Source organism: Chaetodon trifascialis, chromosome 1, assembly GCF_039877785.1.
Source record: "Chaetodon trifascialis isolate fChaTrf1 chromosome 1, fChaTrf1.hap1, whole genome shotgun sequence".
NCBI classification, from domain to species: domain Eukaryota; kingdom Metazoa; phylum Chordata; class Actinopteri; order Chaetodontiformes; family Chaetodontidae; genus Chaetodon; species Chaetodon trifascialis.
In genome coordinates this window covers 2,247,971-2,389,197 of record NC_092056.1, presented here as the reverse complement: position 1 = coordinate 2,389,197, position 141,227 = coordinate 2,247,971, and the positions used below count along the sequence as shown (strand labels likewise).

The 141,227-nt window shown below is 43.7% G+C and overlaps 10 protein-coding genes across 13 annotated transcripts; 6 read left to right on the top strand and 4 right to left on the bottom strand.

Annotated features, from left to right (window-relative positions):
• The first annotated feature begins 25,836 nt into the window (after positions 1–25,836).
• Positions 25,837–33,279, top strand: ctsd (cathepsin D). The gene is made up of 9 exons (XM_070961312.1): positions 25,837–25,992; positions 28,421–28,577; positions 29,961–30,084; positions 30,188–30,306; positions 30,386–30,585; positions 31,403–31,525; positions 31,810–31,954; positions 32,357–32,455; positions 32,725–33,279. Exons 1-9 carry the CDS (start codon positions 25,931–25,933, stop codon positions 32,884–32,886), a joined length of 1,191 nt encoding a protein of 396 aa, XP_070817413.1. The 5' UTR covers positions 25,837–25,930; the 3' UTR covers positions 32,887–33,279.
• A 729-nt stretch (positions 33,280–34,008) lies between these two features.
• On the bottom strand, positions 34,009–45,339 carry cdhr5a (cadherin-related family member 5a). The gene is made up of 14 exons (XM_070961300.1): positions 45,009–45,339; positions 42,589–42,761; positions 41,986–42,045; positions 41,804–41,893; positions 41,379–41,465; positions 40,809–40,913; positions 40,365–40,550; positions 39,497–39,587; positions 38,939–39,036; positions 38,612–38,818; positions 37,859–37,972; positions 37,707–37,773; positions 37,239–37,399; positions 34,009–36,147 (listed from the first exon to the last, which is right to left on the bottom strand). The coding sequence occupies exons 1-14, from the start codon at positions 45,097–45,099 to the stop codon at positions 35,548–35,550; spliced, it is 2,130 nt and encodes a 709-aa protein (XP_070817401.1). The 5' UTR covers positions 45,100–45,339; the 3' UTR covers positions 34,009–35,547.
• Positions 45,340–54,390: 9,051 nt separating this feature from the next.
• On the top strand, positions 54,391–65,205 carry drd4b (dopamine receptor D4b). Its single transcript, XM_070966255.1, has 4 exons — positions 54,391–54,931; positions 56,269–56,381; positions 57,382–57,977; positions 64,911–65,205. The coding sequence occupies exons 1-4, from the start codon at positions 54,683–54,685 to the stop codon at positions 65,111–65,113; spliced, it is 1,161 nt and encodes a 386-aa protein (XP_070822356.1). The 5' UTR covers positions 54,391–54,682; the 3' UTR covers positions 65,114–65,205.
• A 3,918-nt stretch (positions 65,206–69,123) lies between these two features.
• sirt3 (sirtuin 3) lies at positions 69,124–73,355 on the bottom strand. The gene is made up of 8 exons (XM_070964303.1): positions 72,823–73,355; positions 72,700–72,751; positions 71,836–72,009; positions 71,511–71,743; positions 71,320–71,420; positions 70,841–71,002; positions 70,529–70,738; positions 69,124–70,378 (listed from the first exon to the last, which is right to left on the bottom strand). Exons 1-8 carry the CDS (start codon positions 72,902–72,904, stop codon positions 70,355–70,357), a joined length of 1,038 nt encoding a protein of 345 aa, XP_070820404.1. The 5' UTR covers positions 72,905–73,355; the 3' UTR covers positions 69,124–70,354.
• A 13-nt stretch (positions 73,356–73,368) lies between these two features.
• On the top strand, positions 73,369–78,638 carry psmd13 (proteasome 26S subunit, non-ATPase 13). Its single transcript, XM_070964290.1, has 13 exons — positions 73,369–73,577; positions 74,548–74,626; positions 75,017–75,051; positions 75,148–75,203; positions 75,291–75,334; positions 75,565–75,651; positions 76,174–76,345; positions 76,450–76,529; positions 76,630–76,755; positions 77,126–77,188; positions 77,588–77,668; positions 77,914–78,030; positions 78,314–78,638. The coding sequence occupies exons 1-13, from the start codon at positions 73,477–73,479 to the stop codon at positions 78,407–78,409; spliced, it is 1,137 nt and encodes a 378-aa protein (XP_070820391.1). The 5' UTR covers positions 73,369–73,476; the 3' UTR covers positions 78,410–78,638.
• Positions 78,639–83,377: 4,739 nt separating this feature from the next.
• jph3a (junctophilin 3a) lies at positions 83,378–99,734 on the top strand. Its single transcript, XM_070992660.1, has 5 exons — positions 83,378–84,743; positions 92,428–93,208; positions 93,781–93,905; positions 95,314–96,560; positions 97,954–99,734. The coding sequence occupies exons 1-5, from the start codon at positions 84,362–84,364 to the stop codon at positions 98,032–98,034; spliced, it is 2,616 nt and encodes an 871-aa protein (XP_070848761.1). The 5' UTR covers positions 83,378–84,361; the 3' UTR covers positions 98,035–99,734.
• A 2,605-nt stretch (positions 99,735–102,339) lies between these two features.
• LOC139351076 (zinc finger protein 319) lies at positions 102,340–107,195 on the top strand. Its single transcript, XM_070992779.1, has 2 exons — positions 102,340–102,671; positions 103,768–107,195. The coding sequence occupies exon 2, from the start codon at positions 103,925–103,927 to the stop codon at positions 105,686–105,688; it is 1,764 nt and encodes a 587-aa protein (XP_070848880.1). The 5' UTR covers positions 102,340–102,671; positions 103,768–103,924; the 3' UTR covers positions 105,689–107,195.
• A 263-nt stretch (positions 107,196–107,458) lies between these two features.
• Positions 107,459–116,773, top strand: LOC139334876 (casein kinase II subunit alpha'-like). 2 transcript variants are annotated; one of them, XM_070968116.1, is made up of 13 exons: positions 107,471–107,738; positions 109,378–109,757; positions 110,731–110,842; positions 112,174–112,275; positions 112,461–112,511; positions 112,695–112,754; positions 113,021–113,104; positions 113,698–113,808; positions 113,933–114,034; positions 114,504–114,604; positions 115,009–115,157; positions 115,783–115,870; positions 116,056–116,773. In XM_070968116.1, the coding sequence occupies exons 2-12, from the start codon at positions 109,651–109,653 to the stop codon at positions 115,854–115,856; spliced, it is 1,053 nt and encodes a 350-aa protein (XP_070824217.1). In that variant the 5' UTR covers positions 107,471–107,738; positions 109,378–109,650; the 3' UTR covers positions 115,857–115,870; positions 116,056–116,773. The 2 variants fall into 2 exon arrangements, with proteins under 2 accessions (XP_070824226.1, XP_070824217.1); XM_070968125.1 differs by lacking the exon at positions 112,461–112,511 and having other exon boundaries at positions 107,459–107,738.
• A 1,292-nt stretch (positions 116,774–118,065) lies between these two features.
• On the bottom strand, positions 118,066–128,836 carry kiaa0895l. 3 transcript variants are annotated; one of them, XM_070968255.1, is made up of 7 exons: positions 128,640–128,836; positions 127,544–128,324; positions 127,307–127,450; positions 126,927–127,059; positions 124,991–125,296; positions 121,314–121,411; positions 118,066–120,916 (listed from the first exon to the last, which is right to left on the bottom strand). In XM_070968255.1, exons 2-7 carry the CDS (start codon positions 128,282–128,284, stop codon positions 120,755–120,757), a joined length of 1,584 nt encoding a protein of 527 aa, XP_070824356.1. In that variant the 5' UTR covers positions 128,285–128,324; positions 128,640–128,836; the 3' UTR covers positions 118,066–120,754. The 3 variants fall into 3 exon arrangements, with proteins under 3 accessions (XP_070824356.1, XP_070824364.1, XP_070824346.1); XM_070968263.1 differs by having other exon boundaries at positions 127,544–128,327; positions 128,640–128,730; XM_070968245.1 differs by lacking the exon at positions 128,640–128,836 and having other exon boundaries at positions 127,544–128,372.
• Positions 128,837–133,216: 4,380 nt separating this feature from the next.
• On the bottom strand, positions 133,217–135,371 carry LOC139334533 (interleukin-17C-like). Its single transcript, XM_070967488.1, has 3 exons — positions 135,338–135,371; positions 134,982–135,238; positions 133,217–133,454 (listed from the first exon to the last, which is right to left on the bottom strand). Exons 1-3 carry the CDS (start codon positions 135,365–135,367, stop codon positions 133,217–133,219), a joined length of 525 nt encoding a protein of 174 aa, XP_070823589.1. The 5' UTR covers positions 135,368–135,371.
• Between the last annotated feature and the right edge of the window lie 5,856 nt (positions 135,372–141,227).

Sequence of the window (141,227 nt, the reverse complement as noted above, 5' to 3'; positions counted from 1 at the left end):
TCTCGCACTGTGGGTGGAGCAGCCTGTAGCTGACGGAGCTGCAGCGCCTCTCCCTCTCGCACTGTGGGTGGAGCAGCCTGTAGCTGACGGAGCTGCAGCGCCTCTCCCTCTCGCACTGTGGGTGAAGCAGCCTGTAGCTGACGGAGCTGCAGCGCCTCTCCCTCTCACACTGTGGGTGAAGCAGCCTGTAGCTGACGGAGCTGCAGCGCCTCTCCTTCTCGCACTGTGGGTGAAGCAGCCTGTAGCTGACGGAGCTGCAGCGCCTCTCCCTCTCGCACTGTGGGTGAAGCAGCCTGTAGCTGACGGAGCTGCAGCGCCTCTCCTTCTCGCACTGTGGGTGAAGCAGCCTGTAGCTGACGGAGCTGCAGCGCCTCTCCTTCTCACACTGTGGGTGAAGCAGCCTGTAGCTGGCTGAGCAGATCAGTTTCAGTGATCAGTTTCAGTTAAGAACCTGACTGAGCAGATCCTGACGCGTCCCCCTTCAGTCTGCCTGCAGACGCCTCTCAGCATCAGCTGTGAAGTTTGGCGTGAGCAGTGGGTTTGCAATGAAACGCAGCAATAGATGTCAGAGCGACAGACGTTTACAGGCGGCCTGGGTCTCCTGGCTCATCTGCAGGAGCTGCTGTTGACAGATGTTGCTTGCATGGAGCTAATCAGTGTAAATACAGTTTCACAAATGTAGGCTTGAAGTGTGTATTGACCCTGCAGTTGAAACACTGTATTATTCCACTTCATCCATCTAAAGTAATTGAAAGAGAACAAAGCTTTTGCTGTTGTGCAATTTCAGGGCTGCAGGAGAGACATAACGTCCTTTTACATCCTGGAGACTGCTGAGCAGCTTCAGCTTCAGCTGTTGGTTCAGTGCTGAGGACGGAGGACATTTCACAGCACAGTTTGCAGCTGACCTTGTTATGATGCATTAATGTTGAAGAGCGATGTCTTACTCTGATGTAGCACCACAGACCTTTAACCCACATATACTTGTCCTTGTTTGTTTCTGCCCTTTGTATTTTCTGCCTTTTGTACTCTTAACTGTCGCCTTACTGTTGCTGTTATTCTCATCTTATGTCAAGGATTTTTCTTCCCTTTTCCCCCAACTTGTCCATTAACATTCATATTTTTCAGGTCATCGCTGTGAATAACAATCATTCTCAGTCAGTGTGGTCACAGAGGGCAAATACATACCAGAGCCAAAACACTAACTGAAATGTTCCATATCCGAAACACATCCATGAGGCAAAAGCCTGATCAATGAGCCTCAAATCAAGAAAAGCTTCAGCTAATAAACTCAAGCAACAGTAATGTGCTGCAGGAAGATAAACATGGACATAATTTAGGCTTCAGATTCATTGCTGTGATCAGACTGTTCACATTATTTTTAAAATGTGGCCAAAATCAGAACCAGCCTGTAGCTGACGGAGCTGCAGCGCCTCTCCTTCTCACACTGTGGGTGAAGCAGCCTGTAGCTGACGGAGCTGCAGCGCCTCTCCTTCTCACACTGTGGGTGAAGCAGCCTGTAGCTGACGGAGCTGCAGCGCCTCTCCTTCTCACACTGTGGGTGAAGCAGCCTGTAGCTGACGGAGCTGCAGCGCCTCTCCTTCTCACACTGTGGGTGAAGCAGCCTGTAGCTGACGGAGCTGCAGCGCCTCTCCTTCTCACACTGTGGGTGAAGCAGCCTGTAGCTGACGGAGCTGCAGCACCTCTCCTTCTCACACTGTGGGTGAAGCAGCCTGTAGCTGACGGAGCTGCAGCACCTCTCCTTCTCACACTGTGGGTGGAGCAGCCTCTCAGAGTGTCCTGCATGGGCTGGGACATCTTCTACATCAGGGATGAACTTGGCCATCATCCTCCTTTCTCCCACCATGCCCACTGGGTGGAGGGGGCATCCCTGGACAGATGTGGCCTTCTTCAGCAGTCTGTTAAGTCTCTTCCTGTCAGCGGTCAAGATGCTGCTGCCCCCGCAGACCACTCCACAGAAGAAGGCTGGTGCCCCCTGTACTCCATGAGACCTGGGCTGAGTCTCCCCAGCAGATTCAGTCTGCTGAGGCTTTTCTTACGTGCTGCATCAGTGTTGTCAGTCCAGTTTATTATTCAGGTGAACACTCAGGTACTTGTAATATTTCACCATCTCAGTGGATGTTCACTGCTGTTGATGTTCATTAAGTTTATTGGGGTGACATTCCAAATTAGTTTTATAGTTTTATGACTTCACTGAGGACAAAGCAGTGTGCTGCCGTCGCCTCTGAGGGGGAGGAAGCTCAGCCTGCCCGACGTTATATACTGAGATACAGTTCATGTCCGAGCACAGTGTCATTTGAAATGGACAATCCTTTAACTATTGAAGCAGACAAAGATTTTAAGCACAGAGCTGCTTTGGTGATTGATTGAAAACAATCCTGCAGATTTGACAAAACACTTTTCAGGCATCAATAACAAACTGTTTTCAGACAGAAGTCGTTCTCCTGCTCGGCAGCAACATCTAATTTGATTAACATCTTAATTAACGATTCTGTTTTCATTTCACATAAAGCGCTGACGAACTGCGATTCGAACGCCGAAACAGAAAAGATCAAGATTATAAGTCAGCAGGTGTTTTTTGTGTTTTCTATATTTCAGTGAATTCTGAAACTCTCAGTCAGGAATCAGAAATACTTTGCTTTTCCTCTCTGCTGATGCATTTCTAGCTGTGGCAACTCACCACTGCTGATAGATCCAGGAGAAACTCTGGCTGCTGGCCATCCTAAACCTCCACCTCCTCATCTGTCAGAGGTGGGGGGGGGGGGTTTAACTTACTTTCAACCTGCTCAGGAAAATGGGGGAGGATGGCCTGAAGCAAGACAAACGCAGCTAACACCCTTAGAAAAGAAAAAGATGATGGAAAAGCAGCTCGATGGGATTAAAGTGCAGACGGCGAGGAGGAAGAGGATGACGAGAGTCATTATTTTCTCATACGTAAACAGTTTGGAAAACACTCGATGCTAAATACACACTGAGGCGGCAGAGCACCTGACTCTGTTACCATGGTAACACATCCTCATAACATCCATCTATGCGTCCTCTCTTCTCCCTTCATACATCACTCTATCTGTCTCTTTGTCTCGAGGTGTGTTTCTATCGGTTTGTGCATAAAACAGGAGGATGGAAGCGAAATACTGCAAAAACAAAAAGTTTTTGGGCTTGACTGAGCTGGAAAAAGCAAAACGTGAAACTTTAGCGAATATCATGACAGACGTGAAACGTGTGAGTCGAGCTGAAAGCAGATCCGTGCTGAGCGATGAGGAGACTGTAACCTTCCTCACTTTAACGTGTTTTCCATCATTTGAGCTTTGAACCGAGTTCTGTTCACTACGCTGTGACCTCTTCTTCTTCTTCTGACGCCTGTCCGGAGAATTAGCGCCACCAGCTGTTCATCTCCATCAACCAACTCCTAACATTCACAGACCACGATCGGCTTTAAACCTGAGAAAGTTCACACTTTCTTTCACTGATTTTCTTCGTCTTTATCGCTCCTTATATCTGGATTTTTCCTTCATCCCTGTGTTTTTTCTGCCTCTCTCTCGTATCTAGAGCAGTAACTCTGTCCATCTGTCGTCCATTTGTTCATAGAAAACCTTTAGGAACATTTAACATTCACAAATGTATTCTGCTATCTGTTATTTTTAATTAACACACAACTTTACCCCATTCAGTGAAGCTTAGCGAAATCCATTTCCATCCGTCATTGTGGCTAATATAATGAGAGGAATCCTGCCGGCGCTGACTCATTATTTTTGACGGCTCCATCTCGTACTGATAATACGTGTTGTCCAGGAGGTAAATTGGGCAGATTTTCACACTGTTTGCTCAAACCTGCTCGCTGTCTGATGGGAGGGAAGATTCGTCTGAAATGAAACCCCCTTCTGACTGTTTTTGCTCTGTGCATGTTGTTGTTTTGATGGGGGGGGGCTCACTGGTGACATCCAGCTCTTGTTTCTGTGGAGTCTGAACGTACTTTTTATTAGTCGCTTTGGACAGAAATCAAAACTGGATTATCATCTGGGAAAAACCCCCATCCTTAATATGTCACCATGCCCGTCAGCTCATGGAGTCGTGTCTGAATCCCCCCACCCCAACTTGATAAAACTTTACCACTAAAGCAAGATATAAGCCGATGACAGAGGCAAACCATCGACAGACAGACAGAACGAATTGGCCCTGGCTCAAACGTCTGACAGCTGGATTTAATGCAGCTTTTTCTTTGTCGATTCAATATAAAAATGTTAGTTAATTGTCTTTTCTGAATACACAGACAGAAAAGCTCTGGACATGTTGGTCTCCTGTCAGTCAGACTGAGTTTGTCCTATCCAAACAGTTTAATGGCTTTAGTTTGATTCGTTCAGCATCACTCACCTTTCAGTGGATGAAGATCGTCTCCTCATCGCCTCTGTCGTTTCTGTAGTCGGGTGAAGACTTTCACTAGTCTCCTGAACACTTTCTATTGTCCATTTTTAATTTATTTTAGTTTTATTTTTGATCAGACAGCTCCCAGCTCACGCTTCAACAGACCTGCACTGAACTGATTAAAGCAGATTAAATGTGTTTGACATCTGGCAGCTCTGCATAAAATTAATAAAACATACATTTCAGAGTTTTCTCTGATCATCTGTCTTACAGGATTTAGACAAACTGAAATGAGTATTTGACCAACAGCAGCACTTTACAGGCTTGGTTCACCTGCAAAATGTCCCTGAAATGGACACAAACCAGCAGATTTCTGTTCACATCGCTCACTGAAGCTGTCAGCTCATAAACTGAATCTGGTCTCTGCAGCTCTCTTGTTTCATGGCTGTGCAGTTTAGTCGCTCTCAGCCTTTCACCGTGGTGGATTTGGATGTCTTGACAGCCGTCAGTCTCAACATCTCCGAGGACACACCTGAACATTACATGCACCGTATCTCATTTATGAGTGTTAACCCCAGTTTTGATCCAGAGTGGCTGCAGGCAGTTTCAGTTAAGAACCTGACTGAGCAGATCCTGACGCGTCCCCCTTCAGTCTGCCTGCAGACGCCTCTCAGCATCAGCTGTGAAGTTTGGCGTGAGCAGTGGGTTTGCAATGAAACGCAGCAATAGATGTCAGAGCGACAGACGTTTACAGGCGGCCTGGGTCTCCTGGCTCATCTGCAGGAGCTGCTGTTGACAGATGTTGCTTGCATGGAGCTAATCAGTGTAAATACAGTTTCACAAATGTAGGCTTGAAGTGTGTATTAACCCTGCAGTTGAAACACTGTATTATTCCACTTCATCCATCTAAAGTAATTGAAAGAGAACAAAGCTTTTGCTGTTGTGCAATTTCAGGGCTGCAGGAGAGACATAACGTCCTTTTACATCCTGGAGACTGCTGAGCAGCTTCAGCTTCAGCTGTTGGTTCAGTGCTGAGGACGGAGGACATTTCACAGCACAGTTTGCAGCTGACCTTGTTATGATGCATTAATGTTGAAGAGCGATGTCTTACTCTGATGTAGCACCACAGACCTTTAACCCACATATACTTGTCCTTGTTTGTTTCTGCCCTTTGTATTTTCTGCCTTTTGTACTCTTAACTGTCGCCTTACTGTTGCTGTTATTCTCATCTTATGTCAAGGATTTTTCTTCCCTTTTCCCCCAACTTGTCCATTAACATTCATATTTTTCAGGTCATCGCTGTGAATAACAATCATTCTCAGTCAGTGTGGTCACAGAGGGCAAATACATACCAGAGCCAAAACACTAACTGAAATGTTCCATATCCGAAACACATCCATGAGGCAAAAGCCTGATCAATGAGCCTCAAATCAAGAAAAGCTTCAGCTAATAAACTCAAGCAACAGTAATGTGCTGCAGGAAGATAAACATGGACATAATTTAGGCTTCAGATTCATTGCTGTGATCAGACTGTTCACATTATTTTTAAAATGTGGCCAAAATCAGAACCAACCTCGACCTTGAACTGATCTGCAGAAGCTGTCATATGAAACACACATGGAGGCCACTGGAGTCAGCCTCTATGCTTTCATTCATAAGATAATGTGCAGAATGAAAGAGGGACAGCTTTTTAATTCTGGCTTTTTGTGGAGCAATGGCTGCTGCGTCTCTGTGTGGAGGTGTGTGAGGATGCAGAGTCGGAGGCAGGGTGGAGGGATCGTGAAGAGCTGCTTTTTATTGCATCTGTGAGACACTCAGTTCAGGCGAGGGACGTGAAAGTCACATGAATTCTGACTGGACTGTTCTGACTCAGCTCTGATTTAGGGCCAGATTTGAAATTAGGCCAAATAAGAATTCATGTGCTTTGTACTGTTTACACTGTCATGATAAAATAAATCTGAGTCACATATGTGCCTCCAGTCTGAAGCCTTGTACGCTGAAAACACTGAAGGACCTGTCAGAGCCGACGAGCTGTGAGAATAAACTGAGCTCAGGCTGAAGGTGAAGTGAACTGTAGCCTCAGCTTATATGCACGAACTCGACCGGTGGACTGTTTGTGTGGCACCACCCCTACAGTCAGCACCTAACAACGACTGTGTGCAGGTATGTTTGCATTTACCAGGAAAACAAGTCTTATCGCTATCTTACACAGTCTCTCTCTCTTTGTCCTCTCTAATCTTGAACTCAGGAGAAGAACTGAGCCACAGCAGGAAGTGACACAGTGAAACTCATCCACACCTTTTAGTAGAACATGCTTTGATAGAACTGTTTGAGTTTTATTGGCTGCCAGTCAATGAATTACTGTGGCTCTCAGAGCTAGCTACGTTGCTAATTGCAGTAACATGACATGCTAGTTAGCTTCTTGCTAACAGGACAGTTAGTCAGAACTTCATCCAAGTGACATATTCTGTCAAGTGTTTGAGAAAAAAAAGGTTGAGTTTATACTCAAAACATAGTTATTAACGTTAAAGAAGCTTTTTCTAGTACTGTGTGACGTGATTAGCATCATTAGCTACTAAACCTCGATTAGCTCAGCAAGGTAACTCACACCATTCATGTTTTCGAACCATTTTACATCATTTAATGTGTTTTGATTTTCCCAGTATACGATCTTAATCCATTAACTGTGTTGATGTAACTGTGTCCATATAGCAAAAATAATCTAAGACTGAAGTCCATTTAGCTGTTTGACCTCCTGGTTTACGGTGGAGTTAAACAAAGCGCTGGTATTTGATGCTTTGGGAATGAGGCCAGGCAAGAAAGTAAAGAAAGTCACTTTTATTGCTGCAGCCTAAAATCACACATTTGTCTCAGAGAGCTTTATAACCTAAAACACATTTCTCGACCCTTGATTCAGTCCTCTGTGGGACGTTCATGCACATTGTGTTCCTGGTCGTCTTTCTTCTGGCTGCCACTGAGCCTTTACAGGGAAACTTTTGTACAAAACTCTGCTTACTAAGTTACTTAATAAGGATAAAACCTCACATTTATGAGCAGTCACCAAGAGGCAGGTCTCTCCCACTGTTGCTGTATTTCCAGAATATTCTGAGAGAATGACTTCAGCCATGTTAATGCAGATAAATTACTCATTTTCAGGGAGGTGTCAGAGGTTGAAAGCTGAAAGGTTGCATGAGGTAATCACACTGAAAATGAAAATGTTGCAGCAAAAGTGGCCGTGATTATTACCATCAGTGTCAAAAGCGGAGAAATGAGGTGTGTTGATCGTGTCCTCATGACTCCTACTCGATGTTCAACAAGCTGTCTGCAGAGTAATTTAGAGTGATTGGAAAAGCTTCCCACAGATCAACGTTTCACACAGGAAATTAAATCAGAAATGACAGCGTTGCCTCGACTGCCAAAACGTGGATTTTGAGAATCATTGGAAATGTGTTGGAACATATCAGTGCGGACTTGGCACTGCGGATGCTTTCTATGCCTCGAATTCAGCTCTGAAAGCAACCATTTTCAGGAGGCATTGTCTCATCACAGTCGAGGGACAAATGTCCTGTGTCGTCTGTTCTTTGGAGGTTTTTGCAGAATTTAAAGGGCCGGGATTTAGGGGGGATCTATGGTTATGTTTTCATTGGCGTATAATGACCTGAAACTGAACTTAAACTGCAGTATTTGCTGTGGTTTCCTCACAGTAGTCTGTACACACTCGTGTACCTGCCTTGTGGTGTTGCTGGGAGCTGTTTTGGACTGTAATCCAGGTGTGCATCTGTTTCCACTTCAAACTGGAATATTTTTGCTCCACTTCCGGCCTCTGATGTTCCCACTTCGTCCAAAGTCTCAGCTGGTCTCTGCAGTATTTGTTTTGTTGTAAGAGGCATCTCATAATGAGGAGTGTGCTGGCGCTCATTCGAGTTCAGAATTACCTTTTCTCATTTTCTGTTATTACTTGCTTGGTAATTTCTCCACAGGTTGCGAGACCAGGTTGCAGCACATCGTTTAAGTGGCCATCAAGTATTAAAAATGGCTGATCTGACTTTTCATCAAGAGAGGAACTTTAAACGCACAAGTCATTTTCGTGTCCTCTCCATCCTCTGTGGAGCTCTGAACTCTGACCTCTGTCTCCTCTCTGGACAGTCCACCATATAACGATGATTGGACTTCTTGATGGATCCAGGATCTGTTACTGTCACTGAGCGTTTTACGGACCAGTTGCTCTGATTGTCTGACTTTGCTGCAGACAGGTTTACATACATCACACCGGCTTCCTCTTCGTCAAAGGATTCTTTTAAAATACTCCTGTCGGTGTATGAAGCTGAATGGTTTAAAGCCAGCAGCTTTTGTGAACTGCTGCTACGTCCAGATCTCTCAGATGGTCTGGGACAGGTCCAGTCTAAACCTGGGGAGGCAGCCTTCAGTGTTCATGCCCCACATATCTGAAACAAACCTCCAGAAAACCTGAGATCTGCTCCAATCACTGTAACTTCTCTCCAACCGTTTTGTTTTTTTAGTTTATCGTTAAGTTCTATTCTTTTTAAAGTCCCTTTATGTGTCTTTTTGGATTGCCGCTTTAATGTCTTTTCTTAGTGCTTTTATGTCTTATATAAAGTGCTATGAATTGTCTCGTTTTTGAAAGGTGTCATAGAAAAAAACTTGTCTCTCCTGTCTTACATCTTGCAAGACTGATTTGAAGTAGAAAAACATCCACAAACACTCCGCGACATGAGGGAAATCGCTCACTGATGTGGAGGTAAACGAGGAAGATTTAGAGAAAATGACTCGTCCTCAAATATAAATAACGGCACGGATCGATGATGAAGATGACACTTCTGTGAGCAGAGAGTTCGTATTCTCTGCACATCTGAAAGTGAAATCATTTCGAGGATGAAGCAGATCATCAGCTGCTCGACTGCCCCGGCCTTGGCACCCAAACGCCTTTATCTCTGACTTCACTCACATATTAATCCGAATTAAGCAATGACGAGAATAATTATCATTGACTCCCACTCTAATTTAATGAGGCAGCGCTCTGTAGCGTGGAAGCCAGATCACATCATCAAGTCTCTTTCTTTTAAAACTCATTCGCTGGAACTTCCATCAGCTGTGTGAGCTTGTGCTGAAGGTGAGAGAGAGACGATGCTAATCAGCCATTCAGCTGTAAGACCACATGTGACCCAGACGGGCTCAGCACACCTGACCTGCAGGTAATCCACAAACATTTTGGTTTCTTCTATCCTCCTGCGTGGGGAGGCGTGGGGAGGTGTAGGGAGGCGTGGGGAGGCGTGGGGAGGCGTGGGGAGGCGTGGGGAGGTGTAGGGAGGCGTGGGGAGGCGTGGGGAGGCGTGGGGAGGTGTAGGGAGGCGTGGGGAGGTGTAGGGAGGCGTGGGGAGGCGTGGGGAGGCGTGGGGAGGTGTAGGGAGGCGTGGGGAGGCGTGGGGAGGCGTGGGGAGGTGTAGGGAAGTGTAGGGAGGCGTCAGGAGGCGTGGCGCTGTGTTTCCCGTGCTTCCTTTCTTGGCAGAGGCTCGGTGTGGAGCTGGCTCTGTCACAGCTGGGACTCATCATAATCAGCACAGTATAAAGACTGTGGACTGCTGAGGACTCAGTGGGGTTGCTGGTCAGTTACCAGTGTTACCAGTGTTAGTTATCATCAAGCGTTAGCTTCTCCAGTGTCTCATCCTCTGTGTCTTTTTCCTTTGTTTTGGATCAGTGAGTTCGCCAGCATCGATCTTCAGCCATTACCTCGTGCTTCACCTGCTGTTCCCTTGACATCCCAGCTACACGTTGCCTCTTTGCACATTCAGTAAATTCATATTTACCTTTACTCCCTGTCTGCGTGTCTGCTATTGAGTCCTACCTGAAAGTTTCATACCTCTGCAGAGCTGCAAAACACCAGAGGGGATCCTCTGGGCGCGTCAAGATGGAGGTTTACTGTGTGTCAGGTGGTTTTGTTCATATGATTGATGGCATGTTTGTTTGGGAAGTTGCACCAGAATGGTGCAATATCTGTGAATGCAGTTATTAGGTAACACTGAGGGGCCACATTTCAAAATCTAGTTTTAAGACCTTTGCTGTGCTTAATCAATGCACGACAAGCAAACTGACGTACAGGAAAGCAGAGTAGGAAGTTTTATTTCAGCTTCATTTATTTTGTACCATTTGTTATAGAGACTGTAGTAAACTTGAATATTGCTATTTGTTTTGTACCAGTCGGCGAGGTTAAGAAGCTAATCCGGACGATGTTTATCTCATATTTTAATGATCTGAAACGTCCAGATTTTGCAGAATGCAGAAGGTGCTTCATTGGGCGGCACCTGGAAGGCTCAAAAAGGTGGAGGCAGGGTGAAGCCTGCGCCTTTTAATGTCCTCTGAGTAAAAGTCATTCAAATTATTTCTGCCCTTTTGCGACATTCCCCTGACTTTGAAGGTACCAAAGGTGACGTGAAGTTCAGTAAAATGCTTCCTCATTCTGCAGTGGCTGTGCACCGTTTGGTGGTCTTAAGAAGTGCAGAGGAGCTGCTCTGATACAGCTTTATCTTTTAGGTGTGTATCAATGCAGTACTAGATGCAGGCTTGACAGAAAGGCAGTGGAGCTGCATCCAAGCACCGCTGCTGCAACTCCAACACCGCAGGCTGTAAGCACAATAAGCTCAGGCTGCCCACTCAGTCTAAAACACACCGAAATAAAGCCACAAAATCCAATTCAGAAGAACTGGACCTGATGCACAGACTTCTGAAAACATGGCAGTCTGTAATGTGCTTTACACCTGATGCATGCTGGGAGAGGCTGCAACAACCCCAACGCTGAAAATAGAGACTGGTATAGAAAATAGATGGAAGGAGATTTCATTTTATTTTGAATCATCAGCTCGTTGTCCACTGTCTGCCAGGGAAAGACAAACAAATGAACAAACAAACACGCTCCAGCCTCCTCCAAAATATACAACTTAATATTGCAAACACATAAACCAAAACAAGCAGAGGACGCTGGTAATAAATCTCTGCAGCCTTAATTTATTTTAAAATATTTATGAAACTGGCATCATAACGCTACAGTGTCACAGCTTCATATTTCACCATACATCAAGCCAGCTGGCCCAGATTTAATGGAATTTCCCATTTAAGGCTATTTTTCAGGGCGGTAATGATGCCGTCAGAGAAATCACAAACTCATTAGTAAGACACATTACACAGCTGAGAGCTGGCTGCCAAGGTGAGCCAAAGAGGCTTATGGGCTGCTTAGATCGGCATTACCTGCGAGCTCAGGGACTGAAGGGATGCCTGTATCCACCTGAAACCGTCAACATGAGGCTCTGCTTTATTTACAGCACACTGACTGCGCTGTGCCTTCCACCTTTGTTTAACTCCACAAGCTCAAATTCAGCTTTACACCGGTGATAGTAGTAGGCCCTAAACATCTTAGAAGGTCACTTTCTGATGACATAGCAGCTATGGATGGCATTGCGCTGGCCTCCAGCACCACTGTAAAGAATCTGGGAGTTATCTTTGACCAAGACATGTCCTTTCACTCCCATGTAAAACAAATTTCAAGGACTGCCTTTTTTCACCTACGTAATATCGCAAAAATCAGGAATATTTTGTCTCAAAATGATGCAGAAAAACTAGTCCATGCATTCGTAACTTCCAGGCTGGATTATTGCAATTCTTTACTATCAGGCTGCCCAAATTCGCTGCTGAATATTCTCCAGTTGCTCCAGAACGCTGCAGCACGTGTTCTGACCAAAACCAGGAAAAGAGATCATATTTCTCCAATACTCGCCACTTTGCACTGGCTCCCTGTAAAGTTTAGAATAGAGTTTAAAATTCTCCTCCTTACTTACAAAGCCATGAAAGGCCAGGCACCTTCTTATCTTAAAGAGCTCATAGTACCTTAATGCCCTACTCGAACACTGCGTTCCCAGAATGCATTTCTACTTATGGTTCCTAAAGTCTCAAAAAGCAGAACAGGAGTCAGAGCATTTAGCTATCAAGCTCCTCTCCTGTGGAACCATCTTCCAGTCTTTGTCCGGGAGGCAGACACTGTCTCTACATTTAAGAGTAGGCTTAAAACTTTCCTTTTTGATAAAGCTTATAGTTAGGGCTGGCTCAGGCTGGTCCTGGACCAGCCCCTAGTTATGCTGCTATAGGATTAGACTGTCGGGGGACATCCAAAGATACACCGAGCTCCTCCGTCCTTCTGTCCCTCTCCATCCGCACGCTCTCATGTCCTACCACGGCGTGTTACTAACTTAGCTCCTTCCCCGGAGTCTCTGTGCTTTGTCGTCTTGCAGGTTCCCATGGACAGTGGCTGAATCTGGATTGTGGATTTCAGCTGTGTCTCCTGCCTTGGCCCTGCCTGACATCCACTGCAACTGCTACTGCTGTTATTACATCCACTGTCACTGTTACTGTGACTGCGTGTCTGTCTCTCTGTCTCTCTCTCTCTCTCTCTCTCTCTCTCTCTCTGACTGCTTTTCTTTCTGTCTGTCTGTCTGTCTGTCTGTCTGTCTGTCTGTCTCACTCTCTCTCTCTTGCTCTTCCTCTCTCACCCAACCGGTGGAGGCAGATGGCCGCCCACCCAGAGTCTGGTTCTGCTCGAGGTTTCTGCCTGTTAAAAGGAAGTTTTTCCTCGCCACTGTCGCCAAGTGCTTGCTCATGGGGGAATTGTTGGTTTCTTTGTAGATAAAAGAGCTTGGTCTGTACCAGCTCTATATGGAAAGTGTCCTGAGACAACTTCTGTTGTGATTTGGCGCTATACAAATAAAATTGAATTGAATTGAATTGAATTGAATTGAAATCCAGACGTGGAGGAATGCTTTTACTCAAGTACACCTGATACTCCACTACATCTCCTGTCCAGTGAAAAGCTCGTATCTCCAGATGTGCTGATGCTGAACTGAAGGATGAAGTGTTCCTTTATGTCTGGATCCTTCTTCAGCTCAGTTAACTCTTCAAAAAGCCTCTTGGATCAGCTGAAAATGCATCGTCACAAAGCTGAAATGAGCTCAAGTTGAAACACCTACCGCAGTAAAATGCAGCAAACACATGAATGCAGCAGGAATATTAATCCACAAACAGCAGATAGAAACACACTGACAGGAACATTTTACTGCAACATGTGTACTTTTACTTCAGTAAAGGAGCTGAATACTTTGTCCACCCCTGGCAGTAGTCGGCATTAGAAGAACACACAGAATGAGGACAAATGGAGAGTAACTAAATACAATTACCCCAGTACTGCACTCAGGTGTAGTTTTGAGATACTTTCTACTTGAGAAATACGGGCAAACATTGTACTTTTTACTCCAGTACATCAGCTTTAGTTAGTAGTTACTTTGTGGTTTTAGATTGATAAATCAAAATATACTCAGCAAATAAATTATGTTGTATGAGGTTAAAATAAGCAGTATATAAAGATTAATAATTAATTGTTAATTAATTATTAATGTAATTAAGATTACATTAAAGTGATGAACACATGAATACATTACTAATAATAATAATATACAGTATTCTGAAATGTGCCGTTCTGCACAGTGAGTACTTTTACTTTTGCCCCTGTAAGTATAGTTTTATTACATTGAATATGTATATTTAGTGTTTCTACACTGTGGTGTTGCTTGTTTTACTTTAGTAAAAGATCTGAGAACTTCTTCCACCTCTGGCAACAATGAAGTACTCAATAAGAGACGGGAGAGGAGGAATGAAAGGTGCACATGCTCTTTCTTTTCCTGGAGTACAAAGATGAAAGGCAGCTGGCACAGCGAGCGTCTTTATCTCAGGGCCAGAAACACTTTGAGTTGAAGCTTAACATGTGAAAAAAAAAAACCCTCTTTGTCCTGGCGAGTTAAAGCACAGCAGCAGTATTATTACTCTAATCTAAGTTTTGTAATGTCAGTCACCCATATGAGCTACACTTCATCACTAAGTATGTCACGTTTGTCTCTAACTTCACTGAGCACGGTTGTATAAGAATACACATTATAATGCAGTTATACTGTGTATCTTCACAGCAGACTGTACACAAACATGCGCGGCATCATTAATTTATAAGCCACAGATGAACAGACAGCTGGACTGTGTGTATTTCAACAGCACATTAACACAAGTCTGAAACTGTTTTAGACACAAAGCAAAACAGGAAAGAAATCAATTTCAATTTCAGATTAATCAACAGTTTAAGCTTCATTTGTTGTTTGGGTTGTTTTCCATTGGAGGGCAACAGCACACGTTGAATATCTGACATATTGTGTCTTTATGAAGATGCTGAGCTGCATTATCGTTCATTTGGAGTCCAGCATCAGTCCTCTCTCAGTCTCTTTAGCTGCTAAATGCTCCGCTATGTTCATCAGCTAGCGGTACATGCTAATTTTTGTGCTGGGCAGTAAGTGTACAGGAGGTTTATCGGACTGTTTTCACAGAAAAACCGTCCCCTCATTAAGATTAGAAAACCTTCAGGTGCCCCAGTTTCTTGAGATATGCAGATAAAAACTGGTTCTGATCCCTTTTTTTTTTTGCTTCAGAAGAAGAAATATTAGATACGAAGAACGACACGCACCACTGCATATTTATTGAAAAGCTGTATAATAATACATTCATATAAGTTCAGCAGAGACCAACCAGAGTGATTCTTTGAGCTAAAATGCTCTCCTTTACCATGTTCAACACCACCATAGCCTTGCAGCTATCCCTAATTTAGCATGCTAGCATTTGCTAGCAGTGCAAAGCAGTGCTTTGTCACTTCTTTGAAGGCATGTAGCCGTAATTGGACAAATGAAAATTTAAAACTTTATTTCACTTCATCCTCATTAAAAGTATTGATCAGTGCAGGTTTAAGCAATAAATGTTATATTAGTCAGTCATAATGAATCATGTTCATGTTAAATTAGCTTAATGTTTCATTCACACATCGTATCTCCACGTGTAAAGTGGTTTGCAGCAGCTGGTTTGTCCTTTTTCTTCTCAAAGTAACACAAACTTACATCATCTCTGCGGTAACATGAATATTTCTAACAGATTTCGTGTCCGTTTGGGCGTCCTGAAGTCCACCTGGACGGAGATCTGCTGAATTAGTTTCCACTCAGACCTGCAAACTTTTCGCTCTCTGCGATTATGATTTGATATGGAGAGCATTTCAAAGCACTACACACACACACACTCTCTCACACACACACACACACACACACACACACACACACACACACACACACACACACACACACACACACACACACACACACACACACACCAGTCGATTCAGAAGAGCCAACTGGTTTGCACTGGAAAAGAATTTGATCTGAGCAAGGATTCCTGTTCACTTGGTCGTCATGGAAACAAGATGGGGATTTGAGTGTCTACCTGTCTGCCGGCAGGTGTGTGTACCTGCATGTGTTTGTGCTGTGTGTGTGTGTCACTGCCTCTCTGCCTGCCAGTCACTGTTTAGGTTATCGTCTCTTCACGTTATGAGGAATCTGCCGTCCGTCCGACCGTCTGTTCGCTGAACACTTCTCACTCTTTACCTGACGCCTCCTGCGGAGATGAGACCTGATGCTGAGGAGGAGCAGCGGGTGGAAAACTGGTGACGAAAAACGGATGAATAAAACCTGAGTTTGTTTTATTTTTCCACAGCTGACGCTCATTTAGTGTCTCTGTCTGATCAGTGCACAAGCTGTAACTCTACTACATATTACATAAATATCTGTTGCAAGGTAGTTCTGTAACCTGCTGTGTGTGTGTGTGTGTGTGTGTGTGTGTGTGTGTGTGTGCTTCTCAATCCACCAACTTTATGGAGTCAATTATCATGTTTCCATGACTCGGGGTGTTGGCATAGAGACCAATTAGCTGTAATTTTTCACACTCGGCTGTCACATCTTTGCAGTCGTAGGAAAATCCCACTTAATTTATGAGCCTCACATTGAGCCTGTGGTCCCATCGGTCGTTTCCACTTCATGTTAGCGCAGAAAAACGTCGTAATCTCAAAGAGGAATCTGAGAACAGAGTCTGGTCCGTGATGCCGATGCTGCAGACTGTGACATGTGAATTTGGGGATGAAAGAGGAAACTGACTTTGTTGATTTGTCTCTTTCTTGGAGATGACAGGGGACGGTCTGTGTGTTTGGCCACAGTCTGTCCTCCTCCCCATCTGTCACGCACCGTAATCCCAACACCACTAATTGGATTTTTAATGGAACTTCTTGAAATTCATGCATTTTGGATTGAGGGTCCGGGCAGCTGGACCCTGTGGCGCCACGTCAGTCATTTCAGAGCGATGACACTGATTGACTTCAACATTAAAGTCTAATTCACACCTGTACACTCTGTCAGGGTTATGAGCTCACCTGCAGGAAGCTGAGAACATTTAAATAACACAAAAACAACATTTCAGTGTCCTGTACTTTGTTCAAAAAGCCTCGAATGCAGAAAAAAGGATTTCAATGAAAAACACATGATGTTTTTCCACCAATCGATGGTCAGTTGGCTTTCTCACGGCCGTGGTAATACTACTGATTTTAATGAACTGAAAACATGTTACACTCAAAATAAGTGAAATAAAACATTGATGAACCAAAGTAACTTGAGTTTTATATCGGAAATTTCTGGATCAGATTAGTTTAATCAAGTTTTTCCAAGATTTCATTGTTGATCCTTCTCCTGCAGTTTTAAAGGTTTTAATATGTAACATTTCTGCATTAAAATGTCTGAAAACGACTACACCTGTGGTGTGTGTTATGTTCAGTTGTGTACTTGTTGTGACTGGTTCGTGTTAAGAGTATTCTGCGTTGGCTTAAAGAGGAATCAGGCCCCCGACCCGGACATCTCTGGAGGTGACAGAGCAGTAAACAACAACAAAAACAAAATCCTCCAGTCAGTTTTGACCATTTTGAGCCCCTGCACACATTAAATGACACAGGAACACGTTAACATACTGTATGATAAGTAACTACACTTTAATCGTGACTGAAGAGAGGCCTCACGTGGTAACAGTACTTTTAATTTGGTTTCATGTGCTAATCGGCACGTCCTGAATAGCACATTATATCTGGTGACTTTGGCAGAACTTTGAGTGTTGTTGTTCAAGGACGCAGTAAAGCCTCAGACCCTGACAAAGTGACAGACGTCATGATTGACTGAATGGACGTTATTGTCCAGCGTTTGTTTCTGGTTATTAAAGATCTGATATGAGACAGAGAATACAGTCAAATATGAATTCTGCCTGCGTGCTCTCAGCCGTCTTTTCAGCCTTTGGCCACTTCACTCAGTCTCGAGCTGCACAACAACATATTTACAGCGTCTCCTCTGTGTTTTTGATACGATTGTTCACTCACAATGAGAGTCTGCAGAGGTGTTAAACAGTTTTTCATCCTTTTTATCCAAAGAGCTTTACAACGTGTAAGAAACTGTTGTTCAAAGACTTGTTGCAGGAAACCTTTAATGTTCTTTTTCATTCTCTTCCTCAGTGCTTTTTAGCCACACAAGGAGCGTTACTGTGGGTATTGAAATGTTGACTAAATGTCCTCCACTTTGGTCTAACTGATGTAGGACTGCTGGACGAATCGTCATGAAGACATTCGTGTTTCCCAGAGGATGAACTGAACCTCCAGCTCCACCATCAAGCTCACATCTGTGATTCTGACTGAAATTTCTCGACAAATGTTGGATGAACTGTCCTGAAACTTCATGTAGCGCCACCATCAGGTCAAATTCTAGATTTATCCAGTATTTTTCATTTATGACCAACTACCTGCAATCTAATGCGTTTCCCATCAGCCTCAGCGGTACATTTCAGTGCTAATTTGAATGTTAGCATGCTAACATGCCAAACTCAACTAACACTCTCCGTGTTAGCATCTTCATTGTTAGCATGCTGACGTTAGCATCGCGGCCTCAGAGCTGCTGGTCTGGCTATCGACGGATCTGACTGTGCTTCCTGCTCGTTTCATGATAAGAAACAGCTCTCGGCTTCATTTGAAACACTTTCAGTGTTAAAGAGTAAACCAGGAAACCAAGCAGCTCACTTTTAGAGGGAGATCCAAATGGGAATTAATCTCTTTGGGCATTTTGCTGAAGTGTGAAGTCTTTACATGCAGGTTTCATGATTAAAAACAGAAACACAGGATGCTCCCGCTGGCTGCTTTCATTACAAGTAACAAGCAAGTAAATGAACTTTTGAGCGGTGAATGAGCTCTGAATAGAAGCGCCGGTGCAGGTCCCCTCAAAGACGCTGATTTTTGAAGGAGCCCTCTTCCATGCACCGAGGCGGTTGTGGAATATCTGATGAAAGAAAATGAGCCCTGCAGAGTCACCTCATGTTTGAGTCACTGTTGGGCTACATTCACACAGGAAGTGAAAGAAACGTCTCAGTGAACAGATTGCATCCTTCCATCAAATCTAAAAAAAAATCATATCAATTTAGTGCAGGTTTGAATGACAGGCCTCCTGCTTTCTGACGATATTTAGCTACGGGTCTTTGTTTTGGCTTTATGAGAGAGTAACCGAAAAGGTACGATGAGTCACCACCGAAGTTCTTACAGGGAGGAGAGAAAATGAGGAGTTAGAGCAAAATGAGAGAAAACAGAAGAGTGAGAAAGAAAGGGCACTTTCACATAATGACACATCCAACCCCTTCGCAATCCAATGAATTTAAAATGAACGTTGGACACAGTCGGTCGGCTAATATAGAGGACCGAATGTTTCTCCTCAGTGTGGCTCAGAATCCAAAATGGCAGTCAGTCGCTCCTCCGCTGAGTCGCCTCGTCGTGAAGCGAGAGATCCCTGCAGCTGGATGTGGAACAAACAGGTACTGCTCAACAAGATATTCAGAGCGAGGACTGAAGGAAGTGCCGAAAAGAGGATTTCTGAATTTATATAATAGATTTTTAATTGGGCATGTTTGGCAGGCTAATTATCCCCCAGCCTCAGATCTGCTTCCTTTAATAGAACTCAGTGTATTAGGTGGCAGTTTGTATGTGTGACTCGTCTTCCTAATGACATGAGGCAGAGCTAACAAGGACTTGTGGAGAGGTTTCCTGAGCGAGCTCTGTGAGACGCAGAAAAACTGCAAATTACCATTACAATTATCATCAGGAAAATGTTGTGCTAATTAAACGTTTCAGCACTCAGGTGCTCAAGAGCCAAAAGAGCCAACCGAAGAGTGGAACTGGAGGACGAAGGAGCGTCTGTCAAGTGAGGCGAGGCGGTGAGACTGTGTGCATAAGAGGGGAAGTTGAACGCTCGATTTGTGATTCATCAGATTTGACGAGTTGACAGAATTTAACCACAAAGCATTTGGCAATTTTAAGCCCGAGTGCATGAGTGACAGCATCTGACTTTGAACTATTTCTGGTGCAGGTGGTCTTTTTATAGCCGTCTAAACAGGCAGAGTCGCACAAAAGCAGCTCTGTTTTCTATAAAAAGATCAATACCGGGAACGGCTACAATCCAGTTTGAGTGTGTGAAGGGTTTTTTTGCTCTCGTGTTTGTGCTTGAAGCGCCATCAATGGCTGCACACGTTGGATCATCTGTTACCGTTTCCCGTTTCCGGTCAGGATGCTCCAGCACCTGCTTCCAGGCCCATCACAACACCGGCGAGGGGTTAATGCGATGCTGCAGAGCTCTGCAGGGGTGTCTTAAGTTCGCCTTCCAGTGTTTACAGCTCATCATGAATAATTCATGAGTGGCTTTCTTTATCTAAAGAGTAAGTTATTCCGAATTCAGACAGATTGATGCAATTATTGCAGTATGCTTTGTTAAAGGAGAGAGGAGCAAACAGACGTTCAGCAAACAGAAGAGACGTGGAATATAAAGTACTGACAATGTTTGAAAATATGTTCTTTCAGCCATTTTACAAAGATCCCATATGTGAGAGCTGGAAATATCAATCAAACGTCAATCAGCCTCCTCTCTCCTGGTTTCAGGCTTTCCAGCATGTTTTGGAAACTGGCTGCAGAGATTTGTTCCCATTCATTTAGGAAGCAGCCTGCTTCACATGGACCGCCCGTTGGATCGTCAAACAGCCTCTGAAAGCTGATAATTCGACGTTCACGCCCACCTCACACAGCGACTGCTCAGGTCTGCAGAGGTGAGAAAGTAAAGATTAGTTATGCCTTAGTTTGAGGCAGCAGAGCGCGATGACAGAAGTGAGAGACAAAGTTCAAGGCCGGGCTCGAACGTTCATGGTTGGTTTAACTTTAAGTGCAGCGGAGCCTCGTAAACAGGACTGAACTTCTCTCTCAGGTCTCACCTTCCATCCCTCTCGACCACCCTCTCACCACCAGGTGCAACACCATGAAAGCCTTTGAGGAGAAACTGTACAAAAGCTATCCCTCCGATTATTGCATCCCTGTCTCCACGAGGACAGGCTTTCCTTAAAGCGTAACCATTCACCACAAACGTTTACCTTTAGGCACGTTTGCACAAACCAGTTGGTCTTAATCGTACTAAACACGAGCCTCCATGGAGCCTCTTTATGCACAGAAACGCCGTCGTGTTGAAACAGGAAAGAGGCAAAGTGCCGGCACACAGCTGAAAGCACATTGTTTTCTAAAATGAACACGAATCCTGTTGCATCAGAAACATGAAAACCATGAAAAACAGCCCCGGAGTAAAGGTGATGAGTGAACGTAATAATTTCTTTTCCGATCGCTGCTTGAATGTCCTCCAAAACGGTCAAAGTGTGAAGGGCTGAACAATCAATTTTGGTGAAAGTTAAAGTCATTGAATTGATCGTTTTCTGTTTTCTGGCCGAGTCAAACTCAGATCAGGAGAAAAATGATGAGTCATTGTTGCAATCAGTGTCTGTCAGCCTGTTGCTGTAAACACGAGTCACGTCCATGCTGCTTGGTTTCAACTTGTGACCCGTGTTCCTCTTTCCATCTTCAAATGTTCTCATAATTTTCACCTTTCCCCTCAGCACAGTAAGTACTTTTGTTTTCCTGGCTGCTGCTCTTGCAGTTTGTTTTCATGTGATTTGTTCTGTCTGCAGCTCTGTCGCGTCGTGCTGCTTTAAAAATTCACACCAAACTGCTGATTCCCCAGACTGACGGATGCCAGTCAGCCTCACGCCGCACACAGCTCGGTTTGTCATGATGAATAAGTTGAATTTGTCCTTTTGCTTTAGTTGCATGCGTAACTGTGTCCGCCTCCTGTAGACAAATAATGACACCAACTTTACTTAGCAATGCTAAGAGCTAAATGCTAACGTCAGGAGGCTCCATTGCGTTTGTCTGACAGCTTTAATTACTAGTTACAGTTACAGATTACAGTTTTTTCCATGGCCTTCCTGTCCAGTGAAAACCACGTATCTCCAGATGTGTTGAATGTTTGAGCTGAACTGAAGGATGAAGTGTTCCTTTATCTCTTGAGAAAACTCTCCTCCTTCTTCAGCTCAATAAACTCTTCAAAAAGCCTCTCGGATCAGCTGAAAATGCATCGTCACACAGCTGAAAACAGCCTGTTTTTCTGAGCTCGTCAAACTTTTCGGAGATACGTGGTTCTCACAGGACGGCCAAGCTGCAAACATATGATGATCTTAATGAATCTGATGCATTGCTGTAGATTAAAGCAGCCAGCATGATATAAAGGAGTTCAAATGAGCTACAGCTGTAAAATGCAGCAAACACATGAATGCAGCAGTAAAATACTGCTATACTTTCACTGCAGTCAGGTTTTCAATGCACTTTTACTCGTAGTGGAGTATTTTCACAGTGTGGTATTAGTATGTTTACTTAAGTAAAGGATCGGGATACTTCTTCCATCACTGCATCCTCTGGGGACCATGAATGTCACCATAATCCATCTGAAAGCTGCTGAAATATTTCAGTCTGGACCAAAGTGGTAGACCGGCTGGCTGCGAGCATGACTAAAAATTAAGCACCAGAGTGACTGTTTCACCGTTTTTGTTTACGGCTCAGGTACACAGATCGACTCACAGCTGGTATCAGTCCTGTTGAATGTGTCAGCATCGCTGGCTGATGCACAAACAGCTGAATGGAGTTGTTAAAGCGTTGCTGGAGGGTGTCAGGCACATTAGATTACAGTGCTGAATTAGCCGAAAAGCAGCAGTGATGCTGCACGTCACTGCATGGTGCTGCAGACGAGGCTCTAATCCAGCTGTGTCGAGCGTCGTCTTCAGCTCCTAAACATGACTCAGTCATTTGTGAGCGCAGCATTCGTTCCTACGACAGCAGGCTAATGAAACGTGACGCCGCTGGCATGAAATCAGCACCACTACTGCGCTGATACATGCTGTGAATCCAGACTGGATTAAGTTAAATCTCCATGTTTTTAATTTCCCTTACTCGTACTCAGCAGTAACAGTAACCATGAAGGTGACAGCAGGAATATACTGCAGCTCTGTGCATGCTGAGCTCCCACATGTGTCTAAATGACACATCTGATTTTCTCAGTAAATACAGAAATAAATTACAGATCGTCTACAGCTTTTGAGATATGTTTCTCTAAATTATATAGTGAGATTAAATGAGGAAAGTTTTGAAATCAAACATTTAAATCTGTAAAAGGTCCACACTTTGGGGAACTGAACCCCATAAATAAATGAATGTGTTTATTTCCCATTTTTATCTGGTTATATTAAAACTCCTCAAACCTGAAATTGGCTTTTCAGTTCTGTTTGTTTTTATTGTATTTGTCATTTAAATTTGATGTGATAAATGAGGAAGTCGATGCCACTCTCACGTCTGTGAATTAAATATGGATGAAGAGGAGCTGATTAGCCTAGCTTAGCATAAATACTGAAAACAGGGGGAACAGCTAGCCGGCCCGGTCCATTTCTGTTTGTGTGAAATAAACGAGATTCAAAGAGTTAATTTGAGCTGATTTTTTTTTTAAACTGTTTTTTAACTACGCTTCCAGTATTAATGCTAAGCTAGGTGAGACTTTTCACATTTAAAGCTTTTAATGAGTCATAAAATCTAAATTTAGTGTCTTCTCCCTGATATGTTTACTGACTCAGGCCTTTAGTTTGAATTCTGAACTCCTCACAAACAAAAATGCTCATTTTCGGCTGTATGTGAACAAACCTGTCATTGATATGGACAATAAATTATGGATCGTGTATTCAGTACCAGAGTTCACCATCTTCAGTTCAGTCATGCTCCATCAGCGTCGTTGTTTCCTTTACTGTAGATTTTACTGCGGCAGGTCAGCAGATGTTTAGTTTTCTTGGATCGTGCCTCATTTTTGGCCTTTGTTTGTTCTTTCTCCAAGCAGTCGAGCTCTCAGACTTCAAACACGCTGCTGAGGAGAATTTTATCTGTAAATGTTCATTATCTGTATATGTTGTAAACATGTTATAAAGGAGGGAAGAGCCTGTCATCTTTGAGTAGCTCAGAGTTTCTGCTTGAGGTTTAATGGGAGAAAGCTTTGATGGTACTCTGAGGGAGAATCCTGGATGCTGGTCTCTGATCTGTGGGCGCCACCAGCTGTTCAGTCCTCGTCATTACTGGAAAGCAAAAATCCCACAGCAGGTAAAAATTACTGCTAAATTATTATTACTAAATTTATTATTATTATTATTATTATTATTATTATTATTATTATTATTATTATTATATGCAAAATATATTTGGGAAAGCACCAGTGGTGGAATGTAATTAAGTACTCAAGTATTACAGTAGAGATTTGAGGTACTTGTACTTACAGCTGACAGCTTTAGTTACTGCTTACTCTAAATATTTTTACGTACAGAAAATATGACGAGCTTGTGAAGTATTGTGTTATGTTATAATTAAACTGGCCAACAGTTGATTTAACTTGACATGAAACATGCACAAAACAAACAAACGAAGATGAAATGCCATGGCCCTGCATGACATCCACCGCAACTGCTACCATGATTAGTCACACATCCATTATCACTACATCCATAGTGCTGCAGTACATACATGTACTATCTGTTACCAATACGTGCATATCTGACACACATAAATATATCATATGTGTGTACTATGCTATACTACACAGAGTTCAGTCGATTATTAGAGCTGTGATGCATTCCTGTCTCTGTCTGTCTGTCTGTCTGTCTGTCTGTCTGTCTGTCTGTCTGTCTGTCTGTCTGTCTGTCTGTCTCTCTTTCTGTCTCTGTCTCTCTCTGTGTGTCTCTCTCTCTGTCTGTCTCTCTTTCTGTGTCTCTCTCTGTCTGTCTCTCTCTGTCTGTCTCTCTCTCTGTCTGTCTCTCTCTGTCTGTCTCTTTCTCTGTGTCTCTCTCTGTCTGCCTCTCTTTCTCTGTGTCTCTGTCTCTCTCTGTCTGTCTCTCTCTCTCTCTCTCTGTTTCTCTCTCTGTCTCTCTCTCTGTCTGTCTCTCTCTCTCTGTCTCTCTCTGTCTGTCTCTTTCTCTGTGTCTCTCTCTCTGTGTCTCTCTCTCTGTCTGCCTCTCTTTCTCTGTCTCTGTCTCTCTCTGTCTGTCTCTCTCTGTCTGTCTCTCTCTCTGTCTGTCTCTCTCTGTCTGTCTCTTTCTCTGTGTCTCTCTCTGTCTGCCTCTCTTTCTCTGTCTCTGTGTCTCTGTCTCTCTCTGTCTGTCTCTCTCTCTCTCTCTCTCTCTGTTTCTCTCTCTGTCTCTCTCTCTGTCTGTCTCTCTCTCTCTGTCTGTCTCTCTCTCTCTCTCTCTCTCTGTTTCTCTCTCTGTCTGTCTCTCTCTCTCTGTCTCTCTCTGTCTGTCTCTTTCTCTGTGTCTCTCTCTCTGTTTCTCTCTCTCTGTCTGTCTCTCTCTCTCTCTCTCTGTTTCTCTCTCTGTCTGTCTCTCTCTGTCTGTCTCTTTCTCTGTGTCTCTCTCTGTCTCTGTGTCTCTCTCTCTGTCTGCCTCTCTGTCTCTGTCTCTCTCTGTCTGTCTCTCTCTCTCTCTCTGTCTCTCTCTGTCTGTCTGTCTGTCTCTCTCTCTCTCTCTCTGTTTCTCTCTCTGTCTCTGTCTCTCTCTCTGTCTGTCTCTGTCTGTCTCTAACCCGGCCGGTCCAGGCAGATGGCCGCCCACCCACGGCCTGGTTCAGCTTGAGGTTTCTGCCTGTTAAAAGGAAATTTTTCCTCCTCGCTGTCGCCAAGTGCTCGCTCATGAGGGAGTTGTCGGTCTCTGTAGATGAAGAGTTTGGTCTGTATGAGCTCTCTATGGAAAGCGTCCTGAGACAAGTCAGCGTGGGCACCGAGCACCGGCCTCCTTTCCTCAATGCAAAAAAGGATTATTTAAATCAGGTAGAAGGACAGGAGACATTTTATTGCACTCTGACTACTTTTACCTTTAATACTTCTGATACTTCAAAGTATATTTTACTACTAATACTCGAATACTTTAACGTAAATAAGATTTTCCGTGCAGGAATACTGATTACTGCCTCCAGCACTGGAAGCTGCTCACAGCCGCATCCATGGTTACAGTTCAACAAGCACCGGAAGTGTCGCAATTCCTGACCGGATTGGGACTCACGTGACTGTGACTCCGCTCCTGCAGTCAGCTGATAAAAGTCGGTGGTTGAACGACAACAAGTCGAAGTGCTCAGTCATTGTTGGGTCCATGTTTCTGTAACTCTCCGGCTGGAACAATGAGGATCTTCCACCTGTTCGTTTTGGCGGCGTTAGCGCTGACGGCCGAGGCGCTTATTCGGTAAGAAAAAGCATTCATGCGCAAATGTCGAGTGTTTTTGAGCAACATGAGCACGAATAATGCGGACTGACATGAACGCTAGCTGGAAACTTACACAATGTTAACTGTTACCTAACACTTTACGACAGAGGGGCCTGGTGGCGCATTTAAAATACTAAATATCTGCAGTGTTGCGGCGGCTAACGGCTACTTGAGCTCGTGCAGATAAGCGGGGAGCTAACGTTAGCTAGCTGCTAGCCAGCGTCCTTGTATTAGTCTGCGCTGGAGAGCTCGGTTGGTCTTGTGATTCAGGTTATGGCTGCTGTGGCCCGACACGCCTCCGTCGGCTGATAATAGAGGACTTTCCCTCGTACTGCTGGTTCATGTCAAACTTCGCTGTCATTAAAGGCTTTGAAAGAGGTCAACCGAGCTGCTGAGACTTGAGTTATGACGGGAAAACAGGAGGAACTACTTTATTAATCCGCCGAGGGAAACTCAGGAACCAAGCAGAGATGATAGAAGTGTACAAATCATTTATTTAAGTAAAAGTAGAAAAACCACATCATTAAAATACTCCATTGTAAATAAATACTATATAATAATGTTCTTTTTCGTTTTTAAAGCTTGCCAGGGCTTCACGGAAAAGAGGTTTTATCAGTGAGACTCACGTGGTTAATTAAAGGTTTAATCATAAAATAAAGTGCTGCGTTCAAAGAAAAGTATTATCAAAGTAGTCTCTCAGTGTTATATTTGTTACTGGGTCATTATTAATGATCTGTATTAAATATGTAAGCAGTATGTGGAGCTAAGTATCTGCTTCATACACTGTTGGGCTGTTTTATTATTATTATTGCCTGTTGTTGTAGTAATAATTAAAAAAAACACATTAAACTGATTCATATGTTCTGTAGGTAAAATCTTTATCCGGCACTAGTAACTATATCTGTTTAAATGCATGTAGTGGAGTAAAATATTTCCCCCTGAAATGTAACAAAGTACACTGTTAAAGTATTGTAAAATGTACTTGAGTAAGTGTACTTAGTTACTTTCCACCACTGGAGTCTGGTTTCCACCAAATGGCCAGCTTGGCTGCTGTACAGCCTTTGGGCTCTCTGCAGGGTGTGTGATCGTCTGCCGAGTCCAGACAGTATAAAATGAATAAAATAGTAAAGGGTGAGGCCTGTTCACACCTGTAACTGTGGCGCACAGGTAACCGCTGTCCTCACACAGTCTGTCACTCCTGAACCATGTTCTCTGGCACAGGAAGTTCCCATTTAAATCATTTATTTAGTGACATAGCAAGTGAAAAACAAGCACTGTGTCCTGTGGAAGAGTTAGAAAATGACCGTGAGCAGCTGTAATCCACTGTCCTCGGTTCATTACTCCTCAGCCGGTCGCCGCCCGGCATCTAAACAAAGTTTTTTCTGGTGTTGTCATCTCTCCACTAGCTCGCAGTGAACTTGTCATTATTACCCATCAGAAGACAAAATGTTTTCGGCCTCCCGTCCTTCGTCGGCGTCACAGTCATGCACTTCAGATGCCTCTCGGATAACAAACATACTGTACATGTGAGCCGCTTTAAGATAAGCGGCGTTTGTTTTTGCTTCTGTAAATAAAGTGACTTCTTGTCCTCGAGTCAACTCTTCTGCCATCACTACTTAACATGTTGAGGGTAAAGCACTGATGTGCTGCAGGACTCTGCATGGAAAATTATTCCCTGAAAGGCATCTTGCACCCTACTTTTCAAAGGCCTCAGGTAGCCTTGTGTCGGCGGGGTGATCTGGTATTCAGAGCTGTTTCGGTCACATGTTTTATTCTTGTTGAAGCCCGTTAGTGTCCATTCACAGACAGCGAACCTTTGCAGGCACTGAAGTTTATTGTATCAGCAATATGACTCCAGTGTTAATGGACGTGCTTTTAAAAGAAGGTTTTTTGTTTCGTTTCTTCAGGGGAAACTGTGATGATGCCCAGAAACAGTTGGTTTACTCTTCATGGACTCACTTATACATGTTGGCTGTGCTCCACTTTATTTGGGACACATAGCTGAAACAGCACAATGGTGCTGGAGTAAATCCTCCCTTTGTGAAGGCTGTGATGTTCAGTTTGTTTGTTTCAGGAAGGTGTTTGTGGTGCTGCTGAACTGTATTAAAACAGAGCAGTTTCTGTTATTCAGCCTTCTCTCGCTGATATAGATTGGAGGTTTTTTTCACAGGCATTGCACTCAGAGTATTTTACATCACCTTGCATGATACCGCTGTGCAGATACGGCTGAAATGTGGGTCAGACCTTATCTGCAAGGACAGCAGATGTGTTCGTCTCTGCTGCGTTTGTGCTTCATTATAAGATTCAAACACTACAAGAAGACTCAGGTGTTGGTGGTGATTCAGATCTGGAACCAGGCTGTGAATCGTCTCCTTAAATCGCCTCTTTCCCGTTTCTTCCCGCTCAGAATTCCCTTAAAGAAATTCCGTTCCATCAGGCGTGAGCTGACGGACTCGGGCAGAAGAGCCGAGGAGCTTCTGTCCAACACGCACTCCCTGAAGTACAACTTTGGCTTCCCCTCCTCAAAGGAGCCCACCCCAGAAACCCTGAAGAACTACCTTGATGTAAGTATCGCCGTCCAAACCACTGACCTGTGGACTCTCACGTCCTCACTTTCCCTAATGTGCTGCTCACCAGCTAAAAAGCCAAGCTGGGGGGGGCACAGAACAAAGCTGCTGTTGTGTCCACCTCTGCCTCCGTCTGTAAGTCCTCCCAGCTGAGTGGAAAATGAGCAGCAGGTCCTGTTTCGGCCCGGCTGAGTCATTCTGCTGAGGGCTGATACCAGCTTTGACTGATGGGACTGTGTGAGTGGCAGAAGAGGAACCACATGACTGCTGACTCAGCGCTGCCACCTGATCTTTAAACCTCTTGATCCTCGTCAGCTGACACAAAGTTTGTTTGTTTGCTTGCAGTTTTATTGAACATATCAACCACTGGCCTTTTCCCATCAACAATGAGGTCAGCCAGCTCCTCGGGTTTGTCAGACGTGTGAAGGTTCAACATGTCGCGTGGATAAAACTCGTACATGTTAACTGAGCTTTGCTTCGGCGATCAATAATTAGATTTAATGAACTCCAGTCTCTTCACTTTATATTAAAAACATTAGCTCACTAACTTCACCTTAAATCACCTTTAACTCGCTCATAAAACTGATGTAACACATGCGTCGTGTAAACTATGAAACCTCTTTAAGTTTTATGTTGTGTTGCTGAACTCAGTGAATTGTTGGTTAAAATTAATTGCTTTCATGCTATGAAACGATCTTCTGTGATGCAGCTAAGACAGTCTGGACAGTTTGACGGCAGAGAATCAGTCGAATCTGAGCACCACAGATGATGATGATGATGATGATGATGATGATGATGATGATGATGGTTTGGAGGCAGAAATCTCAAAGACAGGTGCTTCAAAATCTGCACAAATACAACCAAAACTGCCCAAACAGCCAGAAAGAAAAATCAGTTGTTTCTGCTATCTGAACCAACAGAAATCAGAGGATGAATGAAGAAGTCGAGCAGCTCAGAAACAGGAAGCTGTTTGAGGTCTGGATGACTCGGCGGGACTCTGAGCCGGTCTGAGTGCTTCCAGTCACATGACTTACTTTCACACAGCCGATCATGTGTCGCTGTAACTCTGAAGCGATGACGAGTGATTTATCGTCGTGACTCAGTAACTATCTGACCTGCGACCCGATAACCTTCGCTGACACCAACAGCTGCGAGTCGTCCTCAGCGCTGAGAACAGCCTGATCCTGGTTGTTGTTGTTGTTGTTGTTTGCATCATTAGCTTTAGTTGCTTTGCTGCTTCCAGGGATTATTGTAATCTCCTGAAAACATGGGATCAGCTGTTTACTGGTGTGTTTTTAAAGATCCTGGAAAGACGGAAAATCTCCTCAAGCTTTCGGGATGCTGATGGTTGTTGTTCTTCCGCCGCCTTTCTGTCACCAGGCGCAGTATTATGGAGAGATTGGCCTGGGTACCCCCCCTCAGACCTTCACGGTGGTGTTCGACACGGGCTCCTCCAACCTGTGGGTGCCCTCCGTTCACTGCTCCTTCTTAGACATCGCGTGCCGTAAGTGACGCACAGCTCGGCATGTGAGGTAATCTCAGTGGTCCAGGTGAAACGCCGAAGCTTTAAATAAAACGTCTCTCCGCTGTTTTCCTCTTTTTCACAGTTTTGCACCACAAATATAACTCTGCCAAGTCCAGCACGTACGTGAAGAACGGCACTGCGTTCGCCATCCAGTACGGAACCGGCAGCCTGTCGGGATACCTCAGCCAGGACACGTGCTCGGTAAACTTAGCTCGCATGTTAGCATCGCAGCGAGCTGTGGCTTCAGTGAAATCCTCTAACTCTGTCTGGTCTTTTCTAGATCGGAGACCTTTCGGTGGAAAATCAGCTCTTTGGAGAAGCCATCAAGCAGCCCGGCGTGGCCTTCATCGCGGCCAAGTTTGACGGCATCCTCGGCATGGCCTACCCCCGCATCTCTGTGGACGGGGTGGCTCCAGTGTTCGACAACATCATGAGGCAGAAGAAGGTGGAGAAGAACGTCTTCTCCTTCTACCTGAACAGGTGGGGAAGCACACAGGTTGTGTTGTGTTAGACTGTGTTACAGCCGGGTTTCCTGTCTGAGGTAACGTGGTTCACGTAAACCTGCTTCCACTGCAGGAACCACCGAGCTGGAACTTCCCTTAACTGAAACTCATCTGATGAGGTTCCTCTTTGTGTTTCCGCTTTGCTTGTGTGATTCATGTCATTAAAAAGGTGACAGAGGGTCATTTCATGCGCAGTTAGATGGGCGACTGAGGCCTGTATGGAGCTGGTTCTGGGTTCTGGGTCTCTGCTGGGGCCCAGAACAGCATCCAGAGCATCAAACCACCTCACGGTTCCTCTGCTCTGCTGCCTGCGTTGTGGTCCTTTATCCTTCTGTAATCAACAGTGCAGGAAAGACTGAGGTGAAAGTTTAACCACCTCCTCTCCTCAAACACTAACGGGGGTCTGGAGCGACAGAGCCATGAAGACGACGCAGAAGTGAAATGGAGGTTTCTCTCTTGCGTTTGTTGTAGCCGTCGCTGCTGAGATGAAACAGCTGCTTGACCAATTGGTCACCAGCTCCGCCAGCAGACCTGTGACAGCCGCTCCAGTTCGTCACAGCAGTGAAAAGGATAAATGCTGAGTTTAAAAGCTGCGTTACTCTCTGGCCTGAGCTGATTTTGGTCATTCAGGGAGACGTTCCTCAAACGTTGCTGCTGTCATTTTGAGAAACCTCCATCCAAGCAGGTGTCAGTGCCTGCAGGGCCGCTGAGATCAGCGCAGATCCAGACGATGGGCTAACGTTCATCGAGTTGTTTGCTGCTTCATCGGTGCTTTAACTACAGAAATGTTTCAGGAACCCGGACACCGAGCCCGGCGGCGAGCTGCTGCTGGGAGGAACCGACCCCAAATACTACAGCGGAGACTTCAACTACGTCAACATCACCCGTCAGGCGTACTGGCAGATCCACATGAGCGGGTGAGCGCTGCACTGTATGCTCCAAACACAGAGGGCCTGATGCTTCAGCAGCTGCTGATGACTCACTAGAAATCAGTTAAAAATGGCTGCGAGTGACGATGTGTCGACTGGTCATGTGACAAAAATGTTGTTTAAATCAAACATTTATTGGCTTTTTCTGCTTGTCTTTGTTTTTATATAATTATAGATTGAATATATTTAGATTTTTGGCTGTTTGTCGGACATGCTGTGATTGCACTTTGAATACTGATGTGTGTGTGTATGTGTGCGCGTGTACGTCACAGGATGACCGTGGGCACCCAGCTGAGTCTGTGTAAGAGCGGCTGCGAGGCCATCGTGGACACGGGGACGTCTCTGATCACCGGCCCCTCGGCGGAGGTCCGCTCCCTGCAGAAGGCCATCGGAGCGACTCCGCTCATTCAGGGGGAGGTGAGTCAAACCGACCCAAACTTTGAGCTGTAAAGATAAAACACTCACGACATGATCTGGTTTCCTTTAAAGGAAGGAAGTCTGACAATATTCAGAGTTTTCCGTCATGACAGCAGATGTCATGAAAAGATCAAAAGTTTGAGTAACTTCCTCTTTTTCCTGTTTTCTGACATTTTATAGACCAAAGAATTAATCAATGAGTCTAGAAAATAACCATCTGATTGTTAGTTGCAGCCCAGTGAAGTAATTTTGTTGAGTGTGTTCAGAAGCAGCTTTATTGTCCAGGTACGCAGACAAAAGAGTGAACAATGAGTTCATAGGTGCAAAAGTATAAACTAACAGTAAACAACGACCTTTCCGGTGTGCAGCTAACCACAGAACGGTGTCTGCTGCTTGTTTCAGTACATGGTGAACTGTGATAAGATCCCATCGCTGCCCGTCATCACCTTCAACCTGGGCGGACAGTCCTACGCTCTGACCGGAGAGCAGTACATCCTCAAGGTATGACGGCCTGCGGGACACGTTGTCATCCAGCAGGGGGCGACAGCGAGGCAGCTCCTGCACCAACAATACAACACTGTGGCTGCACGTTGCGTCATAACAAACGGAACAAGTGCAGCTCTGTTTGTGTCGGTGAAGGCAGGAGGAGGCTGGCGTGTCGTCTGAGCGGCGATGACACACTGATCCACTTGTTTCCTCACATTTATTGTCAAACGTTGCTCTGCTGCAGCCCTGTTTCTGACCGGTGTCTCTCTCCTCCCGTCGTCCAGGTAAGCCAGGCTGGAAAGACAATGTGTCTGAGCGGCTTCATGGGTCTGGACATCCCTCCCCCCGCCGGGCCCCTGTGGATTCTGGGAGACGTATTCATCGGCCAGTACTACACCGTCTTCGATCGAGACAACAACAGGGTGGGCTTTGCCAAGTCCAAATAAACACATCCTGCGTTACAGCAACTACACATCAATCGCAAAGCTAAAAATCCAAGTTTTGGGGGAGAAATGTGCAGCACACGTTTTCTGTTGCTTTGCAATCAAACAGTATTTAGCAATAGATGTTGTGTAGAGCCTGAATGCACTGATCTGAGGGATTCGTACGATTTGTGTCTGTGAGCAGATGGGCTGTGTGAGGGTGTGTGTGATCAGGGATCAGCTGGTTGTATCGGTGTTGCCCTTTTTAACATATTCGTGATTTTTTTTTTTTTTTTTTTTTAAATCAGGGATTTGTTTTAAACACTTAATTTGCGTTTTAGGAGGAAGTTGTTCCTCTTCTACTGACTTTGAGAGTATCTTAATGTGATTGGCCTGAATAAAAAGTTTTTAAAAGAATCTGTGTTTCGCAGTTTTAATAATGGCTAAATCTTGGCTGAAGGCTAACCAGTCACCTGGTTGGCATTTCTTCTTGGACTTGAAGTACTTCACTGACTCAGCACTCTTACAACATCTTAGACTCAGTTTTAAACAAAAAGGATCAAAATCAATGCAGCGGAGCCTTTATGTCCCTCTTGTTCTGCCTTGTGAAAACTGGTGACTACATTACCCACAATGCAACAGCTAAAAGAGACATTTCATTAGAGGTTCAGGTGTGTTATGCTAGTAGCACTTTCACCTGGAGCTGCTGCAGAGGTCTGCTCAGATCAGTTTTTCTGACTCCACGGCTCCATATTTTTCTCTTTTCCAAACTTGTCTTCAGACACAGACTCGAGTGACATCACTTGAGGCATCTGCAGCCACAAAAAGCTCTCTACAAGTCTTTGAAGGGCTCCCCTTTAAACGAGCAGTTTGATCATTTGGGAAATGTGCACTTTGTTCCTTGATACCAGCGTTACATCTGCACACTGAATCCAAAACTATGGCCAGCAGCCGCTTAGCTTAGCTTAGCATTAAGACCGACTCTACCTGCCAGCTCCTGGAAACTAACGTGTAAACATGATTGTGGTTGAAGTTTTTCTAACGTGAGCTATAAATCCATATTTCCCAAAAGGTGGAACTGTTCCTTTGAATATCAGTTTCCCACAGGAGGCCTGTGTGAGACATGAACCAGTGAGGCGATCCCTTCAGATCCTTCAAACTTTATTATTCCCTCCAGCACTCGACACGATCACTACGATGTACAAAAAGTCAGCTACACATTAACGACAGATTTATCCACGAAGGTAGTTATTTAACTTACATGCTCAATAAAACACAGTCCACGTAAAAACATCCTCTCAGCTGTTTAGTATTCAGTAGATGACGTTTGTCTTCACGGACGTTTTTCACTGTGAAATCCAGAGACGTGTGGTTCAGTTTAGTAAAGCTCGGACAGAGAGCGTGCAGAGAGGGACGAGACTGAAACCATCACAGCACCACACTGACGAACCATCGGCTTCTGGGCCCATGGGCGACCCCTGACCCCTGACCCCTGACCCCTGACCGTGAATGAGGAGCAGGACGGGGGGATATGGGTCAAATCTCAAAAGTCTCATGGTAAATTGATACTGAAAATTGATAAACTGTAAACTACATTTCCTTAAAATCCAGTGAAGAAACTATAAACAAAATAAAAAGAAGGGAATGTTTGTCCTTAACGATCAAGCGACTGAAATCCTGACAAATCCTGATGAGAAGGCATCCTTTATAACGGGTTTACTGACGGTTAATTAATCATTTCCTAATGTGCTGTAGATAATTCATAAGTTAATAAGAACAATTTGTCTTTTTACCTTATAGTTCATCAGGTAACAGTAAAAGAGCTGCAGAGCATCTGAACAATACTCATTAATAACAGCTTATTAACATTTAGACTGAAAATGTATCCAATTAATTATTGACATTCATAATTACAGATGATCTTAAACAGCAGAAGTCAAGTTTCCATTATATTATTCCTAAATTAATTACTAACAAACTAATGAAGCTGTGAGTTAGAACTAGAGCTGCAATGATGACTTTATAAAAAATTAAGAGATTACATGAAACCTTTTGGTGGTTTGAGCTTTTTGACAGAGAATGAGCTGCGTTTCCTGATCTATCAGTGTAGTAAATGTGATATAAATACGTTTTCTGATGTTTTATAGACCAAACAATTAGTCAGTTAATTGAGAATATGTGATGATGATGAGAAGTTACCCCTAAACCATTTATGAACGATGCCTTATTAGACAGTGGGATCAAGAAATGAAGGCGGCTTCGTTTCGACTTCGATCTTACTTCAGTAGTTTTGTTTGTTGTTTCACACCTGAGGGGATGCTGAGCGGAGCAGTTCTATGTCTCCAGTTTCCCTGCAGCGTGTTAAAGACTGTTACCGATGAACATGACAACCAAAACTACCAAACTAAACCGAAGCTGCAGTCGCCAAGTTACAGACAACATGTTTACTTGGCCGTCAGCGGAGACAAACGTGTGTTTTGAAGTTACTTCCTCAGTCACTGTTTTCTAAGATGCTCACTCACAGCAGAACATTAACACTTCGTGGATCCTTGACTCTGCAGCTCTTGCAGGTGTCCAGACGTGTGGACCGTTCAGACCTCCGCTTCAGGCTGCTGTCTCCAAAAAGTGCTGAGAAAACAAACAGCTGAGTTTCATATCATGGAGTTTGACCTCTGACCTCTGCCATCAGCCCTCCTGCTCCTGGCTGCCCTTCTTTGTTTCTGAGCTGGTATTTTCATGGTCCTGCTTCTCACTGGGCTCTGTGTTCTGGCTCTCCTCCCCGCCATCAGGCTCTCTCACTGGGGCTGCTGGGTCTCTGACAACCCCCTCCATCTCCACCTCCCCCTCCAGCTCCTCCTCAGTCTCCTCCTCCACCCGGCCCACAGTGTCTGGGATAATCTCCACCTCGATGTCAGAGGAGTCCTCGCTCTCCTTGAACCACACCGTCTTCTGGCCCTCCTTCCTCCTTTGCCTGGTCAGGATGGACCTCGCGCTGTACTCGTCCCCGTCTCCTCTGCCCCTCCTGGACGGCCTCGCTGAGGGGCTCCCCTTGGGGATGTGGTTGGTGTAGACGCCGCAGGAGGAGCAGTGGCGGCTCCGTCTCTCCAGGGGGATGACCCGGCCTCGTGCCTGGGGGAAGGTGCTCCGTCTGGGGACGGCGTTGTTCCAGCGCCTGGCACCCCCGCGGCTCGGGTCGCCCTCGTTCTGGAAGCCGTCGTTGGTGTATTGCAGGGAGTCCCTGTGGCCGGACCGGGGACGCTCGGACTTCAGGCAGGGGCCCAGGCACTGCAGGCAGGAGAGAGGCCCCTCATTAATACAGCAGTTAATGAAGCGTGGAGGATATTGAGGCATTGTTCAATGTTACAGATGCCACCCCGGCTCCCGAGAGTGAGCTAGGTTCATTTGCTCTGTTTTAACACAGAGCCCTTCTGTGGATTTCAGCTGATAAATATTCATCGAAGCCACACAGGAGGAGCTCTGCACATGCAGCATTAAGCAGCTGATTCTGACGCTCACATCTAAACCATCACAGGATGGACGTGTCTGCAACACAGACAGAAGAAAGGCTTCACCACTGTTTGACCGCGGCCAAAAACATTATTAGTTTATATGGAAAACAATCATTTTATTTCACACAAAGGCGGTTAAAAATGTTGAATGTGAGGAGCTTCTTTCACTTCTATGACTCCATACCACCTACTTTAATGCAGTAATGTGTGATTACATCTCATTCTATCCATTGACTTGCTTTCCTGCTGCTTAAAATGAGAAAATTGATACCACTCATGTCTGTGCATTAAGTATGGAGCTGGTGCCAGGAGGCGATTAGCTTAGCTTAGCATAAACAGTGGAAGCAGGGGGAAACAGCTGCTCTGGTTCTGTCCAAAGTTCAATGTCTACCAACACCTGTGAAGCTCAGTAATTCACATGTTTGAGCTCGTTTGTTCACCTGTACAAAAACTGAAACATAAAAAAGAAATTTGTGGATTTAGGGGGAGAAATAATGACTGAAGGGATAAAAACATTCATCAAGAGAAAGTTAAAGCACAAACACAAACACAAACACAGAGAGCCGTTTTCACATTTCTGATTGTGGGCAAACTAAGTAAGATTTTTAAAATGTACTAATTATGTTGTTTTTGTCCACTTTGGACAGAGCCACGCTAGCTGTTTCCCTCTGTTTACAGTCCTTATGCTAAGCTACGCTAATTGCCTCCTGCCTTGAGCTCCAGACTTAAGGTAGTCATACCACAGCGGCATCAATCTGCGCATCCAACTCTCAACAATAAAGCAAAAATATGTAGAAAAAGAACCTAAAATACCAAAAAACCCAAAGCAAAATGTTTCCCTCAAGATGCAGTGAAACACTGACGGACCTCACAGATTTTGTCCATGCTGCCGTTTCCCTTCCACAGGCGGGAAATCAGGAAGCCAATCACAATGAGGCAGAGGACCAGCAGAGCTGCCATGACCAGGCCCAGGAGCGCCATGTCGCCCGGACGGTAACCCACGTTTGAGGGAGACGGGATGGCCACGGCTGCAGGTGGAGACAGGTGAGTGATTTGAGATTACACCTGCAGAATGTTTATGCTGAGGCTGACAGAACATCATCATTCGTGTTTCCACGTATTTAAACAGGATGTTAAACGTTACAGGCAGAGCTCGTCCATCAGTTAGAGGGAGGAAGGAGATTCTGCGACCATTTGGATGTCTAGAATTTGTATTCTGACCAAACAGCATAAAAACAGTGAATACACACAGCTGTCAGAGGCTATTTCCTGCTATTATTTCTGATATTTCACTTTGATTAAGCAGTTATAATCACAGAGAGTAAGCGGTCTCACCTGGAATGACCTGAACAGAGAGCGCAGCTGTTCCAAACTCTCCTGTCGTTGTGTCCACGGCTCTGAGCTGCATTCAGAAAACAAAAACACACTTTAAATAAACTGCACAAAGGCGTTTTATGGTGCCTGGTTTTAAAAAGTTAGCGCATCACCTGCAGCGCGAAGGACTCGGTCTTCACAACCCTCTTCAGGATCACAAAACCGTCCGAGGTCACGTTGACGTAGCTGCTGTACTGAACCTCATATTTCACATCTGGATTCACGCCCTGACACAGAAAGACAAATAAAAACGCTCAAAAGAAAATAGCTGAAGCATTTCAGGTCATGTATTTAATTTAAAGCTGCGTTTAATGAGTTCTGACCACTAGAGGGCAGACAGACACAAGAAGAAACCCACAGAGGTGCAGCACTGATGTGCCATCGGATTATTCATTTGTTAGCTTCTGGGTTAGCAAACCGCAACACAAACCCACATTAAAAGACTTTTTTTTCCATTTTGCTTACGATTACACAGTCGTTTTAGTGCCTTTAAATGCAGATTTAATCCTGCAATAACTGTTTTGACCAGTCAGGAGTTGCTGCCGCCATAACATAGATGACACATAACGATGGTGGACTTGTCAGCAAACAGCTGCTTATGAGACATCCACCAATTCCAGAGCAGCATCGTGTGCGTCCACCTGATGAGTCCAATATTCACCCTCTTTTAGCTCTGTTTTTGGCCTCCTCCAGTTCCCGTGGGAAAAATCTGCCTCTAAGCAGCTAAATGCTTCACCAGCTGGTCTCTAACTGGCCTTTAACTATTTGGAGTAGCAGATTGATAGTGAGAACAGACTTGAAAATAAAAGCGTGAAGACTGAATTTTAGTAATTATTAGTGATTAGTTGGACATAAAGAGGACTGACGGTGGCGAAGTCCTCGTCCCGAGCTCGGACCCTGAAGGGCCGGTTGGTGCTCCGGTCTCGGAGGATCATGCTCTCGGGGACAGAGTTGCTGTAGATAAATCCTTCGTATCGCTCCCTCTCGAAGCGAGGAGGGTTCCTGCTCTTCTTCATCACCTCGATGATCACCTGCGTCACCGCAAACTGATCCCTGTTGGTCACCTGTGACGCCTGACGACCAGGTGAGGATGAGAAGATTTAGAGCAGAGTTACAGCCGATGTCCCTGTTTTCTAATAAAGACGTTCTTCCATTCAGAGCGTCCACAGACAAACAGAAACGGGCTGTTTTACCAGAACAGTGAGAGCTATCGGGCCGATGATGTCAGCAGCTTTGGTCATGGTGATGTTTCCTGTTTCCTCGTCGATCTGGAAAATGTTTCCTTCATTTCCTGATGAAAGAAAACGACAACAAAAACAAAAATGACAGTTTTCTTTGGACTTTCCTTCCGCTGATAATAACAATACATTTTAATGTTTTTGAGCTTGAAAACTTGAATTCTTCAGTATTTTCTACAACGTAGAGAAACAGTGTAATAATGAAATAATGCGTTTACACATCATCAAATATCCACAATAAATAACAACAGCTCGGGTGAAAGTTTGGAAGAAAACCATTGATGGAACAAAACCCAGAAATCTGTGGTGTGAAACAGACAAAACGTGTCCATCAGTCGCTTTCAGGTCCTTCAAGAACAAGAGTATCGAAGCTTGAAGGAAGCAAAAGACCCAAAAACATGAAGCGCTGCAGACATTTTGTTTGCGTTCATGAGTCGATCTTAGATTTTCATCCCTCTGGTACAACTACAACTAAAGATACTGCTAGTTGAAGTAACGTAGGTGGGTTCAAACCTCGGAGTATTCTGTAGCTGATCTGCTCGCTCCTGTTCTTGTCTCCGTCCTTGGCGAACACTGGACCAGGTTCCAGCACCAACGGCCCCTCCTGTGGATTCAGATCATCATGAACTGATTCTGCAGACCACGTCTGTATCATCAGTGGTGGAGGAAGTATTCAAAGTACTAATACCACACTGCACAAGTACTCTGTTGTAAGTAAAGGTCCTGCATTGGAAATGTTACTGAAGCATGTGAGTACAATCGGGTAAAATGTGCTTCAAGCATCCAAAGTAAAAGTACTGAGCGCAGTAAAGTGTCCCCTGTGACTGCTGTCCTCTTGCCTCTGGTCTCTTTAGATTACTGTGTCTCCTGCATTCACGTCAAAGCAGGATGTTCCTGTTGGAGTTGGTTGAGGTGGAGCTCATCTTCAACTGTTTAATAAAGGACTCAAACTAATGATTCCTTTCATTCTGGATCAATCTACTGATTATCGTCAATCGATTGATCGTTTGGTTTGGAAACATTGTGATAATAGTGAGAAATGTGGTCATGAGTCCAAAGAGACACCTTCACCATGTTTGTTTAGTCCAAAGCTCGACGTTATGACAAATACACTCAAATCATTGCTTTATTATTAGATTAAAAATCTTAATCTGAGAAGTAACTACAGCTGTCAGATGACCAGCAGAGAAAGTGGAATGAAAAGACTCAAGTCAAGTACAAGTACCTCAGATTTGTACTTAATGACAGTACTTGGGGTGTGTACTTTCAGCCTGTGGTATTGGTGTCTCACAGGTACACAGTGAACGTTGGCGATTCGGTCTGGATTGTTGAGAGCGACGCAGTGAGGTGGATTAACACACATTCACGTTCACTCGCTCACCTCCTTCTCGGTGAGATTGACTTTGCCTCTGTAGCCGCCGCTCACGCACAGTTTGGAGATTCCTAAATTTGTCCTCACACACGGCTGAAACCACGGCGGCCGGTTATCCACGTCCTTCACGAGCACCGTGATGGAGGCCACCGACGTGAAGAAGGGCTCGTTGGAGGCCGAGCCGTTGAACGTGTCCTGGAGCGGCAGACACGTTTCATTCATTCACTCGTTCATTGAGGGGTGAAACTCATTCACGGACAATGACACCCAGAAAAAAGACATTTAAACCATCTGATAGACAAATTAAGGTAATTCAAATAAATACAATAATGTTTAACTTTGATCACTAAAATAATTGAAATGTAAAATAAAATACAGAAAATATGTCAAACAACTTTGGGAGGTTTAAGATCAGATGTAGAGATTTAAAGGAGGTTTTGGATCAATGATCACCTGCACATGTAAAACCAGAGAGATCTTCTGCACCACATCGTAGTCCAGGATGCTTTTCACCAGAATCTTTGGGCTGTTGATGTTTTCCAGGCGGAAATATTTATCCTGGTTCAACACATAGAGAGAAAAGCAACAGATTTCTAACATGAAGTAACGTTAAATATGATAAACTATATTTCTACACCTTTTAAAACAAGCTGCAAAATGATTCACATCAAAATAAAAGATTAAGATATTTCAACTGCACATTTTAGATAAAATACAGAAAATTAAATGTAATAAAATAGACGGCAAGAGATAAAATATTCTAAATTCACTCGTTTGTCTTTGAGGGAGCTTTCGACTCCTGAACTTCATCGGCAGCACGTCACAGAAACACAGTAACAGAAAATGTTTGTTCTCTCATCTTGTGACCCTCTAAGACGTCTCTGGAGACCTCATGAGGGGTCCTGGCCCTCAGGTGAGGAACCCATCTGTCCTCACCTGAGCTCTTTACACTGAGCATTAACGAGCATCGTCTTCTGTAGATTAACACATGAACATGCAGTACTTATACTCCATCGTTCTTACCGTCGCAGACTCTAAGCGATAGAACAGCGGCTCTGAGTCCACATCAGAGGCTGCGATCAGTCCAACGCTGGAGTTGACCGGAGTCAGCTGCAGGAGACAAGACACACCGTCAGCATGAAGGTACCACAGTGTACAAATACTGCATGTCCTGCATTAACACTTTGATTCAGGTAAAAGTAGGAAAGTATTAAAAGTACCAAAAGTAAGTAAAGTACATCAGTAATAATAGATTTGATTCTAATCTTTGATGTATTCACGTGTTCAACACTTTGATGTTACAGCTGAGGAGTTCAATGACTCTGATAATCAGTTAGACGTAAAAGAGTAAAAGGTGGAAGTATACAGTCACATAACAGGTACCTGAAAAGTGTACTTGAGTAAAAGTACTCAGTTACTTTCCGACACACGCGGCTGCGTCCACTCACCTCATTCACCTCGAGCACGAAGTGGTTTTGTGCGAAGTTCGGCGGGTTATCGTTCACGTTTTCCACCAAAACCTCGACAGACTCGTTGACCTTGAAGAGAGCGGAGCAGCAGCCGGATCAGTTCGTGTTCAGAAACATGTTTTCGGACGTGTTTGGTGAAGCAGAGGTTGTGTTTCACTCACTGATCTGGAGCCAGCTCTGCTGCACTGCACCCACACCGTCAGAGCTGCACTGGACAGCGACTAACAGACACACAGACATTCAGCTCATTCAACAGCTGATGACACACCGTAAGTCAGTGTTGAAGGAAGTCACATTTCACAGAGTTACAGCTGGACTGGGCCCTGATTGGCTCCCCTCACTGACAGAATCTGTCCAATCAGATTAGTTCAAATGATTTCAAATTCAGATTCAGAAGGATTATCTCACAGCTGCTGCTGTCGGCCATTTTTTTTATTGTGCAACAGACCTTTTAATCTGAAGGACACACTGTTGAAACACTTTGTAATCCTGAGACATTGTGTCCAAACAATACCTTTAAAACAGAATTATAATCCCCATTTGTCCTGTTTGGACGTTACTCACATTGCATGGGATTAAAGTGGATTACAGATAAATTGGCCAGTTATTTTCTTAGTGTTGTTATGTGATTATGTTGAGTATTGGTGTGTATTTTTACTGATGCGTATCGAGAAATCACCGTACAGAAAAGACAAACAGTCACATGTTTGAAATTTCACTAAATAACATCATCATTGATCCAGCATCAGTCGGGATGCAGTCACCTCGTAGTCGAGGCCTTTCTTGACCATCAGGGCGTTTCCCTTCAGGTAGAACAGATCTTCAGGGTTCACGGAGACCTTCAGCGTCACATCGCTGCCGGAGCTGATCTTCACCAGCTGGACGTCAGCCGTGTTGTTTTCTGGGACCGTCACGGGGCCCGGAGGAACCGTGCACACTGAGACAGGTGAGAGGCAGCGGGCCAATCAGAGTTTAGAGAGACGTCAACATCAGGCCTGAAACATTCGAGCTGTTTGAGGAAAAAACTGCAGATGTGATGATTATCAGGTGTTCATGAGCTTTAATTACCAGCTACGCTCCTCTAAGTGGTCACTTTTCAATGTACGCCGGGTTTTAACTGATTTGGGGAAAACTGCCTTTTCCTACTCTGCCCCATGGGCTTGGAATAATCTGCAGAAGGACCTTGGATTAGAAACACTCATATCAATGAATACATTTAAGGGCATCATAAAGAACGTGGTGAGGGAGACGCGTGGTTGTTCTTCTTGAGAGGTCCACTCTGCTATGTTTTAATAGTGTTGTTTTATGGTGGAATATTGTATGTTTGTTTGTTTAATATGTCGGATTTGTTACATTTTAATATGTTGTGACTGGCTGCTACCTTGGCCAGGTCTCTCTTGTAAAAGAGATTTTGAATCTCAGTGGGACTTCCTGGTTAAATAAAGGTAACAATAATAACAAGGACATTCAAGTACATCTACAAGTACTGTACTTCAGTATAAATCTGAGGTACTCTTTATTACAATTGAGACCTTTAGTCAGTAATTACTTGACAAATTCAGATTTTTGCACACAAAGCATAAAAAATACACAAACTGAAGAGATTAGTTGATCAGTCGACTGGTTGATTGACAGATAATTGTTGTCATTATCATTAAAAGTCATTTTTCCTGTAAAATCATTCGATGTTTGAATTTTTCAGATGCTTGTCCTTTGAATGATTTGACTAATTTGAGTGTATTTGTAATAAGAAGATAAAACTTTATTGATCCCACAGCTGAGAAATGAAGTCGCCAGCAACTACTAATAAAGCAAAAAAACAGTGGCACAGAAGGATCGAGATAAAAAGTGTACAGGACATCGAATAGAAAATCAACTATGTATAAGTACATTATGTACAGATTACAAAAATACTAAGTGCCATTAAAATACTATTGCCAATAATAGAAAACTATCAATGTTGTGTGTTGTACTGCATATTATTATAATAACGTTGAGTTTTGGACTAAACAAACATGTGAAAGCGTCACTTTGGGCTCACTGTGACCACATTTCTCACCATTTTCACAATGTTTCCAAACCAAACGATCAATCGATCGATGGAGAAACAAGAGGACGACAGTCACAGGCGACACTTTACTGCACTGAATACTTTTACTTTCAATACCTGATAATACTCGTACTTTGACTTCAGTAACATTTTCAATGCAGGATTTCAACTTGTAATCAAATATGTTGACAGTGTAGGATTTTACAGGACCTGGATACTTCCTGGTGATGTTTCAGCACATGTACTGTACCAGCATTAAAACATCAAACCTAAAAGCTGTACTAGCTGCAGTACTTGTATGCCTGGATTACTGTAAGTCTTCAGAGGCCTCTCTGACTGTACACACACAGCAGCCAATTAGATTGTGGTGGTTTAATTAAAGAAATTATGAACCAAACATAAACTGGAAAAATTAAGATTTTAAAACCAGATTCTGACAAAATTAGTTCAGCATTTTAAGAAACACTTTCTGGTGCAGCGTTAGATGAAAACACCGTCATGTCTGTACGGTACATACAAAGCTCAAACAATCAGCCTGTGAGCTTAGCTTAGCATAAAGACTGGAAACAGGGGAAACAGCTAGCCTGGCTCTGCCTGAAGCGACCAGCACCTGTAAAGCTCATGAACACTTTATATCACACAAACATCAGACCTAAATCAGGTTCTTAATCAAATGTTAAAGGTCAATATCGAGTCAAAATGTTTTCATCTGTGAGTGTTTTTTCACGCTGTAATGAAAACAAACTGTGGTCGTCTGCAGTAAACATGAATTAAGCCTTTGACACAGAGACAGTCGTTCTGTATTTTCTCCTTCAAAGCAACGGTTCTCAACCAGCAGGCCCCAAAATCTGAGGGGTTACCTGATGATTTCACGTAGTTATGTTCATTTTTTTCTGACTTTTGTCTCATTTCTGCATTTTTCCTTTTAAAATCTGGTTTCTCTGCAGACCCCTAAAAATCTCTCAAAATAGAAATCAGAAGAGGAAAAATTCCCTCTTCTTTTCATGAGCCACTGCTTTAGATTAAGACCAGGAAATATCAGCTGCCTGTCTGCAGCCTCATCCTCATCCTCATCCTCATCCTCATCCTCATCCTCATCAGCAGCCACAGACGAGCCCTCAGAGCTCTACTCACGTCTTTCAGCCGGACAAACTGTACAAAAGCTGGCGGCCACGATGCATCCGAGGACAACGTTCACAGGTTTGCTCTTCGATTTCAGATCCATGTCCTGATTTCAGAGGCACCAACAAAGGAAGTCCCGGCGGAGGATGAGGAGCCCGTGGTACCAGCTGGTACTCGTCCACATAATGCCCCGTCTGTGCTGCCCGGCGAGTGGGAGTCGACTACAGTTGCAATGTTTGTGACTTCATCTTACGGGCACATATTGCATTAAGCGCCTGCCAGCAGAGGACTCGCAGCCTCCTACTAAAATACTTGCATCTGCTTTAGCTGGACGGGTCATTCTGCATCGGTGGCCCTGATGCATTCTGGGAGGAATCCAGCAGAGGAATGTTGACAGCTGGAATATTTCTAAGATTACCATTTATATATGTGTGTGTGTGTGTGTGTGTGTGTGTGTGTGTGTGTGTGTGTGTGTATAAAATACATACTGCACATAGAGGACACAAATAAGTACAGTAAACATATGTGAAGTCTTGGGTTTGCATATTTCACTCAGTGAAAACTTCAAATAACTGAAGTGTTTTCATGTTTTCATGATCCTGTCAGTCAGACGGATTAAGAGGTTATGAACAACCTTAAAGCCTCTTAAGGAGGCATTGAGGAGGAAACTGGACATGTGAAATGGAACAAACTGAAACTGAATGCAGCTAAAACAAGAAACAAATAAAATAATAATGTAATGTGAAAATAACCTTTGTCACAGTAAATTAAGACATTTGTCAGTAAATGTTGAACGTGCTCCTCAGCTGGCCTCATTTTTCCAGTCAGGAACTCATTTTTCCAACACCACTTGAACGCGTTTTTTTTTAATTAGCATTTAAGTAAAAATTTGAGCTAATTGTACTTAACTTCCATTTTATGCTTCTGTCTACTTCTACTGCAGCACATGTCATTTGAATTTTTTAACCCACGACATTTTTACAGATGAAAGAACATGAACAAGTACTTTTACTTTTGATACTTCTAGTACAATTTGCTGAAAATATTTCTGTATTTTACTTCATTACGTTTTGGACTGCAGAGCATTTCTTCATCGTGTCCTTCCTCTGCCACGGCTTGTTACTAATGTTCAAATTTGACCAAAATGATGATGTTCTCAGGGCAGAAAAGCTTAATTTAGGTCATGACACGATACCAAAATCTAAATTAAATTATTTTTGTATTTGTAACTCACACACACACACACACACACACACACACACACACACACACACACACACACACACACACACTGTACTTTATTTTGACTCAATCCCACACACACCATCATGTGCTGCAAATATTCACTAGAGAACCAAATGTGGATTCATCCGCCGCTGAAAATAGTCCCCAACATGTTTTCGTCTCCATCCTGTCTGAACCCTCAGACACTGACCGTGACAGAACGTTAAAGGCTTCACGGCAGGCTGCAATACACTGCACACACACACAGACACACAAACACACACACACACACACACACAGGCACACAGGCACACACACACACACCGCTGTCCCACCCTCTGTGTGGGAACAACAAGCTCACAGTGTCATGATGAAGCTCATACATTATGCTTCCATACAGAGATGCTCCTCTCTCTCTCTCTCTCTCTCTCTCTCTCTCTCTCTCTCACACACACACACACACACACATATACACACATACACACACTCTGCTGTTTTCCCATCTGACCAGCAGGAGGAGCCTTCATATCAACGACAGTCAGCGCTTCAATTCAACTTTATTTATCCTGCCAGATCCAGTAAAAAACACACAAAATAAACAGGAAGCAGGCTGAAACAAGGCTGTAAAGTTTAAACACTATCAAACAGTTTTTAAATTAATATCCAAATATTAAAATGTATCAAAAACAAAACACAACGTAATGAACAAAAATAGACCTTTGAAGAGCTGGAGGGTATAAAGCACTTCACCCTTTCAGTCCCATTATTATTATTTGCTTTCCCGCTGCCAGTTCAGACTCTTATTAGATTCAAACAGGCGATTTGCACATTTTCTTAGAATAATAAGGAGTATTTGAAAATGACGATTAATTTGAAGCGACTAGTTGGACTATGAGGATTACAGCAACACGTAGAATTCAGGTCCGCCTTTAAAAAATACTTCTGAACATGTAATGCAAAGTTGTCTCTATTTTTTATCCACGACAGTTTAGTTTCTGATCAGTGTTTCAGCCTCGCAGAGCTGCGAGTGTGTCTGTAAACCTGCAGTCTTGTTGTGGTCTGTATTTAGTGTCTGTAATACAAACCTTTGGACTTTTAACTGACCCATTTTTATATAATAATTTGAGCAGTGCTGGTGATGTAACTGTAACGGGGTTGGTGGGTTTTAGCAGAGAGGCTAATCTCATTAGAGACCTACTTAAGAATTCTTGTTCTGCCCAAAGCAGAGAAAGACACAGAAATGTTAGTTTACAGTGTTTTTTATTCAAATTACTGGTGTAACTGCTGCTTTTCAGAGACGAGGTGGACATCTAATTTTAAAATGACATAAAGAAAAAAATCTAAACTTTACTTATTAATTCATAAGCTCTTAGAGAGGAAGACTCAACCTCACATGAGAGTCTGAGGTCTGTGCTGAAGAGCAGTGGTGGAACAAATAATCAGATCCTTAAGTAAAGAACGCAGTACCACCAAGTAAAATAAAAAATACTGAAGTACAGAAGAATAATCTATACATCAAAAGTAAAAATACTCCTTATGCACCACTCATAACAGTCTGCAAATACTATTTACAATTTTTTTAGGATGACTTTTTTTATCCCACCCTTTTCTACTTGTCGTGTTTAACTTGCATGCACTCATTGTACTATTCTATCCACATTATTGGTACTGCTGTGAAATTGGAATTTCCCCTCGCGGGACGAATAAAGGAATATTGAATTCTCTGAATTCTATAAGACCCACTGTTCTCACATATTTTATTCCTGGATCATTACTGCTGACATTTTAATGTCTAAGTAGTATTTTGAAGTTGGTTGTGTTGGAGCAAATCTTTTCCATACTACGGTGGCCCTGAGAGCTCAATGCACTGCACACAAACAGACGATCACATGCTGTATATTTGCAGGTATCGCTGCAGCGGTGCAAACAAACCAGGGTCTCTAAATGTCACGTGACATCAAAATCTGGCCTGATGCTAATTAACCTTTCCATATGACACAGACAAGTGATGCACCGTCCTCCTGCCTGACCTGCATCAGCGCTGAGAGCGAGGGTAAGTCACGTGGTCTGACCTGTGGCCGACCCTGTGACATCACAGCTCAGGATTATGGGATGCAGGTCAGTCACATGGATGACATGTGAATGACAGAGTGGCTGCTGGGACAGTCTGAGGAGCTTTGTTATACGCTGGATCCTGGACCAAAGATGGCGCCTGTTCAGTCCAATAAGAATGGCTCGCCTGGCGCATACGCAAACAAATAGCTTCCGGGTTACTTCTGTGATGAGCTGCTGCAAAAAAATCTATAAATAAATTTGATAAACATTCAGCAAAATGAGCTTGATAAAGATTTTTGTGTTTCTTCCGAAAACTGTAACCTATACTGTTCAATTGGAGAATAAATGTGTGTAGCAGTAGATCTACTGTGCTTGATTTCATATAAAGGACTTAACAGAGCTGACTTCTAAAACACAGACTGAGTCATAAAGCAGGATACATTAATAAGTGATGGTTTCTTTTTTAAAACCATATTAATAAAACCATATGAGAGTGAACTTCAGTGGGTTTTGTCAGCTCTGAGCTCCCAGCCGACAGCAGGAAATATGTGTGTCTGTCGGAGTGTTGAGGAGAAACATAAGAAGCTGAAATTTTACATGTCAAAGGGTTTGGCGTTGAGGCGAAGCAGCTATCTGTCTTTAACTGCCTCCACTCACCTCTTATCTGCCTCTGCTCGGCCCTGTTGGTCTTTCCCCGCCCTGTGCCACCAGTCTGACATTATTTTTGACTTTTTCTATTTGTGTTTTCAGCTGTCTCTCTTTTGCCTTTATTTTTCTTCATCTTCCCTCTCTCTGCCGCCACTGTGGGACATTAATCTTAATTAGGTGGTCAGGTTTCATCACTCCTCTTTCAGGCTGGGAAGGATCACCACTTTCCTCTCTCTCCACACACACACACACACACACACACAAATATGCACTGTCCCTCAGTAATTAGCCTTGTCCCCTCAATCAGCGTCTTATGAATTTTTCAGACCAACTCGAAAACGTTTCCCTCCCAGACGAAACAACGAGCTCCCACCTTCTCTAAATATGTCTGCTGTATGAGAGGGTTATCTTTGATTTATGTGTGCGTGTGTGTGTGTGTGTGTGTGTGTGTGTGTGTGTGTGTGTGTGTGTGTGTGTGGCCATGTATCACTCATGTTGTGGGGACATTAATCTGTTTGGCACATTGTGGGGACCCCCTTCCTTGTGGGGACAAAATGTAGGTCCCCATAATGTGAACCATAGAATTTTAGGGTGAAGACTGGGGTTAGGGTTAGACGTGTGGTGGTTATAGTTATGGTAACGCTCCAGGAAATGACTAACTCTATGTGATGTCCCCCAAAAGTGATGAAAACCAAACGTGTGCATGTGTGTCCGCGTGTATAAGTCACGTTGTGGGGACATAAATCTCTTTGTCACACGTGGGGACAAAACGCAAGTCCTTCAGTGTAAATCCTAAAATTTTTATATAATGAGACTCGTGTCAACATGAATGACACAAGACCACACATTCACACAAACACACACACACGTTTAGGGTAAGGGTTAGGGTATTGTTAGCTTGAAGCTCGGTTCTTTATTGGAAGCCCAAGAACTGTCCGGAGAAGTCTTCGGTTCACAGTCAAAGTATTTATTCAAGGTCACATTTAAAGCAATGCAGCGCTGGTCTCAGAGTGTCAGAGTTCCCGCAGGACCTCAGCCAGAATGAGCATAGTTGTCAGACAAAAGTTCACTTTTATGGTGTTGGGTTTGACCAACCCCGTACAATAATCAGCTATAAGTTACAGAATATAATTGGCCAGTTTCCAGGTCCTAGGCACAGCATATCTTGTTCTGAACATGATATGACAATGATAAAACAATGTGAGTGTGTGTGCTGTTTTCAGGCGTGGAATTGATGTGACAGACATCATAAATACGAATGAGAGGAGTCCTTGTTATCAGGACTGGTTGTCCTCAGGCAGCTGATATTTTATGACTTAAGGTTAAGAGTCACATCCTCCAAACAATGCAAGCGTAATTAAGAACACGAGGTTCATTCAATGTAACAAGATGTTTTATGTACCCGAGTGTGTCACCTAACAAGATGCTCTATGTACCAAGATTATTATGTAACAGTATAGTAAGTAGTGTTTATGATTATGTTTTGGGCAAGTCTCCGGGAAATTAAGACAATGTAGTGTCCTCTGGAAATACATCTGTGTGTGTGTGTGTGTGTGTGTGTGTGTGTGTGTGTGTGTGTGTGTGTGTGTGTGTGTTACCTGTAAGGCTACAAAGCCATCAGAGGCTCCTTTAGGGGCAGACTGACCTGTGAAAACCTTGGTCAAGTGGCAGGAACACAGTAAAAGAGGATCAAGCTGCGCTTCAGGTGAAAGAAGCTGCTCACTGGTTGGTAACGTCTTAAATCTGATTCAGTCACAGTTTCATAAGACATGCACGTTTGTTCACTATGATGATCACTATGTACAAACTGTCACTATTTGAGATACGTTATAGCACAGTAAAGAAGTTAAAATGAACCGAAGCTAGTGGAGCTCTGGATGCGCCCATTGTTTCAGGCATAAACAGGCCATTAGTCACTGTTTATGTTAAGATGTGCACGCTGTGCGATCCACTTGTACTTTGCAACCTCATGCATTTATCATTAAATTAATATTCCAGTTAAAGTGAACTCTTCTTCTCATCCTCTCACCTCCGACTCAGAGCTGCAATCACATGTTCACATACAAACGCAGGCGACTTTGACGAGCTCCACCTCAAGCGGCTCCAACAGTAAAATGCTCCAGTTATGTCAGTAGGTCAACAGCCAGTTTCTGCCAGGAAATCTTCAAACACTGCATTTCATTCATTGTCTAAGAGTGATTCATATTCGCTTCAGAAGTAATTCTGTACATGGAAAGAGCCGACTCCATTCGGTTTACCATCCTGCTCTCGTTTAATCACCGAATTCAAGAGGAGGAAATGAAGATAAGCTCAAATGGTTTCCTTTACTTCCATTAGTGAGACGATATTTCACAGTGACTTCTTCTCTTTATGTATTTTCTGCCCGAAGGACTGAAGGCATGTTAAACATCTGTGTTCTGCTTTTCTAGGCATGTGTGCTATTCTCCTGCTCCTCCTGAGGCTTTGTGACAATGTGTGAAAGGCTAATTGCTGCTGACTATATTCAAATGATATTCATGCCACAGGAGCTGCCGCGGCACGAACACCTTTACAGCGAGATCAAAAGTAACTGATGCCAGAAAAGTCGTCAGCTGTTTGCTGCATGTGATGTCTGATTATAGCATTGTGGCTGTGAAAAGAAGACCTGGAATTAAAAGCCTTTCTGCCCTCAGTTGACACATTTTTAAGATTAATTTTCAAGAAGTGTAAAATATTTCCTCATTGAAGTTTTGGTTTCGTGAGGCTGGAAGAATAAGCAAGAAAAAGTGTGGTCTAAAACAACAAGCTAATGTTAGCATGTCCAGCTAACTTGCTCACCTCCCCTAGTACAGTGATGCAACATTACCTCCAACACCACTGGGTCATCATTAACTTACTGTGTGAAAGCTGGGGCTGGATGCTATCAGGATTCAGGCTAACATTAGCATCCATGCCCTGCTGTTAAGCTAATATCTTAATTACTTTGCTATCTGCAACCGATAAATTCTACTAGCATCATCAAGGTTGCCAATAGAAGGTGATTTTCACTCGCGTCTCACCCCCCTCCCACAAAAATACTCCTGTCTTGTCCCAATCCAGGAACAATGACTTCTGTCCCATCCCATTCCCGTGTTAGGTCAATCTACAGTCCAGCACTGGTCAGGTGGGTGAAAACCAACCAGCAAGCAGCCACCAAAACAGAGAGAACAAAAAAGAATAAAAACAGCATTCTTTTCAAAATAAAAAAATAGTGTTTATTCATGTTAAAACTGCATATTTTTGTATACAAATCCTGTCCTGCCTACTCCCTCTGACCCTTTTTCCTGTCCTGTCCCAGTCACGGTGAAATTGACTCCCATCCCACGGGAATCCTGTGAGCTGCAGGATTCCTGAAAAAATATCAGCCTGTCGTTGCCAACTCTCACGTCAGTCTCACGCTGCCTCAGCAATTCTCACACCAAAACAGAGTAACAGCATCAAGGATGAACAGGCGAACGTATTGTGGTCAAAGGGAATGTTGGTTACACATCGTAACCCCACATTCTATGAGGACAGGCTCTTAAATTACTCTCTGGCTCACGAATCTCAATCACTGAGAACAGATTTCAGAGTTTATAATGGTTTTAATGGTTTAAGGGGGATCAGTGTCCACATAGTGGTAGTGGGGGTAGTTGTAATAGCAGAAGTAGTGTCAGTAGTAGATATAGTAGTAAAGAAAATGGTAGTAGTATTGTCAGAAGTTATAGTATTAGCAGTAGCAATAGCAATAGTAGTAGTTGTAGTCGCAGTTGTTGTTGTTGTAGAATATGTGTTAGTGGTAGTTGTTATATTGGTAATAGGTGTAGTGACAGTCCTTGGACAGCAGTAATATTAGTAGACAAATGGTAGTAGTAAAAGTAGCAGAGCTATTAAAATAGTAGTACTAATGGCAATAGAATAATAGTAGCAGTAGTAGAATAGTGCAGATCAACAGGTGGATGTCTTCACAGACATTTTCAGTCTCTCACTGGTTCAGTCTGTAGTGCCCACATGTTTCAAGAAGTCCACCATTGACTGTCCATTGACTACAGTTCAGTACTCAAAACCACTGTGTCCTCCAAGCTCGTCATCAAGCTCGGAGACCTTGGACTCAAAACTGTCCTCTGAGACTGGATCCTGAACTTCCTGCACTATTCCTCTTATGATATACTTACTGGTACTGTAAATACTCATTCTACTGCACTGGTTCCACCTGCTTACTTACCTGCTTACTTGCTGTTTATAACCTGAGTATATTTACTACCTGTTTAGCAGCAGTGTTAGTAGAGTAGTAGTAGTAGTAGTAGTAGTAGTAGGAACAGCAGTACAGTATCCACAGTTGCTGTCTTTACCCACTACTTCATCCAGTTCTCAGTTTTTTGTTTGCAGTCCTCCTCCGGCTGTCAGCTCACACTCTGACTCTCACAAGTCGATTTTGTGACACAGCCTTAAAATGTCTTTATGTGTGATTTCATACTGCTTATCAAGTCAAAAGCTTTGTACCTCTGCACGCTCACCCACACCGAACGAGCCCTTGGCTGCATCACATTCGTGCTGAAGAAAGCCTGAAAACACTGAGAGCAGGAAGAGCTCAAATCTGTCGTCTGTGCTGAAATCTGTGTGACAGGTACTGCAAAAAAAACTGCATCTGAACAACAGAGAAAAACTGCAATATACTGTCTGTCGGAAAGGAAGTACACTCACTCAAATACTGCTCTTTTGAGGAGCTTGTGTGTTAAATTGTTTTTTAACATCTTGAGACCATGCTGGCAACAAGTCTTCTCTCTTTAAACAAGTTTCTCCTTTGACTTGTGTGCTTTGTGTCTGAATGCATGATCTTTGCCTTAATAAGTACTTGTACATGGTAATTGTTTTGCTATGATAACTGAATACTTTTTCCACTCTGACCATAATTGATGTAGTATAAGAGGTAGCTCATTTCTACATATAAACACCAGGCTGCTGCTGCTGCTGCTGCTGCTGCTACGTGTTTTAGATGAGGATATACAGTAAATTACATGCAGGTTTGAAATAATTTCAGTGTGTAAATCTGCTTCACGCTCAAGTGTCATGAAGCCGAAACTGCAGTTTCTCTGAAACCTGAAGGCAGTGGTGGAAAGTATGTGCGTTCTCAAGTACTGTACTTCAGTACAATTTGGAGATAGAGTACTTCCATATTTTAGCTACTTGTACTCAACCACATATCGGTTATTATATGATTTTAACAGCAGAAATACTTTGGGGTGATTTTGTGGAAGTGCAGCTGATTGTTTTTCTGGTCAAACAGCTGATTTCGTATCCTGCTGTGACTGTTTGCACTAAGCGAAGCGCAGCGCCGCAGTAAGCAGATTTGTGCGGGTGGATTTAAACTGACGCCTTCTGATTCGTCAACTGTACGAACTTATTCCTTCAGGAACAGGCTGAGAAGTCGGCGGGGAAACTGATCCACATAATGCCGCAAGAGTTTGGGAGAATCGGTGCAGTGTAAAATAAAAGTGAGGCGATTGTAGATACGGCGGATGAAGCGGAATCTGGATACTGTGCGCGGCGGAGCTTTGCGTCTGGAGAGCGGAGCGCACGGAGCGCTGCGGATACTGATGAGCGTCATCAGGGGAGAAGTCACACAGACTTCATCTGTAACGCTCCGACTCGTCCCAGGGATGCTGGACACGGCTCATAGATGAAAACTGCCGCGGAGAGAGTCGTTCTCCGTCGGACAAGGAGCCCGTCAGTCTGCGGCGCACGGCCGAACACCGGCCACCATGTCGGACATCTCCCCTGACTTCGACAACGACACGCTGCCGGTGGCTGCGGTCACTGACTACAACTTCCCGGCGCTGATATTTGGGGTTTTGCTGATTGTGATCATCACCGGCGGAAACGTGCTTGTGTGCCTCAGCGTGTATTTGGAGAAGGCTTTAAAAACGACCACAAACTACTTCATAGTCAGTTTGGCGTTTGCAGACTTGCTGCTGGCGGTGCTGGTTCTGCCGCTCTTCGTTTACGCAGAGGTAAGCTACAGTAGCCGCGATGGATTGCTGAAAGGGCCAGCCGAGTACAAAGCCAGGGGCCCAGGAGTCAGGGGCCCCCGGGGGTCATATCTTATATTGTGCTGTCATATTTAATGTCTGTGACTGTGAGCGCTGAGCTGCAGCGGCAGGAAGCTTTGGACAGCTTCTCCACTTTAATCTGAACTACATATTTTAGCGTTTCAGCCACCAGCAGTTACATTCTGCAGGTGAGGCAGAGACACAAAACGACGACAGAAACACTCAGAATGACCACAAAGAATGACTACAAAAAGACGTAAAATGATTGCAGAGCTGTAAAATGACAAACAAAATGACCACCGACTCACAAAATCACTACAAAGAAACATTAATGACCACAAAGTGACAGAAAATGACCACAGAGGCTGGCACAATGACCACAACCACATGCAAAACCACTAAAAACAACAATGATGAATCAACTGCTGCCTTTTTTGGTCTCTCTGTCTGGGTGTTTTGCTCCTGTAAGGTGGGTCGGGGCCCTTTACATGTCTGTCAGGGGTCTCATCATCCTCACCTAACACCAGCGGACATGTGACACTGTACAGAGGGGAGTTTTTGGTTTGTAGAGCACACACGTTTACGTCCACAAGGTTTTGGTCATTCTCACAATTCTCATGTGAAAGGAAGCATTTTAGACATCCTGGTCAAAAGAACAAAAGGGAACAACACCTGGAAGAATCCGATGAGGGAAGGTTACCCACTAAACCCATCAGAGCCAGTTCATCATGACACAACATGGAGGAAAGACCAGTGAGCCGTGCTGTGTCTCTCACTTCTTTAATCAGGATTAATTCATGATTGGGGAGTCTGGAGGTTCATACCGTTTAGGAGAGGTATGATCCATGAATCACAATATTTCCGGGCAATAGAAAGGTCTAAATGGTGTCATCTAGCCTCATTAAAGGATTAAAAGCCACCTGCCTGCACGCCTGTCCATCTGAATACCTCTGTGGCTCAGAGATGCCCTGCTGAGACTCCTGCTTAAGTCCTCTGTAATTAGCCTCATCTGTGATCTGAGCCGAAGGTTGCAGCCCGTTAACCGGCTGAGTGTCACACTGCTGGTTTGTCTGCATGCACTCGGTGGATTAGAAAAGTCAGTCTGAAAGTTAAAACCTTTCTCTGTTCACCTTAAGAGAAGCCAGTGGAGGAGAGTGGACAGACAGAGCTGTGTTTCACTGGAGGAATGTCGGTCTCAGCACTGCGCTGGTGAAAACACAAGAGGATTAGACGTATTTACTCTCAGATTTGGGGCAGCTAATGAGCTGGTGTGTGTTTCCTTCTGTGTGTGGGTGTAGTTTCAGGGTGGAGTTTGGTCCCTGAATATGCTGATGTGTGATGGCCTGATGACCATGGATGTGATGCTGTGCACCGCATCCATATTCAACCTGTGTGCCATCAGCGTGGACAGGTACGTGAGCGCCGGTCCGGTCAAGGTTCAGATAAGGGTTGAACTCCCCCTAAGAAAAGCAGTGGTGGGAAGGTGAAGATCCATATTTATCTCAGAGTTTAAGGACAAGATTCAGATTTTATCCTCAAATGAATCAGAATGCAGATACTAAGAATTCTGCTGCACTTTAGACTCGATAATCCTGCTTAGCTATTGAACAGTCAGAAGAACGGCAGTGTGTTTCTTTAGCTGAAACATATTAAGAAAAGACATCCAGTGGTAAAAAAAAACCAAAAAAACAACACACACGAAGCCTTCATCAGAGCTTTCAGAGCAGTCATGAGCCGATGAGGTGAAACTAAAATTCACCAAGTGATCAAGCGGTGAGATGTTACCCTTGTTTTATGTCAGTGCTCACAATGTTTGCAGCTTGTTATGTTGCCCCCCCAAAAATCAGCTAATGTAAGTGTAAATGTCGTGTAAACACATGCAGCCGTACAATAACTGCAGCAAAAACTGGCAGAATTGATTTTAAATCTGGAAATGATCAAAGAATGAGTAAACAAGGCTACAAATCTGACCAGACGTGTGAAAAATGTGACACTAAAGGAAGAATAGGACAAACACGTCGCTTTCAAACATGTTAAAACTGCAGAAAGGAATAAGTATCAGTGACTGCTGCTGACTTCCTGTCTGCAGCAGCAGGATGACGCCTGAGAGTTTCCTGAGTTTCTTCTAATCGTCAACAACATAGAAAAACATTTCACCTCGTTCAGAATGAGGGTTTTTTCGTAATTTTCTGTTATTATTATGTCTTTTTAAGGCAGCCCGTTAAATCACAGGAATCGCTGGAATATTAACCACAAAATACTTATTTCATTAAAAACAATTTCTTTGGAAGGACTCATAATTGCAAATGAATGTCTGATAAATATTCATTCATTCATTTATGAGAAGTGTGGTGTTGTAGTGCATTCAACATGTGCTTTGAAGTTCTGACTCTTCTTCTCTTGTTGTGCAGGTTCATCGCAGTGTCCATTCCCCTAAACTACAACCGTAAACACGTGGACCACCGTCAGCTCATCCTGCTGTCGGCCACCTGGCTGCTGGCCCTGGCCGTGGCCTCACCTGTCATCTTTGGTATCAACAACGTGCCAAACCGCGACCCGAGCGAGTGCAAACTGGAGGACAACAACTATGTGGTTTACTCCTCCGTCTGCTCCTTTTTCATCCCCTGTCCCATCATGGTCCTGCTCTACTTTGGAGTTTTCCGCGGGCTGCAGCGCTGGGAGGAGGCTCGTAAGGTCAAACTGCGCAGCAGCATCGAGGCCTGCAGGAAGCTGCAGCACGCGGCCGTCGCCACAGCCCTCCCCCCGCTGACAGGCACCATCCCCGGGCCTCTGCCCATGCCTCTGCCCCGGATCATCGAGAGGGACTTGGCCCAGTCTCGGCTGGACGACACGGACGACTACATCCAGCAGGAGATTCCTTATCCTCGGCAGTACAGAGAGAACTCGGTGCCCACGGTGACGTTCAGCCAGCAGCCGCACAGGAAGAAGAGAGCCAAGATCAACAACAGGGAGAGGAAAGCTATGAAGGTGCTACCTGTCGTCGTAGGTGAGTGTTCACGTGTCCCTCTCCTCCAATCAGACACTCACAGGGCTCAAACCACTGACACAGCACTGTCGGCAAACTACAACGTAAAGAAAACTAAGAAATCACTGCGGTGACGTTGAAAACAAATGTGACAGATTGTGGATTGATCAGTGTGAACGATTAGCAACAAGTTCCTGGAAGACAAATTTAGTTTCCTCTGCTCTGGTAGGAGGTCCGCTGTGGCAGAACTGTTCCGAACTGAAAACCCAGAAATAGATAAAAACATCAAATCCTACATTTCCCATAATGCAGCACTGCCCTTCATTACACCCTCTCTGGTAAACTGCAACATCTTTCGAACTCCACGTTGCCAGTTTGTAACTCTTTCTGTTAAAACGCCTCCAAACCCAAACTGACCCTGATGACATCACCGTGACATCATCAGGGTTATGAGACTTAAAGCTCCTCCTCAGAAGGAATAATAAGAAAAAGCTTTTATTCATGCTTTAACGATTATTCTTATGTCTTACTACTTTTCTTTCTTGATGTTTCTTCTCAGCGGTGTCATTTCTGCATGCTGCTGCTCGTTCGCCATGACAGCAGTTTGATGCCCTGTGATTGGTCGACTATGTGCTTGTTAGCTGGCATCTAATGAGATTTTAATGAAAGTTGTTGGAGGGCAGAAAATCAGGTTGTGGGTGATTAGCTGCATTGCATGGCGACGTGTTTTAGTGTTGTTTTCACACGAACTTCGTCGCTTACAAAAATAAATCTACGTCTTTGTCTTCATGGAGATGCAAATTATCTTAACGGTTTCTGTTGTGAAAGCAACAAATTCACAGCAGCCTCGGCAGACGCGTCAGATTTTCTTTAACAAGAGTATTTTAAGCATGGAAAGCTATCACAATGTCACATCACTGCAAAAGATGATCTGACTCATTCGAAGCAACTCACTGCACGTTTGTTTGCTCTTTAATGATCGAGTGGCCGAGAGAGGAGCGTGGATACCCGACCTGGGCCCACAGCCCACTGAACATGGTGCGTATCAGCAGGGGAAGACGATGTGGAGGCTTTTCAGTTTGGTCGTCAGTACGGAAAATAAATCAGTTGGTTATGTGGGATGTAAAAGGTGTGGAGGTCTGCAGAGATCAGACATGAAGACTCTGACTTCAGCCTTGTGGTCACATGTGGACGGAGGATGCAGACTGTGTGACAGAGGAACATAAATTCAGCTTCAGCTCACATTAACTGTCCTGTGTTCGGACATAAAAACAGCGTCATTCTTTGTAATATGTTTGTGCAGCTGCCCTTCAGGAGGCTAAAACCGCCTGATTTAAGGATTACTTTGTGTTTGTTCAGTTGCACCGTATTTGCTTGTGTGTGGTCCTTATTGATCAAACAGGAGGTAAATTCTAAACACACCATCTGAATTTCCTCTCTGAGTGTTTACCTGTTGCTTGTGGATGTTGATCACAGCAGCTAATTAGCGTTTGCACTTTGTCGTTACATTTAAATGAGTGGTTGTGTTGCAGCTCAGGTAGGTGTGAGGCCACCAACGGTCACGCAGATCACTCTGAGCGCCGGGATAAAAGCGTCACCTCCAACTAGCTTCAAGCCCTCAATCCAATTATTATGCAACACACGCTCTTACAGCCACCCGTCTCTCCCGAACACAGAGCGACTGATTATCTTACTGTACGTTTGCTGCTGCCACGTTTGTGCGTAACACTCGCAGCAGAAGACGGTGAAACATCCATGTTCATTTATAGCAACAGTAAAGAGTTTGAACACGCATTAAGAAGCTTCTGCAGCTCAAATACAATCATAAGCTGTCATCAACAAGAAAAGCACAGTCTGTCATCTGAGGAGGTAAACAGACCCTGTCTTAAGACATTTAAAAAGACTCTTCTTTGAATGATAATTTCCTACACAAAAAAGGTCAATTAAGTAGATAAGAGACCTTAAAATGACATGCACCTCTTCTCCCTCATTGAAAAATCCAGAGTCTCTAAATATGAAAATACTGCACACAGAGAAATAAGATGGATCGTGATTGGCTTCAGACTAGTTGTCATGTCATTAATCCTGCAGGTACGTCCTGATGCTCAGACAGATTTAAGGTGAGCACAGAGAAACTTTCCTCCTGCGATGTGGAAACTATCTGCACAGTGAAGCACAAAAAGTGGCTCGTTAATAAAGTTATCACCTTGTTAGACTGCAAATGATCTCATGTAAGAGTTGTTATTTGATATATGGTCTTAAAAATGTCAAATACGAAGACCAACACTTACAAATAAATATTTACAATCTTGGCTAAAAGCAGCGCTAACTGCTGAAATGCTGAAAGAAGTGGCTCGTAGTGACAAACCTACATCGTTATCACATGAGTGTCAGGTCAGGTATGAATCAAGCACACTGTAACTGTTAATTGTCACTATTTCTGTCATGTTTTTGTGCCAGAAATATCGGGTCAGGACTACATGCACAGCACAGGTCGCTCACACGGATTCCTACATTTAACATAATACTACCAGAGCTGTCCTGAATGCTTCTAATGAGTAGGAAGTGTGCAGGGACAATAGAGCTGTGGCGTATTATGCAAAGTCCTCCAGCCTCCTGGAAAGAAAGATGTAAATCCCATCCATCACCCTCTCAACTCAGAGCTCATAAATCACTGGGATCTGTTTTATCGCCAACGTGAGACGACACCTGAGACAAATGGCCTCCGTTTGATTCGGTGACACAGTTATTCATTGTCCTTCTGGTCAAGGAAACTCAGTTTATTAAGGCGGGTTGTCACTCCCAGCTCCACAGCTTGAACAGGGGGCTCGTCAGTGTTTGTTCAGCAGGGAGCGACCTCACGTTCACTTTCAGGAGGGGCTGTAAATCACGTCCTCACACTCGGTCTCTAAATGGACCAACAAAATCAAAAGTACCTTCCGGTCTGTCCTTGTGTGGCCACTTAATTTATGCCAAAGCATACAGAAGTCATCGTCTGCTCCTTCACCCTCTCTGTGGACTCTGGCACTGACATGAACACGTTTCCTGTGATTAAGTTGAGAAAAAAAAAGTCACAAAATCCAAAAATGTATTGAACACCCTCGAGCTGTAATGTCTTGAGTTAGAATTATGAGACGGCAGAGTCGTACGTCTCCTCTTTGTCTCTAATGAGCTCAGTGTGGTCGTGAATCATTTAGAGTCACACTGTCAAGTCACGGTGAAACAGGCCGTCTTCATCGTCACCGGCCTTCATCTGACGCACTTCCTGTTGAGGCTGGATCTTCAGGCAGGACAAAACACTGAGCAGCAGAAGCTAATGGGGGATCTGTTTGGAGGAGCGAGGGGTGGAGGATGGAGTTTTAAAATAGACTCTGGGATGGTTTTATGGATCTGAGTTTTTATTTCCTGTCTGGAGTTACAGTACGAGGTCGTCCTTTAAAGTTAGAGCTATTCTTCATGATGTGAAACCAAACTCTCACTCACTAAAAACCATATAGTTTTACATCTAAAGCAAACTTTGCCTCCAGCTATCGCGCAAAACCCATCAAACACGTTCACCACAGAAGATGAGCCAGCGAGATCAGCTCAAAACACGCCCGTAAAAACCTGTTTCTGCAGTGAATAACGGTTCTGTTCCTGTTCGTGAAGCAGTCACGATCCAGAGCAGCCTGATGGAAGCTGGCGTCGTTCCACGAGACAACGGTGCGTCGCTGCCGACCACATCAGATTAAATCCTGTTTCATCAACAAAGAGGAGTCATGAGGAGAGTCTCTGGCATCAGATTCTCTACAGAAGAGATGAAACGCAGCACAGTAAACGACCACTCTGATACACGAAAGCAGGCCAGCATACCGCAGGAACAAACAGTCTTATGGAGTTCTTTAGGTTTCATTCTCAACCTGTTCTGGAGAAGAACACGGTCAGTGGTTGAGATGCTGACTGCATGAAGGCCTCGAAATACTCCCTGATCCTCAAGAATCTCCTTTGTATCTCCAACAAGCGAACGATATCGTTGCTATGTCCACGTCGATGATCTCCATCTCTTGGTCTTCTGGAAATGAGCCGTCCTCCTAGCACAGTAAACCGTCCAGGTCCGGATGAACGAGGCCGCTGTGACTCAGATTCGGCTGTTCTCTTTGTCCACTGTCCCTCATGGACATCTCCTGGATGAGGACTTGGTCAACCTTGTTTGAATCTCATTTGAAACTGTTTGTCTCCTTCATCTTCCTCTACCTTCAGGTCTTAGTGGATCATTATTCCAAATCAAGTGAACTGACCTGTGGCCCTTTGAATTATCGGTCGTGACGCTCTGATTGGCGTGAATAATTTTGATTCTTAGCGTTTCCACCTGGGAAATTGTGCGTTAATTGGGTTCCAGCTGTGGTGACTTGAGTTAATGATACTGAATGCTGGTGCTTTCTAAACGGGCACAGTGATGTATGAAGGGAGCTGTGGGGGGAGTTTTTCACTCGTGAAGACGGGGACCAGTTTAGTTTGTAGCTTTGGAAAACGTGTCTGTCTTTTGGTAGATGGCGTCATGGTTTGGGATGTTTAGTTAATAAGCTCAGTTATTGTGTGTAAGTCATGAAGAAAAAGTGTAAATCATTCAAAGAGCTGAGTTTTGAACCTTTAATGTTACTTTAAGAAACGTGTCCTCGAGTTATGACTAACATCAGTCTGTATATTTAAGTCTGTGTCTGCAGGATTGTTTTTTTTTTGTTTTAATTTTAACAATAAAGTTTCTTTATATCACCTTTATATATATCCACCTTTAATATCACCTGTGCTCGAGTTCAGTTTGTCAGTTACACGTTGAAGAGTTCAGCTAACAGCTGGCTGCCTGTAGCAGCTCTAAAGTCTCGTCAGGTGTTAAATGTTCTGTCATCTCTCAGTTTTCAGTCCTGTGTCCAAAACCTCTTCATATAACAAATGAGTTGGTAAACTCAAAGAAACTCAGATCTTCAGACTTCAGACCTCTGCATTAAACAGCATCAACATCTGTGGACAGCTGGACGTGAGCGCAGAGCTGAAGCATCAGGACGTCATTAATGCAGGAGAAAAGACAAATATTTATTTCCAGCTTCTACGAGACGTTTTTACAGTTTGAGTGATCGTCATATTGATTGAAAAATAAAAAAATTAAAGTGGCTTTTGTAGTTATTCACCCAGGAGAGTAATGGTATACTAAGCAGTGGTGGAAAGTAATTGAGTACATTTACTCAAGCACTGTACTTAAACACAGTCTGAGGTATGTGTAGTACTTATATTTTATGCTACTTTGTACTCCACCACCTTTCAGAGGAGATCATTGCTTTATCTGCTGCACCACATTCATCTGATACCTTCAGTTGCTCCACAGATTCAATAACAATAAATAAATTATGATGTAACATTATCAGTTAAGATAAAGCTTCATTAATCCCAGAGGGGGGATGTCACCACGACCCAGCGGAACATAAAGGACTCAGCGTGAGCTCCACCTTTACCAGCTGCACAGAGATTAATGCAATTATAATCCAGCAATTTAATTCATGTATTACTCTGAAATGGGCCATTCTGCATTTTGATGCTACTACTGTAATTTTACTTGTAACTGAGTATTTCTACATGACTTTTACTACAGTATAAGATATGAGTACAGAAGGTTTACAGTTTGCTGTCATACATGAGGCAGGACTTCAACATAATCAATGAAATGAAAGGGAAAAACCTTTTTTGTGTTTTTTTCTGCTGGGCTGTTTCTTATCTATATGCAATTAAAACGAACAATTAATCATTAAAGTGTCTGAATTTAGCTGGAGTGACATCTTCTCCAACGGTTTAAAGGAAATGACCACGCTGATGTTCGATCGCTTTGAGCCCTCTGACAGTTCACCTTGTTGATTCATGTCATTTGTCCTTTAGACAAAAACAAGCATGACTGTCAGAAAAATGAATAATTGGTAAGAGAAAAGCTACCTCCAGATGTGTACTGCCACAGTTTTGTGACGTTCTGAAATATCCCGTCACAGTATTTTGTTCCACCTCCGGCACTCACAGGTTGATCAAGGCTCGACGCAGAGTCTGTCACTTTGGTCGTTTTCACACCTGACCCAGCGGACTCGGTTCGATTGGGGAGCTGAAAGTCGCAGCATTGTTGCATTTATCTCTTGTTTCAGTTCTGCTTTCATGCTGTGATTTCTAAAGCGCATCGAACTTTCTGAGCAGCATCACGTGGTTGAAAGGGGCGCTCGTCCATTGGACAAAGTAGGAGGGGAAATCCCTCCCTCCCGGCCCGGAGAAACAACAGTGAACACAACTGTTCCTATAACGCTATCGTAGCTCATCAGGGACTGATTCTGTTATTTTTCTAACTTTGACGATCTAACGTGTGACAACAGATGAGTTCAGAGTTTAAGGACTGTGACTGTTGGTAGCTGTGATTTGATTTTGTTTAAATATGCCAAATTGTGAATTTATGGGTTATTGTTCAGACCATTGAGCTAAGCTAGCTAGCAAATGCTAATGTCAGCGGTCACTTGTTGCCATAGCAACTGTAAACATTCACGTAAGGACTAATGAGCTGCAAACAGAGATGCAGGATCAAGCTAAATTATTAATACAGATGAGACATGTTGTATGTTAGCATGCGTATGCTCTGCGTACAGCGTCACTGCGTACATTTGGTCCTGTGTTTGGTCCGGTGAGCTTTCACACTGCAGACAAACCGAACCAGGGACCCACGTTTTCAGGCGGACCAGAGTTCACTTGTTTGGTCCGCACCAGAGTTCGGACGAGCTTTCACACCTGCCCAAACTAAGCGGACTATCCGAGGAAACGAACTCTGGTCCGTTTAAAGCGGACCAAACAGCTCTGGTGTGAAAGTGACCTTTGACTCAGAGACCAGGTCTGCGTCTGAAGTTCTGGCTCAAAGAGAGAAAACTCGATGACTGACTCTCTTCATTTGTCGTGCAGGTTGCTTCTTGTTCTGCTGGACGCCGTTCTTTGTGGTCCACACGACGCGAGCTGTGTGTTTGACCTGCGACATCCCTCCCGGTCTGATGAGCACCGTCACCTGGCTGGGCTACGTCAACAGCGCCCTCAACCCCATCATCTACACCATCTTCAACACGGAGTTCAAGAAGTTCTTCAAGAAATGTTTCCGCAGCTGCTGCTGACACCAGATTTCCCTCCTCGGACGCTAAAGGAAGGAGCTGGGAGATCATGAGGCTCAGCCCGGTTTGGTCGGATTAACAGCACACGGGTCTGAGCTGAGATTTCACTCGAGCTGGATGTGGATGGCTGGTGGTATCTGGCTGACGGACAAATGCAGACAGTTTCTGGTGATATATGTTGCACTTCTGGGTCCATGTTGCCATTTAATGATGTCCTTTCTTGATCCAAGAAATGATGGTGCGGAAAGCTCCAGAAAACAGCTAAACACAAACTTCCCTGACGGAGAGGAGCTTCTCTCCACCTTCAGTTGGTCTGTACATCAGCCTCGGCTGAAGTTACGGTCTGCAGGTTCCAGTGAACGATGTGGGATTTGTCCGGAGCCTGCTCTGCCTGAAAGGATGGACTCAGGGCAGAAATGCCCCCAATTGCAGAAAGAGGGAAAAAGCTTCAACAGACCAGAACGTCAAAGCAGCTTCATGACGAAAATACAAATCCTCTAGGTCAGACGTTAATCTTCACTTTCTTCTATGAGCTTAAAGGAACAGTTTGACATTTTGGGAAGTACGCCTATTTGTTGCAAACAGTTCGATGATAAGATCAACACCACTCTCATGTCTGTGCGCTAAATATGAAATAGTCAGCTGCTGGTTAGCTTAGCTTAGCTTAGCTTAGCACAAAGACTGGAAACAGCTAGCCTGGGTTTGACTACAGATAACATCTGTGTACCAGCACGTTTTATTTTTTCAATTCGTACAAAAACCAAACCGAGTCTTTTTGCTAAGCTAGGCTAAGCTAAGCTAAGCTAAGCTAAACCACGGCTCCTGGCAGTATGAGAGTGGTATAAATCACTTCATCTAAATCTCAGAGTATCTCCCTAAATGTTGAACTCTTCCTTTAATGCAAAACATTAACATTCACATCAGGCCTCACGAAGCTGTCAGAAGTCATAAAACATGAACGTTCTTGTCCAAAATCTCCAACTGATCAATGGACTGAGGAAGAAGAGGCCGTTCAGAGGAAACCAGACAGTAACCGGAGGAGCAGAACAGGGAAGATCATCCAGACGCTCGCTCTCTGAACTGAGCGTGAATCACTACAAACCTTCATAAAGACCAACATGCACAGTTGAAACCGCAGCTGTTTCAGTGTTTCGCATGTGTGCAGACAGAACACATTCATACAGTACTGAGGAGCAATCTGCCTTAAATTCAAAGGATGTCCTGTGTGTCGTGATCGAACCTTCAGAATACTGAGGGCATTACAGCAGCACCGTCTTTGTGAGATCTCTGAAACGTCAAAAATATATCTGAGCTAACACTCATCAACACCCTCCGACTGCTGCACGAGGCTGAGGAGTAATATGATTAATTCTGGAGCTGCGAGGCCGAGGAGGACAGGGTGAACATCTTCTTTCTGACAGTTTCACTTTTACGGTAAAAATTCTCCTCTGCTTCTCTGGAGGTTATGTCACTACAGCTGCCTGCCTATTCTCTTTATACAAAAACCTTTTCTTGTCTCAACAAGATCCTTTACATGTTGAAATAACTTATGACTGTTCTCGTTACTGCCACATGCCAAATTATTCCATACTTTATCTAATAAACAAATCACTTTATCTCGACTCCAATTCCAAAAAAAGGTGCGTAAAACGTCAATGAAACAGAATTTGCTGATCCTTGTTGACATAAACTCAACTGAAAACAGGACAAAGTCAGTATATTTCATGTTTTTCCTCAGCAGCTTCATTGATGTCTGTAAATATCTGATGCAGCGACACGTTTCACAGACTGAAAGATGTGAAACGCCCCAAAAACACCTGTTTGGATCGTTCCACAGGTAAACAGGTTGACTGGTAACAGGTGAGACGATCATGATTGGGTCTGAAAGGAGCATCCTGGAAAGGCTTCCTGCTTTATTTGCGTTTTACATGGCGTCGTCGTTTCCAGCTCTGAATCATCTCATTTCCCTCTAAAACTTTTACTTTTGCTACTTGAAACACTCAGCAGGACACCTGCTCGGATTGATCGATTTTATTTTCATTCATTTCATTTTTAACTGAGTAACATTTGCTTTCAAAAATGTTCTGTATGTATGATGTTGAATAATAGGAAACTCAGCTTAATGAGTGTCTGTTTTTATCCTGTAAAGATTTGTGAAAAAGTGGTTTTATGACCTGAAACTGAAAGTACTCTGCAGGACGGCTTCACTCTGGCTGATATTGTCCTTTCAGCCATGACTTCCTGTCCTGTAGCACAGCTTGTTTGTTACTGCCTGTGCCTACTGTACGCCATATCCACGTTTTATGTGGAAACCTTTCTAATAAAGTGTGTCATCAATCTAAATGTCCCAGCGGCCTTGAGCTGAAATCTAAATCAGCTCAGTTTGAGGTCAGTGTGGTCGAACGCCTCATGCTGAGCAACCAGACTGAATACCAGACGTGATTTTAGAAACCTTTCACTGAAAACAGAAACACAGTCACAGTTCAGTGCCAGTGTATGTCAAAGGTCTCCTTGTATATTGGGGGCGACAGATGGGTATTTTTTAAGTATTGGTGGGACATGAAAGAACACGTGGTTACACCCTCATATAGATGTTCATTTAACTCCAATGTAAACCCACAGGGACTGTGGACGACAGAGACAGGTGACGTCGTACAAAGAACAAGAAAGTCTGCGTCAGGACGAGGTCGGGGAGGGTGGATGGATGGATGGATGGATGGATGGATGGATGGATGGATGGATGGATGGATGGATGGATCAATGTCTAAATTTCAAGTCAATCCACCCGATAGTAGTTGAGATACTTCATTTAGGACCAATCACACCACTACAGTGACCAAAAATACAAATCTGGGTGAATCATGGTCACCCTGTTTGAATGTGAAAGCATGACCAGAAACCAAACACAATGAACTCCGCAGTGTGCTAATGAACGTCATTAATAATCCTAAGAAGATATTAAAAAATGGGGCAGTGACGGTAACGCAGTGAGAAGACTTTGTTTAAGCACCGAAGTCCCTTTAATGAGCACACAGACGCTTTAATGAAGGGAAAACGTTCCTCGCAGCAGATGATATGCAGCATGTGACAGAACCGTTTCTCGTTATCGAGACGTCGGCAGCACCTTAAAAACACCTTCTTCTCCAGGACCGAGACGAAGCGCAGGTGAAAATTGGATCGAGGTGTGAGGAAAATGTGAAGCAGGTGTTGAATTTGATCAAATCTGTCACGAGCCTCAAAACTACAAACACGACGAGGCTCGTTGATCTCACAGCGAAGACGGACTCACTGTTTCTCAGCTGGAGGAACTCACATGAACTCAGGTCACATGGTGTGAGAGAGAAGGTGGACTTCATCAGACCACTTTTATGATCGAGGGTTTTAACTACAACAAAGCTGGTGCTGAGGAAGCACCTCAACGGAGCCACAGACGATCACACGCCTGGACGAGGCGTTCACGTGCTGCAGCTGAAGGCTTAGTAATTCAAACTGACATCAGTCTCAGACTGAGATTTGCTTGATCAGTTTGCACCATTAAAACTTGAGAAATGTCTAATAAAGTCTTTAACAGAGGTGGACTGTAACGAAGAACATAACTCAAATACTGAATCTGAGGTACTTGTACTTTACTTGAGTCTTTTCATGACTCTTTCAACTTCTACTCCTTTCACTCCATTACATTTATCGGACAGCTTTAGTTAGCAGTTAGTACTTTTACTTAAGTAAAGTACCTTAACACTTCCTCCACCTCTGGACTTCAGTGATGTGTAAATCTGTTGCTGGGGAACATCTGCAGCACTGTCTAATCAAAATCTACCAAGTATGTAAAAAAGAAGTCAGTGTAGCGTCACGAGCTGTAGGGTCACTTCTAAAATCACACTTTCAGGATGTCAAACTTCATACATGCAGATATATAATACATGTGAATAGTACATATGCAAACCACTTCTGAGTTTGTAGTATTAATGTAGTTTAAAGTGAAGAGTGAAATATCAGATTTTCACGACACACTTCAGTTCCCCTGACGTTTATTGCTCTGGTTGAGTTTTAATGAGACGTTATAAAACACATTAGAGACGAACTCTGTGCAGCTTTGTGTCTCTTCCACATCCTTCATTCTGTTTTAGCTTGAAGAGCATTCAAACAGAGACCTTTGTCTCAGGACAGGTTGTCCTCTGGCTCCCTCTGCTGGTTAAAAGTATACTGAGTCTTGATGTGAAGGTTCCACTTCATGAGTCTGGTCACCAAATGCCACACTGCATGAAATACTACGAAGCCCAGCATATGTTCTTCCTCTGAGCCTCAGAGCTCCACTGTCCAAAAACTATTAAAACACACCAGTGAGCCTCACTGTTGATCCTTCATCACCATGAACACACACACTGTACTTTATTTTGACACACACACCGTCCTGCTGCCACACTCACCACAGCACCAAATGTGGATCAATCCGCCGCTGAAAATAGTCCCAGCAAATGCACAAATGCTTCCTGTTTGTTTGACAAAAACTACAGTGAGCAGCTGTTTTAGGAAATCACTTTTTGTTCAAATGGAACTTTTACAGAGTATAATATCCAAGATGGTTCAGTGTTTCCCAACAGTTTCGATTCAGCACGAACCTTCAGTCTGTTTTACAAATAAATGTGAAGATGATGAAGACAATGGCACAGATTTTTCTGCATATGAGTCTGTTAAAATCTATTAAAAGGCTAAAATCTCTTTCTTAATTATATATATATACAGACATGATAGTGATTTCTAAGAGTGTATGAAAAATTGTGCCTTAAATGTTAATTTTCTAAAGACTTCATTCTTACAGTCAAAGATTGTTTCTGAGGAGAATAAAGAAAATAAAGAATAAACAAAATAAATTATTGTTTATCTTATTTGGTCAATGCGGTCAATCAGCTGAGGTTATTTATTGAACATATCACCTCACAAATAGAAAATTCTGCAACAATTTTTACTTTCTGTTGTGCCTGAAAAGCACCTGGATTTTTCATCACTGTGTCACTTACCTGCACTTTACTGATATTTGAGAACATTTCATTTTTGCTGCATTTCCAGTGTAGCAGTTCATTATTTTCCCTTCTGTGAGCTTCCATTGATAAAACCAATAATCCCAGTATTAGCACGTGAACCTCAGTAAAACCATGGGCACAAGTCAGCCGGGTCTATTCTTGCAGTGTTGGTGTTTTCATGGCTGAGTGCAGTGAAAAGGTCAAACCTCCAGCTTCATGTTGGTCACTCTTCTGTCTTTGTTGTGGCCTGCAGATAAAAGCACACACGATAACATGACGTTAGCTAATTCTGTAAAGAAAGAGAGCGAGCTGTGACAAACCCGCTGCCCACCGTCAAACAGTACACAAAGTTAGTAACTAGATCTCACTTGAACCGATGGCCAAAACACACACTCACTCTCTCAGCACCGGCCGCCATCAGGGCGTCCAGCTCCTGAGTCCAGCCGATGGCATCCACCAGGGCTTGCACGCCGCTGACCACGTCGCCCAGCTGCACGACGTCCTGAGGCCGGCGGCGCCAGGCGAACGGCCCCACCAGGTCCCTGTTGATGAGCAGACGGGGCACAGAGCTGCGCACAGCTCCTGACAGACTGGCAAAGGGCTCCACCTGCAGGGCAAAGACCCAATAACATCACGTTTCCAAAGCAGGTGGAATTTCAGCTGGAGAAACATCAGAAACATGATGCGGTCTGACGGCGGCGGCGCTCACCTCCAGTGAGGTACCCATGACGATCAGGAGGTCCGCCAGCGGGAAGTCTGTCAGGTACTTGAAGAAGTGATGGGGAAGCTCCTCCCCAAAAAACACAATGTCGGGCTTGACCACGCCCTTACAGGTGGGACACTTGGGGACCGTCCCTCTCATCACGTCCGGCTGATGAGACATGGAAACAGAACGCAGATTTACCATCGATCTCAATCATGAGAACGGGACAGATGGACAACCAGAAAACACAAATATAAATGCAAGTGACTGTTTTTCAAAATTCAGCCAGAAACACTGCGTGTGGAAGTCAGCTGAACATCTGTTCACTGCTGGGATCAAAAACATCACTTAAAAGATTTCTCCACAGGAAAATATATGAAACGTCTCTCATTAAAAAAACATAAATGGCTGCAACATGATAAACCATGTCTGAAATACTGTGCTCAGTCTGGGGCTGCAGTTTACAGTATTTGGTTCTCACTCACTCGCAGCTCCTCTCCCTCGTATTTCCTCCGGCACACAGTGCAGGTGGCGGTGGCAAATGTCCCATGAGCTTCCACCAACATCTCAGGAGGAATCCCTGCCACTTAATACAGACACACGTACAGGTAAACAAGCATGATGATGGTGTCGTATCAAAAACAATGCAAAGAGAAGCAAAGGTCTGAGTGCATACGTCTCTCCAGCCCGTCGATGTTCTGCGTGTACATCCTGAGCAGCTGACCCTTCTTGTGGAGCAGCCGGACAAAATGATGGGTCAGATTGGGCTGATAGTTTCCTGGATACAGCTCTTTGGCCAGGGTGAAGAAGGGTTGAGGGTTCTGATGGAAAAAGCTGATCTCGAATATGGCCTCAGCGTAAGGCAGGTCGTACTGCTGCAGGTTGTTGTAGAGGCCGCTGCCTGGAGACCTGCGAGGGAACAAGGTGCTGATAGACCCCCACAACACTCCTGATATTTTCAGGTTTTTAGAAACTCCAGAAACCACATCTAAGCTTTTCACCTGAAATCTGGGATGCCGCTCGGCGTGCTGATCCCAGCTCCGGCCATCACCACCACCCTCTTGTACTGCTGCTCTTTGATGTTCTTGGCGATGTCCTCCAGGGTGTGCGGCTCCTCGCCGGCACCGCCGCCACGGGAGAATAACCCTCGAGTCCATCTGGGAGAGTTTGTTTGTCTGTGAAGAAGCAAAAGGGGGATGAAGGAGTTTGTGATGTTTGTCTGCACAGAGATGCACAGAAATTGTACAACGAATATCTTTGGATTTTGGACTGTTAAAGAAACCCTGATGGACATTTCTAACTATATTCTAACTATTATTTGACATTTTTTAGACCTAACAATTAATCAAGTATTCAGGATATTGTAACAACAGTTGTGAAAGACACATTTTCTTTAAAAAGCTTGTTATTGATGGTCATCACGTTAGAGAAACAGTGAGAAGACAAACACTTTCCTGACATCTAGTTCCTCTGAGACAGATTCATTAATGACTTTGAAGTGTTAATTTAGAAGAACAAAACTGCATTTTATGGTTTATTAATTAAGCCCCAGTGTCCTTACAATAGTGCATGATGAGCGTGAACACACTCTCAGCCGTACCTGAGGACACAGCATTTCTCAGGTATGAACTGTTTTTCTCACTGAGGATGTAAAAATGATTATCATAAAGCAGATGTTCACTTAAAATTCTGCAACCATCTTTAATTAACATAAACAGACTGCTTGCACACAGCTGTATAACTGCAGCTTTATTAACTCATGTCATAACCCTGCATGTTGATTGTAATCCTCATTTTAATGGCAAACATGGAGAGGGCTGGTAAAATGTTTGGGTCCTGCTGTCTGGTTAGGACTAGGACTGTACCTGCACAAAGCTGCTGAACCCGGAGCTGGACACAAACTCTTTTGGCTCAAGCCTACAAAAAACAAGACATAAGTCACTTATAAAATCCTTCTTCTTCATTTCAGCTCTCTGCTGTCTACTGACCGTTTGTTCTCCAGCACAGGCTGCGATACAAACAGCAAAGTCTGACAGGTGACATGACTGAGGAGCTCACTGAAGGAGCCATAACACAACAGTCAGCAAACTGAACTACCCGCAGAGTTTTAGCGCATGAGTCCAACTGACACCGTCTTACACAAGCAGATCCCTAAACACGGACACGAGCTCTTAACACAGTTTCCCCACCGACAATCGGATAAAATAGCTAACTAATGACCTATGTTTTCCTGCTGAAATGTACTGTTGTCGTCCTTTGACCTCCTTATGACGCGAAGCGGAGTACCGTAATATATGATGTAGCTAGCATAATTTTAGCTGGCTACACAAAGCAGTCTGGTTTTTCAGCCATCAAGCTTCGGTCACTTGTTTCTTTCTGTTTTCAGTTGTCCGTTTATTCATTAAAAACGGGGCAAAAATTTAAACCGTAAGCGGACAAGAAATCAATACTGGAAAAGAAAATCTTGGCTAACACTTTGCTAAATAGCTAGCTAGATTTTAGAAACGCCTCCTTTATTTCCCATCATCCTTTGCGTTCAGCAGCAGGGCAGACCCACAACACAGCAGGCTACTTGACGTTAGCTGAGAATTCAACTACAGTTTTCGGTCCCTAATAAAATTTAACTTGAGGTTGTCGCTACGATGAAAGATGTTACTGGGTACCTCAAACAACAGCAGAGCAACAGCTCCACGCCGGAGATGGCGGCAGAGTGGCACACGTTGGAGGAGTTTTACAACAAAAGGTAAAAAGCAGTACAGGTCAGCTAGCTAATGTTCTAATGCCTTGCTGGCGCTAAGCTAGCTAAGGTTAGCTAGCTCATTCATTGGAAATGCACGCTGAGTCATGCACAGAGCTAGCGTTAGCTGAGGTTTGGCTAATGTTAGCCGCAAGTTTTATTCTTAAAGATCAGAGCGGAAACTTGACCTGAAATATTCTTTTTGAACATATAAATCATCCACGTCATTTCAATATCATTTAGTGGTTTGAAGCTTTGAATCAAGCACCTGAAATGACGATGTGGAAGGCAAAGTTTAACAGTCTGTCACAAGTTTTCGTAGCTGTTTGCTATCGTGAATGCTATGGATGAGGCAATGCACTAGAAGAATAGTTTTATTAGTTTAATTAGGTGCAGAATTGTAAGTCGTTGTCATTGTGAAGGTTTATACTGACTCTGAAAAGAGTTGTGTATGCATCAAAATTCAAATGTCCATCATTAGTTAACTGTGTTTAAAGTAAACAAAAAAAAGCTTAAATGACTTGATAAACAGCATAGAGACTCAGAGTAGTCAATATACATGGGTTAGACACATTAACATAAAAAACACCTTGTAGAATAAACAGCTCCTAAGTAAAAAATATTTTTACCTCTTTTGGACCTTCTATGATTTGTTTTTACAACATTGGGGCATAAAAGATGTCATTAAGGTTATCTGCTTACATACACCTTAATCATCATCAGTGACTCGCCAACCACCGATATCAATCAGTGCCACTCACCATCTGTTTAATAAGTTTAAGTTGAATAGAGACGTGTGTAATCAAGGTATGACAAATCAGTTTCACCTGCATCTGAGAGCTCCATGTGTTTGTTAGCTGATCTCCTTGCCTGAACCACTCATATCTTCATGTAGTTTTTGGAAGACAGTTGCAGTGATTGCCTGTAGTTCAGATGAGCGGATGGCTATAACAGACACTGTGTGTTTTATTGACAGATTGTGGCATCAGTTGACTCTGAAGCTGACAGACTTTGTCAAAGATCCTTGCTTCAAAACAGGAGATGGCCTCATACAGGTAACTGCATGACAGGCACATGTTGTGTACTTGTGCCACAATGGATGAGACAGGACGAAGTACGATGCACGTATTTCTATGTGTGTTGTCAGAGTTTTGTACCATGTTGTGACTTGTCTGTAATAAACTTGCATAACTTTTTAAATTTAGTGGTTGCATCTAAATTTCTTTGAGGACTCTTCTTAGCCCAGTCATATCAGAAATTGGCCACTCCACTCATATTACACAAGCACTGAGCATACCATCATAAATACTTAAACTGTGAGATGCTTTGAAATACACAAACACAGCATTGTTACCTTTAAATCTATTTTTTGGGAATTTGTTTTCAGTGAAATAGAAATGTTATATTTTGCTGTCATCTAACCTTCCCCCCCCCTTTTCTTAAAGCTCTACGACAATTTCCTCAGTGACTTCGAACACAGGTGAGATGAGTCAGCCCATGTTACACCTGCCAATTCAGTATTTTCTGCTTATTTGCTTGTTTTGATCCTAATTTATTATTTTTGCTCTCTTATTAGAATCAACCCATTGTCCCTCATGGAGATCATACTGTATGTTGCGAGACAGATGCAAGGTAAGGCTGACCTGATGCAGCAGGGAATAGTTCTTCACAGAATACACTTTTTTCATATTTTATGATATGATGTTTTTTTATTTGTAGATCCAAAAGAAGCCATTACTTTTCTCGAGAAGACCAAGGAAAAGGTACGATGAATGACACCAACATCACAGACTTTGAATTATCACAGTAAAACAGTTTAAACACAAACTGAACATTATTACCTTCACAAAGGGAGAATTGTTTGCAGGGCTGTTGTATTTGACGGCATTAGCTTTAGGTGGGTGTACCTAATAAACTGTCAACTAAGTGTAAATGATGGAATTTTGTAAACTGTATTTTTAATCGAACTTTGTTATGCCTCTGATTGGTTCAGGTGAAAAGCAGCGAAGAAGCCGTCATTCTCTGCAAGACGTCAATCGGCAACCTTAAACTGGAGATCAATGATCTTCCTGCCACAAAGGTAAAGGCTCCTAATATGTCTTCAAGCTGCTGATGCAAAAAACATGCCTCACACCTTTCACATATACAAAGTAATGGCACATTTCAAACATCAGGCTGCTGCTAATATGGTGTGTCAGTAATGCAGAGTTTCAAACACTATCAGCTATTAAACAAAACAACAGTAGTGCATACCCAATTATAAAAACCGTCCTAGAACATTTATAGTATTACTAATCTGTCAGGTGATGTTATTTCCAATTTCCTGAACTGTTAAAAGTACAAGTCAGTGCTGAGTTTCTGCTAACAGTATAATGCAGTAACTAACAGAGCACATGGGAGCAAATCAAAATGAGACTTTATATTAAAATATTAAGAATTATACTTAGCAAACAGAGGAAATTAGAAATAAAGGCCTGCCCTAATACAAGCCTGCCTCAGATAAAGGCCTCTTACCTTCTGCAGCTGAGGCAAATAAAGGCCCCGGTCACTATTTGGGGAAATTCAGTAACCACCCGTTGCTTCTTTGTCTGTTCACCCCCAGAAACTCATTGAGGAGGTCGAGGAAATGCTGAATAACTTGCCCGGGGTGACGTCAGTCCACGGCCGGTTTTATGACCTCTCTAGCAAATATTATCGCATCATTGGGAACCACGCCTCCTACTACAAGGATGCTCTGCGCTATCTTGGATGCGTGGACATTAAAGACCTTCCAGGTGAGCAAAGACATGATGGGAAACATTTGCACTTGATTTCAGGCGAGTGGAGCGCAGAGCATCATTCATATTAACGGCTGAATGGTTGAATGTTCTTACTACAGAGACAGAGAAGCAGGAGAGGGCATTCACACTGGGACTCGCCGGACTCTTAGGAGAAGGAGTTTACAACTTCGGCGAGCTGGTGGGATTTTCTTTGAGCTCTGTGGTCATCATGTGTTTCTCACTGCCAGTCTTTCAGCTGAAGCATGTTGACAATGAGGACATCTGCTGTGTCTTTGCAGCTGATGCATCCTGTGCTGGAGTCGCTGAGGAACACAGACAAACAGTGGCTCATTGATACACTTTATGCCTTCAATGGAGGCAATGTGGAGAAATTCCAGAGTTTCAAGTCTGCCTGGGGCCAACAGGTGATTAACATCATTTGTACTGATCATTTCTATTTGCATTGTAACAGTTCAACATATACTGAGACAGTAAGGGTCGAATGCATCCACTCTGATCCGCATATAAGGACTAAAACAGATGCTGTGCAGTGAGGTCAAGCCTACTAATTTGATCATTTGTTTGACGTGAGTGTTGATTCATATTTGAGTGTGTAACATTTAGAATAGAAACCTGTTTGACAGTGTTTGATAATGTGAACAAACAAAATCGCTCTCATGAGTAAAACTCCCGCTTTAAGACCTGAATATGTGGAACCTCCTCAGAGGATTGTCTCTTGCACGTGATCACTGTTGTTTGGCAACTGTCTAATTCATTTTTCTCTCTTGGTTGTAGCCTGATCTTGCGACACATGAAGCTAAACTGATGCAGAAGATCCAGCTGCTCTGTGTGATGGAGGTGAGATTCAAAAGACAGTGAGACTCCAAACAGGAGCTTTAAGACTGAAGGCCCAGTCACACCAGTGTTAAGCTGAAGTAAAATCAGTTCACTGTAGTGGAATTGCTGCAGTCAATAGAAATACGTCTCTTGAATGAACTGTGTTAACTTATTGACTGGTTAACGATGAAGCTACACACAATGTCACCAAGAATCCAGCAGCTATTTTATGAACAGTCTTAGACGAATCTTGCAAAGCCACTTTCTGGCCTGTAACCACACAGATAATCCACACCAACAAACCAAATCTTTCTGATGTTGGTTCTTTTCTGACACCTCACATGTGACACTGATGATGTCACCGTGAAGTTTAAAAAAATAAAAATATGAGATCACTTAAAATGTCTCCTTTCTTTCCAGATGACTTTCACCCGTCCAGCAAACCACAGACAGCTCACCTTCACTGAGATCGCTCAGAGTGCCAAAATCCCCGTGAATGAGGTCAGTTGGATGACAAGTGTATTTAATCAGCCTATTCATAAATGTCAATAAAACCTTGACCGTGATTAGTGTGATCAACTTTGATTACCAGAGAGTGTAACTTGCTGTTTTAATGCCTGTACAGAGCAGATCTTCAAGTTATTTTTACGTTTTATTTGTCAAATTGCTTCAAGTTTTGATGTATCACAAAAGAAAATGAAGTGATGGTGTTAGTGTCTGATGCTCTGTATGTTTGTCTCCTGCAGGTGGAGCTTCTGGTGATGAAGGCTCTGTCTGTGGGCCTGATCAAAGGTAACATTGATGAGGTGGACCAGAAGGTGCAGATGACCTGGGTGCAGCCCAGAGTGCTGGACCTGCAGCAGGTGAGTCCTCATTTTCTGCTATCAAAAGAGAAATTTGCTCTTTTTATCAGCATAGTGTTCATCTCAACATGAATCATGACACCGACAGCAGCACAAAGTAGATCAGAACTTAAAGCAGCTGCAAGACAGGTTTCAGTTTCTGAAGGAAAAAACAAACGACGTCAGCAGTAACTTAGCAGCAAACTACACTGGTAAAACATCAGAATCGGACCAGAAGTGAAAGTCACCAGCAGTTTGGGCTTGACCTGCTGGTTTTATGCTCACCTGTTGTTGATGGTTTCAGATCAAAGGTATGAAGGAGCGTTTGGACTTCTGGTGCAGTGACGTGAAGAACATGGCCATGCTGGTGGAGCAGCAGGCCCACGACATCCTCACCTGAACCAGCTCCCCTTCAGTCCACAGGAAAACCTCACTTCTTCACCATTTCTGTTTTGTATTGTTTCTCTTTCTATCAGATGTTCATTCTTCTGTTGTCACTGTTTATTACAACCTGTAAATTACACTGTGGAGTTTTACAAAATAAACATCTGGTTGTGACATTATAATCCTCAACATATGGACAGAAAATATCGTCTAAAACACAAATAAAACTACCAGAAAGAACATCATATTCATCCCTGCAAGTTATTATTTGTCTGAATTTTCAGAGTTTTTACAAACCAAACACTTGATTAATGGAGAGAAAAACACTTAAATATAAACAAGTTGCTGTTGAGTAACAATAATCTAATGTAATAATGTTATGTAATAATAATAAAATATATAATATATAAATATAAATAAAACTGTCAAAGGGGACATTATTCTCTATGGAATACTTTTAAAGCTATTGTCCTGATTATGCTTCGAAGTAATATTTTTTTAAAAAGTTGTATTTGTACATAGATAGATTTTTTTTTTTTTTTTTTTTTTTTTAATTAGGTATTAGTATTTGTCAAGGGTCTGAATACTCCCTCCACCACCAGATGAAATGAAGTTAAATGTCAGGAGTGTTAGCTGCTAAATGTAGCACCACAAACATTTCGCTGCACTGCCTGCTAAAATGTTAAAGGCTAATGGCTCCATCAGGCGCTGCGGTGAAAGGCTAACAGCTAACGGCTAACGACTGTGAAAGGCGCCATGGAGCTCCGGGCGGGATGCTGTCACGGTGATGTGTAACAGGTATGATGTTTACTGTGTTCACCATCCTAACATATGCTAACTAGCTTTACCACAAAGTAATTAGTGGCTAACTTAAAACTTAAGTATCAACAGACTGACAGCTGTAGCTACTACGATATTCCACCACGAGGCTAACGTTCAGAAAACAAGCTTTTGCTGAGTGAATTTAGCGATTTATTTTACATGAACATCTCATTATGTTGTAATGGCTAATGCTAGCAAACAATTGTATGTTACTTATGGCTTCTTTGTTAGCCACTAAATGCTACACTACGTTTACCCGCTAGCTAGCTGCTAACTTCGTCTACTGTTCAGACTAAAGTAACTACACAGGATTTTAATTTTACTCAGCTACTGCTTTTAGACTTGTGCTGCCTGTACTTCTACTTTTGAAGTAAGTGCAGTTAATAGTTTTCTTCTTCATCATATAAATTTGAGGTAGCCTGTATTTACATATCACTTCAGCCTGTTTGTTTCCTGGTGTAAGCCTCATAAAGCACCTAAAAATTAGATGTAGCTGCTTTTTTTTTTTTTTTTTTGACCCTTTTGTCTATATTTGGATCAGATTGTACCTTAAGTGTTTTGTGACATTTAAAGTTCATTTCATGTCAAAGGGAATATTTCTTCTACGTTAATTCGATGGTGATGTGGCTGCTGGGATTCCAGATGTAAAACATGTGTGAAGCTATAAAATGTGAAACCACTGAATAATATATGAAGACCTCTCTGAGATTATGAGTTTACATGGCAGAAAGTACAGTGAGCATGAAACAGCTTTTTATCCAAGAGACAGAAACCAGAGACAGTTTTCTCTGGATTTATATTAAATCTTTATGTATTCTGTGAGTAAAACAACACATTACACAAATGAATCTAACTCAACCATTAATGACACATTTGTACAACTTTTCTTTAGTAATATGAAGTGATTACAGGCCCATACATTAAACTCACCTTTCCTGTAACATGCATTAAAAACACATTTAGTGAAATACAGTATAAATTTGAGGTACTGTTTTGTGAAGTACTTCTACTCCAATACATTTATGAGGGAAATATTGTACTTTTTACTTCACTGTGATTATCTTACAGCTTTAGTTGCATACAGAATAAGATTTTTGCACCAAACCATAAAGAAAAACTAAAGATGATGAAATGATTAGTAGATCAATCCATCGCTTATCAAATGTGAGGATTTGCTGCTTTTCTTTGTAATAATTTTCAGTTACTTTCAATAATTTGAGGTCACTTAGATTTACAGTTATGTTGGCCTTTCTCACTATTTTCAGAATGTTTAACAGATCTGAACACTTCTTCAAGCACTGCTGTAAATGACAGCACAAATGTTATTGAAGGTTTCAGCTCAGGTGTAATCCAGCACCCAGTGTGTGTGTTGTGTGTATTTATGCTCGTCTGCATGTTGTGTCGGGGTCGGTGTCGTTTATATTTTGTATTATTGATCTCAATCTGTGATGTATGTAGTGGAGTGAAAAGTGCAATATTTCCCTTTGAGTTGCAGTGTATAAAGTAGTAGAAAATGGAAAATCAAGTACAAATACCTCAGAATAGTACTTATGTAAGGACAGCACTTGAGACATGTGGTGATTGTGAAGGTGAGCGTTCGGTGCTTTCACTGCGTCTGCTGGTGGATCAAATGTGTTCTGAATTTACGATCAATTTATTTGTCCGAATGAGGAAATGAAGCTTGAGAAGCTGCCCAGTTTTCCGATGGAGCCAAACAAACGATGAAAGTAAGAAGAGGCAGAATATCCGATGTGTGATCCGTGTAGTGTGAACATAGCTGACATACGCTGTACGCAGAAAATGAACAAGTATTATATAGATTAGAATAAAGCAATTAAATAGAACAGCACGTGTAAAGGTATCACTAAAGGAAGAAATATGCATATTTCATACGTGTGTGTATAGACGAACACATATATAAAATAGGTGCAGTATCGGTGTAATATGCAAGTTATGCTGCAAAAAACTTTAGTAGTGGGAATGAAAGGTCACAGTGTGAAAATGTGCATTAGAACTGAGTCCAGCAGACTGAGAGGAAGAGAAGAACATTTATTTATGCAGAAAAAAGTGCAGAAAGCAGAAAAACCATCATGATCAGACAGAAATGAAGATATTCAGTATGAAGAGCTGAAACATGTCTGCTCGGATCTGCTCTTTAGCATGTGATAAATGCCCTGAAGAGGTTTTTTTCTGCCTCATTTAAGGTCTTTTCTTCCATGAAAAAGTGTGCAGACGCCATGTTTGTTCTCATTGTTGATCGATATAAAAGAGCTGAACGGAGGACGGCTCTGTGTTCTGTGGATGGTTGACGTGCTTCAGCGAACACTTTGGTCGCGTTCGACCCAAAGACACAGCAGTGCGTTGAGTACGCAGTTGTTACGACTGTGCTTTAACATGCCTGCTGCAGACATATTATTACTACACAAAGACATAAAAATATGCTTATTTCCTTCCCTGCTGAGAGTTGTAGATGAGAAGATTGACAGCACTCTCACGTCTGTACGCTAAGTGTGAAGCTACTGCCAGCAGGCTGGTTAGCTTAGCTTCACATACAGACTGGAAACAAGGGGAAGCCGCAGCCTGACTCCATCAGCAGTAATAAAACTCACCTACCAGAACTCTAATTGATCCTGTCACCTAATTTGCAGCATAAAAGCAAATAAGTGCATTTACCAAATGTCAAACCATTAAAGGAAAACTGAGGCGTCGTCATGTCATGTTCGTCGCCTCCTGCAGGTCTCAGTAATGAACCTCCTCTCTGAACGCAGACGCTGTGTCTGCTGTCCACCTTTGACCTCCTCGTCACCTGTCAGCTTCTGCTCAGGTGTCTGACTGCACATGACCATTATTTTCATTTTCAGTTGGGCTGTTGATTACTTTTATACACTTAATCTGCTCGTTTTGTCTTCCATAAAAGCAAATCAAATTTGGGAAGCAGATACTTCTAAACTTTCCTTGTTATCCAATTAATTTATCTAATTTATCCAATTAATTGATCGTGGATCAACATATGGTAGTTTTAAAAAAAAAGAAAAATTTGACAAAATATGAAAAAATATATAAATTCTACAAAAATAGAGAAAAAGTTGATAATTTCAAATTAATGAACAATCTGAAAATCAATTTTAAAAAAACAACAAATCTATTAAAGATAAAATGATTTTAAATAAAATGACAAAATGATTTTACATTTAAATGTTTTATTGTTTTAAAGATAGAAATTCAAACCCTGTCACAGACAAGGAGAGATGATCAATAATTTAAGTACACTGATAATAAAATGAATTGAAAACAATGTACAAAATCATAATAAATAGTAATTAAAAAGTATGCAAATAAATTACATTTTTAAACATTTATCAAGATATTTGTTGATTGCTTAAACTTCTCTCTCAGTCAGTATACATTCACACTTTTCTCTTTAGTCTGATCTATGAATTCTGTTTCTGTGGTGGTGCTTGATTTTCTCTAATCATGCTCACCTGCCTCCTCTCACCTGTGTGAAAGAGGTCGGACTGTGTGTCGCTGAGGACGTTTTATTAAACCGCAGACACAGAAAATGTGTTTGGTTAGTTTACTCTTCAGTTATTAGACAGTTTCTAAAAAATCTCATCAGGTCTTTCTATGATACCATTTTCTGGTCACCATACAAACCAGCAGATGGTGTGTTCAATGACACAATGATTTCCAATGCCATCATGCTCCAGTTATTGATTAGAGTGTGATGAAGCTCCTGCACCGCAGCGACAGACAGACAGGATTATTTGTAGGTTTGTGGCCGTTTAAAAAAGGTCAGTCTGGGTCTCAGTAAAGCTTCTCCGAGTGACAGCTGCAGTCCATCGGTTCATCTGTGAGACAACAGTGAAAAAGACTAACAACAATTAGCTTGGGAGAAAGTGGCCCGAGATCAATGAGCTCACAAACGTCCAGTTATCAGGAAAACAGATTGCTGACTGACCAGATTCCAGCGTGAGAGGGAGAGAGTGAAATGAGGCTGGATAATTAGGAAAAGCAGGCTGAATCCCCAAAGGGAAAGCAGCGAGCTCCATACATGCAGCTATTTGTACCATCCCTCCGTCTCTATCTCTTTAAGAGCCCAGAGAAGGAGTGTGTGTTCACTGTGTGTGTGTGAGTGTGTGGGGGAGGGGTATTGGCTGGGGTGGAACAGTCCTGTAATGAGCAGATTTTAGAGAGAGAGAGATAGAAAGAGAAAGAGCGAGGCCGAAAAACAAGAGAGGACAGATGACTTGGTGGAATTGGGATACAACAACAATCCAGGGTTAGGCGAGCGCTGAAGTGGAGAGGACAAAGGGAAAAGGAGAGGAATAATTCATTTTTCTTCTTCTGCTTTTTCTCTTCACATCTTCAGGAGAGCAGAGAGCCTCATCTGTAGATCACAGCAGAGCAGAGAGGAGGAAGAGGGAAGAAATAAGACGAGATATTATTCACTCTCCGTTCCGTCTGCGTGAGGCTGAGGCTGTGTGTTTATGGATATGTGTCTCTGAGCGTTAGCCCGGATCGCTCGTTTCCAGGCCATGCTATAGAGAAATACCTCCAACTTCTCAGATTTTTCCTGTAATGGCGTACGGGTGCAGCAGCATCCCTGTCCTGGATGCCTCTCTGTGTGCCGGTGCGGCAGGGATGTGGGGATGCTGTAATGTCTGATTGAGCTGAGCTCGGTCGCCGCTTCCGCCGCTCTGTGGGCCTCTGGGACTGCTGGAAAAGCCTAGGCCTCGCTCGTCTGGAGCGCCCCGCCGCACGGCCGAGGCGACGGGCCGGCCGCGAGGCTGCGTGGAGCAGGAAGGTGGAGGAGGAAGTGGAGGAGGATGAGAAGCACTCTGAGCCTGCATGCCCATGGGAAGCAGCATGCACAGCAGCTGCGTTCGTCACTCCAGACCCGTCGCTGAGGCTTAGACTGCTTCTCCATCGTAAGGTGATGCTCTTCGGGCCGCGTCTTGTTGATTTTAAAATGAGGAGCTGCTGTTTCACATCCTGAACTAACAGGAGAACAGGCGTCGAGGCCCTGCACCTCCATGCTACCAGATTCAAACGAGGCCTCCTCCCTCTTTGCTCCTTCTGAGTGAACCAGGCCCTTGTTTTTTCTTTTTCTTGACGTTCTAAGGATTTGCCTAAACCTGTTTCATGCATGTCCACTGGAGGCAGGTTTGACTTTGATGACGGGGGGTCGTACTGCGGGGGGTGGGAGCAGGGTAAGGCCCATGGCCGAGGGGTCTGCACGGGGCCCCAGGGTCAGGGCGAGTACGCGGGTGCCTGGAGCCATGGCTTCGAGGTCCTGGGCGTGTACACGTGGCCCAGCGGGAACAGCTACCAGGGCACCTGGGCGCAGGGCAAGCGGCATGGCATCGGAGTGGAGAGCAAGGGCCGCTGGGAGTACAGAGGGGAGTGGACACAGGGGTTCAAAGGTCGCTACGGGCAGCTGGAGAGCACGGCCAGCGGGGCCCGGTACGAGGGGACGTGGAGCAACGGGCTGCAGGATGGATACGGCACTGAAACCTACTCTGATGGAGGTAAGGCTGCTAAAACTCATTTTCAGGACCACTTTGGCCCCCTGTGTCCTCCCACAGACACCAGTTTACAGATCAGATTTCGTCCAGTTTGACTTCTCCGGAGACAACGTTTCAACTCCGCAAAAAGATTTTCAGGCTGCAAGTGGAGCGACTTGCTTACTTAGCCCGCTGCTCAAACCCGCTGTAACACATCTCCAATGTAGGCTACATAAATAACATGTAGGTCACATCCACATGCATCGATGGATTACTGAGCAGGCCCTGCAGGCACAGGCCCGGACACCCAGCGGTTCAGGGGCCCCTCGGGGCCAATATTGTATGGTGTTCTGTAATATTTAGTATAATATTTATTGAGAGGAGTGTGGATCTGTTGTGGCAGGAAGCTTTAAACAGGAGTCAGACAGCGTCTCTTCATCTTCATCTTTAACCACCAGCAGCACCTGAGAGTTCTGCCTCACCTGCAGAAGGAAACTGAAAGAGACACAAAGGGACTACGAAGAGACACAGAGTGACCAGACAGACAACAACGACCACAGAGAGACAGACAAGAACTAGAAAGAGATCCAAAACGACTACAACAAGCTGCTGAATGACTACAGAGACACACAACAACTACAAAGAGACACAAAGTGACAACAAGGACGTCGGCCATGTCTCGTTCTGTCAGGGGGTCTTGCTCCAGTATAGGAGGGGTGGGGGCATTTATATGTCTGAGCCCAGGGGCTCATTGTCACTTAATGCATCCGTGTCCACATGCACACATGAGGACATCTGTGGCGTCAACATCACCTTCACTGCGTCCTGCTGACCAGCCTTCATTGTTAGACGATCAGAAAGGGAGACAGACGCAGGCTGTGGACGTTAAGGAGGACGTGTGTCTAATATTAGAAATGAAATCATGTTGAATCTCATCACTTGTGTTTAGAGACACAGATTTATAAAAACACACCTTCAGCCCTCTCCCCTCTGCATCACACCCTCTGTCGCCATGGTAACGCGGAGACAGCAGGTCAGCGTGTCACTAGAGACCAGCTCGCGGCTCCTCTGCTCCCTGATTGGCTCTCAGCTTCCGTCAGTCTCGTTCTTTCTCTGACTTCGGGGGCTTGTAATCTAGGCCGTTTGATAACCGATGCTGCCCGGCCCGCACCGCCTCCCCCCGAGCACCGCGCAGGACCCGGATGATGGAAGCGAGGTCAATAAGTGATGCAGGTGGAATGAAAACACGGCGCGTGTCGGTGCTCGTGAAGGTGGAGGCCGTTTATCGGCAGGCGACCGCTCCCTGCGCGAGCGTCAAGGCTGCAGCCTCATACCTGCCGTTTTAGCACGCGACTGTGAAGTGCAAAACAAAGATGGTGAGGAGAAGAAAACACAAAAAAGACTGCGTCACGCGACAGCTCTGCTCCGCTCTTCCGCTCACGTGGAGGACCGCCGACAGATGAATATAGCACGCACGAGCTGACACATTTTCCACAACCCAGTAAATGTGCAGGACGCTGTTTCTCTCTCTCTCTCTCTCTCTCTCTCTCTCTCTCTCTCTCTCTCTCTCTCTCTCTCTCTCTCTCTCTCTCTCTCTCTCTCGCTCGCTCGCTCACTCACTCACTCACTCTCTCTCTCTCTCACACACACACACACGGTAGCCTCATACCTGTCAACAGAGCGAGTGCTTATTAAAAATAATAAACCAGATCACCTGTAGACCGCATGCGGACTCAAGTCTTCCGAGCGCGAGGCAGTCCGGTTCTGGTTTCAGCACCGCGGACAGCTCCCGGCCGACAGAGAGAATCACGTTTTCAGTTGGAGAAGATTTTGAAAGCTTCAGGAAGATCATTATAACTAAATTTACATTAAAAAAAAAACAGAGGAGAAAATATTTATTTGACAAAATCCATAGAATCACTGTAAAAACAAAATCCGTCATTTTGTAGCTGGAGTTTGGTTCGTCAAGTACAAATACTGTAGCCTGCTTCAATACAGCTTTGAGGTACTTGTATTTTACTTGAGTAATTCCATTTTACGCGGGTTTATACTTCTACTCCACCACATTTCAGAGGGAAATGTTGTAGTTTCTCTTCATGATAATTATTTGATAACTTCACTTACTGGTTACTCTGCAGATTAAAACTATTAATACAAAATATAATCAACTAACGAGTGACGGTGTCTTACTGTAGATTAAGATACCCACCAGTTTCTAAAATACTTCAAATTAATCCCAACCTTACCAGCTGCAACACTAAAGAGAAACATTAATGCATCACTGATTATAATCCAAGAATATATCTATGATTCTGAAATACTCTGCATGTGTACTTTTACTTTTTGTACTTTGAATGGCAGACTTTTACTTGTCACAGGGTATTTCTATACTGCAGTTTAGTATTAAGTGACAGATTTGAGTACTTCTTGGTCCACTTTTTAAAAACTAGATTTTACACAGCTGGGTCCACAAGAAGAGGTAGTAACAGACATTTCAATTCAATTCAATTCAATTTTATTTGTATAGCGCCAAATCACAACAGAAGTTGTCTCAGGACACTTTCCATATAGAGCTGCTACAGACGAAGCTCTTTTATCTACAAAGAAACCAACAATTCCCCCATGAGCAAGCACTTGGCGACAGTGGCGAGGAAAACATGTGTCACCTTTAAGCTGCCCTGATCAATATTTCTGTATTAGTAATTGATTAGAATGCGATGTGCGATGTGAAAGGTTCATTAGAGACAAACACGCAGAGATTTTTCTGACGGCAGCTACTTTGCCTGTTTTAACGTCTCTCAACTCATTTCATGTGTTGGTTGACTCTCACGGCTCTCATCAACCCGCTGTACACTACCAGTGGTGGAAAGTAACTAAGTACATTTACTCAAGTACTGTACTAAAAAAAAATTGGAGGTACTTTTTTCTGTACACGAATATGCCCATTTTCTTCTACTTTATACTTCTGCTCCATAATTATTCAAAAGAAAATAATGTACTTTTTACTCCACTACAATTATTTGATAACTTTAGTTACCAGTTACTTCACAGATTCAGATTTATTAGACAAATTCTAGTATAGGTTATGATAAGTAAATTAAGTTAAGACTGAATTGATCATGGGAGGAAATTCACGACCTACGAATAAATAAAAATCTTAAAATTATCTCTACTAGCATTAAAGTCATCTTACCCATTTCTCCGATGGGGGATTAATAAAATGTTATCTTATCTTAAGTGCATCGATAATTATAATCAGGTGATTTTACACAAAGGAAACATATATATGGATGTTATATTCCATTTCTGCCACTAGATCCCCAGAATCCTGCACACTGAACCAAGAGGTAACATTTTAAAGGCAGTACTCGTTACAGTATTTCTACACTGTGGTATTGCTGTTAAGTTACTATTAGCAGCTAGCTGGTGAACTAGCTGTTACTCCATGTCTTCTGGATGTGGAAATAAGTCATTGTTTGCTAACACGCTCTCCATGAACAGATAAATACATTATTATTCATATCTTTGAAGGTGAACTCTTTATTTAGGGTTTTGGAGGCCTTGAAAAGGTTTCTGACAGATAAATGTTGGTAATGAGGGAAAGAAACAACAATAACACAACAGCCTGAGATGTTTCACATCAGGAAAAAAGATTTGTCAGAAACTCAGAGAATCGCCTGGAAAAAGTCAAACCTTTGAGACCTTTGAGTGCGTCTGCTCAGGTTTTATTTCAGCACTGCGGTCAGCTCCAGTCCACACACATGCTAACACAACACACTTTCTGCTATTAATAGTTCACAGTTTTTAGAGAAGAGAAATCCATCCACTTTACTACCCTGAACTAACAGGAAGTGATGTAAGACGTGCTGACTGAGGTCAACCAAAATGCTAATTCAGAAAGCTACAGCCAGTTAAATTTAACAAGCAGAAACCAGAATGTTTCTCCAAAGATTTCACACGTCGTTCATGTTTTCTGCTCACTCCTAAGACTTCTCGTGTCTTATCTGCTGACACTGCAGCGTCGGACGTTTAGCAGTGTGAGGGAGCAAACTCCCAAAGTTAGCATTTCCTACAAACTAATCACCACATTCACGAAAAAGCTGCAATTATGCAGCTAGAAAGCTGTGAGTTCCCGACCCTCCAACAGAGCAGAAACACTGTAAACGTCAGTAACGTCACATGTGGGGTTTAATTGTAGATGAGGAGGAAAAGCTCGAACAGTGAGCTCAGGCAAAGAAAATGATAGAAATCAGTTATTATACAGCAGCAGTCGTGCTGTGTCACAGGAGAGCCAACAAGAAGCTGAATGAGGCTCCTGTATAACTGATATTTACTTTATACACTTTATATTAAAGTACATGTATTCACCATAAACTAGTTGCTCATTAGCATGTATATTAGTATCATTTTGGCCCATATTTCATGTACAACAACTTCCCCACTTACTATGACTACTAAAGAGAATTTAGGAGGTTATTGAGGGAAAGCTCTTAGTTATTGTCCTAGTAGTTGGAGAATACGGTCATGCAGAACAAAACACTCATAAGCACTTTGCTATGACTAATAAAAAGCCAGTATGCTGCTAATACGAATGCTTATTAGCAGCTAGCTGTTGCACCTTAATATAAAGACTTACCAGCTGCTTGTTCTGATGTTAAATGAACTAACAGCTGGAATATTCTGTTGACTCGGCTGCATCAGACTAATTTCAGGCTAATGTTTACATGATGAAATATGACGCTCATCTGGTGAATCATCACCAAACGGAGGCTTCAGCGTCCTTTAGCTCCTTCGGTTTTACGGCACATTTCCTGTTTCCGTTTCAGCGCGCTCACCAAACTTCTGATAAACTTTCTATACACGACCTGCTCAGCAGCAAACAGCAGACGGACGGGTAGTGGAGCATTTAGCAGCTAAGAGCCACATGTTTGATGGAAACCAAAAACAGTGAATGTTGGACTTAAATTCGTCGTGTGGCCACAAACATGAACGCTGATGCTGCTGGATGTTCACCATAACTTTAAATGAAGCTCTCAGGTTTGACAGTTTTGCTTCAGTTATGTCAACACACCATTTACTTGACTGGAAACTACTTTGACTTCTAGTATTCGAAGAGATTTCTAATATAAGTGGATAGATTCTTGATCTTTTCTCATCATCCTTGGCTTTATTTTCTTCATGAAACCTGCCAGGCCTCAAAGGAAACAGGCATCAGATATATGAAGCCAAATGCATGTAGTTATGTTCAACGTATGCCTAATTATAAGAATGAGCCAAGTTGTGTAGTGATCAGAGAGAGGACAAATAAAGACATGAAACGTTTGAAAATGTGGCAGAAAATCAAAATTGATGTGTTTCAGGGTGCGTCGTCACAGAGCGCATCCACAGGGAAACTGATTATTACCTAAGTCTGATGGTGCATGTCAACAAATACTGATCTGTTCAATGTTTGTAGCTTCATGTTTTCAAACTTTATGACATTTGTAGTTTCAGTTTGTGCTGAAACGATTGGTCGAATACTTCATAGTTAATCTGAAAATTAATCAACAACTAGCTCGATAATCACAGGAGAAACAGGAAACGTGTGTCTCCGTCTTCTGCCGCTCGTCTCTGTTTTCTGTCATTGTGAAGTGAACGTCTTTGGGGTTTGATCATCTGTGAGTCCCTCTCAGGACGCTCTGAGTCCAGGTCGTATGAAGTGTAGACAGCTGTTGAAATGAGGTGAAGCTCTGCAGCTTCGTCAGCTCCTGTAAATGAAAGTGACGAGCTGCTGTCGGGTTTCCTGCCCAGAAACATGAAACTCTCTTCACCTCCTGCTCTGACCACCTCTGGGATGTGAGCAGAGGACGGAGGGCGGAAATGTCGACCTCCCCCTGCAGCAGATCTGCTCTGTTTCAGAGTCTCTGCAGGAGGCTCTGCTCCTCCCTGCAGGAGGTCTGGGTGTCTGCTGACATTTATTCCCTCACTGATAGACGGAGGACGTGACTTGTGGGAACCTCTGTGGTCGAAACTGGACTGACTGATTTTAATGTTTGAATACAAGAAAATGTTTGTTTTGGTTTTTGGTGAAAATTCACATTTTCTTCTGTTTGCTGTTGGCTCACACTTCAGCACACCCAGAGGTGGAATATAACATAAGAAAGTACATTTACTCACCTCTGTGCTTAAGAACTGATCTGAGGTACTTGTACTTTATTTGAATGCCACTTCATACTTCTACTCCACAACACTTTAGAGAGGAATATTGTATTTTCTACTCCTCAATATTTATCTGACAGTTTTGAGTTTTCAGTTTCAGATATGAAGATTTGCTGCTTTCCCTTTGAATGATTTGAGTGTATTTGTCATAACGTCGAGCTTTGGACTAAACAAACATGGCGAAGGCGTCACTTTGGGCTCATTGTGACCACATTTCTCACTATTTTCACAAAGTTTCCAAACCAAACGATCGATCGATTGATGGAGAAAACGATCAGCAGATTGATCCAGAATGAAAGGAATCTTTAGTTTGAGTCTTTACAAAATACCTGAAGATGAGCTCCACCTCAACCAACTCCAGCAGGACAATCCTGCTTTGACGTGAATGAGGAGACACAGTAATCTAATGAGACCAGAGACAAGAGGACAACAGACACAGGGGACACTTTACTGCGTGATGAGTAACGATACTTTCAATGCATGAAGTACATTTTCCTGATTATACTTCAGGACTTTTACTTCTAACAGAGCAGCTGAGTTTACACTGTGGTATTAGTACTTTTACTTCAGTGAAGGATCTGAATACTTCTCCACCACTGTACACGCAGTAGTCATCTCTGTCTGTACTCCCACTGTCTAATGTGCCAAACCAGAAGCAGCTCAGGCACACAGACGTCAGGTTAGGGTTTAGGTTACGTCAGTCCAGGTAAATACTAGCACTTGGACAGTTTTTAGAAAGTACGTATGTACTTTTCTGGAGTCGAGGAAAAGCCAAATATCTGCTGTTATTCTGGGTTTATTTCAAGCGTTTCTTTGATTTATTTTCACAGCCTAACATGTTGTGCCAATACTGAGCCTCAGTCTGGCTCTGAATTATTTCAAAGACTTTATTCCTGCGAGGAACCACATCAGCTTTTACAGAGCGCTGACAGACGCTCGTGGTCTGTACATGTAACACACCAACCTCTCGCTGCAGAGCATTTGGTGAATATTCATCTGTAATCCACGTCAGCAGACGCTGTTGGCTCTCTTAGTACTTTTCAGTCGTGCTAGCTGCATGCTATCAGCATGCTCTCCGGGGACGCCAGTGTTGCTCCACCACTTTGGTTCAGACTGAAATACCTCAGCTATCAGATGGATTGCCATGAAATTCAGTGGAATCATTCCCCAGAGGGTGAATCGTGCTTTTCCTCCGGGTTGATCGTCATGTCATGGATGAAGTTTTCCATGTACACGTCTCAGTTTAGTGTGTTTAAAGGATAACATTTTGTAATTAGCACTAAACACAGCTGAGGCTGATGGGAACTTCATTAGTTTTGCTGATATTTAGTCATAAATTAAGATTTGGACCTGATGGTGGTGCTACTGTTTGTCCTCTGGGCACCATGAATACCTGCATGTTTCATGACGTCTGTCCAGGGGTTGTTGAGATATTTCATGCAGCTCTCCGGGATAGAAACAAGGAAAGATTCCCATCCTGACTCTCACTGTGTCTGTGTTTGTCTCTCAGGAACCTACCAGGGCCAGTGGCTCGGCGGGATGCGTCATGGCTATGGCGTGCGGCAGAGCGTACCGTACGGCATGGCGGCCGTCATCCTCTTCCCTCTGCGAACATCCATAAACTCCCTCCGCTCCGAGCACAGCCACGGCCCTCCGGCTGTGCTGGAGGACGGCACCGCCAACACGCCCACGGACGGGGTGGTGGCCGGGCTGGCCGGGAGCCCTGTGGGACGAGGCGGGTTCGCGCTGACGGCTCCGAGTGAAGCCGAACGCCAGAGGAAGAGAAAAGGCCGCTTCCGCCAGTCCATCCTGAGCGGCCTGAAGCTGCGGCGCTCTGAGTCCAAAAGCTCCCTGGCCAGTCAGCTCAGCAAGCAGAGCTCCTTCTGCAGCGAGGCCGGCATGAGCACCGTCAGCTCTGCTGCGTCTGACATCCACTCCAACACCAGTGAGAGCGAACAGGGCGCTCCCGTAGACGCCACTGTCACAGAAATGTATGCCGGCGAGTGGCGGAGCGACCAGAGGGCCGGCTGGGGCGTGAGCCGGCGCTCGGACGGCCTGCATTACGAAGGTGAATGGGCGGGGAACAAGAGGCACGGGTATGGATGCACCACCTTCCCCGACGGCACCAAGGAGGAAGGAAAGTACAAACAGAATGTGTTGGTGAGCGGCAAACGCAAAAACCTGATCCCACTGAGGGCCAGTAAAATCAGGGAGAAGGTGGACCGGGCCGTTGAAGCTGCCGAGAAGGCCGCAGACATTGCCAAGCAGAAGGCGGAGATCGCCATGTCAAGGTCAGGAAAACACGTAGGCCGTGGGCACCAAGTATGGAGTCATTTTGGTACCAAAATTCAGGAGAAGTCACCAAAATATCAGCAAATATCACAAACAAATCAAATAAAAACCCTCAGATATAATCAATAAACATCTATTTATGGCCTGAGTCATGATTGACGCTGAAGGTCAAACTTTTATCAAAAGGCAGAAACAGTTTTTGGTGAACTGTGGAGTTTTCCACACGTCTGGATCCAAAAGCCGTTTTAAGCATCTGCATCTCTAAGAAAATCAGATAAGTGAACTCAAAGCACACTGACATGCGTTCAGTTTAGAGGTTAAAATGAGGAAGTTAAAAAGTGACCTCTCAATGAAACACATTTATGTTTTTATGTCAGAAAAATAACTCAGTCAGTAGAATAAATGCTGGATATTACAGAATATCTGAGCCTCAATAAGCTAAATATATTTCCTGGGAGCAGATTTGGCTTAAATCTTCATATTGATTCTGGATCTTCATAGATGCAGAATCAATAGCGACTCTTATAGCGTGAGTCCGTTTGACCGCAGTGTTTCTACCTGTCCTGCTCAGGATGAGCCACGCTCGTGGGAAGGCGGAGGCAGCTGAAGGAGTGGCGCAGAAGGCCATGGAGGAGTGTCGACTGGCCCGCATCGCCGCCAAAGAGCTCTCTCCCTCCTTCCACATCTACGGGAACGGTGAGTGGACGACGAGCACACAAGTGTCCAATTTTAACCCGGTCGGTTTCAGCACATGCTGCTTCTTCTACCATCAGACAGATCAGATTTATTACTGCTGGCCTCTATGTGTCATATGATGTAAAATACATTTAGAATAAACATACAAGTGTCTGACAAACAGTACCAGCGCTGATATTTTTACAGTGACGCTGCTGAATATTATCACATACTGATGATGTAATCACTGTGTAGCTGCCACGCTGAATCCATAAGTCAATTAGCTGATACCAAGAGCTGCTATTTTGATTATCAGTTAATCAATTGCTGGTTCCAGCTTAAATGTTCGGATTTGATGCTTTTCTTTGTCCGGTGTGATATTAAATTGATTATATTTGGGGGCTGGCTGAATGAAACAATCTGAACTCATCACTTTGGCCAGCGGGAAACAAAGTGATGAATCAAGTCAATGAGAGTCAAGACAATAGTCAGCAGGTGAATCGATAATGATGATAATCAATAGGTGCAGTTTTACTTAAGTAAAAGTAGCAACACCACAATGTAGAAATACACTGTTACAAGTAAAAGTCCTGCAGTAAAAAAGGAAACTTACATAATAATATATCATTTATGTGCTGTGCTGATTACATTTTGACTAATAAGTAAAGTTATCAAATAAATGTAATGAAGTAAAAAAATATGATGTTTCCCTCTGAAATGAAGTAGAAAGTAGCAGAAAATACAAATACTTAAGGTACAAATTATATTTTAGTAAAATAATTGAGAAAATGTACTTAGTTACATTCCTGCACTGAGGGGAGTGGAATACTGTTTGTGTAATAATATGCTACATTTAGTCTAAATATATAAATAGAAATATATATACTGCATTGGTTATGTATTTCTTCTTTTGCTCAGTTTAAGCTTCTTAACGAGCAGCAGTAACAATGAATTGATTTATTGCCAAATTTGTCCACTTGTTGTTGCTTCATTCTTGCCCAGAGACCCGGGTGTCAAAAATTAGTCACGAGTCGTGACTGAATAAAAAAGGCAGCAAATTATGGAAATGAGTGAATTTCACTCACTGCCTTTGTGTAAAATCTCCATAAAAACATGAGTAAGAACCTGAACTTTTAAATAATTAATAGTGAAGACATCAAATAGGTGGATTTTCAGCGTGCGCAGGGCTCAGCGTTTACATTGACACTGACAGACTGAACGAGTTCTCGTCCGTGATGCTCTCTAAGCCAGCAGTGATTCTCAGCACAAGATCCAGTTTGAATGCAGCTTTTCTCGCTTTTCGTCGCCCTGCATGCTAATGACACGCGCTGACACACACACGCTGACACACACGCCGTAGGTCTGATGGGCTCGCGGTGGATTGGTGCCAAATCGCTTCATTGGTGCTGTTCACCAACTGTTTTCATAGGGCTTGAATGTCAGAGGCCCAAGCACCAGGACGCCAAGGACAAAGACCACGAGGTGATCTCCACGGGAACAGACAGTCCGGAGCTGTGCACGCCGGACACCACGCCACCTGTAATAACACCTGATCTCAGCCCTGTGCTGAGCGTGCCCACCTCGCCCCCCCACAGCCCTCCCAAGCACGCCCATCGTCCCAGAAACGCCTGCTTCATGCGCCAGAGCGCCGTGGACGATCAGGGCGGGGCCGAGATCCAGGTGCTGGTGGAGGGGCGGGGGATGGATCTGCCGAGGGGAGGGGCTAACAATTGGACTGACGACATGTATCCGGACCGAGGAGGCAGCAGCCGCTCCACCACGCCGTCCCTCCTGGAGGAGCAGGAGGGCCAGATTAACGGCCACGAGCAAGCCCCTTTGTCCAACCACAAACCGCGGGAGAAATCCTTGTCCAATCACAAGTCCCGGGAGCACGTTTCCTCCTACAGAGCGTGGGAGCACTCCTTGTCCAACCAAAAGTCCTCCAAGCATGCCTCTCTCAATCACAAGTCAAGGGAGTACTCGTCCTCCAATCACAAAACATGGGATCATTCTTCCACCAATCACAAGGCCTGCGAGCATGCCTCTTCCAACTACAAGCCGCAGGTGCACATTTTATCCAATCACAAGGCCTTGGAACATAACATGTCCAATCACAAGACTTCTGAGCATGCTTCTTCCAATCACAAGTCCCAAGATTATATCTCCTCTAATCACAATGCGAAGGACCACGTCTCTTCTAGTTACAACCCTCGAGAGCATGTCTACTCCAACCACCATCCAAAGCAGCACAACCCCTCCAACCACAAGCTTAACGAGCATGCTGTAATCGACCAAAGGCTAGACGGCCTCACCGGGGGCTGGACTGCTGAGAGCGCCCTCCGGTGGAGCCCCGCCCACTCGCGCCTCACGGAGCAGGACGAGGAGCGAATGAACGACTACACGGTCGACATGAGGCTGCAGTGTCCGGACTCGCAGGCGTCTCGGGGGCTGGGCCAGGAGTCCCCGGCCCCCAAAAACAACAGGCTGCGATCCCGAGGCCTTCGGCCGGTCAGAGAGGGATCCATGGACTCTGTACAGATGCTGGACAACCTGAATGTGGGGGCAGAGCTGGAGGAGTGGCCGCTGCACAGGGACCTCACCCTCTCCCCACCCCTCAAGTCTCAGCCCATCACTCTGGAGCAGGAAGGAGAGCATCTCACCCTCAAATCAAACTCAGTGAGTCGTCACAGTCACAGTCACAGTGTGTTTGACAGATACTGTCTGTCTGTCTGTCTGTCTGTCTGTCTGTCTGTCTGTCTGTCTGTCTGTCTGTCTGTCTGTCTGTCTGTCTGTCTGTTTGTTTGGACCCGTGAGGATTTTAATTCATTATAATAATAATAATAATAATACATTTTATTTGTAACACACCTTATATCCAGGCAATCTCAAGGTGCTACAGAGTAAAATTTAGTAATAATAATTAGAATTAGTTAATAATTAATTTGTAAAATGCTTTTTTAAAAAGATATATAGAATAAGATATTATAACAACTGAATCGTCGAGGAATAACTGCGAGACTGCCGCTAGCGGTTTCCCCCCGCTGCCATTCTTTATGCTAAGTTAAGCTAACCGTGTGATACTTCACATACAGACATGAGACCAACCTCAATCTTCTCATGCAGCCATAAACAGCCATATTTCCAAAATTTACAACTTTTCCCTTTTAGACAATTAAGTTATTGCACACTAATATAAGTGTGCTTATGCAAGAGGCAATATGTCATAAACTGAAAGCATAAAACAAAGTTTACATCCATCAAACCGAAGGAAATGTAGTCAGTGTGACTTTCATAATTCATTTATGCCTTCTGGCATAGAAATAAACACCAAAACCAAATAATAATCGATCACTGATAGAAAGACTTGACTGTAGACATCCGAGAAAAAATCCTGCAATCAACATTTTACACATTTTACTTCAGTAAAACCAGTGATTTTGCAGAATGACCCATTCATAATAACAGATATGACTGGATTATATTCATCGGTGCATTAATGTGTCTATTTTACTGTTACACCTCATTTAAATAAATAAATAGTAAATAAATGTAGTGCAGTAAAAACTGCAATATTTGCCTTTGAAATGTAGTGAAGTAGAAGTATAACATGAATTGGATTCAGGTAAAGTACAAGGAAATACGTGCAGTATTTGAGTAAATGTACTTAGTTACTTCCATCAGCAGGTTCGGATCATCGTGAAACTTTTGACTGAACCATCAGATGAACCAGTGTTTTATTGTAAAGTCAGATAGTGTAGCACAAGGAAAAGTATTAAGCAGCATAAAATTTAAATACTCAAGTAAACTAAAAGTACATCAAAATTGTACTTATGTACAGTAGTTGAGTAAATGTACTCAGAAACAGACAGATCAGAGGTTCTGCTCGTCTGCAGGTTTTATTGTTGTTGTTGGTGTTGTTGTTGTTGTTGAAACATGTTTATTACAGCCAATACTTTTCACTTTTTACTGCCGTTGGCTCTGTGTTTCGTGTTGGACGTTTGTCTGCGTCCACAGACAGACAGCGTGCACGAACTAACCGCTTCTTCTTCTCTGCTCTCTTGTCTTTCAGGGCTCCAGCTCTATCCTGGTGGTTATGGTCATTTTACTCAATATTGGAGTAGCCATTCTTTTCATTCACTTCTTTATTTAAGCTTATACAGGTATGATCTACTAAGACTTATTGGTAACTACGGTATATTATATTATTACTTCCTGAGACGGACGTTCTGCCTGTTGGACTGGAGCCCGCAGCCCGAGTGACGGACACAGCAGAGCCTTTCTATTGTTGCTCCCGGTCTTTTCACCTCTGTCGAAGCCCATTCGAGTTTCTATGAAAGCACCGTTCCTTTTCAGATGCTTATTTTGAGCTTGCAACCATAGAAAAGAAAGTACGAAAGTAAAGAGTGCAGCTTTAAACTAGTGCGGTGTATCAGACACACGTGCATGGGTGTCCGTCAGCTACTGTTAACCGGACTGGAGATGGCACAGACAGTTTTGCCCATTTTTCCATCACTTTAGACGAGAACATGGCAACCTTTGTTTCCTGGTTATCATGAGGAACATGCTAACCAAGATCACGGTGCACACAGTCCATCCTAAACCCTGCAGACAATAACCCCCTCTGCCTTTCCCCCTTCCCCCCCGTGGCCCCATCCCCGAGTCTCTAACTCCTATTCGCACTATGCGCTACATACAGAACTATGCTGCAAGAGTAGATCCATTTTAAAGGGCTCCGTCATCCTTCTTTTCTTTTTTCCACTTCGAACTACACGAACGCACACAACCATTGCATGAGGCTGTGTGGGCTTTTAAAAGTGCATTTTCTATCCCTTTAACATCACTGTTTCTGTCCTCATTCGTACGCACTCCGTCCCGGTCGTCACTTCCTGTCGGCACAGATTTGGAACTCGGCGGCGCCACCTCACGTCCAAATCAAATCACAGAATCTGACCGCATCGGATTCACGTTCGATCAAAAGTCGGCGACCCCTGAGTCTAAACCTCAAGGAGCTTTTCTGAATTTACTGTTAAGATAACCCACACGCACACGCACACACACACACACACACACACACTAACTGCTGACACACTGAGGAGGATTCAGCCTTGCCCCTTTGTACAGCCTTGAGACTGTTATGTTATAACCACTAATTCTACTATATATGTGTATGTGTCATTATTATTATTCAAGTTTGTTACTTTTTGCAGTTTGCAAGACAGAGAGAATGCTGAGTGCCTCGTATTTATTCATTTCTCGTCTGATTTATTTCAACCCCGACCCCCAAACCAAACGCCCGGCGTGGGCAGGCTAAGAGGAGACGAGTAGCCTTCAACACTAGGAAAGGTGACCCTCCGCCCCTCCACCAGCCCCTCCACCCACCCCACAAACCTCCCTCCACCCTGAAATGGCATGCACTGTTTTGTCTCTCTCCCAGTCCCCCTTTTGGACCAGTCAAAACGGGAAAAATGGGGTTTCTACGGTGTCATTTCCAGACACTTTTTGGGCCGGATGAGATTTTTTTCAGCATGTTTGTTCAGCCTGCTCAATCTGGTGTCAGTTTGTGAGTTTCTCCCTCTCGTCTCTTTTATCCAGCAACACAAGGCTACGTGAGACGTGGAGAGCAGTGTAAAATAAACGCTAGCTTTTAACTCTCAGTGGATACCGAAATGTCCTGAGTTTATGAATGATATAAAAAGAAACTCTCTGCTACTGTCTGTTTTATACTTCGCACCCAGTGGCATCATCATGTTGTGACATCATTGCATGCCCGAGCATGCTCTTTCTTACTCTTTGGTTTATGAGGTTGTTTCGAAGTTAATGTGGAGAAAATAATGAGATGTTTGAAATTAACGAGTTCTGTGTGGTTATTGCTGTCGTCTCGCCCGTTACGTCAAACCAGGCAGCTTTCATAAAAATGGTGACGAACAAATTAATGAGCCGGAGGGATTTTTAGTGATTTCTGATTCCGGTTCAATCCAGTTATTTTATCGACAAACAGTTTCTCCATCCATGTTGCAGAAAATGCACCACATCACAATAGGTAACGTTAGCATGACATAAGATCACACACACTGAAAAAGGCAGAATTTCCCAGAGATGAATCTCATGTTATTCAGGGTTACTGCAGGTGCAAAAGTCCCGAATGATTGGAGGAAGAAAAGGAGTCTTCAGGAGGATGATCGTTGTGGGAACGTTACTGTGTTGATGCTAAAGGAGTAATTCAACATTTTTGGGAAATGCATGGACAGAACCAGGCTAGCGGTTTCCCCCTGTTCCCAGTCTTTATGCTAAGCTAAGCTAACGGTCTACTGGCTATAACCTTAATATTCAACAGACAGTTGAGTGATGGCTGAAAAGTCAAAAGGTTAAAGACAAACGCGTCATTCTTAAATCTGGTTAAATCTGAAGTGTTTTTATCTCTTCAGAAGGGGTAAGTGTCACTAAAGGTCCCGTATTGCAGAAGCTGAGATTTCCATTTCTTTTCTGATTATAAAGTAGGTAAATATGAGGTATAAATACTGTGAAAATATCAGAAAAGAGCTGACCAATCAGAACAGACTGGACTTTATGAGAACGGGGGCTTTAAAGAGACAGGCACTATAATGGAGCGTTTCAGACAAAGGGTGAATACAGGTGCTGCAGGAAGAAGCAGAATGAGAGAAATAATGTGTTTTTTAGCATCAAAGCATGTAAACATTTTATAGTAGATACCCAAAATTAAAATATGAGCCTGAAAATGAGTGTAATACCAGACCTTTGAGAAAGTATCTGGACACCTGGTTCTCTGCAATACAGGAGGTGGTGAATACAGCGTGATGGTAAAATACTGCAAAGCACTGTGGGAAGGGCGAGGACGTCTGTGCTCGGTCCAGATGAGCTGAAATAAACAGAGATCCAACCAGACAAGGTGACGCAGGTCTGTCAACCATTTACTGTTCACAGGAATACTTCAAATATTCAACAGCTGTACTTTTACTGTGTCCACACTGATGCTGAATAAAATCACCTGACAAGGTGAGTGAAGGCAGCAAAAGGCAGGCAAAATATTGTTTTGTCTTTAAACTTCCGACATGGACAGAAGTATGTGGACACCCGGTCATTACACCCATACGTGCTGCTCGAACAGCCTCCGCTCTTCTGATTTCAGCCTTTAAACCAGATTTTAGAGCCTGCTGCAGCATTTTCTCCCATTCTGACACAAGAAGCATTACTGAGGTCCAGCTCTCGTGTTGGGGGATCAGGTCTGGCTCACAGTCGGGGTTCCAGCTCATCCCAGAGGTGCTGGATGGGGTTGTGGTCTGTCAGGTTCTTCCACACCAAACTGGGAAAACCATTTGTCTGTGGAGCTGCACTGCACGCTCTGAAAGAAGGCGATTTTAATCCATCACTTCTTACACAGTGCTGGAAATAATCTGTTACTCAAGTAAAAGTATACCAAATATATTTAGAATACCACGTTACCAGTACAAGTCCTGCTTTTAATTACCATCAACTAAATGTACTTAAAGCATGAAAAGTAAAAATACCCATTAAACAGATAAAATGCGCACGGTGAGTGATACCAGTTTCAGTTTAATTAATCTTATGTAGGTTAACAGTGTCAACGGTTCAGTGTGATGAGCAGCACTGATGTGGACACTGAATGTGACTGTTGGAGCAGGTGTGGTTTGATGCACTGGAAAACAATGAGATTTTATTTTCTAAATAGAGTTTTTCTAAGTCTGAAATCTGCAACTTAAGTCATAATCAAATCTGTCAAATAATTATCATGTAAGTACAATACTGACCTCTGAAAAGTAGCGGAGTAATAGTAGCAAACACTGTAAATGTTCTATAGAATTAATAATTTAATATAGATTAAAATAAAATGGAAATAAATCTCTTCATCAGGGAAGACTTGGCCACAGTCTTCACTCGGCTGCAGTTCGACTCATGTGGGTTAAAGTCTGACAGATCCAGGTTCAGGCCTCATGTGGACTCAGCCAGTAAGACTACAGAGGTATTTGTACATGAGTATTTCCATATTATCCTATTTCTGAGAAGAAAACACATTTATTATGTATTAAGGTAAGTGCATGGGAAATATTGTACTAGTAGTCAGTTACTACTTACTTCTCAGATTAATATTTTATATGTTAAAACATATGATCAGTTTTTTAAATACATATTGTTATAAACGGCACAACCCAACAGTACTGACATGAGTAGATGCTGTTTAGAATGAATCAGTGCTCAATACATCATCACTGTAAGTGCCTGGAGACATTTTGCATAATGAGTACTTATACTTTTTAAGCACAATTTGTGGTATCGTTACTTTTACTTAACTAAAAGATCTAAAAGAGTACTCTCCACCTCTTCCAGTCTAGTGTGTTTTACCTGTAAATGGCTGAAAATGACGGTTACAGGTGAGACTGTTAACTTGGAGGAGTGAAACACCGCCCCCTACTGTCCCACTCAGGAAATGAATTTGCTAATATCTCACAGGCTCGTTTGGCCTTTGTGTTTCTCTGAATTATCTTGAAACGAACTCGGATAGCAGTTTATCTCCTCGTCGGTCTGTCTGGGGCTTCTCGTCTGACCTCCTGCATGGTGCGGCTGTAGCGGCAGCGGCTCCGCTGCGACAGCTCACTGCGAGGCGGTTTCCGGTGTCCGTCCGTCTGCAGGAGGATGGCGTCCGGCTTCCACCGCATCCCCTCCACCGCCGGTCCTCCGAGTCCCAAATATCCTGAAGGTTGTCGACCCCCGCCCGAAGACGGCAGTGAAAACCATCTCTAAGCTGCTTGAGTAAGTTACCGCGTTTGTGTTTTTCGTGAAGGATCGTTTTTGCAGATGTGCGGGGTTCCGCTCCAGAAGGTGAATTTTCCCCCGCAGCTGCGGGGAGGCCTAGTTTGATTTGGGGTCCGTTTTCAGTAGAGGCTCGTATCAAACGTTAGACCAGTCGACGTTATTGTGGCCTTTCATAAAGCGCCGTCTCAAGCGAAATGACGGTAGTTTCCAGGCTGCGGTGCTTCCGTCGCTTTTGCCTGGTTGAACTTAAGTTGATATCTGCAGTTTATAGTGCAACAAAACCGCCGATTTTTATGTTTTTTATGAGACATGGATGGTTATTATCTCAAAGGAAGTCCAGTTGTTTAGCAACGTTAGCTGAAGCTAGCTGTTAGCCGTTAGCTGCTAGCTACGCCGCCGCAGCTGACAAGCTAACGTCGGGTAGTTGCATCCTGGAAGAGACACTGTCGTTAAATAACCCGAGGGAAATAATATTAATCTACTGTCAAACAGGCTAGAGAGACCAGAGTCGATACCATGAAGCCATTTGCATCACGCAAAGTGAAAAATACACGTTTTGTAAAGATGGAGCCATTACGTGCCCGTTTAGCGTTTCAGGAAATAGACCGATCCCAAATTCTGGTGTTGATGGAGCTCTCTCTGGGGTTATTTTTACGGGTTTCCTTTTAGGAAAATGCCTTGCGTCTGTGCATGTCACCACAGTATCTGCCTGCCAAGTAATACTGTTTATATGGTACTTTTTAGATTCGTCTCCTGAATAACCGAGAACCAAGCTTTAGGCCCGCGGAGCTAACGTTAGTTTGGTGGTTTGTTTCAGTTCTCTCACCGCAAACAGGACCTGACAGCCAGCAGTCACTCACACATCAGCCTGACTGATCAGCGTCTTTCCCTCCTGAAACATAAAGCTCAGTAAACCCCACAGCCATTCAAGTCAGCACTGCTGTCTCTTTCGTTATTTATGATGGATGGTGTCTGACAGCTCATCAGCAGTGTGCTTTCATATTAACAGCCTGCACTGTGTGCACTCATTGAAGTAATATTCTGTGCATTTGAAGTTTATTTAGTAAGATGTCGTTTGTGTTTTTCCCTTCAGGTTTTCTCACCTGTCTCAAAGGACCTCTGTGAACACACATACAGCGCTCAGCTACTCTTGGTGCACTGCTCACCTTTTCTAAAGCCACATCCACCCTCTCAGTTTGCCACTGAAGCCCAAATCATCTGCTGAGTGCTGAGTCCCTGCATGTGGAAGGATGACAGAGGCGTGGCAGCAGCAGCAGCAGCATGCGGTGGCTCCACCCTCTGTTGTGCACACGCTCCCCCAGGGAACTGACAACCCTCTGGGATGCGCTGTGTACGGAGTCGTCTTGCAGCCAGATGCGTCCCTGCAGCAGCCCCAGCATGGCCAGCAGCTCTCGGTTCAAGCCCAGCAGGCCTCCTTACAGGTAGGGGGCGAGAGGGGGCACAAGTGTGGGGCCTGCGGCCATGACATCTCTCACCTGGCCAACCCTCACGAACACCAGTGCATGGTGAACCAGGACCGATCGTTCCAGTGTACACAGTGTATGAAGATCTTCAGCCAGGCGACGGACCTTCTGGAGCATCAGTGTGTGCAGGTGGAGCAGAAACCTTTTGTGTGTGGTGTTTGTAAGATGGGCTTCTCTCTGCTCACCTCTTTGGCGCAGCATCACAACTCGCACGGCAACGGAAACAACCCCATGAAGTGCTCCATCTGCGAAAAAACGTACCGGCCGGGTTCCGGAAATGTCACCCCGACCTCGTCAGCGGCCAATCCTCAGCAGCCCTCCACTGGCGAGACTTCCAGTGGCGGCGCGGCAATCAGTGCCTCGTCTCCTCCTGCATTTGAGGCCTCTGCACCAGACAGGCCATATAAGTGCTCGGTGTGCCATAAGTCCTTCCGGCATTTGTCAGAGCTGACCCGCCACGAGAGAGTACACACTGGTGAAAAGCCATACAAATGTGACACGTGTGACAAAAGCTTCAGCCAGTCGTCACACTTGGCGCACCACCAGCGCACACACAGCTCCGAGCGGCCGTACAAATGTGCCGTGTGCGAGAAGAGCTTCAAACACCGCTCTCACCTCGTGCGGCACATGTACGCTCATTCTGGCGAGCACCTGTTCAAGTGCAATTTGTGTGAGATGCACTTTAAGGAGTCGTCCGAGCTCCTGCACCATCAGTGCCAGCCTGAAGGGGAGAGACCTTTCCGCTGCGGTTCCTGCGGGAAGAGCTTCAAGCGCCCGTCCGACCTGCGGCAGCACGAACGCACCCACTCGGAGGAGCGACCTTTCCAGTGCGAGGAGTGCCAGATGAGCTTCAAACAACAGTACGCTCTCGTACGCCACCGTCGCACTCACAAAAATCCAGCTGATCGACCCTTCAAGTGCAACCTCTGCGATAAGGGCTTTCTTCAGCCATCCCACCTGCTTTACCACCAGCAGGTTCATGGTATGGAAAGTCTGTTCAAGTGTGCGTCCTGCCAGAAGTCTTTCAGCCAATCAGGAGAACTGCTGAGGCACAAATGTGGCGGGGAAGTGGAGAAGCCCTACAAGTGTGACGTGTGCGGCAAAGGTTACAAAAAGAATTCGACGCTGCAGCGCCACCAAAACTCTCACTGCACAGAGAAGCCGCTGAAATGCTCGCTGTGCGACAAGCGCTTTGTGTCATCCTCCGAGTTCGTCCAGCACCGCTGCGACCCGACCCGTGAGAAGCCGCTGAAATGTCCCGACTGTGAAAAGCGCTTCCGGTACTCGTCCGAGCTGCAGCGCCATCGGCGAGTTCACACTGGGGAGAAACCTTTCAAGTGCGCCAGCTGCGACAAGAGCTTCAAGCAACGCGAGCACCTCGCCAAGCACCAGAGCGTGCACTCGCGGGAGACGCAGTTTAAGTGCGTGTGGTGCGGCGAGCGTTTTGTTGACCTCACGGCTCTGCAGGAGCACACGGTCCAGCACACTGCGGAGGGGGAGAGTTTCCCTGAAGCTCCCTGCATCCCGTGAACCGAACAGCTCTTCAGTCCTGGGCAGCAAATGTGACGCTCGCCCTCAAAGCAAGCGTGCCAGCCTCCGCTCGCCCATTTGTAGTTTATAACATGCACCTGCTAATTATGTTTAATGGATTTTAGTAACGTTAAGACTCAGTTCATCCTCATCCTTCGTTGAGTAAATGGCAAAACACCTCAAATCAACAGGCATTGATCAGGACCCCTCGACTTACTTTGGAACAAGAATTTGAACAGAGTGAAAAAATAAATGTAAAATGTGGGAAGATCTTGGTTCTGTTTAGTACCGAGTGTGGGACCTTGTTGTGTGGTTGCATGTGATTGTCTGTTTTGTAACTGTTGATTCTGTCGAGAAAGATGAGAAGAAGTTGCAGACAGTTGTCAGACGTGTGTGCTCATGTGTAAGCTCCTCTGAAATCCATGTGCCTTTTTTACCCATCACTCACTCTGTGTTCTGTTCGTTTTCATGTCCAGTATAGATAAAAACCTCCATCCGTTCACAGCGGCTGGCTTGTGCAGCAGTATCTTTTCACATACTAGCTCTTAGGTAGTATCATCTGTTTGTGCATGAATATTTATCACACTTTAATATCACTGTTGTATTATAGGTTTGGTTCATTTAGGAAAACATCCTAAGAAGACGACGAAGAAGAAGAAGAAAAAAAAGGGGGATTTGTGAAAATGTATAGCCTGTGTCCTATGAAATCTGTGTTGTTGCATCTTTGTATTAAAACAAATGACATCTAGGTAACTAACCCATACCTATCATGTCATACAAACACTTGGCATGTGCAATAGAACATGCACAATGTAATATTTATGACTACTGATTCATGGCATAGTCTACTCTGTTATATTATAGATTGTGTGTATACGCTTATGTAAACATTGAAAACTGTATAGTGCTTCTGTTACCTGCTTTTGTATTCACCACGAATGAGCTTGCAGTATTTTGCAAGCACTTTAGTTTCAGTTCCAGTTGGATCGTGAGGTTTAACCAGATAAGACTCCTAAACATATTGCTCACTTGCCACAAACTAGCTGCAGTAGTTACTGTGCGATAGATCTAACAAATGTAATATTATTTTTATTTTATTTTTAAGAATTGGCCTTGTAACATCCTCACGGGATTCTGGCCTGCGTCTGGTCCACGCAGACGTTCGGCAGGTGAATCCGAGTAGCCTCAAAGTCGCGATTTATGTGTTGGTTTATGCCGGGCATAAAGTAAAATATTTGTGTACTTTAGTTAACTGTGTGGGTTTCTATATTCTGTACAATCTTTGCAGTATATTTAAAAGAAGGGTTTTGGAGTTTAAAGATGTCAGGCAGAGGGGGTTAGAGCCGGGTGGGACGGGACGGGACGGGAGGGGGCCGTGTGGTTGTGCCATGGTTTAAGTCCGGTGAGTCTGCTTCAAAACGAGTGGAGCGAAGCGTTGGATTTACACAAATCAATATAAACTCCTGTTCATACTGTATACAGACAATTAAAATAAACCACCCTTATGAAAAAAAAGGTTTCATCGTTTCTAATTCTGCTGCAGGTGTTTTGTCCTGTTAAATTAGGATCATCTTCATCGTTCTCATTTTACAATGCAGGATTTTTATTTAAGTAATTAAGTACTTTTCTCACCACTGGTTATGTGTCAAATCAAACCAATATTGAAATCACATATATAATATATAAATTAGTTTTAATACAGTGCCTACATATATTCATACCCAGATTTATATTTTATATATATTTTCAGTCACTAACAGATTGCAGGTCACTGATCCTCTTGATTTACTTCCGGGTGATGTTTACCGCAAAAGGGAAGCCCATCCTGCTAACGAACCGCTGCTAGATGCACCACCACAACCACCACCACCACCTATCTGATGAAATTATTAAGTCACAGATTCTGCTGATATTTCATACATTATTAAGAACTTCAACCCTGATGGTGCTGCATCGTTTTACGGAGAGCAACGTTCCGCTAACGAGGTGCTAACGAGCTAACGTTCATGTCGGGCGGACTTCCTCTGAGCTCGGATATTTCTGCGACGAGGTTAGCCGGCTAACTTTAGCCCCATTATTGTTTTGACATTTCAGAAATGTCGGCACTTATAAATAGTCTGTAGTTCATGAATGTTTTTTGTAATGCACGAATTTACAATCTACGCGAATCTTTTTTTCTTCCTTTAAGGTTACGTTCTTATTATTTAATGTTTAGCTAAATTAAGTTAAGCTAGGTCACCGTAACTAAGTGCTAGCTTGGTGCTTTGATGGTCGTGAACGATGCTGGTCCTCTCAGGTCAGTTTGAATGTGAAGATAACTCGGGGAGATGATTGTTAACTGGTCTCCGGTCAGTGTAAACAGCAGCTCTCTGCTGGTGAAAAAGGCCCAGAAGAGCCCGTGTCGTGACGTGCACCACATGCAGGTTTTAGGCTAAAATAAAACGGTTTGTGGGCTTTGAGGAAACAAACGTGACCCCCGACTGAGACAGAAAATCAGGCTCGAACCAGGAAAGTCTGTCTGTTAGTCTAGTCCAGGTCTGACAGAGTGGTCTGGTCTCATATGGTCCCGATAGAGAAACTGCAGCGAAATCACTATTTTTCCTGTTTATACTGGATTTCTGAATGTGAAGCTGGGTTTGAAACCGTCTGCAGAGGATCCACGTTAATCTGGTTCAGGCATGTCAGCTCTGTAGTGTTTGGACTCCACCTGGACTGCTGTGGTCTACTCTGGGTGGAGGAAATGCAGTGAAATGGCCATTAAATAAAGGTTTTAAACGTCTGAAAAGAGGATTGTAAACAGTCTGTGGTCTGATTTTTAACCTCCTCCAGGTCTGAGTTCAGTATTTTGTCTGGATGGAGGAACAAGCTGTGAATTTTTTTTTTCCACAAATAGAACAAATGCGTTAGAAATCTGAAAGTGGATTTGAGTTTCTTTGTTAATCTAGTCCAGGTTCAGGGTTTTTGGATTTTATTTTGCTTACAGGTTGCCCTTTTTTCTCGTCTTCAGGTTCCCTTTATCAAGTGTAGGTGTGACAGGTCTCAGGACTGGTTTTTAAGTTGAAGTCCAGTTTGTTCTTGATGGTGAAAAGCAGTGATACTGTCCTTTTTCAGAGTGAAGTTTTCTAAAATGTGATAGTGGGATCAGAATAAACTGGACAGGATTCAGGGTTTGACAGCGCGTATGCTGCTCGTTCTGTGTCACAGGGCTTTTAGTTTCTCGTCTCCATGTTTATCTGGTTTAAGTTTGACAGCGCTGTGGGTTTTTCAGGTTGTCCTGGTCTGATGGGGGCCTGAAGGGAAAGGCAGCAAAATCTAATTTTGACAAACCAGTTTGACAAACCAAACAAAACCGAACAAAAAAGACTTAAAGCAGCATGACAGCAGAGAATGAAAGGAGCAGAACTGCAACGATTTGTTGATTGATTAGTTAATTGACTGGAAATTAATGGGTAACTATTTGGATTATTGATTTTATGACAAAAATGCCAAAGTTTCATCTTCAGAGAAGTTCTCATACATAAACAGGAAGTAAATATCTTTGGGGTTTAGTTTGATGGTTGAATTGAAGCAGTTTGATTCCATCACATCCGGCTGAGGGAGAATTTTTTCTGGTTGGTTTTGCGTCCTTTTATCTGCACCTCTGTCCTCCGTTCAGCCTCTCCTCTCTCCTCTCTCCTGTCGTCATGCAGCTGGCGGGTCTTCATCGCATCCTGCCCATCAACATCCTGCTCAGGGGCTTCACACACTCAGTCATTGTAGCTCTGTCGGTCTGCACAGCAGCTGCGTCAGACCGGCCTGACGCCTTTCATCAGAGGGTGCAAGCAGCCAAAGCCCATGGTAAGCACAGCACGGGCGTGTTAAAGCCGCATATTCTGGAGAGTCGGTGCGCCGCCTTCCGGTATCGAGCCAACGAGTGTTCAGAGGGAGGTGAAGGTCCTCGACACGGAGCCTCAAAGCTAGCGATGCCCGGATCCACACCGGCCAGCAGCAAGGCTCGGGTGTACACCGACGTCAACACACAGAAGAACCGAGAGTACTGGGATTATGATGCACATGTGCCAAACTGGAGGTACGGCTGCTACGGTGCCTTCAAACCATTCGGCTCGTTCGGCTCTTCAGTTTACAGTCGAGCATTTTACAAAGCGAACAGAATAAAAACTTTATCAAGCGGCGAGTTTATCAGAGCGTGACAGCGGCGTGTGCGTTCATCACTGAATTTAATAATTAGATCATTTTGAAATGTAGTTTCCATCATGAAGTAATGCTGTCAAATTACCAAGTATTTATTTCCTCAGAGTTCTACAAATTATGAAGCACAAACGTGTGATTTATACAGAAATCAGTGTTTGAAATAATAAAGAATAAGAATGACTTTTGAGCATGTTAAATTATTTAACAAAAACACCAAACATCTGCCGACTCCAGCTCTATTATTGTTCATTTAATCCTGTTTTGTGTTAACCTGTTGGTCGGACAAAACAAGCAATATGAAGAGATCACATCAGTCTCTGCAAACATTTCACCATCTCAAAACTTAACAGATTCATTGAATTGAGAAAATAATAGAAAATGAAATAATTAAAGGCTTAAAATTCCCAAACAGGATCTTCGTAGGGCTGTAAGTAGTGATGCTTAGTCTGTAAAATAGTAGAAAATCTTGATGTCTTCAGATTTTGTTTAACCATCAGTGTCACATGTTCAGCGATAGTGAGAAAAGCAGCAGCCTTTGGAGAAGCTGGAAGCAGAGAACATGTTTTTTCAATTTTCAATTCAATTTTATTTGTATAGCGCCAAATCACAACAGAAGTTGTCTCAGGACACTTTCCATATAGAGCTGGTACAGACCAAGCTCTTTATCTACAAAGAAACCAACAATTTTTTGCTTCATAAATGTCTTAAAGGAGTCGGCAGATATCCTAATGGTCTAATTGGTTAATAGTTTTAGCTCGTCTTCTCACTGATGATCGATCAGCTGTTTTAGAAAAGCACATGTTTGTTGTCATGGTCTTAAGTTCACTTCCTTTGTTTCTGCTCTTTCTCAGCAATCAAGACAACTATCAGCTGGTGCGTAAACTGGGTCGAGGGAAATACAGTGAAGTGTTTGAGGCCATAAATGTGACCAACAATGAGAAGGTGGTGGTGAAAATCCTCAAGGTGAGCTCCGCGCTTCTTTCGTTCCTTTGTCATTTGAGATGTTCTCGCCGTTCCTCCGCCTGGCAGAGCTTCCACGGCCTCTTTTCAGTGTCTGCTGTGACTCTCGAGGTGTTCTCCATGTGTCGTGTCAGTGATGACTCTGCTGTTTGTTTCCTCTCACAGTTTATTTGAGTTGAACTCTTGTTAGAAGTGCACTTATTTTTAGGCTTTGCACTAAGACTCTCTGCCCTGCAGGCAGGCGGTGCCCCCACCCTCAGCAGCTTCAGCCCCTCACAGTTTTAGAAAAGTTAGTTTCATTCATCCGTCCGTCGAACTCCATCAGGTCTGGTTGTGTTGACTCACCAGCAGCGCTTCAGAAGATCTCTGCAGTATAAATGCTCTTTTTTCCAGCACAGCGTTCTTCTGGAACCAGTCTGGTCACAGTCATGTGATAGTCTGAGAAGCACTGATGGATGAGGCCGTCTAAGACAAACTTACTGTCAGTGAGTTTAAAGAAAGGTCGCTCTGAGGCTCCTCGGCGCTCCGTGGAGACGCCTGCCAGTCGGATGCAAAAGGAACATTTAATTGTTGCGTGTACTATAAGGAGTGGCTTAGAAAGGTGTGTTGAGCCTGAAGTCAGAGTTTTCGATGTCACGCAGGTGGCTCTCATTTAACCTGCGACCGATGCTGCACACCTGACCTGCTCTGGAGGAGGTTCTGTTCAGCTTCAGATCATCGTTAACTCTTTCCCTGATGATATTCTCTATGAGCGACACAGACTCTGGGCTGAGAGTTATATATGCAAACTCGCTGAAGCGTACATGAGTAATGTCACTGGATAATCACAGCACTGCGCTGTGGTCTTCCGCCACATTCAGCTGGTGATGCAGAAAATCTTATATCCTGTTTGCTTCACTTGATTTTCGCAGTTTAAACAGCAGATCATCCAAAAGAATGATGAGCGGCGCTGCTTTTTGCTGTAATCATTCAGCTCTCCGTTAAAACGAGCTGTTCTCTTTACTGAAGGAGAGTCTAATGAGTCACCACACGCCTCTTTTCACAGGAAGGCCAGAGAGCCTGATGAAGGAAAACAAAAAACAAAGACAGCTGATGACCACCGTCGTGACCCTGTTATCTCTGATTGGGCTTTTACATTATGTTAGATCAGCAGACTGTGTCCAGCTCACTTCGTAGTACACCTAGTTTTGTCTTTGTCTTGAAGGATGTGTAATACTGCACCTCAAATATTTTGCCTTCTGTGTGTTTAGGCATCAAGCGTTTGCTTCCCCCTGCAGTACTTCATTTAATCTTTTGGTTATTTTAGTTACATTGAATGTGTGTCTTAATTTCAGCCCGTCAAGAAGAAGAAGATCAAACGGGAAATCAAAATTCTTGAAAACCTGCGTGGAGGAACCAACATCATCCGTCTGGTTGACACGGTCAAAGACCCGGTGGTGAGTTAGAGTCCTGCCGTCACTGTAATGCATGTCGGCATGCCAGCTGTAGTAATCCACTTGTGTGTGAGTGCTGGTGTGTGTTTGTGTGTGTGTGATTGTGTGTGTGTGCCCATGCAGTGATAATGATCACCACTGACCTGCTGTTCTCCTCAGTTAAGCCTCGTGTTGTCCTCTCTTTGCAGTCCAGAACACCAGCGCTTGTCTTTGAGTGCATCAATAACACAGATTTTAAGGTACTTAAGTTTGGCCGACATCATACATGCTGAACTACCAGCAGAGTTCCCATTCATGCAAAGCCATTGATATCCATTATTAATAACACAAATAACCCTCCAGTTAATGTTGTACATGCACAGAGGCCTTTGAACTGCTGACACCATGAAACTATTGATTGACGTCTTCATGTGGTTCCACAGGAGCTTTACCAGAAGCTGACAGACTACGATATCCGTTACTACATGTATGAGCTGCTCAAGGTACGAACATCTTGTCTGCATCGCCCCTAATCTTACGGCTATTTATAGATCTGTTTAAAGACCACTTTTGAAATAAAACCTGCTGCGAACATGACGGTGAAGTTTGTACGTCGGGGTCGTTCAGAGGAATTATCTCCTGTGATTGACAGGGAGCAGAGTGCAACGTAACGCTCGTTTTGTTCAAACCAGCATCAGTAAACTGCAGCAGCGGCTCAGATGCTGGTTATAGTCTGCAGTGCTGAATCGGCCTCTGTCTCTTCTTTAAGGCTCTGGACTACTGTCACAGTATGGGGATCATGCACCGGGACGTGAAGCCCCACAACGTGATGATTGACCACCAGCTGAGAAAGGTATTTTCAATGACCTCTTCAAGAATGATGAAGTACATGAGTCAGGGTTCACTCACAGGATTTGGTGGAGACCAAAAACGGAGCTAGAAGAGAGTAAATGTTGACTTCAAATGCCAGAAACATGACTAACAAATAAAGATCATCTGTTAGCTGTGTAACAAGTTTGCTCATTTTTATAAGGTGAAAATATGTCCGTGATCAGTTTACAGCTTGTTTTGCTCCCAGGTGGCCAAAAATAAAAAAGTGACAGTGCTTTAAGTCAAATAAGTTTCAGATCTGTTTCAGACAGTCTGACCAAAAATCACAATGTGTGATTATCTGTGATGATGAATCAGTGATTAAAAAAGCCTCCTGGAGCTTCCTAAAAAGTCTGCATTGTCTTTGAGTAACATGTACGATTTTGTCTGTATGAGATTGATGAGTTTTTTGCAGAGGAAAGTTCATAAAGGCGCCAGAGTAAAAAGGATGAATACGTTCTTACTGTTTGTTTTAAGTCTTTGAGTTTCATACATCTTCTGTATGGGTCATTCCAGCCAGGAGCACTTTAACGTGTGATGTAAACCACTTTAACGTGTATTTCCTCTGTGTCACAGCTGCGTCTTATAGATTGGGGTTTGGCAGAATTTTACCATCCCGCTCAGGAATACAACGTCAGGGTGGCCTCGCGCTATTTCAAAGGCCCCGAGCTGCTAGTGGACTATCAGGTACCTGCTGCTACAGATCGCTCTACTCTGAATCTGTTGGAGGGGAAAAACACCCCTCCATGAGGATTTTGTTCACTGGTTTCCTTTGAGTAATTCCATTGGTGCTTGTCCCCCCCCTCCCCAGATGTATGACTATAGTTTGGACATGTGGAGTCTAGGCTGCATGTTGGCCAGCATGATCTTTCTGAAGGAACCATTTTTTCATGGCCAGGACAACTACGACCAGGTAATGTGCCCTTTAAAAATTCACATCCTCCAAAGATTATAATGCCATTTCCACCTAAAATCAGAGACTACAGATTAGGACAGACATTTCTTTGCTTTGACATATTGACACACATTCTCAAATAGTGGCCGGGGCCTTTATTTACCTCAACTGCAGGCTTATATTAGAGACAGGCTGGAGGAGGAGGAGTGTATTTGGTCATAGTTCAGTATGAGTCTCCTTGTTTGCTGTTAAATGTTTGTCACTGAGTGTTGCTGTTAATACAAACTCAACACTTCCTGTATCCATTTCAAATTAAAAGACCTCGACCTTAACAAGACTTTCATTGTGAAGCTATTGCTTGGTCCCATTTCAGTACTTCAAATGTAGCCCCTGCCGTCTTGTAGCACGTGAAAATACTGTAATTGTCATGATATGTATGTGCAGTATGTAACTGATGCATTAAATGTGCGTGTATCTCGTCCTCCAGCTGGTCCGCATTGCGAAGGTTCTCGGCACCGATGAACTTTTCGGTTACCTTCACAAATATCACATAGAACTGGACACTCGCTTCAAAGACCTGCTGGGACAGTGAGTATGAGCAGAGGCAGGAAAAGGGATCGTTCTCAGACTGAAATCTCACAGTTACTCAGCAGAAACTCAATAACTTGAGGAAAATATCTGTCTGTCCACCAGCTGGTCTCTGACTGCTGCTGGCTGCTGAGCAGGTGTTCACTGGCTTTAAAGCTTGTTTGCTCAAACAGCTGCTTTCCGCTGCTGAACAGGAACTTTTTAACAGGAAGTTGACGAGACTGAACTGAAACCGTGAAGTTGTGGGCAGTAAAACCAAAACAATGAGCTGAAAGATGCTAAACAGTTGTGCAGTCTGCTGATAATTCTGCTTGTTTGCCACTGTGGAAGACAGATTTGATTCGCTGTTAATATAAAAATAATGATTAGTTCAGTCAGATTAAGTGTGGGTCAATTGTTTGCAGGCAAACACGGAAGCGCTGGGAGCAGTTCATCCAGTCGGAGAACCAGCACCTGGTGAGTCCGGAGGCTCTGGACCTGCTGGACAAGCTGCTGCGCTACGACCACCAGCAGAGGCTGACGGCAGCCGAGGCCATGCAGCACCCATACTTCTGTGGGTACCACACACACACACACACTGGCTGTCAAACCACGGGGAACATGTTCAATAGCATGAGAAATGGGGTGCAGGCAGTTACTGTTAAAGGATGTGCGACAGTCATCCACAGAATAGCAGAGAGCTAAAACAGTGAGACGTCGATGTAGTGAAGCTGAATTGTCGGGTCAGTTAACCGGCCTGAACTTCAACAGATTAACTGGAATAGACGAGCAGCAGTGAACTGGTATTAGTGTTTTTGGCTAAAAGCAGCACAGCTGCCAAACGCAGGAAGGACAGCTGGCAAAAACGTGAAAGTGCAAGTGAACAGGATGACGTGTCACTGCAGCGTCACTGGGTACAGGTAGATCTGACCCAAGTCACAGCTGTGGATTAAATTCAGGAGTTACTTCTTCTTGTGACGTGCCTGACAGTTTTAGCCTGATTCTCAGCTGCTGAAAAATAAATATAGAAACATAATTCAAAGCAATAAGTAGGCTCCTTTATTATCATATGAGCAGAAGGTGTTCGTGCTTCTTCTGAAGCCGCCTCGTTAACCCCAAATCCTGCGTCATCGAACAGGCACCAGGACGAGACGTCGCTGCATTTCCGTCATTTACCTTCTGCTCGTCTTTGTCCTCAGATCCTGTGGTGAAGGAACACGCAAACGCCAACACAGACGGCACAAAGGCCATAAGCAGCTCCAATGCAACATGATAACCAGAGAGCAGGTAAAGCACACAGCACGCTCGTTTTCTGGTGTAAGGTGCAGATGGCCAAAACTAAAATGGTCTTCACTACTTTAACACACGTTTTTGTGAATGTTGGATTATTATTTTCACCCTGCTAACATGTCTAAAAACCAGCAGATGATCAGCGTTTAACCTCTGTTTGTTTTTCTACTCCGTCCAATCAGGAAGAATCTTTGTTACCTCAACTTGTGACCTTTTCGTGGCAGAAACTTCTGCCTCCACACCAACAGCCATACTGGAGCAAGATGTCAATTTTGCAGCATACACACAAACACGCACGGATTCAACTTCTCCCAACAAAACCTGGAGAATCTGCGCTGCTCGGTCCGTGTCGCAGATCTGAAATCAGACCTGAACCCCCTTCCTCCTCCTCCTCCTCCTCCTTCCTGCCCCCCCAACACTCCCTTCAGCCTGTTTTTGAAATGAGCAAATCGACTGTTGTTGGATCAGTATCAAGCCGGTGTTGTGCTGTAAAGACGTTTGTCCGTTATTACGATGCTGTGGCGACCTGAGATCCGGTTCCAGGTTTTTAGCACTGAGTGGCATGGAGGCTCTTTTCTGCTATGGATAGAACAAAAGCTATATTGAAAGAGAATAAACCATTTTTATTTAAAGACGTGTGTGTTGGACTTTTATTGTCTCAGGACTGATCGGAGGAGGTGAAACTCTGCCTCGTCTGATATCAACGGACGGAAACGGACGGACGGACGTTTGAGCCGATTTCAGCCAAAACTTAAACGAACTTAAAAACTAATGATTTTAATTTGTTTAATCTATCCATTCATTTTATATACTGATATTTCAGGCCCAAGTCAAGTGAATTTAAGCTGGGATGTATTGAAAAAATGTTGTATGAGAATAAAAATAACTGTAGATCAAATCATTGCTGCTGGTTTTCCATCACTTTTCATGGTTTGGCTGTGAAACAGGTAATATTTTACATTGTGTGGTATTAAAAACGTCTTCATCAGTCTTACGTTTAACTTGGTGAAACCTGCAGAAACACTGTCTGAACTTTTCCATCAGTGATCTCCAGAAGCCTGAGAGTTATTCATTCTGCTTACTTTTGTTCAGAAGTCCTGCAACAAATACGGATGTTATTGTGCAAAAAGTTGAGCAGAATAATTATATGTTGTCAAAAAAAGACTAAATATCAAATTTTTGCTGAAACACGAGTGCCTCTGTAGGTTTAATATCATGCTTAATATTTAGGTGACATAAAATACAGGATGTGGTTGGAGAGTGATATTAAATTAGCCAATTACTTTTCTTCGATCGTTACTCGTTACAATATTGAAACGCTCTCACACATGAACGTCTTTCTGATTACTGTCCTCGTGTCCCACTAATGTGCCGACCACAGTTTAGCTGTAAAACATAAACTTAGCAAACTGAAACGCTTTCTGAAGCACCGGAGACCACTGAAGCCTCTGATGTCATCAGTCACATGATCCAGACATCCTGTGTCTGTGTCACGTGGGTTCTGCACTTGCCCCGCCCCTTTTCAAACAGCTGCATGCTATTGGATGATTTACGGAGCGACCATTGGTTGTTTGTAGTCACGTGACATTAAATTCATATGGAGGGCAGGAAGTGAAAACTGCAATAGATTTTTTTTTTTTTTTTAGGGCGTGCAGCTTTTTTCCCCTGTGGATTAACGGAGCAGCAAACATTGACGCTTATGTTGCGGTTGTTTGTTAGGCTAACCGCTCGCACAGGTCTGATTAAACACCACTAAAGATGTCAATAGTTGCTAAACAAGACAGAGTACGTTATATACATTCAGCTGTCTTATGTGAAACCCTTAATGCTGATTAAATAAGTGTTAGTCGTGTTGCTTGTAGCTGTTACTTTAAATCTATCACCATAGATTTAAAAACAATAGCAATGCTACATCATTTCCACATCATCCGACTCAGCTGCTCCTGACCGCAGACAGTTAACAAGACTCTTATGGACAACAACTTTTGGTACTCAGTAAAATCTCCTCAGAGTTTCTTGGTTTGGTTGAGCCGAGCAACCGTAAACGATGCAAAACATCAGCATTTTGAGTGTTTCCTGCCCTCCATCTGGAGTTCGTAGCACAAAAAAAGTTGTTTTAGCCCGAAAACAACACGTTAGCCCAGATTAGCAAGTTAAAGCACATTTTAAAAACAGGACCCACAGAGCTCATTAAGTGTGTGTACTTTTTAATAAATAAACTGGAAATTCAAGGTGTTTTCCAGAACATAAAACACTTGTGCAACATTCGTGCTTTACAAATAGGTGCATTCGTTTAGGCGAATCCAGGCCGAGGTTGGTGAGGTCAGCTGAGGACAACCCGCTCAGACTTAAAACATATCTGCTTACCAAATGGCTGAAATTGTAAACACAGCAGAGGAAATTTCAATTACATGTTCATCTTCAAATCCAAGTATTTAAAATGCATCACAGAAGTAGAATTCACATTTTGGTCAAGTGGTTTTTATCCAGGTTAAAAAGTGGGACTACTGATGCTGTTTATCCCACGTCCTTTAGTAGTGACCTGGTTTTAATTCTGCTCACAGACGGCTTGGCCCAAAATGAATGCCCTGACTGACATCTGAAGTTTTAAGTGTCAAACACAGTAAAAAGCAGCCTACAAACACATGGCTAGCTACAGCAGATGAGCTCTACACCCATCGAAGGCACGCCCACAACGCCCCACTTCCTCTTCAGCCAGTCCGGATGAGGAACTACAAAGACTGGCTGCTTCTCAAACAACCCAACAGTGTTAAAAATGCCACTTTGGCACTTCATCTACATGTAAAAGGAACAGTTCTACTTCTTGGGAAATTCAATCATTCGCTTTCTTGCAGAGAGTTAGACGAGAAGATCAATAGCACTCTCACATCTGTCTATTAAATATAAAGCTACAGTCAGCAGCTGGCTAGCTTAGTTTAATTTAGTGTACAGACGGAGACGACAGCTAGCCTGGGTCTGTCCAAAATGTAAAAACGGCAGTTGTCCAGTTCATAACTGGTTACATGTGGGATTATTTCTTGGATGGGAAACAGTCCTGCACATTACCTGCCGAAAACTGGCAGATTGACTATGCTAAGTCCCGCCCCCCTCAGTGACTGTTGCTATGCCTGTGGAGCTTCACATTCTGCACACCTGCACTTTAAAATGATAACGGTGGCAGGTTTACCATAGCAGTTCTTGAAAATTTATGATTTCAGACAGATAAACAAAAACAACCTCTCATTTTTAATGAGTGACCTTTGATTGTGACGGCTGAAAAGACAACTGTCATTAGCAGATTGTGTCAGCTCGCTAATTAAGCAAATGTTAGCTCCATAAATAGGTTAATACACCTTCTTCAGCGGACTCTTTTTAAGATGGGAGCCCTGTAAAAACAGTTAATGCACTTGATGGCTACATACATATTATCGTGCTAATAGCCTGATGCTAAAGCTGCAGGTCCAAGGCCCAAAGTCACCATTCTCACCAGCTGATCATCCATGTAGAAGACATCAGACTCTTATTTCATTCTAAGATAACCTCGTTCACTTAGCGTACACACTTTGAATTTGTTCAGGATGTTTTCACTTTTAAGATGACGTGTTAAAGGGTTTTTATCACGAGGACTAACTGATGTGTTTGGCAAACATTAACGCTAACCTGGGTTACCAGTTTGGCTCGGGTTGCTGAGCGTGAACTTTCCCAAATCCAGCAAAGAGCAGGAAATGCTAACTTTAGCATGAACTCAGATAGCATCCACGAAATACCTCACTTTTAGTTGATGTTCTGGTCGTGAACGTATTTCAAACTAAAGTAATCAGTTAAGAGCATGCTCCTTGCCTTTGAAGGTAATGCTCAGTTGCTACTGTACGTATAAGCTTGTTAGCCATACATGCTAATGTTAGAGCAGACAAACACACAGTTAATCTGTTCCTTACACTTGTGGTGTTTTTGGTTTTGAAAGTCTCAACATTGGCCTCAGCTACATACTGAACACACATCCGTCAATCTTCTCATCTAACTTTGCGCAAGAAAGCTAATTAGCTTTTAACTTCTCCTTTAACGTTGCAAAAGAAAGTTTGGTTGCTGCAGAGGGGGGAGCTTGGGGACGGGTCACATCACAGTAGCATATTGATATCAAAAGACCACCAAGGACGCTGTTAAGACAGAAACGACACAGCTGGTTATCTAATTAATAACACTGATATTTTAAAAACCACCCTGGGGAATTTGGTAATACTTGACTGAGTCCACTGGCACTTGATATATTAAAGATTCACGGTCTCAGTTACGTCTTCCTCAGGGTTTTAAATGACGTGTCCTTGGTGTCCTTTTTGAAATGCAAACGATCTAAGGCATAAAACAATGTCGTCTAAACAAAAAAGGTATAAAGCTAATACCAGAGACATTCAGTTTGTTCTCTTAAAGTAAAAAAAGAATCTTAAATAATTGCATAAATAAAGCGTGTGATTATGAATGCTTGTACACGACATGTTAGCTGAGTCCTGTACAGGCGCTGGATGCGGTGATTATGTGTGAGTCTACATATATATGTTGGTTACATCGTAGAGTTGCAGTATTGAGGTAACTTCATAGTAGGAGTAAAGGCGGAGGGGGGCGGGGGCACTTGAACTGTACTCGGCTCTGTGAACAAGCCACATCAACATGCACTGGACAAAAGTGAAATGTAGATAGAGGTGTTAGTGTGTGCGTCCCTTTTGTTCGCGTCATTCAAGTTTTAGAAAAATCGCCCGAATAAAGCATCGATAATACTGGATGTTTTAAGTGATATTCAGCGCACCGCGTTATACAGTCTGTGTACCGGCATCCTTCACCTCTTGGACTCAGGTGGTGCGGGGCATCGGGGGCGGGGCAGGACGGTCAGGGGAGCAGATGTTGCAGCGCTGAGTCATCAAGTTCATTGACAGCGATGATGTGATCCAGATGTTGCAGGTACCGCTCCTGGTCTCGCATGAAGTGTGGGATTCTGGTCCGTGGGAACACCGCCAGCTGCCTCAGCCTCTCCACGTCCTCATAAGACACCTGCAGCGGTGAAAAAGGTGTTGAACTAGACACGCAGGTGAAACTCCTCCATGGACTGACAGTAGTCTACCCTAATATAATACTCATATGTCAAAGAATCAGAACCGCTATGTAGAAGTACTCTGTTATGAGTAAAACTGCATTTTACTCAAAGTACAAAAAGAAAAAAAGTTCTCATTATGCAGCATGTCCAGTTTCAGACTTAAATAAATATGCATTATAATTACTAACTCTTTAATGTTGCAGCTGTAAAGGTGGAGCCAATTTTAGTGACTTCTTATGAGGCTGTGTAGTTTGTGGATTTAGTCCATGGTCAATACAGTTTTCTCTTGACTGAAAATACAACTTTGATTCCAAAAAAGTCTGGACGTTGTGTTATTTGAGTGTCGACACTGACCTTGCCTAAAGAAGTCAACGTCTTGAAGTCAATGGTCCTTCGATGCCGAAGGATTCGGAGGATCCCGTCCAGATAAACCTGATCTTTACTGAAGCAGCCTGAGACAAAAACATGCAGCAGACAGAGGGTTTAATAACCCCGGGTTTGGACTCTCAGGCTACATCGACCCTCTGCCATGAGGTTGTACCTGCAGATATAATTCAGGCCTGAATAAAATACTGCTAACTCCCCTGAATGTTTTTGGCCAAACAAAAAATCAACGAGTTTCACGTACAGTCAGTGTTCTCCGAAAAAGATGCTAGAATTCAACATCAAGCAAAGACAAACAAGGACACTGGTTAAAGTTACAAATACCATAAGATCAGTGTGTCAATGACGATACATGCTAAAATTATCAGACAGCCATGTTAATCATGTTAACTGAACACCAGACTGATTTTTTTTTCATTTATTCCTTTATGGCAGTATTTTATCAGGCCCTGAGTAGTATCCACAGTAGGGTTGGGCGGTAATCCGGTAATAAGGTATCTAAAAATAGCAACGGTATCAGTTTCATTACCGTCATTAAAAATAATTTAAAAAAATGCTGCGCATATAGGTCTATAGGGGCCTGACATAATTGTAGCATCATCATAACAAAAATGAAGTCCACTGCGTTCAATGTATCTGGTTGAATTTTTACTCGAGGGAAAAGGTGACTGTGCAAAAGTACATGCTAAGAATAAACCCGAGCAGTTTTACAGGTGTTTTAACACAGGTATGTCTGAGCAGAGTACCGTTATCTCGTCCAAGCACACGGAGAAACCCCTCTGTTGAAAACACATTTTCAGCCTTTTTCTGCTTGCTATTGTTCTTAGCTCTCATAAAAGGACGAAATGCAAATAAAACAGTGAAATAACACTTCGGGCAGCTCAGCAGAGTCCTCTGTGGGCGCTCTGCTCCTTCAAAAGACGGAGCGCTGAAACTAACTGCGTGGTTACGCCGGTCAATAGCTCAGCGACCCGCCCACATTCACCATAGAAACACCAATGACGATCCAGCAGGAAGTAAGCCCAGAGATAGGTTATTGCATGAAGAGCGCTCCCTCCACTGGAGAAACCCCCTCCTCTTTATGTAAACAAGCAGGACCTTCGTGATTGATCTCAAACTAACGCAGAGTCATAGGAGGAAACATTAGCAGCGTGTTTTCGGGCTGGAATATAACTTTTGACCACAAAACAGCAAAGGTAAAACATACTTTATGATTTAGTGAAGTTTTTTTTTTTTTCTGCTACTCTTTGGCTGCTAGCTCGCCGAGTTTTCGTCGCATATGATACCGGGCTTTTGTGGTTTGCGTGAAGTGGTGAAATCGGCAGATGCCGTACGGTTGATATTTTTGTGTTTTCGATACATGCACATATAATTTCTTGGGGTATGAATTATGTTTCGTTTGGGTGGCAATGCTTGGTAGAGGCTTTTAGCCGAGTTATTCTGGTATGCTACATGTTAGGTTTGGTGCTTCTTAGCGTGAGCATTGACCGTCTGAACTGCACACGTCACGCTGCCCTGCAAAGTGATTTTTGATGTGTCACGGTAATAACGTATACCCGGGAAAATGTGGGGAAGGTCTGACGGTATCAAAATTTGGATACCGCCCAACTCTAATCTGCAGTCCTGCTCTCAGACTCCAGGTACAACCTCCACCAATCACAGGGCAGGACAGGAGCTATGCTGCCTGTGAGGCAAAAAGTTTAAGGATCAGGAAACCATATGCAAATGTGTGTGTCCACATATTGTTGTGGGGACATAAATCTGTTTACACTCTTTCCTTTTATACGTCGCGAGGACGTAAATAATTGAATTTTAAGGTATGATTGTCCATTCCACGGTGTGTGTGTGCATGTGTGTATTACTCTTGTTGTGGAAAATAGATCTGTTGACATACATTGTGGGGACTCGCCTTCCTGTTGTACATTAAAAAAAAAATCAATTTTCATTCATTCATTCAATTTTAGGATGAAGACTTGGGTTAAGGCTAGGGTAAGGTTTTATGTGTGTGTGTGTGTGTGTGTGTGTGTGTGTGTGTGTGTGTGTGTGTGTGTGTGTGTGTGTGTGTGTGCGTGTGTGTGTGTGTGTCTGCGTGTGTACTGTTGTGGGGATATACACTGTGGGGACTCCCCAAATAGCAAAATACAGTGATTCAACGTTGAATTTTGGTGAAATTGGTTATTTTTGGTTGAAGTTGAAAAATCTATGTTTATTCAATGTTTAATTAGAGCTACCATTTCAACATTTGAAAAAATGTTGTTGAATCAGCATTGTATAGATGCTGGGTTTTCAATGTTGAAATGTCAACATTAAATAGACATGGTTTCAATGTATGGCATGCTGTGGCTGTGCACCTGTGCCCCCGCCCACGAGACTTGCTCTCTCCTGAGACCAAACCAGTTCAAACCAGTCAACAGTTGGCAGCTTTTAGCAGCTTTTATTACCTTCGAGTGACAAAAGAAGACAAACTGGTAAGTCCTAATGAGAACACAATGTATTTTCACCAGCATGTCAACTTTGTGAATTATTACCGTGAGGTTGTAGCTTATTAGCGTCGTTAGCATTAGCTAGCGCTAGCATTCTAGATAACGCTAACTAACGCTAGTGTGTCCGTGTGCAGAGGCTACGCTGAGGGTTCAGGGTTTCCCCCAGTGTATTATAAGCCTGGCGGGCCACCAGGCTTTACTTGCCCCCTGCCAGGCTAACGCTACTTTCCCACCACACGCGATGAAAATTATTTAATCGCGCTCCAAATGAAATCGCATCGCGCCAGACGCTCCAGTTTTGACGCTGGTACAAAAACCCCTTGCGGCGTCATCGCGTCGCGCGACAAGCCCGCCCAACAACAACATTTCTTCTGCCATTTCATTCTCTCGTCGACCACGTCCGTACGTTAGCACGTCGATGACGATCTCAACGCTGATAGGCTGTCGCGGCGCGTCTTCACGTGAATCCGCCGCAAAAGTTCAATTATTTCAACTCGAGCGATGAAGCGATAACGCGATGGGGCGACGCGGTGAGAGCGATTTTCGCGGCCAACGCGTCCATCGCGCCGCGCATCGCGTCCATCGCGTCGCCCGGCAAAATGACGCTTCAAATCGGGTATGCTTCATGCAATTTGCCTTGCATGAAGCATATTTAAAACCTACAGATGAAGGCTGAAAAGTGCTGTAATGGTCCTTTAATTAATAACATTGTTGCAATGTAGAATCAATGTAATTTCAATGCATTTATAAATGAATCAATATTGATTCTATGTTCAGATTAATTGACAATTCTACATTGTTTCAATGTTGAAAATGATGTAGTTGAATAAATATTGAATCAATGTTTAGACTGATTGAAAATTCAACATTATTTCAATGTTGATCATAACAAGCGCTTTGAATGTTACTTTCAATGTCTGACATCAATGTTGATTCAATTTTAAGCCATGACCATATCTCAATGTTGATTCAATGGATTTTTGCTTTCTGGGTCGCCTTCCTGTTGTACATTAAAAAAAAAATCAATTTTCATTCATTCATTCAATTTTAAGATGAAGACTTGGGTTAAGGCTAGGGTAAGGTTTTATATCTGTGTGTGTGTGTGTGTGTGTGTGTGTGTGTGTGTGTGTGTGTGTGTGTGTGTGTGTGTGTGTGTGTGTTCACCAGGCTGCGAGGTGTCCGTCTGTCCCCTCTTGGCTCGCAGGCAGTACTCCCAGCGGACGTCCGGGTCCTGGACGAAGCGAGCGATGTGGCTGAAGAGCTGGCTGAAGCTCATGCTGGTGGCGTGGTACACCGTGTAGTAGAGCAGAGCGGCGCGCCAAAGGTAGGGCTGTTTCCGTAGCAACACGCTGTGCAGACTGGCCAGGCCCTCCTCCGTGGGATTGGCCGGTTTGAGGCCGAACTGCTTCCTGCCTTCTGAGGTGGCCCACGGCTGCAGGTTGTTGTTTACCCCTCGCAGATAATGTGTACCTGAGGAGAGCACAAACATCAATATAATCAATCAAAACGACCAGAATGATTTTATTTTACATTTCATTAACATCCCTTAATTTTCTCTGATCATTATTATATTTATGTTTGTTTATTTTCCTTTTATCTGATCGTGATTCATTTCACATTCATTTTAATTGATCTTTATTCTTTATTTTACTTTGATTTTTTTTCTGATCATCGTTATGTATTTATTTTTGTTATTTTCTCCTTTCACTTTGATTTTATTGTCATTTTAACTTATCTTTAGTTTTGTGTTTGTTTTGTTTTTTCATGTTTCATTATTTGGCTATACATGTTGATTGTCTGGTACTGCTCGTTACTACTTCATACAAATCTTTTGGTATATTTAACGTTCACGTTCATGGGATGGAAGGTCAGGCTGTCGCAGTGTAAGAATTAATATGATGTGAACAGACAAAACAACACCACATCCATTCAGTTTGGGTTTAATTACTGATCACAGAGCTGATCGTCAGTCTTTGGTTGATGTCGCTCATGTCTGCTCGGTCGTCTGTATCTTTAGAGCTCAGCTGATGTTCAGCTTTCAGAAAGTTTTCCAGCCATAATTATGACTCATAGTTGCGATAACTCTGATATGACTTGAACGCAGCATAAGCTGGGCTCATTTCACATTTTTAAGTTTCCAAACCAAACTGGGAAAACCTTTTGTCTTTGTGCACGGAGGCTCTAATGTGTTGGACACTGTGGCTGGAAATCCCCTGAATGTCGCAGCATTGAGAGCTCCTTTAACTGAAAGTAAGAATCAGAAAACAGGAAACAGACCCAGACCAGTAAATATGTGGCCTGGAGGAGTTCTCTGACCGTCTCCTCGGGCTCTGGTGTCGGTCAAAGGAGGAACTCGGCAAACAAACAGGATATTCTGGGAATGGAGGCATCAAACCTCAGAGGTGACGTCTCATGTGGCTTCAGGCTGTCAATCGGTCTATACCGTCGGATCATGTGACCCTGCAGCTCTGCGGCCTCATAGAGCCGTTAATGAGGTGAGGCGATGATTTAAATACAAGTATGTTGAAAGAAAACCAAACTTTTCTGTTTTGAATTTTTTTCTCATTGATGGGTTCAGATGAAAAAGTGTTTTTGTGAGGGAAGAATGTGACTTCAGTGTTAAACTCTGTATTTATGGTTAGGGATCGTTTTCGTATGAGGTACAGATTTCATGATGAGTATTTTTTAAACGATGACTGGAAGGTTTTGTATCTCTGGTGATTTATCGATCACATGACAGATCAGTGGTTTGTATGTGAGAAACAGCCTCAGGCAGCATCCTGATGAAGCCAAACTGTCTGCAGTCGTTAGGTGAACGAAGCAGAGTGATGGACTGAAGAGGAGCGACGTGATTTAATTATGAGGCCCGTCAGGATCAAAGAGCAGCAGCTTCTACGAAGAGCTGCTGTTAGTATAATATACAACACTCATAAAGAGAGTTATCGATTAATGAAGAGCAAACATCAAGCTCTGCTTCAGCTCCATTAAACCTGTCGGACATCAGACGAGTTTAAGAGGAAACACCCTTCACCGCGTCTGAATTCAACATCTGAAGCTCGTGTTAACGTCTGATCTGCGTCTCGTGTGTGATGAAGGTTACCGATCTCGTGTCTCAGCATCCCCTCCAGCCAGTGCTGTCGAGCTCCCGCCAGGTTGATGGTCAGAGTGGGACGACAGCTCTCCACCACCATCACCGCCTGAGACAGCAGCTCGTCAGACAGACGCACCACGACCTGGACGCACACGCACACACACACACGCACGCACACACACACACACACACACACACAGACAATGGCTGAATTCCACTTCAGTTTCAGGCTCCTGGTCTCATGCCGGCTCGCTGTCATCAGTTACCGTCTTCATGCTTTTAGTAGTTTTCCTGCTCTGACGTGTCAAACTGTCCGAGAGGCTTGTGATTGGACAGCTGATGCACAGGTGAGTCGACCGTGTGTGTGCTGCGTGCTGCTCTGCACTCACCTCTCCCACACAGCCTTCCTTCTGCAGGTATTTACGTACAGCCGCCCAGACTTGACTCTTAGGAAGGATGCTGCCACCCGTCACCTCCTCAAAGCTCTCGTAGGAGCCAAACTTCCTCAGGACGCACTCCATGATTCCCACCGCCTGGAGAAAACGGAAAGCTCAACATCATCATCATCATCATCATCATCATCATGTGAGCTCACAGGTGACACTCAGGTGTGTGAGGTGCTGTACCTGCTCCAGGAAGAGGCCTGAGCCCTCCCTGTACTTCTCCAGCACGCTCCTCGGCTCAGGCTGAGCGTACTCGAACTGAGGCTCGTACTTGTAGTCGGACTGGAAGAAAGTCCGCTTCTCCTGCTCCAAGTTCAGAGGCCTGAGGGCGACCAGCAGGCAGGGCCTGGAGGGGGAGGGCGGCGTCGCGCCCCCCGGCCCCTTCGCTATATGTGGCAGGGAGGTGGCAGGTCGCATCTGGCCCCTACCGGCCCGGAGCCCCAGGGAGTAGTTGACCGAGCAGGTGCTCTCGCTGCGCCGCATCCAGCCGCCCGCGCCCAGGCTGGGGCTGGTCAGGCTGCGAGCCGGGGGCGAGGGGGCAGCCGAAAAACCGCTGCGCCAAGGAGGCTGCACGATCCGCCTGTCCGCCATCTGCTCCTGAGACCCTCGCAGGCGCTGGGGCGTCATCTCCAGGCTGAGGGGCCGGCGGAGCGGTGGTCTGGATGCGACCCCGCCGCGTGACGATGATGATGACGATGACCGCCTCTCTACGACCTGGCTGCTGTTCGTCTGGGCTGGAAGTCCGTTGTGGGACACCTTCCCCTTCTTGGCGACATTACTCCTCTTGGCCGCCGTTTTGGCCGCTGAGCTGCTGGTGGTTTTCGGCGGATCTGCCCGGACGTCTGGCGCCAACAGGTCCCTGCTGCTCCCAACACTTTCACCCTCAACCTGATCCATGAAGACTTCACCTGAGTCCAACACCATCACCTCCGCCGCTGCACCTCCACCACCTCCAGCTCCAACGCTGCTGACAGAACACACAGGTGGATGTAAAGTGCTTGTTCTGGTGGAGGTGATGACTGAGCTACTGAGACAATGAACGGCAGCAGGTCAGACAGACGGACAAAGAGACAGCAGACCGTCAGGACATCCTGAATGTCTGATGTCCAGCGTCAGCGTCCAGCTGATGTTAAAACTGGCAGTTTAATGTGGAAATCTCCACAGAGACACTGGAACAAACGGCTGATGAGAGTTCACAGTGATTCACTCTGAAGGAGACAAACAAGAACCAGGAGCCTTTTAACTCCATGAACCAACAGCAACTCCCGCAAATACTCACCGAGCAGCGAGTCCCGGGACTTCCGCTGAGCTTCCGTCGATTTCAGCCGTTTCATTCACTCATGGCGGCCGCAGCTCCTCGCAGTCGCCGCGGAGGAGCTGCGTTTCAGCGGAGGACGGTAAAAATATGCGGGTAACGGTTCGCAGTGGAGCGGGGCCTGAGGCGCCTGCCCGGGCCGGCCAGGAAGCGGCGGATGTGTTGGAAGATATGACGCCATACGCCGCGTGCGACGTGAGTGACGCTCCCCTGCGTCATGACGTACAAACGCAAGGGAGACGGAAGCCTATAAATCTCAATCAGGGATTAGTGTTCAGCAGTTACTGTTCATGTCTCCATCATGCACTCGGTGAGACAAAATCTGCTTTGGCAGTTTTCAGATCAATGAGAGAAAACTTTTAATTTAAAGATGTGATTTAATGCTGGGGCCAGGAAGAACAAAGAGAAGTGATTTTACACATGGTGGGTACATTAAGTATAAAAATGCATCTGAAATAAAAAGCACTGAGGGGATAAAAATACTGAGAAACAAAAAGCGCTCAGAGCTTCTTCTTCTCTGTTGGCAGACTTGAGACTGATCTGATGGACTGTGAAGGTCTGGTCTGGACTGCGAGGCCTCGGCCTGGTTTCTGATCTGAACTACGGCTCTGTCATGTGTGGACGGCTGGAGAAAAGATGCCTTCTAGACCAAAAGAAGTGTTTGAGCTGACTGTTAGTACTGCATGTGTTAAACTGTCGAAACCAGATGTGCCACGATCATCAAACCAACTGTGATCGACGTGGTCATCAAACGTGATCGCTGACCTCAGATGAAGGAGACCTTTAGACAAAAATCAGGACCTGCTTTGGCTCTCCCCGACCTTTGATCTGAGAGACCTGCTGCGCTGAAGGAGCTCACACATTGGACATGACAGTCAATGAACTTTATTCATGTCTTGAACACTTTTTATCACGTCTGTGGATATTATGTGTGTGAGCTGATGAAACACTTTTAATGTGTCTCTGTGGTTGTATTTGTCGTCTGTATGTGTGTTCTTTTCAGTTGTAAACCTGCTGAAAACTTAAAGTTTTGTAAAAAGAAAAACGACAGGAGACAAGCGATGGAGTTATGAGTAGATTATATCATTCCGTGTAAGAGGATGAGAAACTGTCCTCAGCTGCAGGGTCGGTGAGTGTGCATGTGTGAAGAAAACAAACGTCAAAGCTGAGAAGAGTTTGGTTTTGTGAAGTAAAATCGGTGATGAAAAGTCCATATTTGGCCCCGATGGATGAAACCGTTGGTTTAAAGCCTGACGTGTGCACTTCACGTACCTCTGCAGGTGTGTTCACGTGTTCATCATCGGCCAGCAGAAACACGTTTCAGGTGAGACACAAGCTTTTCACTGAATGTCTGTGGAGACGCTTAAACGGCGATAACCTTTCCAAAATAAAATCCCCATATTCATAACACTTTTCACAGTAATGTGATTACTTTTTTCAATAGCAAGCAGTGTAAAGGATTACAAATTGAAGTCCAGAGATTACAGTTTTTAATCCCAATAACGTTTAGCTCCTGCTGCCCAGCAGAGACACCAAGTGGACGTTTTGTGTACTGCAACTGAATAACGTGACAAAACCTGCATGATGACCTCACGTCGGTTTGTTCAGGTATTCATGACTGTGTGTGTGTGTGTGTGTGTGTGTGTGTGTGTGTGTGTGTGTGTGTGTGTGTGTGTGTGTGTGTGTGTGTGTGTGTGTGTGTGACACTGAGTGTGTATGTGATGTGTCAGTTGTCATATTTGTTTGTTTAAACAAAGAGGCAAGACAGGAGATGTTTCACATAGTACAGAATCTAAAAACACTTTAATTAAAGGGTGTGTATAATGGATGTGTATAATTACTGCAGATGTTAGAGTACTGCTGTCCTGGGTGAAGCTTTGTGGGGTTGATTTGTTGGATTCATTTACTTCCTCAGTGGTGGAGAAAGTAATCAGATCCTTTACTGAAGTAAAAGTACAAATGCAGTGAGCAGAAGCAGAAAGTAGCTGAAGTTCCTCAAATGTGAAGGTTTTTAATTTTTAATTCAGGTGGACAGAGCTGCTGGACCTCTCGAGTCACGTTGCAGTGAACAGTTCAGTGTTGGACGAGGATCAATGGATGTGGACACAAAGCTTCCTGTTTGTTTCCAGCTGCAGTCAATGTGGGCTTTTTCAAGCATGACCACAGACGATGATACTTGTTGTTTTTAACCCAAATTACGATGTTTGCAGAAATCCAACCAAAGCACTGTTGTGCCTGAACAAACAAATGATGTCATTGTGCCGATCAGACCAGAAGCCATACTGGAATTGTTTGTCTGTGTTTCTGTTATTGATTTTAACGGAGATGCTCGTATATTTAAGTCTTTGCATTGTACTTTCCAATAAAAACTAGTCAAGAAAATCTGTCACAAGCAGCTGTTTCAAAATGTTTAAAAATACAGTTTTATATTCTTCTTCCTGACACAGAACTTTCCTCTGATCCACTAACGTTTGACCAGTTAGCATGGAACCACCAGGTAAGACCACAACGTCACCTGCTGATCAATAACTAATTACCACACAACAGTGATGCAATATGTTAAAAATAATAAAACAAAACATTTCTTTAGGAATGAGTTTTTTCATCTTTATATTTGGGAGTTTATATATGTATTATCTCAGTACTGAAGTTTGTTTATGACAATAATTTTTAGCTTACAGATTCATTTCTGATTGTTTTTTAGTTCAAAGAGAATTAAATGAAACTGATTGGCCGTACGAAAGACATAACAGAACAAATGGCTCAAAGAAACCTTTATTTCTGGTAAATAGTTTAAAAGTGCATTGAACAAATATTTCAGATGAGATGAGCTGCGACATACAAAATTCACACGAGACAAAACAGAGTGCAGATAATCATGTCAGAAAAATGTGAGGAACTCAGCATTTTTCTGTCTCATGTCTGCATTTATGCCTCCGATCAGAAGCTACAAACAAAAACAAACCAAAAACTTTGACAGGACATCATCACATGTCTTCAGTGTGAGGCAGTGTCATCATAAATCCAGTCACACTTTAACCTCCAGAGGTGTCTTACACCTTTTGTCCAGCAGAGGCCGACATTCACAGGTGAGTTTTAAAGGAGGCAGCAGGTCATTCACAGCTGTTGAATTCCCTTTGATCACAATAAAAATACTTTTTAAATAAAAAAAGTCCTCTCAGAGAGGAGACTAAAAAGCCAAAGGAGGCTTACTTCACATGAAACATACAGCACAAAACTTCACACACTGTTAAACAGTGTTTTTCAAAGAAATCCATCAAAATGCGTTTAAGGATTAACGTAACTTTTGTATAACTTGTACATAATGTGTGTTTTCCTAACACTATCCTACTTTAAAGGATAGCTTTTCAAAAACATGCTGATTCACTCTTTTGCAGAGAAAAAGAGAAGATCGATACACTGCAATGCTACGGAGACCGTTAGCTTAGCTAATATTAGCATAAAGTCAGAGAAGGGACAAGGCTAGCCTAACTCTGTCTACAATTTTAGCTTTTTACCTGGGCTCATGTCAAATGGATGGGTTAAACAAGAGACATGATGCTCATTTCAGAGGCGCTGATTTAATAAACTACATTTATTCAAGTACTGAACTCAAGTATTCCCTTTTTACGCTTTACTGTCTTTACACGCTACATTCACGTTTCATATTTGCCGTACAAACTCGGCATTGGTCTTCTCATTCCCAAAACGTTGAACTGTTCCTTGTACTGTTCACTTCTAGCTGCGTGCCTTCGTGGCATAAAATGAACATATGATACAATATGATACCAAATTTCACATTGATCAGTCGGTGCAAACTGTTGCTCTAAAATAAATATTTCAAATATTTAAAAAATCTGTTTGATCTTCAGGAGTTTCTGGACTGTCAGTCAGTTAATGTGGTTGGAAACATGAACCTGCGCATTTTCAGACCTTTCTAAAGTATTTGTAACATTTTACAGACCGAATGATTAATCTCAAAAACAGATGATAGAATAATTGATCATGAAAATGATCCCTCGCTGCAGTAATGCCTGTGTGGACGATTTCATTATCTATCGGACAGTTTGACAGGTCATCTGGACCAGATTCATCCAAAAGATCAAAATATTATTTTTGTTATTTACCTCACTCTTTAAAACCTTTCTTCGACTAACTGGCTGGTCTACAGCCATGCTAGCAGCTCTGTGAGGCAGTGCTTTGAGCTAAATGCTAATGCTAACATAAACATGGCCACAGTGGGAGCTGCACGCTGATCTCCAGCAGATACATGAACACTATTTTAGTTTAACTGCTAAAAGCAAAGTGCAGGTGAGGCTGACGCCATGAGACTTTCAGGTGCAAGTGCTGGACAAATAAAAAAAACTGACATTTTCTACAAACAAACACTTAACTGCGACGAATAACTAGTTACTGACACTAGATGACATAGAAATAGATTAATTTGACGACAAGATACAAGATGGATTATTTAGTTTTGGTTAACTTGGTTAATGAAGAGACAGAGTAAAGCTCTGGTCTCTGGTCTGGTGTCAGTTTGATCATTTTGCATAGTTGGGCACAGCACAAGTGCAGGCCACAGGCACTTTGATAAAATCCTTTGTCAGCACATATTTGTCGGGGTCACGCTGGCACCGAGTCCTCCTCAGGACCTTCAGCTGAGCGTACACCGGCACAGAGTTGTAGCTCAGCTCTTCGCTCTGGTTGATGATGCAGCCCTGACAAAGGCACTTGGCGACGGCGATCTCAAGAGGGATCCTGTCGACGTCTTTATCGAGACTGATGGGAGACAAATGGACATAACAGACATCAGTAACTTACAAAGTCGCTCCAGGGCACTTCAGCGGTGTCCTGGAGGTCAACTGGCACCTCTCCAGCTGCCAGTTGAACTCAGACCAGATACCCTGCTGTCCCCAAGCCAAGCACTAAAGGACTGAACCACCGCCACCCTAAGGAAGCCAGCGGTCACTAATTAGCTGAGATGCATCATCCAATTTTATTCTCCTGCTCCACAAAAACAAATGGTTTCCAGTCAATGGTACAGATACGGATTTTGAATAAACTGCTCTCTGAAACCATCCATAAATGTTGGCATTACGTCGATTTTAACAGCCATATCAAGTCGGTATCAGCCTAACATCACAACAAGCTGCTGCAAGAGTCCCCGAAGACAAAGACAGCTGGACTTTTTTCAGCATCGTCGGGTTTCAGTTTGAACTTCCTGTCACCGTTATGGTGTGGAGAGGGAGGTTTGAGGTCCGGTCTGCAGCCGCTGACACGACCACAAACCGAGCATACAACTCCGGCTTCTATGAGCTCACCTGAAACTCCCAAACCACAGGTACGTTCAGTATGTTGTTTTTCCACATATTAATATTGGATTAAAATGAGCCTTTAACCGATGTGACGCTGCTCTGACAACAGTCTCTCTCTCCACCTCTCTCTCTCTCTCTGTGTCTCTCTCTCTCTGTCTCTCTCTCTCTCTCTCTCTCTGTGTCTCTGTCTCTCTCTCTGTGTCTCTATCTGTGTCTCTCTCTCTCTGTCTCTCTCTGTTAGTGACTCAGTTACCAGGGACTGAGTGGACCTTTAAAGGCCTGTACTGTCACGTGACCCATGTTTTAGGATCTGTCTGACTGAATCAATCACTTAATAAGTAATTAATGAGAGCAGAGAGATGGAAAGTCCGGAGTAAATTTCTGCATATCTGCGTTCGTCTTTGTCTTGGTTGGATGCGTTCAGGTTTTGGACAAAAGGTCAAATTTAATGATTTCAACTTTGAGAAATCCTGATTTGAACTGTTCCCAATATTCTGACGTATTGCAGTAGTGGTAAGTACATTTACTACCTTCAGGTACTGTGCATGAGTACATTTTCTGCTACTTGATACTCTACAAATCAAATGGCCATGTAGTACTTATTGTTGTACTACTTCGCTATTCTGCATAATGTGTACTTTTACTTTAGGAATTTTAAGTATAGTTTGATGCTGATACTTTTCTACTACTCTGCAAAATTTTGAAGGAATGACCTTCACTTGTAAGAGAGTATTACACACTGAAGAGTACTACATTGTGGTACTGCTACTCATACATAGCGAAAAGATCTGAGTATTTCCTTCAACATTATAGTATTGGTACTTTTACTTCAGTCAAAGTTCTGACTACTGCGCCCACCTCTGCAGTATTAGTACTCTTACTAAAGTAACTGGTCTGACTTCCTCCACCTCTCTTGTGATACACAGTTTTTGGGCTCACTCGTGACATCACTGAGCATTTTGTCCCCCCGCGGTCTCCGTCCTTGTCTCACCTGTACCTCCACGGGGACACGGAGCGGTTGCACAGGTCTCCGCGCATTTCCGCGGCGGCCTGTGCGCATGTCCTCGCGTCCCGCGGCGGCTGCAGGTTTTTATGAACCGACAGTTTGTCCCAGTAGCTCCTCTGAAACTTGTCCACACGCTTATTCATCTCGTCTTCGCTGATGCACCTGGAGCCGCCGGCAGAGGAAAAGGAGGATGAGGAAGAGGAGGGCTGGCTGTTGAGGATCAGCAGCGACCAGAGGAACATCTGCAAACACAACGAAACATGTGAAACTGCGGGGAAACTCCGCTCACAGCTGAAAGCGTTCAGTTTCTGTCGACAGCGCTTCCTCTGGCTCACACTCACAAGCACCATCTGCAGACGGAGACTCATCATCCTGAATCCGGACCAGGTTTGACCAGCAGCTCCACCGGATCCGATATATATATAGCATCCATACCTGAAGGCTGATGGAAGCCCCTAGAAAATCCTTGAGGTCACTAACGTTACTTCCTTTGACTGAATCACAGACTAACGTGAGCCCGAGACCCCGCCCCTCTCCTCCGGGAGGTGCGCTTCATCAGTCACACCTTGTACTTGTAACTAAGTACTTGTACTCACGCTGTACTTAAGTACACATTTGAGACAGAATACTTGCACTTTTCTTTTTATGCCGCTTTCTGCTTCTGCTCCACATCTCAGAGGGGAATACAGCACTTTTTACTTCAATTACTGGACATCTTTAGTTTCTTCACAGGTAAGATCTTTGAATATTAATCAAAGAGTTTATAAAATGTGAAAAAACAGAAGTGCCGCTGATGAGGTGAGTCGATTAATCAATTAATCGATTGACAGAAAATGTTGATTGTTTGGACTAAACAAACACTGTGAAGGCGTCACTTTTTTCACTGTTTTCAGGACGTTTCCAAAGCAAACAGTCGGTGGATTCATGGAGGAAATCATCAGCTGATACGCTCAAAGTGAACCAGATGCACGAGTCACAATAATCTACTGAGATGAGACTGAGAAGTCACAGAGGACATGTTACTGCACTGAGGAGGGTTTCCTTTAATACGCGAAGCATATTTTCCTGATTATACTCTCATAGTTTTCCTGAAGTAACACTTTCAATGCAGGACTTTTACTTGTAGTGGTATTAGCACTTGTGGTATAAATACCGCCTGTGTGAGTATACGACGTCGTATTCTGCTGTAATAAAACTATATTGACGATGTTTTCGTGGCAAAGTTTTCTCTGCAGACACTTTGGACTTTGTCACCGTAATGTTCCACCAGTCTAATGATATGCAGAGCTACTCTTTTTTTGGTCTTGATCTATTTAGAGATTTTGGGAGTGAGGTATTAGTACTTTTACAAGTAAAGGATCTGAGCACTTCCTCCATTATCATCTTTGATTGCACACAAGAGGTCAGCTTGTGTATTTGTAGACTGGGTGGAGAGTTTGTGGCTGAATGGGGCTATAAAATAAAGTTCAGAGCGCTTCAGACAGGCAAAGAAAAGCGTGAGAATGATATTTCAAACCAAAAAGATAAAAACACCTGAATAAAAATAAATGAAAAACCACAGGATTTTAAAAATGACATGAAAAGATGAAAAGATTGACAATAGTTCGAGCAGTCGTAGCTTCTTTTGTGATGGCACACATACATGAATAAAAACCCTTTTCCCCTTTGATCTTGGACATAATGTATATTATGATCTGTTATTAGCTTGAACTTAAAGATATTTAAAGTACGAGTGGTTCATGATCCCGAGGCGTTCACAGGCCAGATGGGATATACAATAAAATCCCTCAGAGTCACTTCATTTTATGGGTCAATTACCAGAAAATTAATTGGCAACGATTTTAATGATCGATTAATCATTTTTCTTTAAGCAAAAAATGCTTCTCAAATGGGAATATATGCTGCTTTTCTGTCTCTCAGCGTTCACTAATGAATCTATAACGTAGATGATGAGCAGCTGCAGCCCTCAGCTGGACTGCAGCCTGCAAATACTGGACTTTTACTCCGTAACATTTATGTGACATCTGCAGTTTGCATCCTCTTTACCTCACAATGAGCATATTCTTAAGCTAATATTTGTTTTTTTTTAAATATTCATTACTACTTTTACATGTAACAGAGCATTTCTACTCTGTGGTACCACTTTACCACTAGAAATGTGCTCACTCCCACAAACAATAAATCAGCGTCCAGACACATTTACAGTTTCCTCTTTATCGCATGCTTTCAGGATTTTTTCCACAGAATTTCGTCCACCTCAGCTTTTATTTCTTGTGTGTTTCTTCTATGCTGAATGTGTCATCAGGAGTGTGTTTTCACATGCCATACTTGTGCCCCTTCCTTATCAGATGGCATTCAGAGGCGCTTTGATCGGTGATATGTCTGCTGCCTCAGATCCAGCAGAAATGAAACCATAACACTCTGCAGACCTTGATCCTGAGCCAGAGCGGCCCACACGGCGTGACGACACAGACAATCCTGCTGCGCTGCCTTACTCTGAACTATCTCCTCCCCCTCTGAACCCGGTGCATATATATACGTTTTGCAGCCTATATTTAGAAACCCTTAGTCCTTTGGCTCCTTGTGTCTGTGAACATCTGAATATCCAACACAAACCCCAAAACACAACTTTTCAAACAGTCTGTTAATCATGTGAAGTCACGCCTCGGACGACATGCTCCACATGCTCCATGTGCACATGGATTTCGTAGGTTCCATAGTGGCGCGTGACCGTCATGGAAAGTATAATTTCAGCTTCACAGATGAGCTGACTTCCTGTCTGGATCTTAGGTCTGTCTTTAACGCCTTCGGTCAGGTCAGGTAGGTCAGGTAGGCCGCTCGGTGCATGCCGGGTGTTCAAGGGGATTTTCCAGGAGCTCTACCTGAAACACCTACAGCAGTAAAATCCAAACATCAGTCGTGCCCTTTCATCCACTTTAACAGCCTCTCACAGCCTCAGGTTGCCACAGTCATACCGGCGTGGTGAGTGTATTCAGTACATTCAATTCACCAAACGCACTCTTTTACTGCCTTCACACTGACACTGACCTCGATAATGGGTTTTGGAGGCTACTGTAAAGGTTTTATACCAGAAACGTAACTCAGCCTACTGACTGCCATCAGTATTACAAATCAAAGTCAAAGTGAACTTTATTGTCAACCAAACAATGCAACAGGTGGTTACACAGAGGGTTTCTCCACACTCCACACAACACAACACAACACATAACATAACATAACAGTGCAAACAGTGGATATAAATGTCCTGAGGTTGTTTGATCTGTTTATGTTTTGCTGCATTACTGGTTTTTCTGCAGATTCTCCCAAACACACACACGCACGCACGCACACACACACACGCACGCACGCGCACACACACACCTTTTATCTAGACTGATTTCCTGCACTGATACACACCTGAAATACAAACACCTGTTGGATCAAGCACAAGTCAAACAGGCTGCGGTGACTCCTGGATGCTTCTAACATGGAACTTTTTGTCAAATGCCCCGAGGTGGAGAGACTTCCGGGGACATTTCCAGTCATCCTGCATGTGCCGAGGCGGCATCTTCCAGCAGAGGAAGTGTTTCCTTTATACTGACACCCACCAACAGGAATGAATCCCACCTGTTTTCCTCTGCAGCTCCTCGCCTCCACCTTTAATATGAGCTGAAACAGTCCGAGGCCTCGTGCCGTCCAGGGCGTAGGTTTGACTTCAGCCTGTGTTTTACGCTACAGTCTTCCTCACAAGCTGCACAGCGGAAGGGAAGCTTGTGTGTCGCCTCACAGGTAAAATCCAGAGCATAAAAGACTGAGTAGTAGTTACGCAGCATGAACAAAAGGTGACTCAGATTTTAACATTTTGACGGAGGGTTTGGGAGCTGTGCAGTAAGAGGTCGCTAGTAGGAACCCTGTACGTTGGAGGAAAGAGCGCTACATCAAAGAAAATGCTTTTGATAAGATAAGATAACACTTTACTCCCCTGTTGTGGACCAGGACTTTCTGATGCCTGCCAGACTGCAAACAGTTACAGTTACGTGGACCTTGGCTGGCTCTTACTTTAGCTCGCATAGCTGACATTCCTGGACATGTTTCTCAGCAAAGATCAGTCATGCTAGTGGTATGATGCAATGTCACAGCAGTCTCCTCCCCGTCAGTATAAATGTTCACTGCCTGCATTTAGACTCACAGAGTGAGATCATTGGCCGAGCTGGCTCGCCCTCCTGTTTTTTCACCAGATGACTCAGCTTCTGTGTCAAGTATTCAATCATCTGATGCAACGGCTATGCAACATTAGCTGCCTGCCATCTGCTCTGTGGAACTTTTTTTACCTGGATGTTGTCCCTCTAATGTTGCTATGACAACAGTCTGTTTGTTTTCCCCCAAAAAGACAGACTGACAATGAAACCTGTGAAGTAAAGCAGATCAACTTGTAGCTGAGCTGAGAAAGGAAATTCCAGCTGTCAACAACACTCAAGTTTAATCACCTATTTCCTTAATTCAGTGATCGGTGTGGAATTTGTTTGCTTGAATTGGTGGTGATTTCAGAGAGACAAATGTCAAACTTTCGGCAGCTGTGGCACCCTAACCCTGTGTGTGAGGTGCAATGAAGGCGAAACAATGAGGAAACAACAGGCTTAATGATGAGAAAGAGAAAAAAACTGGCCTATAGAAGCCAGGTGCACAATAGGTCCAATGGCCCCGCCCATCTCTACCTGCAGGTAAGCTGCAAAGGAAAAAACCCAAGACGGGAGGAGGAGGAGGAGGAGGAGGAGGAGGAGGAGCATCAACAGACTGAGACAACACACAAACCTCTCAAACAGTGACGCTTCATATCACTGGGACTAAGTTCTGTTGGCTGTAATTACTTTTATTGTTCCAATGCAAGTTGGTTTTCATGGACCTTTGGTTTCTTTAAAATGGTCTTTGGTTTTTGGGAAACAACCTTGAAATCAGACAAAAAAAAGCAGGAAATGTTACAATGGTGTTTACGGAGAAGGTCTGTTGTTTCTGTGCTAACACACCCAACAACGTGTATGAGTCCACAAATGTGAATGGATGAGAGAAATTTTCCATCCACTGGAACATCCATCATAATACTACTGCTACTACTAATACTACTGCAGCTACTACTACTACTACTACTACTACTACTACTACTAATAATAATAATAATAATAATAACAATAATAATAATAATAATAATAATAATAAAAACTTTATTTAAAAAGACATCAGCACAGAGGAGGTAACAACCATAAAATGAACTGAACCAGGTCAAATAAAGAGGAACAGAAACAGAATAAATAAAACATATCAAACATTTCCAAAAGCTGTCCTGAAAACAAAGGTTTTAAGAGGAGTTTTCAAAGACGTCTGAGACATAGCGTTTGGGAGTTCAGGAGGCAGAGAGGTCCATAGTTTGGTGTCTCCAATAAAAAGCCTGATCGCCCTCAGTCAGAAACCAGGATCTGAGAGGAACCAGCAGGGCTCACCCGGGGGTCTTAATGGTCCAGAGGGAAAATACCAGGACACAACATGCAACCAGGTAAAAATATAATGTACAGCATCTTCAAGTTAGCCTGCACGAAGTCACAGGTCATCTGTAAACTGCAGTGTTTCCAGGAAATGGGCGATACGGCCAAAAAATAAAATCCTGATTTTTTTCAAGCTTGACGACAAATTTCAAATTTTTCCGTTTCTTTTTTTTTTTTTCTATTAAAATGCAGGAAAGAGTAAAACATGATCGAAACATCAGATTTTTTTAGGACTGTGAGGCTGTGCTGACGCACACACACAAGAGGCAAATGTCAGCATGCTAACATGCTCACGGCGACAGTTGTAATAATACATTTTATTTAGAAGCCCCTTTCAAAACACTCAAGGACACTTTACAGGGTGGGTAAAAACACAAGCAAAATACACAGAATAAATAAGAGCACAATAATTAAAGTTTGTGATTTGAAGTTAAAAACAAGCTAAAAGGAGAAGTGAAATTAAGGAGAGGAAGCAGTCTGGAACAGATGAGTTTTCAGTCTGGATTTGAAGATGAAGCGACTGAAAGCTCTGCTCCCCATAGTGCTGAGACGGGCGGAGGGCACAGAGAAGTGAAGATCTGAGGGAGCGAGAGGGGGTGGCAATGGAGATGAGGTCAGATAGATATGGGGGGCGAGGTTGTGGATGGCCTTAAATGTATACAGCAGGATTTTGAAAGTGATTCGAAATTTGACC

Coding starts and splice junctions, on each gene's coding strand:
- sirt3 (XM_070964303.1), bottom strand. CDS start 72,904: ATGGCTCCTTCAGTGAGCTCCTCAGTCATGTCACCTGTCAGACTTTGC. Junction 71,744..71,835: donor AGCGGCATCCCAGATTTCAG/GTGAAAAGCTTA, acceptor GTTCCCTCGCAG/GTCTCCAGGCAGCGGCCTCT. Junction 71,003..71,319: donor ACGAGGGAGAGGAGCTGCGA/GTGAGTGAGAAC, acceptor ATGTCTCATCAG/CCGGACGTGATGAGAGGGAC.
- drd4b (XM_070966255.1), top strand. CDS start 54,683: ATGTCGGACATCTCCCCTGACTTCGACAACGACACGCTGCCGGTGGCT. Junction 56,382..57,381: donor TGTGCCATCAGCGTGGACAG/GTACGTGAGCGC, acceptor CTTGTTGTGCAG/GTTCATCGCAGTGTCCATTC. Junction 57,978..64,910: donor GGTGCTACCTGTCGTCGTAG/GTGAGTGTTCAC, acceptor TTTGTCGTGCAG/GTTGCTTCTTGTTCTGCTGG.
- LOC139334533 (XM_070967488.1), bottom strand. CDS start 135,367: ATGATGAGTCTCCGTCTGCAGATGGTGCTT. Junction 135,239..135,337: donor TCCGTCTGCAGATGGTGCTT/GTGAGTGTGAGC, acceptor TTGTGTTTGCAG/ATGTTCCTCTGGTCGCTGCT. Junction 133,455..134,981: donor GTGTCCCCGTGGAGGTACAG/GTGAGACAAGGA, acceptor GTCTCCCATCAG/TCTCGATAAAGACGTCGACA.
- LOC139334876 (XM_070968116.1), top strand. CDS start 109,651: ATGCCCGGATCCACACCGGCCAGCAGCAAGGCTCGGGTGTACACCGAC. Junction 109,758..110,730: donor GCACATGTGCCAAACTGGAG/GTACGGCTGCTA, acceptor GCTCTTTCTCAG/CAATCAAGACAACTATCAGC. Junction 115,158..115,782: donor CATGCAGCACCCATACTTCT/GTGGGTACCACA, acceptor CTTTGTCCTCAG/ATCCTGTGGTGAAGGAACAC.
- ctsd (XM_070961312.1), top strand. CDS start 25,931: ATGAGGATCTTCCACCTGTTCGTTTTGGCGGCGTTAGCGCTGACGGCC. Junction 30,085..30,187: donor CTTCTTAGACATCGCGTGCC/GTAAGTGACGCA, acceptor TCTTTTTCACAG/TTTTGCACCACAAATATAAC. Junction 32,456..32,724: donor GAGAGCAGTACATCCTCAAG/GTATGACGGCCT, acceptor CCCGTCGTCCAG/GTAAGCCAGGCTGGAAAGAC.
- LOC139351076 (XM_070992779.1), top strand. CDS start 103,925: ATGACAGAGGCGTGGCAGCAGCAGCAGCAGCATGCGGTGGCTCCACCC.
- cdhr5a (XM_070961300.1), bottom strand. CDS start 45,099: ATGGATCTGAAATCGAAGAGCAAACCTGTGAACGTTGTCCTCGGATGC. Junction 40,551..40,808: donor CTCTGGTTTTACATGTGCAG/GTGATCATTGAT, acceptor CTGCCGCTCCAG/GACACGTTCAACGGCTCGGC. Junction 39,588..40,364: donor TCAATCTCACCGAGAAGGAG/GTGAGCGAGTGA, acceptor CTGAATCCACAG/GAGGGGCCGTTGGTGCTGGA.
- kiaa0895l (XM_070968255.1), bottom strand. CDS start 128,284: ATGGTGTTGGACTCAGGTGAAGTCTTCATGGATCAGGTTGAGGGTGAA. Junction 127,451..127,543: donor CAGGCCTCTTCCTGGAGCAG/GTACAGCACCTC, acceptor CGTTTTCTCCAG/GCGGTGGGAATCATGGAGTG. Junction 125,297..126,926: donor GATGCTGAGACACGAGATCG/GTAACCTTCATC, acceptor TGCTCTCCTCAG/GTACACATTATCTGCGAGGG.
- jph3a (XM_070992660.1), top strand. CDS start 84,362: ATGTCCACTGGAGGCAGGTTTGACTTTGATGACGGGGGGTCGTACTGC. Junction 84,744..92,427: donor TGAAACCTACTCTGATGGAG/GTAAGGCTGCTA, acceptor TTTGTCTCTCAG/GAACCTACCAGGGCCAGTGG. Junction 93,209..93,780: donor GCGGAGATCGCCATGTCAAG/GTCAGGAAAACA, acceptor TGTCCTGCTCAG/GATGAGCCACGCTCGTGGGA.
- psmd13 (XM_070964290.1), top strand. CDS start 73,477: ATGAAAGATGTTACTGGGTACCTCAAACAACAGCAGAGCAACAGCTCC. Junction 75,052..75,147: donor CTCAGTGACTTCGAACACAG/GTGAGATGAGTC, acceptor CTCTCTTATTAG/AATCAACCCATTGTCCCTCA. Junction 77,189..77,587: donor AGCTGCTCTGTGTGATGGAG/GTGAGATTCAAA, acceptor CTTTCTTTCCAG/ATGACTTTCACCCGTCCAGC.